The 144,179-nt window shown below is 41.3% G+C and overlaps 1 protein-coding gene across 1 annotated transcript; it reads left to right on the forward strand.

The window, feature by feature from the left end:
- The first annotated feature begins 6,107 nt into the window (after nt 1-6,107).
- Nucleotides 6,108-84,520, forward strand: Ism1 (isthmin 1). The gene is made up of 6 exons (XM_034496256.2): nt 6,108-6,366; nt 59,215-59,445; nt 66,890-67,154; nt 72,823-72,966; nt 76,218-76,307; nt 82,918-84,520. The coding sequence occupies exons 1-6, from the start codon at nt 6,229-6,231 to the stop codon at nt 83,433-83,435; spliced, it is 1,386 nt and encodes a 461-aa protein (XP_034352147.1). The 5' UTR covers nt 6,108-6,228; the 3' UTR covers nt 83,436-84,520.
- The last annotated feature ends 59,659 nt before the right edge of the window (nt 84,521-144,179 follow it).

Below are 144,179 nucleotides of genomic sequence, written 5' to 3' on the forward strand. Positions count from 1 at the left end.
CAAAACTATTCTGACATAGTGTGAGACTGCTTCTAGTATACTTTCTAGTATAATACAAACACCGGAATACCACGGAAGATGATCTGATAACTAAGATGCTACCATGTCACTGATGGCAAGTGAAGCATACTGAGTGTACAGTGGATATGAATATAATCCATCCCAGTTAGGTTGTAGTAGAACACTCAGAGATTTCACCATGCTGCTCAGAATCACCCACAATTTAAAAATCCTTAAATATTTATTTCTGGACTTTACCATTTTTTACTAATACTTTCAGACTACAGTTGATCCTGGATCACTAAAGCTACAGAAAACAAAATTGCAAGCAAGAAGACTACTGTTTAGGTAACATAACTGGCTGTGACTTTTGTTGAAGTTTATTAAGGATATATGAGAATTTGTGTTTTCCCTTTGTTTCTCTGTATATTTATGATATATATATATATATATATTAGTCTTTAATAAAATTTAACATAAAAACATCAAACGTTCTACCATAAAAGACCTTAATGAAACCATGATGTCATCAATCAGAAGAACATCTATAGGCATTGTGGCTTGATTTTACTTTCTTCAAGTATTAGAGTCAGATATGCAGACCTGCCCTGTAAGTGCAATTGATAATAAGTATAAAAATCTATGAGAATACATACAATAAAGACACAGAAGGATTAACAGTATTAATATCCAGACAGCAACTGAAGAGAGTCTATTAAGAGCTGATTTATTAAGTAGAGTCAAAAGAGACATCAAACTTAGAATATCCAATATCCTTAGCCTTCAAGGAAGTGAAAACCAAACTACCCTGAAACTGCATCTCACTCTGCCCAGAATGACTGTCAATAAGAACACAAAGAACAGCATATATTGGCAAGGACATAGGGAAAGAGAAGTTAGCCTGACACTATAGGAATTAGTATGGAGGTGCTATCAAAAAATTAAATTATCATATGATCCAGTTATAACACTCTTGGGCATAAATAACTGAAGTGTATATATACACCTAAGTCAAGATACCATAAAAATAAGTGCATTCCCATGTTTAATGCTGCACTATTAACAACACCCTAGATATAGAATCAGCCTAGCTATCAACAGATAAACAGATTTTTGAAAATGGATATCTATGTATGTATATGCATACAAATATAATATAATATAATAAGTTCTGTTCAACCACAAAGAAACCTATCCTATTAAAGTAAAGGAAGTCCCACTAGGGATGTGAAAGGACATGCTGGTTAGTTTTTTGTCAAAATGACATAAACTAGGATCATCTGGGGGAAGGAACTTCAGTTGAGAAATAGCATTCTTAAGACTGGCCTATACTCAAGTCTTTTTTTTTTTTTTTTTTTTTTTTTGATTAATGATTGCTATGAAATGGAATTGATGTATAGTGTTGAGATGGGCCCCAACCCACTGTTGGTGTCACCACCCCTGTGCAGGTGGGTTGCATAGGAGAGTAGGTTTCCCAAGCCTTGGAGAGTAAGCCAGTAAGCAGCACGCCTCTGTGGCCTCTGTTTCAACTGCTGCATTGAGTTCCCATCCTATCTTCTTTCCATGATAGACTACAAGGTGACATATGTGCTATAAGGTGACATAAACCCTTTCTTCTTAAGATGCTTTTGGCCATGCTGTTTATCTCAGCAGTAGAAAACCTAACTAGGGGAGAGATTGATGCCAGGAGGGAGGTCTTTCTCAAATAATCTGATTAAGAAAACTCATCACAGCCACTTGGATTTCAATTGATTCCAGATACAGTCAAGTTGACAAAAAATATTACCCATCAGAAGTTATAAAATCCCACTCTGTATCAGCTAGTGTCCTTACTTTTAACTGATTGCACCCTCTGAGCTTGGGGCTGAATTTTCATTGTCACTTGGTCAATCTTAGAATGAGGCCTTGGGGTTGACTTTCAACAACTTGGGCTGTATGGCTTCCAGAAAAAAGATCCTTTTCCAGGGCACAGTTAGAAACTTTTAGATTGTTTGTGTGCATCTGAAGCTAGTTGACTTTATCATGAGCTCATTCTTTTCCTTTGTCACTTCATCCCTGGATGCTAGAAGCCATCAGCTTGCATCACTAGGTTCCTGGTGGTTTTCTTTTCCACAAAATATCAAAAGCTTTACATGTGCACAGTGTCACTAGACTTCTTGCTCCTCACAAGAAGTGAATACAAATCAAATGTGTGTCTCTAGATACCATCTTTAAATACAGAGATCTCGTGAATTTTTTTTAAAGCCTATTGTTCAATAATGATGCATTTGTGTGTCAGGTTGACACTAAGTTGTGTGTCAGTTGTTAATTTCTTTCGTCATCTTGACATAAGCCAAGATCATCTGAGAAGGGGGTCATCTTATTCCAATTGAGGAAATGTCTCTATCCCATTAGCCTGTGGGCATCTCTCTGTGGAATTTTCTTAATTGCTACTCAATAAAGGAGGGTCCAGACCACTGTGGGAAGTACCATTCCTGAGCAGATGAGCCTGGGATATACAGGAAAGCAGGCTGAGCAAGCCTGAAAAGGCAAGCCAGAAAGCAACACGCTTCCATGGCCTCTGCCTCAGTTCCTGCCTTGAGTTCCTGCCTTCCCTTTATTATGTACTATGAGCTGTAAGATAAAATAAACCCTTTTTTCCTTGAGTTTCGTTAGTCCTGGGGCTTATCATAGCAATAGAAATCTACCCACAAAAGCAGGAAAGATGGTGAGGAGGGCAAAGGAAAGGGTAACAAAGGTGTGAATATGATCAAAGTACATCGTGTGTGTGTGTGTGTGTGTGTGTGTGTGTGTGTCCTGTACTCAAACCTAGAACTATGATGATCAGTCAGATATCTGTGAAGATTGTACCTGTCTTGGGAGGTAACGATAGTTGTAAATATCAGAAAATCATGTGTACTTGAATAAAAAGGGGTATTTTTTCACTTGAACAAAGTGCACATATTTCTAGTTCAATGGCTCCCTTCTGAACAACACTCTGAATAAGGCCTCCTTCTACCTCCTAGGCCTGCCATAGTGAAAGGGAAGGCTGAGTATGTGCTGATAATCACTCAGGAGTCTTAAAAGTACCAAGGCTGCACACTCCTGCTTAGATCCAAATGTGGCTGGACAATGTCTTCTAGCTGTAAATTTAGATAGAAAGAAATAGTATACTGTGGTTGAGTAGGCTTCTAAAATGCTCTACTACAGAGATGGCCTAATCCAGGTCTTCTGGGATCATAGACACATTCTATGGGAATACAGTAAGTGATAAAGATATGAATACATATCTTGGATGATTTTGAAGAATGTAGGATTCAAACTTTCATCAGCTACTGGGACAATTTCAGAAATGTGCTTGAAACAGAATTTGGTGGCACATTAGACACATGGCTCCCTTTTCATATACTGTGTAAGTCAATGTTCCTAAGCCCTCAGAAGCAGGCTGTTGCTGGTAGTGTTCCTCTGTGCATGCTACTGGTATGTGCTCAGCAGAGTATAAATTCATCTGGAATTTGGGTCGCCCAGATTGAAGGGACTTCAGTAGCATTCATTCATACATTTGTTCAACATTTAATAAAAACATCTGACCCCAAACTCAATTTACAACTTTACAACATTTTACGAAGACTTTGATCTTTAAATCTCCATCTATAATTTTATAAGAATTTACATTCCTTGCAAGAGTTTCTTTCCACATTTTTTTCTTTAGTCATTTTTCCTTAGGAGAAAAAAATTATAACTTTTGGATGAGAGAAATGCATTTGAGGCTCACATGGGGAGACTGTGTAGGGGAAAAAAAAATGACAAAATACCAGTATCTCCTCAGCCCTAATCTAGAACAGCCTGCTTTTGGCAACAGGAGTCATTTGTTGCTGTGTGTCTACATCACCACCTGGAAAGTCCACATATCTATGGTCACAGGATTCTAGTTTGCCATCTTAATTTATGTATTCCACCTGTGTGCTGATTCTGCTGCCTGACACTCTTAAGTGATTCTAATTAGAAAACACGCAGGGGAATCCTTATGGGATTCCAAAGCTGCTAGGATCCCCTTTGATCTCCCATCTGAACCACCAAGGTTTATTGTTTCAAGTTTTTCCCTCGGTGCTCCAGTTGACAATTATTGGTATTTCAGAATCTGAAGATAGCAATGGGATGCCAAGCAGCCTAACAGTTGAAAGCCAGCACTCTGCCGGGGAGGGCAAACCCACCGTTAACGAAAAGGAAAAGATAACCGTCCTGCACTTTATAAATAGCTGCCAAGTTATTAATGAGCTGCGGGATTTGGCTAGAATTTTAAAGATGTTTCCAGCATATTCAAAGAGGCAGTCGGGTAACCGGATACAAACAGATGCAAACAGCACGCTGAGCCACAACTAGTTAAATTCTGTAAAATGCTACGGCAACCCAAGGAATTTTTGGAGTGGCGAAGAAATTTGTCTTAAAGTTTCCAAAGAAAAGATTTGAACTCTAAAGACAGTTTAAGAATCTGTCCGTTTCTAGTGGTCGTAGAAAGAAGTAAAAAAAGAGAGGAGAGTGCCATGCCGGTAATAAAGTTTTATTTGTTTATTTAATTTCGTTCACTTAAGGAGAATCGAAGGATTTGTCCAAGGGTCCTGGGTTGCGGATGAGAAATGGCAATGTGTGACAAGGGTTGTGGGAACGCGTGCTCTCGCTTGACTAGGGATAGGCTCACCGGGAGGGAAGGGTTGGGCTGGCTCCGGGGAGGAAGGAGGCGGAGGGAACACAGTATAAAAGTCTCCAGCCTAACAGAGCGCCCGTCACTCGAGCCACTTGGGGAAGGCGGGAGCCAGAGCCACGCTGGACCCTGTTCATTCTAGCCTCGGAGGCAAGGATCCCGCGCTCTCCAGGTCTATCATACAGCCGTTCCGCTCGCCAGCCGCACCCCTTGCAAGGCATGAGACGCTCGCGGGAGCCGGAGGCTGCATTGCGGTCATGAGGTGGTGGCGCAGTAGCAGCGGCTGCGTTTCGGCAGCCCCCAAATCCCCTCCAGGCGCAGCTCCCCCAGGATGAGCCCCCAGACTCGAGCCTACCAAGCTGAGAGTCACCCAGAGCCCCGCTGACGTCCGAGCGCCTTCGCAGCGCCCACTGTGTCCCTTGCAGCCTCCCACGCGACAACTGCGCACTTAAGTAGACGCTCGCGGACTGAATCCAACTCCCCCACCTTTCCGACGCTCAGGGCGCTGGAGGCGCACGGTCTGCTGCACCCGGTGATCAGCCAGCCCAGAGCCCCACAGCTCGTGTCAAGACCCTTCCGGACCAACAGACACCGTGTCACCCTCCCCAAACTAGCTGCTCAAGGTCAGGGCGCGCAGTGGCGTCGCAGACACCTGGTTTGGCCCCTTGGTTCTCCACTCCTACAACTCCAGCTCTACTTTGCCCATAAACTTTTCTCAGGTGGCCTGGGCGACCCCCACTCGCTCGCAGCCCCAAGCACTAGAGCGAGCAGAGGGCTAGTCCCTTTGCCACAGCGACCTCGGCAGCGAGCACTTAGTACAGCGGAGAAGGCGGACGCAGGCGCCGGCGGGGCGCCCCCAGTTATCCTCAAACGGTGACAACCTCGGTGACCCGGAGCCAGCCCATCCGGGGACTAGGTTAGCGGTGCGACGAGGCTGGAGGTCCCAAGGAGCTTGAAGTGAGGAAGGTGGTGGCCCCTAGGGTGAGTGGCTCGGGACAGCGGGGGCGGGGGAGCCGAGAGTGGAGGTAACTCCGGTCGGCCTCTGAAGCCCTCCTCCTCCTTCTCCTCCTCCGCCTCTTCCCCGCGCTCCTCTGGCGGCGGCTCCCGCTCCAGCTGCGGCACCGCGGCCACATCTGGGGAGCCCATGTGCGCTCGGGGGCTCGGCTGCGCCCGCCCCGCCGCCGCCCCCGAAGCTCTCTGCCAGAAGGGTGGACCCTGGCCGGGCCTGGGTCGCGGACAGCCCCGGGTCCCCGTCGCCGCCGCCGGACAGCGCCTGGGATTGCTCGGCCACCGGCTTGGACGTCCCCGGCCCCGCGGTGGCTCCTCTGTGGTGTGGCGGCGGCGGTGGCGGCTGCTCCTGTTCCCCGGGCCCCGCGCGTTCGGCCGAGCCCAGAGCCAGCCCTGCCGGCCCGGGGATCGGGGCCCCGGTGGGGGCCGAGGCGGGAGCCGCGCAGTCGAGCTTGGGGGCTCCGACTCCTCCTCCCCCGGCGCCGCCGCCGCCGCCGCCGCCCGCCGCGCGGGGTCCTAAAGCCGCGCGACTCAAGAGGATGGTGCGCCTGGCCGCGGAACTGCTCCTGCTGCTGGGGCTGCTGCTGCTCACACTGCACATCACGGTTCTGCGCGGATCCGGATCCTCCGACCGGCAGGACGCGGCCGCCGGCAACGTCAGCGGGTCCCAGCTGCAGGTGAGTGAGCCGCCGGAGGGGGCGTGCGGGGTTGCGCGAAGCAGGGTGGCAGGCAAGGTACTAAGCAAGAGCCTGGTACAAGCCAGGAGGCGGGTCCTGCGTTCCACCAAAGAGCACTTTTGCCTGGGCAACCATGCTTAGGCAAAAGAGACTGGGCTAGGGGATGGGGGCGGAAGGTGGGTAGGTGGGAGGGTTACGTGTTGAGGCCAGGCCTGCTGCAAAGTCTACCTAGAGAACACCTCAGATCTGTCACAGGTTTGGCACTAGGAAGAGGTCTTAAGCTTGGGAGATACAAGCTGGCTGGAGGATGCTTTTGATTCTGGGTGCTGCCAGAGACTTAGTAATTTGTCTAGAGGCAAGAGAGGGCTGAGGTGAAGCGACGACGCAAAGAGTTGTGTTTAGTATTCTGATGGGTGTGCAAGCAATGTCAGAGGTCAAGACATAATTTCTAGAGACTAGCCAGACACCCCACCCTTGCCTGAGTGATTCCTTCACCTTCTATGCTCCTTTGTACCAAGGAAAGGGCCATAGATAGTCAAGGCACCTGTAAGGATTTGATCTAAAGTTACTTGGGACTTTTAAACTTGTAGCACAGACTTCTTCCCAGTGAACGTCTGCTTTGAAGGATTTTTTAGTAACAGGATTCAGTTTCAGCTCCAGGTGAGTCGAGGCCCTGGGTCATCTATTGGGTCTTGAGATGCCAGATGAATTTTGCTGAGTAAAGGCTGCCCACGTGGGCTTTTCTATTATGACTTTACAAAGCCCTTCTCGTGGCTTTAGAGCTATCGCAGGCATAAAACCAGAAGTAGTACAAGTGAGCAGGGACTTTCTTCAGGACACAGCCAGGATTCTCCACTTTCCAAAGAAACCAAGCCAGACCTACTAAAAGTCTTCACTATGCAATGTTGGGATTTTTACATCTTTATGCCATTAAAAAAAAATAATAATAAACTGTTGTTTAAAAGCGCATTTATTTAAACACTTCTACCTCAGGTATTTACCATGCTCCTGTTTTAAGAGTGTTACAGGAGCTAGCTCATTTAATCGCATCATAGTCCTCATTCCAAGATTGTTAATCTCTCTGCCTTACAGATTGTGAAACTGAGGCACAGAGTGATTAAGAAACTTGTTAGATGTCACACCTTCCCACCTGTGGCTTAATTATATCAAGCTTGCTGTCTGCCAGACTAAAGCAAGGTGACCCCTACAAATGCAAACCAGGCCTGCAAAAAGTGCATACCTTAAACTGAAAAGTTCTCAAAGCCTTCTAAAAATACTCTGATTTTGTAGGAGCCTCTCACATTACTCTTTGGGTAACCCTGTACAGCAACAGATATTTCCCCATGCCAAACACTGAAGAAATCGTTCTTAATATCATCAAGACTTCTGGAACTTGTATTTTATGTGTGATGCTTTCTTTCCTCGTGGACTCGTGAAAAGCTGTAAAAGTGATGTTCTGTGGAAAAGTAAATTTGGCAGATTTCTTTATGAGGTGCTTGCTATCATTAGAATGATCTCCGGTTGGCCTTTTCCACCCCAACAGTCCTTTAATGAGAGAAGCAGCTGGTGGACCTGGATGGAATTCTCAGAGGGCTTTTGCTGAAGAACACCCCCCCCCCAAAAAAAAAAAACCAGAAGAAATGGGGGATTTGGAAACAGTTCTGCTCCTAGGAATATCTGGGGTCCTAAGTAGCTGCTAATCCAGTAGCTTCAGTTTATCTCATTACAGTGTTCAGTTATGGTGGGCATCCCAAGCCTTCACTTAACCAAGCCTAGTGATGACTTTAACAGTTTAGTTTGTAATTTTATTCTTTTTGTAATTTCTTCTTATAAAAGTTTTATATTCTTCCTGACCAAAGTTATTTCTTGGGCTCAAGGCAGTATAATTCAAATGGACTGAGCCAGTTAAACCTGCAAAAGACATTTCTCTGCCGTCTGCCAGATACAAAAGAATGCATTTGCTAGCAGCAGGTGTACCTGAAGACAAAACTGTGGCCACTGAATTCTTTCTGTTTTCTGGACATCTTGAGCCCGATCTTAAATCCCATCTAAATTGTTTGATTTTTGTCATGTCTATACTACCAAAGTCCTTCTTAGTTATCAGAACCTCAGAGGATCTTCTTATATTATAAAGCAGGCACTGGTGAGTTTGCCTCAACTGCAATGTATTTAGAAAAAAATTAAAAATAGGCACAGCTGTATTTAAGATTTAGTGACATCCAACAAAAGTACTCAGAATAGCAACAAGAAGAGCTAAAGATTCATTAAGTGCCTTCTGTATGACAAGCAATGCCCCACCACTGCACACATTACTAACTTCTCTAAGTTCAAAAGAAAAAGAACCCCAGGAATTAGATACCGTCATCATCCCACTTTCAAGAGGAGAAACTGATATTAGGTAGCTCCCTCTATAGCTGAAGAGCTAGAAGTTCCGTAATTTGTTTTCCTTATTTTATAGTATAAAATGTGTACCGTGTGTGTGTGTGTGTGTGTGTGTGTGTGTGTGTGTGTGTGTGTTGTATCTCAAATGATATATCCATATTCCAAGTTCTTGGTAAACTCATAATACTGGCTACAAAAGAGGGGCAACTTTTAAATGTTGCATTTTCAGACAGTCTTATTATGCCAACTACCAATGCCTACATGTTTACATAGGCATCTGTGCTTATGGCTATACAAAAACATATTTAGAATCCTTAACAAGATTTTCTTGGTAGTTCCAGGGAGTTCTAGGAAATTTTTGTTTGTTTGTTTTGTTTTCCCTTGTGACTTTCCTTGATGTAGGCTGATGCTGTGAGGTGGCAATAAATGTTTTGAGTACATAATCTTTCTGTTGGTTTGTGGGCCATAAAATATCCAGTAAGAAATTTTTGATTGTCAGCAGTAGCTGTATAAAAATTCATGAAACTTTCGAATCTGTTGACTTTTCAATGACTTTTTTTTCTTTGCTGCATAACTTTATCTTGTGCTGTGAGATACTCTGGTTAGTTTTTTTCATATGTCTTTAATTATAATGAGAAAACATAGTCAATAACAATTATAATCAAAATAATGCTATCTATTTTTAAACAGAATTCTTCATGTATCATCTAATAAATCTCCCTCAAATTTAGAATTGTGATTTTTTAATAGTAAAACCTGACCTCATTAAAGCAGTGAGATTTAAAAAAGTTTAATAAGATGCCAAATTGGTTTTTTTTTACAATAGCATGAAAGGAAACCGAACTCTGAGCTTCAATGAAAAGATTTTGTTGTGATCTGTCATCTTTACAAGCAAGCATGCTGCCTCTTTATTTGCCTGTTGCCTTCAATAAAACAGTGTAGATTCATGGACTCCCTTCATGTACTGAGCCATATATATAGCACTAGAAGAAAAACCACCCTTAAGTGAAGCTCCTCACAGTGACTCTAAAGGACTGACAGTCATCTCCTTATCCTTGGTGGATTCATTCTTCGTGAGAATGGAACCCTAAGTAGCAACAAACCCTGCAAACACTGTTTCTCCTCTACCCACACACCTATGATGAAGCCAGAACAAAAACTTTCAATAAGATAGAACCATTATAATGATATGCTGCAAGATAGTTCATCACTTTAGTTAGTATAGCATGTCATTTAAAGCCTTAAAATTATCTATTTTTTACATTTTTCATTTAGTGTTTTAGACTATGTTTGCTTGCTGGCAACTAAAACCAAAGAAGTTAAACCAGAGATGTGGAAGGACTGATGTCCATTCCACAGATGAGAATATGGAGAAATGAAGAAATTGAAGTAACTTGCTCAAAGCTACACAGCTGGGGTAGAGGAAGGTCAGGTTCAGGACTTGGACCCAGACAAGCTGACTACAGGGTCCAAGTTTCTGTTCCTGCCTGTCAGCAAGATTCCTCCAGCTTTGATTCAAATTAATAGGCATCTGTCTCTTGTTTCCCAACTTGCATGCCCACTTTCCAGTCAGGCAATTGCTCTTATCACTGGAACCCTTTGTAAGTGATGGATAATCGTCTTACTTCCCTACTACAGCATAACAAACCACTCTACAATTTAGTGGCTTGAATACAGCCACAGTTTTATTCGCTCTTGAGCTTGTAGGGCAGCATCTAGCTCTGGGCTCAGCTGGACAGTTCTCCTGTTCACCTCTCCTTAAATTATTCATGTATTTAAGCCCTCTGTTGGTGTAATGTGGATGAGGTAGTGCAATGACCTCATTCATAAGTCTGGTTGTTCCAATTTGTCACCCACCTGTTCTCTCTCCTTCGTCTCACCTTCATCTCCACATGGTGGGCTCAGAGCAGCAAGCAAATGAAAGCAAGAATAAGAGCCCTTGACAAACATACATGTCTTGAGGTCAACTTTGAGTCTTAGGAATAAGAAACAGATTCTGGTACTAGTGGGGAGGAGAGTCGCCAAGTTATGTTACAAAAGCCTCTGTGAATCTGCAGGAATTCTTGGAAAATACAATATTGATCTTTTATTTCATATGCTTTGTGAATGCCTTGGCCGACTTGCTTTGTTTATGCTACTTTTGGCCATGGAGTAGCTGGCTTTCTTAAATCTACTCAATTCCCAAACTTGTCCCTAATGACTTTTTGTTAAAGATTATAAAAATCTTTAAAATACATTTTGTTCACATGGGTTTGTACTTACCCTATTTTAGGAAAGCAATCTACTTTGAAGTTATTTCTGGGCTTTAAATATATAACTGTTTATTTTTACCAAAGGGAATGAATAACCAGTTGTCATGTCAAACTGGCTAAATGGTCCACTTTGTCATGTACTAAACTTCACATGTCTGTCTGCTTCTTCACCTATTTATTCACATACAAATACTACTGTGTTTTGTGTAATATAGTCATATAATACGTTTTAATAGAGTGACGATCCTGTTTTAATGTGTATGTGAGAGAGAGAAAAGAGAAAGAGAGAGAGAGAACACTTAGCAGGTAAAAGCTCTTGCCACCAAGCCTAAGGATCTCTGAGGACATAAGTTTACCTCAGGAATTCACATTTTGGAAGCAGAGAACCGGCTCCCCATCAGTTGTCCTCTAACCTCCTCAAGCACACTGTGGTGTGGAAGTACATGCATACTTCATACACACACACAAACACACAGACACACATTACACATGAACACATAAACACTACACTCACACACACACAAAGAGACACATACATACACACCCTCAGATACTATATACACACATTGCACATCCACACCTAAACACTACACCCCCCCCACACACACACACACATGCACACATACACACACACACGCACAATTGATCAATTAATCGATGTTTAAAACAATCTTTGGAAATCTATACTAAATATATTTCAGTGAACTTCAGAGTTGTTTTGCTCTAAATTACTAAAAATTTTAATGAGAATTTTATTTTAATGTCTTATGACTTTATTTCTCCTAACTAGGACAAAAAGTAGAGGTGTCATTTCATGAGAAAGTTTTTATGTTTTTTGTCAAGTTTGATTTTTAAATTAAAAACTGATTTTTTTCACACAATGTATTCTGATCATGGTCTCCCCTCCCTCATCTCCTCCCAGATCCTCCTAACCTCCCCACCCATCTGACTCCATGACTTCTTTCTCTCTCTTTTTTGAAAACAAACAAGGAAAAAAATTTTCACGTTTTTTTTTTTTTGTTGTTGTTTTATAGATTATTTTCTTGATTTGAGTGCATTGGAGAATAGAATATTAGTTATACCATTACACTTTGGTAATGGTATCCTTTTGCACATTCATGGCAAGGATTCAATTTTCTTTTATATTTTCACTAGCACTTTATTTTTTTATTAGATATTTTACTTACACTTCAGATGCCATCCCCTTTCCCCATTCCCCCCATTAGAAAACCCCTATCCCATGCCCCCTTTTTCTTTTCGCACATATACATTTTTTTTAAATGTTAATCATAGGCTTTATAAGGTTGGTATTGCTCAATCAGAGGTGTAACCTACTACCCAATCTAGATATAACAACTATCTTTGACTGGTGGAGATACATGAACATCTGCCTCCCTGTCTCCCCCCTCTATCTCTCTTTCATCACCTAGCTTCTCCTCTCCTTCTTCTCCTCCTCTTCTTACTCCTTCTCTTCCTCTCAGTACTCCTCCCACCTTAGCTCCTCCTCTTCCTGTTAAAATGAAACTTTTCTCTCAAAATACAATTAGAGCATAATTGTGCCAATTTGTACCCATGAGGTACAAGATAGTCCTCATACCCAGTCCAACATTTTGTTGACTAACCAGAACCTCTGTCGTCTCTTCTAACTAAAACACTTAGTTCTGAACCTGGCTTTTTCCTTGGCTTTAGGATGAATGTCAGCTGACGACCATCCACTCAAATCTTTTCTCTCAAGGTAAATAGCCAGAATTGGCTATGAGGCTATAAGTTTTCAACCCTGTCAGAAGTCCAGAATGACTGAGTTAACTATAATTGTGGGAAGCACAAAGCATAGCTTCTAAAACTTAGCCAATTTATAGAGACCTCTGAACACCTGGACACTCCCTCTACTATGTAACGTTGGAGCATCTGTTTTTCCGCCTTCTGGCCCAGGATCATCTGACAGACCTTAGTGCTGCAGAATTATTAAGGGCTGATTACTCTGTCTAGGCAGATATAATCAGTCGACTACTCTCCGAGTGTGTCCTTTTCTGGACAGTAATTTGTCTGTAGAAGGACAGAGGCACTTCTTGTCTAGTGGCTGTCTCACCACAACTGGAGTAACTCCAAAGATGCTCAATTTCTTCTTAGAATTCAATATATGAAGCTGTCAGGAGCAGACAGGTCTCTAACCAAAATGAACATTAATACAGAAATGTTTGTCATGTCAATTCTTTCACTAGCACTTTAAATAAAAAAATTGAATATTAATTAAAATGAAATACTCCTAAAATCTTCTTCATCATGCTATCTTCTTGATTGAAATCTCCTATTCACATACTAGGTATTCCACTGTCAGTGGCCTATTCAAATTATATGTTATTTCTTTAGCTGATTATAGTGATTTATGTTTCAGAAAAGATAAAACATTCTCAAATGAAATTTAATTTTAATAGTATAAGGTTTATACATAAGTATTTACAACTCTTCCATGTTTTGTAGTATATATTTACAGACATATAATATATAAATGTCTTACATAATAAGACCTATAGGACTAAGGTTATTAATTTAAAATATATGCCCTCCACATCTTTTTTATCTGATGGTTCCAGAAGGAAAATCACTATGGTCTTATCCTGCTATTGTGCCCCTTCCTCTTCTTGTAACCTGAATTCTGTTCATTTTTAAATGTATATTTCTATGACTCATAGTGACAGGACATAAGTATCTTTGGGATGTTGTAGTTTTATTGAAATGAAATTTCTCAATAGTCTCTTTTGTTGTGTGTATATTTAAACTGTCTTGACTTTAATGTTGTTCCTCCGGCTCCATTTGGGGGTTGTGGGCTTTTGGGGAGGTACAATTTTCAACCTTTTGTTTCAAGCATTTTCTGCTTTTATTTATTTATTTATTTATTTATTTATTTATTTGGGAATGTCTAATATTGGTGAGCTATACCTCAATTTTCTTTATCTGTGAAATCAATGGACTAACCACTTATAATTACATTGCTTCCTGATAATTTTGAAGATAAGTTTTTCGTTGTGTTGATTCTTCCCAAATTTCCAATTGTTTCTTCTCCCCCTCCATCAGCTTGGCTGTATGACTCCAGCAAGAGCAAACCCTCCTGACTACAACCCAATGTCATTGTGAGGACTCCCAAAATGCTTTGCTGTAGATTGGAGCTCAACCTGGTGTTTAAGTTTATTTATTTTGTTTACTTTCTCTCCAAGTATGGAAGCTATGTGTGCCATTTCTATTATTTTAAAAATCTTACAAACATATTTTTTGCTTCACATACTTCTATCAATGCTGAAAATCAGTCTCCATCTGTAACCTACATTCTCCTGGGAAACAGGATTCTTACTCTTTTTCTGTCTTGTCTGTAGTTGCCTCTAGATTTGAAAAAACTGTATTTTCTAAATGTTTAGTGTTGGAATTTTCTTTTGTTTTCTTTTGCATTTTTATTGCACCCGGTGGTCAGGTGTTACCCATTTTATTACATTCTTAAGACTTACTTTGCTTTAACTATGAGATGTCTTGAATCTTCCCTCTTCATAGAGCTCACATTTTCATCTCATATGCTGCTGAATACATTCTACAAAAGAGACTTTTTAAAAATAGCTTACCAACTACAAAAGTCTCCAAGAACTTACATTTTCAAACACCTCTATTTGGTTCTTACATGGAATGCCAATTTGGCAGCAGGCTGAGTTCTGTTGTCTGCTCTCAGAATTTTGAAGATATTCACTTTATTATACTACTTCATGCCTCCCAGGAAAATTTAATAGAACTTCTTAGCATTTGGCTTCTGAAACATGCTAGACAAGAGTTCTACCTCTGTAGTGAACCCAGGCCACTGAAAAACAAAGCTGAAGCTTTTAAATTTTTTTCTGTTTACTCATGATACTCAAAAATGTCATCAGGTTTGCTTAGATTTGTGGGTTGGCTTTAAGTACTTTCCAGCACATGGTGTGTGTACTCTTTACATACGGAGTCCCAAGCTTACTCTCTGCTCAGAGCACTTCTTTAGTCGTTTGCTTTTTTTTTTTCTTCACTGTCCATGGACTGTTCTTCTGAGACTCTTATCCAAGTAGGAAGCTAATATTGAGATTTCAAAGTCCATCTTCAGTGTCTCCTTTTCCACCCATACTCTTACATCTGTTCTGAGAACATCCTTTACATCCTGGATGCATCTCCTTCAGTGATTTGTCCAGCAGCTGCTCATACCTGAGCTGCCATAGTCTAGTGCAAGTGGAAATGTCACATCCAGGCACTCTGAACCCCAGGACTGAACAAGGCCATGCCTTCTCTCAGGCTGTTCCCAAACTCTACAACCTTCCTTCTTACATCTCACTTCACTCTCTCCGCTTCCTTTTTCCCTTTTTCCAATTGCTTCTTTGTTTTCTTCTCTTTTCTTTCTCTCTAAATTTAAAAGGTGTTTAAAACAATGTATGATTTGCATGCAATAAGTGAACAAATCCCAGAGTTCGGGTGCACTTTTGATAGTTGCACGTTTATGTGTTGATAGTATTGATAGTGTGTGATGGTTGTATGTGGCCATAAAGCTGCCATCGAAGTTAGGGTATAGAGCATTCGCTGTTACCCTATAAGACTGTACCTCTGTAGGCAATCATGCTTCTTCTGATACTCACCAGTGCAGCTTTGCCTGTCCCAGGGCTCACGTGCATAAAATTGTGCATTCTTCTGTGCATCTGTTGTCTTTTATTTAATGCACTATTTTTGAGATTCTTTGCAATACTGTATATCTGGGTAGATTTCCCTCTTTAGTACTGAGTGATATTCCACTCAATTATTCCATGATTTTATTTATCCACTCCTCATCAATGAAGGGTTGGAGAGTTTCCAAGTCTTTGTATAGTGTAGGTAAAGTCATATCACTACCTTGTGTGGGTCCTTTTGTGAACAAATGTTTTCATTTATTGTGAGTAGATTTCTAGTAATTAAAAGTAACCTGTTCTTGATACTATTAAAGAGTTTTTCTCAGGGTCTTAAATTTTCTACAAACCATTCTGCTATGATCTTAGCCCTGAAATATCTCACTTTTGACTGGTTGTCATTGTATTATACCAGAAGCCTGTGCCCACACCCAGATCACTTTTCTATTTCTTATGACATCTCAGTATAATTTATAAAGCACACAGATGCTTGTTTGTACACATTTAATGAAAACAATACAATTTTACATCTTTTGTTTTTAGAACAAAAAGCTCTACTATTTATGCAAACTCTTATCATTTCCTTCAAGCCATGTTCTAACAAGTATATTGAATTTTGAGATTGAAGGGTGTCCTGAAAATTGTCTGAAGATTATATCTGGGGTATCAAACTTCCAAGTGAACCCCAAAACATCTTCTTTATGTTGTTCAAATATTTTCAATCTCCATTTTTTTTCAGAACACTCTTATTTTGATATGCCTTTAGGTCCCTTGGGCTATAAGTTAATTCCATGTTCAATTTTATCTCTCCGGTGTTCATAGGCAGGTACCTGCTCTTTTTCCAAGACAGTCCTCTCTACACTCCAATTTCAATCATCTGTTTCTTTAGCTTGTTTTATTTGGGTTTGTTTTTACAATGTTTTAGTGGTTGGGGGGGTTCTATTTTCCCTCTCTGCTCCTATGAGCATTCTTCTTTTCAACAGTCTTTGATTCAGCATTTTGTCACTTGGACTGGTGGTGATGAAGCCCTTCTTCAGTAACAGTGAAGAATATTTCTCTCTCTGTATTAGTCAGGATTCTCCAGAGGAACAAAATACATATTTCATTCTATCAGTCTTGTTATATCATTTGAGGTAGGAATTATTATATGATATGATATATAGTTTATGATATATAATATAAAATATATAATTGTATATATTTATTTATAATTGTAAAATAATTATATATATAAAGTATATAAAATAAATTCTATCTCAAATAACCCAAGTAACTAAAAAATCCCTCAGAGGTGTGCTCAGTAGCTTGGGTTTTTAGTTAATTCCATATGTAGTCAAGTTAACAACCCAGAATAATCACCACACTGCTCCTGCCTCTGTCCCCTGAAACAGATTTTTTTTTTTTTTTTTTTTTTTAGCAGCTAAGACAGTAGCATCTGGTTAATCTTGTATTAAATGCATAAGTTCAAATAAATGACAAAGAAGTTTCTTGATTGGGGAAAAAGAGTCTTATTTTGCATCTTTTAAAACCTTATGTGTGAAGTTCAAAAAAAGCTATGAACATGAAATTTATAAAAATTATCTTCTGAGATAGAAACATGGCTCAACACTTAAGATCACTTGCTGCTCTTGCAGAGGACCAAAGTTTGCTCCCTAGCTACCACATGGCAGCTCACAGACATTTGTGACTCCAGTATCAAGGGATCTGACACTCTCTCTGGCCCCCATGGGCACTAGACCACACACATGGTACACATAAAAACAAAAACATTCTGGTGCATAAAAGAAAAAAGGAAAAAAAGAGAAACAATTTACTGTCTTCTATGCATATCAGTCAAGAAGCAGGATTGAGTATGTGGCAATCAAGCCAACACGGTAATGTCCAGCATTCCTCTTACTGCAGACCATCACTGTCCATATTAGCTCCTTTCCTAGTAAGATGTCTTATACCTCTTCCCTTCCCTTCCTGCCCTTCCTTTCCCTTTCTGCCCTCTTCCCTTCTAGGAATTCCTGGAGTCATGTCTGAAATGTATCTCGGGTTTGTTTTTGGAAGAACCAAAACATACTATACACCTAAACATTAGCCACTGGGGTGACTTCCTCTCTAGATATCATCAGAGTAGAGCATCACTGGAAGGACAGAGCAGAGAGCTTCCATGAGACGCCTCTGTTGTCAGTAACAAAAATAAGTTTTTTAAGCCTCTGAAAGGGCTGTGTTATGGGCAATATGAGTATCTGATGTCTCACACCTTCCAACAGCTAGGAAAATTGGTGAGTAACAAAAATCAGAATTAGGTTTTAAAAAAACTACAAATTCCTGATGCTTAGGGATATGGCTGGCCCATTTTCCCTTGAGAAATTACACCTGTGGGCATTTACTGTTTTAAATGAGAGGATGGATGACTATGAGAACTCCCCAGAGTTCTGTGTGGCTGTCGTCTAATGGCTGAGAAGGCAGGGTAAGGTGCCTTGATAAATAGCATCAACACCCCAAGCCTAGACCAGCAGATGTCACTGGAAAGTTATTTCTGTAAACTTAGCAGAAGTGAAAACAGTAGGTCAACAACTCCTTCTTCCTGTAGGCATTGACCTTTGCCCGTCTTAGGAAAGCAAATCATCTTGCATTAAGTGTTGTCTGTGATTAACATTCTACTGGAAGAAAGCAGCCTTGCGATGCTTCCTGGAAGACACACTGAAGCAGGGCCCATGAAACTGAACTTATGACTTGATGTTTGGGTTCCCTTGCTTACAATGTGAAGCTCTCCCATCTCCAGGTATTCAACAGCAATGACATGGGAAAAAAGAATATAAACACAGAGGGCAACAGGCCAGTCTTCCCTGTTGGACACTACATATCTACTTTTAAACATCAAGGTAAATTGTGTGTGAAGACTGCAGGAATCTGGAAATAAGGCCACACTCACCGCAAGCATTAACTTATTTCTACAGTGTCCAAACAACATATCATGTCAATGATAATAATTCATTCATACATACATACATACATACATACACACTCCATACTTTAGCTCAAAACTACCTTTTGGAGATGATAAAAAAAAGAAAAGAAATAGTCATTTTATTGCTTTCTAGAATACAGAATTCTGAGGCATAATTGGTAGGTGATGAAATATATACGTATTATGTATATATATATGCATATATATATTCAATATGACTATTTTGAAACTACAGATACCTACCTGTGATGACATCACCATCATTAAGGTAATAAACTTTCAGACATTTCTTTGTGCCCCTTTGTCATTTCTTGTAATCTCTAGGCAGACATTGACCTGGCTTCTGTCACCATAGAGTCATCTGATATTTCCTGGGGTTTTTGTAAGTACATTTGTACACATTATATGGCTTCTTTACTCACGGAATAAATTTGACAGTTATCCTTGTTTTGTTCATAAGAAATTTGTTCCTTTTATCGTCAATTAGTATTCTATTGTATGGCTCCGTCTACAGTATGCTAATCCATTGGGCCACTGAAAAGCATTTAAGTTGTTTCCTATTTGGAAACTATTAAAATGGAAATGTAGTGAACATTTGTGTAAACATATGCTTTCATTTCTGTTGGGTATATATTTAGGGGAAAAATGGTTGGGTCATATGGATGTTGCATGTTTTACTTATTAAGAAATCATGGCAATATTTTTAATGCACTTACATAATGTTCTTAGGATCCACAGCAACCCTTTGGAACCTTTGAAGAACCTCACAGAGTTTGGAAGTTAAATTTTAGAAAAACATTTTCCCCCCAATTAAAATATGGGTGTTTGACCTTCAGTGGATTGTGAGAATCTGAAGGAGAGAAAGAAAATTCCTGTATCCTTGGAAAGTGTTTTTCTTTCCTTTCAGGACAACGAAAGTAAAGTACAAGATCCCATATGGCTCACTTATCCGGGTGACATAATGACAATGGTGTGGTGGTCATGCTAAAGTAAAAAGGCAGAATGAATGGTGGGTGCTGGACCAGAACACAGGTTAGACATGTGGCCCAGCCTCCAGTGTGCTGCTGCTGTCCAAGTGCCATCCTCATTATCTTCCCTGCTTCCTGTCTGACAGTGAATTTAAAAAAAAAAAAAAAAAAAAAACAGGCGAGGACTTTCTATCTCAACTGAGTTGTGCCTTAAAGTCCAGTATGGGTTGTGAGCTCAGAATGAACGGTCAACTAGATTGGATCCTAAGAAGCTTTGAATTCCAAGAAACAGAAAGTGTAACAACTAAAAGGCAGATAATCCCAGAAGACAGACTGAGGAAATATTAATACAGGCTTACCTGGCCATGATGACTGTTAGAGAAGGTGGAGTGTCAGACTCACTCAGGATTTTCAATGAGGGCACAGAAAATGGCTCTTTTACACAGATGGTGAACCATCTACTGCCCAAGTGTTTACCAAAGCAAGTTGTGTCCCAGAAGCCCACAGAAGAAGCCCAGGATGACTTCGAAGCCCTTGTACCCAGAGTTTCTGTGGGCCAGCAGCACTAGCCCCTCTTTGTGTCCATCCCAGAACTACTGAGTCAGAACCTGCATTTTGACAAGGTCCCCTAGCTTAATCACAAGCGAATCACAATTCAAGAAGCAGTAGTTCAGAGGTGCCCTTCTGAACACCATGAAAACACTTACATAGGTCCTATATTATTCAGCTACTCACCTAAAAATGTTACAGGACTAATTAAAACTGCACATTCAGCTCAGTAGTCTACAACAATTAGCTTGCATTTGCACCTTTATTGGCCAGTGTGTCAGCTAGAGTTCAGACCTGGGCAAGAGCCCTAACAAGTCCTGGCTTAGGTTTGCATTTACTCCAGGGGCACTGTTCCACTTCTCTAGGCCTGCAGGCTTCCTGCTAAACCATTATCTCCTGGTGATAAAAATTTACAGAGAGCCAAAAAGTAGGCATGTGTGTGCTGCACAGTTTAGCCTTTTGCTCGAGTTATGCATGCCTGTTAATATCCCGTCAACTAAATCAAGTCACAGGCTCCCACAGAGTGGCCAAGGCATGGCTGATGCCTGTTCTGTTTCTTATTTAAGGGCATGCCCTAAGCAGAAGCATTTGCTTCTTCATCCCATTCAGTAAAACTGAACAAAAATAGCTACATCGCTGGGAAGTTATGATGTTGTAATGCCTTTTGCATCGCATTGTAAAGTTTTAGCATGTAGGTGTTGTTAGTACTGAGAATTCTGTGACCTTGGGCAAATCACATCATGTCTCTGGACTTCGTTTTCTCATCTAGAAACACACATTCTGGTGGAGAAATGGTGTTCTTTTAATCCATAGAAACCACTTTTGAAACCAGTGGTGGCAATAATGGCGAAACACAGGGTAGCACTGAGCGTTTACACTCTGGCAGGCCTTGCTTTTAGGACTTGAAGGCTATTTGCTCCTCCATTCCTTAATTTCCCAATGAAAATCATCCCCACTCTGTAGTTGAAGAAACTTGAGAATGGCCATGTTATGACTCCGGAATTTAGCACTATGTTCTTGTGAGCATTTCCTGTGGAGGAAACCACTTTGCAGAAGTGAAACGATCCAGGCTGGTCCATGTGGCTGCCTGCTATCCGAAGGCTCACCATAAACATCATGTCAATGCTGATGCTTCTGTTGTTTCCTGTGGGATAAGAAAGGAAGAAACAAGGAAGCTTGCCTTTCTGCCATGTGAAAACAAGGAATATAATTTCCAGTGTTCCCAGCCACCTTCCAGGGCTGTAAAGTAAATCTACCCAGTGTAGCTTTGGGTGAGTGACAGCAAAAAAAAAGGGGGGGGGGGGGTGGGGGATAAGGCGCTAAGAGTCCTTTTCCTGAGAAGTTAGACATGGCATAGTCTGGAGCGGGATTGGAATAGATCTTCCTCTCACAAGTTGTTCTGTCAGAAGAGGATTCAACCTCAGCGAGTGTCATTTCTGAGTCAAGGGATACATGTCCATCTCTTTCCATCTTCCTTCATAATAGTTGTCCTTTCTGTGTTTAAACATGATGTACCACATGATAGGAATGGAATTGTGCCTACAAATATGTCATTCATTGCTCAGCTTCAGCAATTTAAGCCTGAAACCACTTTCCCTGTACCCTTTCATTCCTTCCCTTCCTTTCTCCAACATAACAAGAGAAATGGACATGCCAGGGGACAGGCGTTGCACGAGCTCTGTGAGTTTACATTCTATTTCTTAGTTACTGCTACTGCCCAGAAGGATTCCTTCTTGTGATGAGTCAGGTCCCCTTTTCCCTCTGTATGCCACAAGTTCATCCTATCGTGGTCTTTTCAGGAGCAGGTGATGAGACATTAGGAATGTCTTCTCTACCCAATGGGGTCATATTCTCGTTTATAGTTCCAGCCTTATCTTACCATTTTCTTCTCAGTGGACTGAGTCCTCCCATTTATTGAGCACAACCTTTTGAATTCCATTACACATTCCTGGTTCTTTCTTTGTGTAACTCAACTATGAACTTGGAATCAGTCTTGCTCAAGTTTCCTATGCAATGGACTCATTTGGTGGTTGTTTCAGAATTGATCATTGACTAAAAATATCGTGAAACCATGACTTCTGTTTTGCACTGCTGGAGGTTAAGCCCAAGGCCATGGACATACTAGCAAACTCTCTACCATAGAATGACATTTCCTCCATTCCCCACCCCAAAGAAAAACAACTTCTAAAGGAATGTATGACCACCGAAAACATAAAACCACTACACTATCGCACTGGAATAATAAAATGAAAAAAAATTCTTGTAGGTACTAGTGTTGATAATAATGTTGAGCAACCCAGTGGTCTAGTGCAAGTGTAGACTGATATAAACATTGTAGGAAGTAGTTTTTCCAAAATAACTGAAAATAAAATCTACACATACTGCTGGCCCATCAATTCCACCCTGGTGAGGTATTCACAGTCAGTGCACTTAAAGACTGGGAAAAGAATTGTCATAATGTTACTAAAGACATCCCAAGCTCATGAATAGTATGATGGATAAGAAGACAATCGAGTACATGCTTAGAATCAACAAATAATAGCTACACCCAGGGTGTACATTCATTAGAATAATTCTGTGTGAAAGAAACCAGTCATAAAGCACTATCAGCTATTAGTCCTTCCTATATCAAAATCAGAACCATGACAAATGAGTGTAGGAAGGTGGAAGGGAGGATACAGGTGGAAAGAGGACAAAGGTTACCATTGTCAAGAAAGTACCCAGAAGGGCTGGCTGGCTGCTGAGTGTATTCTCTCTGTTGATATGAGTGCTGCTGGTTACACAGGTGGCCTCTGTCCTTGGGTTTTACTGAATATTACTGAAATTATATGTGTACAGTATCTTGTGAATATCATACTCTACTAAAAATATAGCCAAGAAAACAGCAAGCATGGCAAACAGTGTGAAGACTGGCCCAGTCTCTGAACTCCCTGTTGCATGCTGCCCTGCAAGCTTGATCTCCACATTTTAATGAATATAGTAGACTAGTTTGTGTGTTATGGAGGTGCTCCTCAGCCTTCTAAGTCCGGTGCTATTGTTAGGACATCAAAGACCAACTGCTGACTAAGATACTGTTCCTATGAAAAGAGTGACCAGCAAATTTACTGCTTAACTTCATTCCCTTTAAGTGAAGCTGGCCCCGTGGTCCTCTTTGAAAGCTCAATTGTGGGCATATATCTTCTTTATAGGACATCTTGTACAATAAAGAGAAGCAATAACTTCAGATAATAAAAAAATACCTTTGAGAATGCTATGAGATGGACATTCCATTTAATAAACATCACTGTGGTTACATACTCCCAAACTGCCTGAAGTTTGGACATTGGCTCAAGACCCTTCAATCTGACATGGGTTCTTTTGGACTGATTGACTTATTATTATGTTTATGCCCCCAATTTTTTCCCTCAGCTCTGCAAGACCTTGGGAATAAAACAGGCTTATCTACTGCCAAGGACCACCATACAGAAATTGGGCAAAATGGAAATTTTCTATCCTGTTGTACTTACTAACTTATTAGGAGCTGCCGTTCAGTAGAGCTAATACTTATTAAGGATTAAGGCCAAACTAATCTCCTGTGTCCATTATATGATGTCTCCTGATAGCTATCTAGACATCACTCCTCATAACTCTGGTGTAAAAAACTCTTGGTGTTATTATCATTTTCAGATACTGGGACAGGATTAGAAAAAAATGGACTATTCTATACCTACTAAAAAGATGGTTACTCATTATCTATGAAAGAAATAGAAAACTACTTATAAAGGATGTATTTGGCTTAACATGAAGTGTGAACCACGTGGTGGAGAAAGAGACATCTATAATCAGAATCACTAGTCTGCTTGAAATTAAATAAACCAGAATGATCCTTTCAAAAATAGTTACATACTGCAGAAGTTTCCAGGGAACAGCACAGCACATAAAGCAATCTCTATAGTAACCAAGTCTCTGAGTATGTTGGTGAGTATGAGAAGTGGAAGCAAGAGAAGCAGTAGTTCAAGGACAGTTGTGGCTACATAATGAATCTAAAGACAACTCGGGCTACAAGAGAACGTATCTCAAAAGATAAAGTACCACTTGAGTCATCCAATTCTGAGCCAGTCACTCCTGGTGAGGTTTGGTGCTCCACAGTTGGCTCATTTGGTTGGAAACAGGCTGCTGAATAAATCTTTGCCTTTTTTTCCCCACTCCTCTTTGGTCCATTCAAAAAAAAATGTACAAACTACTTGAAGTGATTGAGAGTCCCCTGCTGAGATTTTGATGGAGATAAAAAAATTTGATTTTTAAAAAAATCTATAAAATAAAAGTATTCAAAAAAAAAAAAAAAAAAAAAAAAAAAACCCTTCACAATCTTTGTTGAGCAGTAGGACCTCTAGGGAAGATTATACTATTATACTCCAAAGAGTGGGTGGGAATAATAAGGCAGGCTCTGCAAAATTTACAAGTGGAGGATGGCTTCTCTGCTCTAGATTCTTCCCCACAACCTCACAGCCCTGAAACTTATCCAGAACTTCTTCTAGAAGCTGAGATAATCCAAAAATGAATATCAATTTTTCAGCTCTAATTTTGCTCATAAATTGTGAGACGGGAATAAAAGAAGAGAAATAATTGGACCAGAGCTAGCTGATTTGATTACAGAATGACATAGCCCCGAGTAAGGCTGGAATTGTGTGGTGTGGAGCCAAGAACAGGATTCCCACCTTCCTGATGTGAGCAGAGGATAAGTAAAGTGGACGAGGTCACAGCTCAAAAGAGCTACCCTCTAATTATGAGGCTGCATCTTTTCTCTGGGCCTCTGAATGGTTACTCCCAGCTTGCTCAAACCATTAACTCAATTCACTTTACTTTAGGGCTCCTGTATGTGTCTGTTGTTCCTTTGGGTTGGCTTTTTCATGCCACTTAGAATGTGGTGTAAATAGAAATGCCATGGCAACCTGCCAGTATGGTGGAGCCTGCCCAGATGGGAAGAGCGTCTGGTGGCTATAGAGGCTCCCTTTAAAAGAACAACTCAATACTCACAAAACCCTAGACATTCAGGCTGGAGAGACATCAGGAAGCCATCTGCAGCCCACCCCACATGAAATCTAAAGCAAACTTCTCCCTGGTTGTTTCATCATAAGGTGGATGCTGGTGGGAGAATTACAACCAGTGTGGCCTAAGTTCTGAGTTCTGGCCCAACTGTTTACGTGAAAATCCTTTAAGGGTATATGAGCACATGACAAGTACTCTTATGCACTTATAGCAGAGGTAGTAACCATTTTGCTCACTGGGTTGAATCATACCTTCATCTGGACCTACTACCATGCATGAGTCACACTGTTTAGAAGATAGATTGCAGATACTCACCTAATCTAGATTTCATTTCTCCAGGCTCTGGACTCTTCATCAAGTGTATGAGTTGGGGTTATTGTCACAGTGCTAGCATGCCTTAAGTGATCAATGTAAAGGGAGAAAAGGTTTGCTTTGGTTGATGGTTCCTGACATGTTATCACTGTGGAAAGGGTATGGTACAGCTGAAGGGGTGTGGTACACATCATATTATAGTGGACATAGGCAGAGAAGAGTCTAGAGAAATAGGCCAAAAGCAAGATATAGCCCCAAGCCCACATTCCCCTTGACCTACTTCTTTGTTGAGACCTTCACTAGTCCCTGTTCGGGTGGCCAAAAAATGTTGCGGCCCTCTCCACTCCGCACTTGGCAGCCACTGTTTCCCGGCCCAAGCTACTGCTCTGGTCTGCGGGTCAGGGTTCAGCAAGAGAGAGAGTGAGGAGGGACTCGAAGAATGGAGACCAGACAGAGTGTGTTTCAATCCCGTTTATTCTTCAGTCTCTCTTCCTAGTCCAAGTCTCAAGTCTTGAGTTCCTAGTTCCTAGTTGTACTCAATCTCTGTTACTCCAAATTGTTCTCTAAGTTGTACTCTCTAAAATGTCTGATTCTCTCTCATCTCTCTTCTGTCTGCCTCTCGCCTTTATATATCTCACTTCTAAGCCATGCCTTTTGGTCTTGTCTCTAAATCTGATCTCTAAGTCACACTCTTAAGTCACACACCTTTAATCTCACAGACCTTTAATCTCACACACCCAAGGTATCTAAACCAAGATTATCCGAGTGTGCTCAGCTGTTGTAGGCTATTGTAATACAAGTCTCATGTCAGGGTATATGGCTCAAGATGGCTGCAAAGCTGATAGCCGCTTTCTGCTAAAAGTCGGCCCCCAACACTTCTTCCAACCAGATCCCACCTTCAACCTTTCAAAAAATCTAGATAGATTTTTTTCATTGCCAAAAAGCCTTGTGTTTCCCTTCATTAGTGAAAAATCTAAAGTCTAAAACAATAAAGGGATTTATCTCCAAAGTTTAAAATTTATAATGGTTAATCTTGACTGTCATCTTGGTTGGATTCAGAAATGCCTAGGTGGTTTGTAAAGAATACCTCTGGGTGAGAGACAATGAGACCGTGAGGACTCTGATCTAATCTTTGGATTTATAATATGTTAGATTATTGAGAGATAGTGAGATAGATGAAGATAGAGATAGTGAGAGATAGATGAAGAGTCCAGAACCTGGAGAAATGAAAGAATTTAGCCAAGACCATACCAATCATTTTACATACAGCCAGCATAGTGTTACAGGTTGACTAAATCATGAGCAGATTGTCTTATATAAGCCACATTTCTGAACAGCTCATTGGCTTACGTGCATGAAGAGAATCACAGTGTGCATACTGCTAAAGGGCCTGAATTCTGTGATATTACACTTGATTTTAGGGCATTACGGGGCCTGAAAAGGAAGGACTGAGCAAGAATTATGTCTCCCTTATTTCAGAGTAACCACTCAGATAAAGAAAAGAATGTGTAACTGAGTATGGATCATTGCCCAACCATCTCACAACTGAGTTAATTGTCTCATCACTGGCTATAGCCAATTGCCATTATGAAGAGGCATCATACTAGATGCTAAAGACTCAAGAGAGAAAATATTTATGTTCTAGAAGGAGGAAACTGAGAACAATTCATATTGAGTTTCCACATTATAAATTGTGATAGGTGTTCAGCAGGCCAGTCACAAGGAATACATATAGGGAATACTAAAAGAGAACAACCAAGAAGGGCTTACTGGGTCGTTGACAGTGAAATCCTGAGTTGAGGGCTAAGAAAGGACCAGTCCTACATAGAACCAGGATGGAAATGTAGTTCAGGCAGATACAATCAGAAACAGCAGAGCCTTGAGAGAAAGGATTTTGCTTGACTAAGACATGGAAAAGAGACTGTAGAAAAGTTTGCAAGAAAAAAAAAATGTAGCAAACGAACACATAGGAAAAGGCGTGGCCTTTGTAGATACAGTTAAACAACCTCAATGTTCTGGCATTGAGAAAGAAGAAGCCACTAAAGAGATATTGAATGATGGCTCTGGCTATAACACAGAGAATAGAAAGGAACAACAGAGACATAGTAGGAAGGCTTGTAAACCCAATTAACAGACAATATGATGTGGATGAGAGTGGGGAGCAGTAGATGGACACAAGACACAGTTCTAAGACAGACACAGAAGGGTGTTCAGATGACTGAACCTCAGAGGATAGAATTATATTGAACTCTTAGACATTCCACTGACATACTCTAAGTAAAGATAATGCATAAGGAAGTGGTCAAGTGGACAAGGAATGGAGACTAAAGTGCTGTGGCCAAATAGTGAGTAGATTCAAAGAGTTGTGAGATCATAGGAACCAGGAAGGGAGAATGAATGTCTTAAGGAAAAAGGTGCCATAACCTATCCAGTGCTGCTATGACAACAAAGGGGAAAATAGGGAAATGTGTGTCAACTAGGTAACTCACTCATTGCTACTGAGGAGAACTCAGGGGACACTAAAAGAGGACTTATACTATGTACCAGGTAAAGAAATTGTGGGGAGAAAGTTGAGACAGAACTATAGGTAAGACTTGGGAACGTTTTGTTTTGAAAAGGAGATGTGAATATGGGGTCCTATGAAGTTTAAAAACTTACTTAAGTTTAGAAATACCAGGCCATTTTAGATGCTGTTGAGAAAGATTCAGCAGAAAAAGAGAGTCTTACACTGTAATATTAATAGAGAAGGGACTGCCTCCTTCATGAAGGCTGAGGCTTCAGTATAAGAAATGGCTTTTGCTTTTACTTTTAGAATTGGCCTTTGTTAGGAGCAGAAAAGCCCAGTCTCTGCAGTTGTTGAAAGATGTACTGTCCAGGTGGGAGTGTGGATCCCTGATGGAAATATGAGAGTTGCCAAGCAGTAGTTCCTATTTCATCTGTGAGATTGGAGGCAAGAGCAAGGAACACAAGAAGGAGATGTGGAGCTGGATGGGGAATGGTTATCTGTGACCCTGCTAGTGGTGAGTTTGTGGGAAAAAAGAGGAATCATTTAGGGGTGGTGATAAGCCCTCATTTACTTAATGTTTAAAGACATGGATCAAGATCAAAGTGTATTTGCCAAATTGGATGATTTTCTTTTGTTTTGTTTTTTCTTCTCTCATCTGTTTGGCTTCCAAGATTATCAAAATGTAGGGTATTTCCCCCTGGTCTCAAAGACCAGAGGGAGAGAGAAGGAAAAGGGGGAGCTGAAAGGAGTTGCCATAAATGTTTATTGTAGGGGGCTTGAATGAACACAGAGGAGAATGGAAGTGATCAAGGGCTGAAAGATAGTGAGATTGCTTCAAAGGGTAAGATCTTGGAAGGGAAGATGGACTTTCTTTTCAGACTTTCAGAGAATACATCTTCTTTATGCTGTTGATGGGTGAACAAGAGAATGCTCACCTTCAGCTTCCATCTCTGTGGGAGTTGCTAACTCATCTGCCAGATAGACAGATAATGCAAACAATGGGCCTTGTTATGGTCTCACATATATCACATATCATATATATCACATATTCATATACCACATTTATCACATATCACTACAAACAAAAGGATAAAAAGCCCATGGTTTTAGGAGCTGTACATGATAGCTGGGAGGCTGGGTCAACTGTCTGTAAGTAGAGCAGCAGCTGCATAAACTCTATTAGTTGAAACAGCGCCTTTCATCTTGGTAAATCAAAAAGCAGAAAGCTAGTAGCAGAACCAGTAGAAGATCTTTCTCAGTGATTACTAGTATAGGCTCTGCCCCATTTCCTGAAGCTTCCACAACATCTCAAAACAGCACCACCTACTGTAGACCACGTGTTCCAACACATCATCCTATGAGGGACATTTCAGTTCAAACATTCGCTCTCCCTTCAGCCAAGCAAGATAAACCCAGGCAAACAAACATTTAGCCTCAATCGTGGATAAGTACAAAGGACTGCATGTTCAGAGGCTAAATTAAAAGTCTACAACAACAGGAAGCTTGATTCAGAACAGCTTGTTTCTCACCAGTTTGCTGTAGGCAGAGGAACTTTTAGTCACTATGGTGAGCATAGTTCTCCATGGATGTCTAGCTACAGTGCAACTTTTCTGTTTGACATCATCATGAAGATGTCTGATGGTTACTTGCTTGACATTGTGTGCCTCAGGGTCCCACAGGTTACAAGGCAATGCAGTTCTGCAACTATACTTCGCTTGGTTCTGTTTCTCATAGTAAGACCATTGAAAAGAACTTAATTTTAAGCAGCACAGCGTACACAAAAACATGTTAACGAGATTTAGCATGGGGACTTATTCTAATTCACAGACTTTGCTGCTCAATTCCATAACTCAGGCATTAATGAGGAGTTAATGTGGCTTTGTTTTTTTTTTTTTTCCAACATCTCTCATCTAGGTTTTTGTTAGCCATCATTCATGCATTTTGGTATTGGAACCTATTTTGTATAAAGAAGGTATTTCCCCTTCCTCAGTCCGGAAGAAACTTGAGTTATTGATACAAAACTCACACTTGAAGAAGATGTATCCAAAGAAGTGAGGTGTGTTTCTCCTTTGTCAGAAGAGCCTCTGCTTTGCCTTGTACACATGGTGATAATTTTCCTGCCATTATCTACTGGACTGTCTCCCTGAGCCATTAAAAAATCAGACATTAAAAATCAAACATTTCTTCAATCAGTTCCAGGAAACAATGGGATAAAGAAGTAGCAGAGAGATCTTATTATTTGAAAAAACTGAAATCAATGATGCCCAGAACAGTGGTTCTTAACCTGTGGGTTGTAACCTCTTTGGAAAACCTCTATCTATATTTACATTATAATTTATGACTGAAGCAAAATTACAGTTATGAAGTAGCAACAAAAATAGTTTATAGTTGGAAGTCACCACAACGTAAGGAAGTGTATTAAAGGGTTGCAGCATTAGGAAGGTTGAAAACCACTGGCTGAGAAGAAAGAGACTGTACAACTTTGGGCCACTGTCTTGAGAGTTGAATCTCAAAGGGAATTTGTTCTCTACTCTCCCTGTCATCTGCCACATTAAATAACTTATACAGTAGGTTACAGACACCTACCGCTGTGTAACAAATTGCCTTAGAATCTAAAAGATTAAGAGGATCTACAGTTATTATCTCAGCATTTCTGGGCATCAGGAAGTCGGTCCTTGCAAGCTACAATTAAGGTATCAGACAGGACTATAATCTTGGAAGAGCTTCAGACCTTTTTCATGGGGACATTGACAGAATTCAGTTTCCTATGTATGTTTGGCTGGAGGAGACCCCTGGTTTCTTTATCATGTGGCCTCTCCACAGTGCAGTTCACAAGAACCAAGAACAGAGCTAGCTTGTTTTGTTTTCTGAGCAAGGAAGTGAAGAGAAACAGAAAGAGAAAGTAGGACAAAACTCCCTGTTTTGTTTTGTTTTGTTTTGTTTTATAATCTTGTGACACCTCTATTACTTTTGTCACATTTTGTTTCTTTAAAACAGATCTCTTGCTTCATCGCACATCCAAAGGGAAAGTGTCATACATGTGTATGCATCCTGGGGATGGGGACACTGAAGGACATTTCAAAAGTTGCCTGTAGTATTTCACAGGCCACCACATCACTGTACATGTGCTCATTTCTGTCCACACACACAGAAACAGTTCCCCTGCACTCTGGTGTGGTGACCTGCATGCTTACTTTTCCAGATTTCTTGATTTTATTTCTGGTTTCCATCCCCTCACCTCCATTCAAACTACAGTCTTCCAGTTTCTTGCTCTAAATAATTGTCCTTTCTTGCACAAGAATGTTTGATGGCTCCCTATTTCTTGGCTCAGTACAAGTGTTAAGAATGTTTATATATGGGATTAACCTCATTCCCTACCCTTCCTTTCAACAGGCTCCATGCAGCCAAGTCAGAGTCTGCATGTTCCTTTCCCCTCTGCTCATGCTGTTACCTTAGCTTATTTTGTTCCCCTTCCCAAATGTGAAGACCCTAAACACATCACAGGAGACTTTTCTGCAATGCTGGGGTGGCAATTGGCTCATTTCTGAACTCTCTTGCATTCTGTGTCCATTAAAACAATTACTATATTCTTATTCCCATATAACCATCCAGGGCATAAACAATCCTGTTGCCTACTCTGCATGCCAGTTAGAAGAGGAGGCTTGTGAGTTGCAGTGTAGTAGCTTCAGTCTCTCTTGTCATCTGAGGTATGCCAGCAGCCCCCTTGCATAACAAGAGAATGATAAAGTCTAGAGTGTCAAGGACTGCTTTCCAAAATGCCGTTCTCACAGTTAGGAACGCTGACTTCATATTATTTTCCTGTTATAATTGATAAAACTGAAATGAAAACAGTTTACCTGCTTATGTGAGAGCAAACCATGGGATTTGGGAGTCCTCATGGTTTATTTTGTTCTTTTAAACATAAAACCGTCTGACTTGACCTGATATGTTTGCTTAGCAGTACCAGAGATTGAACATGCTAAAAGCATGCTAACCCTAAGCTACAGCCTCAGCCTTGATTTTATTCTAATTTTGAGTCAAGATCCTGCTAAGTTGTCCTTGAAATTATGATATTCCTACCTTAGCTTCCTGATTGCTGGGATCACAAGTCTGCACCAGCAAGCCTGGCTTTGATTATTTTTTTAAGATTTATTTATTTTTATTTCATGCATATGTGTGTTTTGCCTACCTGCTCATGTATATTGCCTCTGGGCACATCCATGGAAGCCAGAAAAGGGTATTTGATCTCCTGGGACTGGAATTATAGGCAGTTGTGAGGCACCATGTGGGTGCTGGGAACAGAACCCAGGGCCCCTACAAGAGCAACAAGTGCTTTTAACCACTAAGTCATCTCTCCCAGCCCCCTAGTTTGATTGTTTTTTTCTTTTTGATAAAACAATTCAGAGTTATTCAACAACTCTCACATTGTCATTTTTAAAAAAGGGGGAACCAGGAGATTTTTAAAATAAAAAGAGCTTCATAGGCATAAGGAAGACCCAGGTCTGTTACTTCTTGCTTGTCTGTGAATTAACTTCTTCAAAGTTAACAAACATACCAATGTCAGGAAGCCCCATATTGTTAAACATCAGTGTGTCTCTTGCTGTCCTAGACTCACTTTGGCATGAAGTGATGTTACCATGGGGACATAGCCTGCACATTTAAGAGGGCTCTAGTGGACTGGATGCTGTAGCTAAAACTATAAGCACATCTGTCAGCAAAGTGGTGTGTGTGTGTGTGTGTGTGTGTGTGTGTGTGTGTGTTACGGAGAACTGACATATGAATGAAGGATAATTACTTCTCAAAAGCCATTGTCCAGACCTCTACAGGCAATATTCTGAATTCAAAACGACTTTCAGCCAAGTCCTGTTTGCACCTGGGAACTATGAGCAGTATTGAAAGCTTCAGAAAGGAGATGAAACTTGACCAGGACAGGAAGTGACTTACAGCCGGCGGGCTCAGATGTATTGACACAAGGTAGTGAAGTAGGAAATTATGGTTTTCAAAGAGAAGTCAGATCATAGTTTCTCTTTTATCTCAGTATGATGTGTGTGTCCTTGAATCAAATCCCCTAACCACAGTGCAAACGTGACATTCATTCAACAGGAGTGGCTGGAATCCCTGGCTTTTGTGAGTCTCATACACAGGAAAGTCAGACTTCCTTTATGACTTGTTCATCATGTGTCAGTATTGTGGTTTCCAAATGCTCTTGGAAGCTGAGTTTCCAAGTTCCAGGTGGGCTCTGGGCCATGGCAGCAGCCAGAAGTGCTGAAGGCATTTGCTTGAGCCAGCCAGTTTCTTGGAGTCTAAGGCTGGGGCAACCTGTTTTACATTAGTGTATTTCTTTGTACATGAATTATCAAAATCCTTCATTCCCTAGCATTTCTTCACTTGCCTCTCTATTCATGGCACGTCTTGTTACTTCTGCATGAACTGGGATATCCAATGATAAATGGTTATTCCAAAACACTGAGCAGAGACTGCACTGCTAGCAAAAACTATTTCCAAGGAAATGTGATCGCTGGAAATTTTGATAGAATTTTAACAGGTTGATAGATCATGATCTTCATCTCTTGAGCCAGTCCCCATAACACCAATTTCTACTGTTTTCTCATGTGCCCTTGCTGGTTTTATTGGTTGTACTGATTTTATTTTCCCACTTCCTCCCCACTTCTTCACCCCAGTTTCAGTATTAAGGATAACTATCTGAGTCTTAAAGAATGATGCATAATCAACTGTGCTCTCTTCTTCCTCTCATGTGTGTGTGTGTGTGTGTTTGTGCAAGTGTGTGTGTGTCATGTAAATATACATTAATTAGGCCTGATAATGGGTTTCATTCTGACAGTTTCATACATATATATTCACCTAATCAACCCACCCCCAAATGATGAATTTTGGCCAATTTGCTATTGATCCCAATATCTATTGATCCTAATATTTATTGATCCCAATAGATATTGATCCCAATAGATATTGATCCCAATAGATGATTCTTTGCCTGATCTGCTACTTAGAAGAGACAGAAACACCAAAATAAGTATATGTTATCTGCAAAATTTAGCAGTGACTTTGAAACCTAAAGATGCAAATGGAAAACAATGTAAAATATATGACAAGAGGTGGCTGGTCAACAGGAAAATGGCAGGCAGGGCTGTTTCTAAAGCGTATGTAGGAGAAATGGCTATCTCTATTTGGATGAGATTGGTTCAACTACTTGGACTAAATTCTGGCTCTAAATGCATGTAGTCAGCCCAGGAGCCCTGAAAAGAATCTGGCGTTTTAATCCAAATATTAGTCATTGTTGGGTGGATTTTTTAAGGTTAATTTTTGAGAAGATAAAATAAGGACACAAAACCTAGAAGGAAAGCCAAGTGTCACAGAGAACATGGTGACCCACTCTCTTCGTGAGAGAGATACAAAAGCAGGTGCCCATGAGGGCTGGTGATGAGCCTGCCTTGTTCACAGATGAATCAGAATTCGGAGGCTGTTGGGGTCAATGAAGCCCAGCATCTCCTGATCCAGCCCAATGACTACTGCTGCCGGATATGAAGTAACAGAAGGTCATCTAAATCCCCTCTTTGACCTGAATAGAGAGACACAGTGGGACCACATGGGGTCCATTCTTTTCCCACAAAGTAGTGATGTGTTCCAGGCAAAAACCCAATTGGGGATATTTTGGCCCAAAGGAAACATTTACAACCAAATTATACACCTCGGAAAATAAATGAGCTTTCATTCTGGAAAGAAACCCTGCCGGGTTCTTTATTATTTGTACCACAATCATAAAGTTGGTTTTAATCTCTGCAGTGGAATGCCATTGGGTTGGCCAAGTGGCAAACTCGGTGGTTGGAGTAGGGACCACTTCTCCCTGCAGAAAACACAGCAGGAATTAAAAAGAATTATTTCTCCTGAAACTGTTCTCAGGACCCATTGGCTTGGGAGGTGATATCTTTTTCTGGCACATTCACTGAAACTTCAAAATTGGTTCCTGTTTTTCTTCTTTTCTTTTCTTTTCCTCTTCAAAAATTCCAGGGGCCAACTGGGGGAAAAGTGGCCTTTTTATATGAATGAAAATCTAGGAGTAGACCCATGAACCTCTATAGGAGATTTCTTCCATAGTTCATGGGAGAATGGGATACTGAAGCTATCTGAGACTCCGGGCAAGGCTGAGAAATGTGCTTCCTTATTTCCCTTAACAAAGGTATTTGGAGAAATCTGATGAGCATCTGTTCCCAGGATCGATGCCATGGAAGGACCATGGTGTTGAGAAAGTGGCCAGGGATCCACAGGCTTTGGAAATGGCCTGGGTTTTACATGTTTTAAACCACTACCAGATGAGATGCTGAATATCTTGTACTGGATTAGTGTAGAATTAAAAAAAAAAATTAAAACATCTCTAATACCTTTCAAGGATGTAGCCAAATCCTTTGGATTAAGAATGTCTTTCATAAACCTCAGCACTGACTGACCTTACAGGGAACTTCCTACTAGTTCTGAAGACACTGAGATGGAGTTTTTGTGGATGTACAGGGGTATAGAAAGCAGAGCATGACAGAAGCTGGTTTTGGGAAGAAGAGTTCATCACAAGACTTTGGCTCATGGGTCAAGGAGTTAAGAAAGCCAGGGTTGTTTTTAAATTCTACTTGTCTTGAATGCCCTGCTGTCTGTATCCTAACCAAGACACCATGATTTAAACAGCTTTGGGCTTTACCTAAAACACCATTGTTTAGGCTTCTACAGCCTGTAATATCAATGAGGAAAAGGACCATGTTTGTCTTGCTTCCCATTGAATCCCCAGCCCTTGAGTCATTAGCTAAGAGCAATTAAATGAGCAAGTGAAAAGGAGGCCTGTAACTCATCTGCCCACACACCATCAAAACAAATCCCAGCTAATTAGATGATTTCAGCTCTTAACCATTTGGGGTGGTTGAATGTAGAGTGTGGCTTAAGTTTTGAGTCTTCTTTGTCACACTGCTATCTTCTCTGCTTCTCCTGAATTAAAACTTCCCAAGAATGAATTTTATAACCTCTCCAGGCCATTTGTAATATTAATGCTCTGGCATTTTTTAACTTATGACTGTTGATCACTTTGTATTTTCCATGAATACGGAATTTATGTCAGAGCTCCTCTCCTGGGATTTCCTTATCCCTTCCAGTAATACTTGTTATTCAGAGGTCTCGGTCAGTCTTCACTAGTGAAACCCTGGGAGCGTCTTTCACTTGTCTCCTTGTTCTGACATTGAAGGCTTCCATTTCCCAATGTCTGCCTTCATTCTATCTCACCCCCTTTCCACAGACACCAAATTCTGGCAGTGGATAAGTCAGCTTTTATTATGAAAATGTTTATGGAGACTGTCAGTTCTTAACCTTAAAACTGAACCGTGCTGTTTGTATTTTTCTAAGTGACGGAGAGTGTGAACGACTGATGGAAATGGAGCGTGAAGAGATCAAACATGGGTCTTGGAATCTTTGTTAAAGACCTGGAATAGGAGAAAATCTACTTGGGGGAGGGGGGCTCAAATTCCAAAGAAAAAGATCCTCTATGAGCTGAGCTCAAATCCTGATGTGAGAGAAAGTGGGGTGCAGGAAGTAAGGGGACCAGTATGGGATGTGCAGGGTTAGAGTCATATGATGTTCCTAGAAATAAACTTTTTTTTTTTTCCAAAAAGAGCTAGAAATCTATTTCTTTTGGTCAGAGAGCAAATGAATTCACTTGCAGCAAGCTCTATCTTCTGAACTTCTCAAGCCTGCTTTCCAATGCTGGGAGTTTGAAAGAAGCCATTCATACATGTGTGTGACATTCTGTGTTGCAGAATGTTTTGTTTACCATGGGATTTTTCTGTGGAACACTGAGAGGGTGAACATTTGAAGCTGAGAGCTCAGCTCTTAGTAATTGAATAGGACACTGATCTAAAAAAAAAAAAAAAAAAAAAAAAAAAAAAAAAAAAAAAAAAAAAAAAAAAAAAAAAAAATGGGCCTAGCTCTATCTAAAAGGCTAGCCTTTGTATCTGCAGACTTGGCATGTAAGAAGAGTCTGAGCTGGGATCAGCAAAGGGGATTTTCACAGGATGAGTTATAAATCTGCTGAAGGAGAGTGAGACTACAGTTGATATACAAGTGCTCTAGTTGGGGCCTGTGCAATCAGTTTGGCAAGAGCATTGCCTATGGTTGGTTCTTGGCAGAATTTACCCTTGTCTATGGAGCCTCTTCATGTCTTTCTTCTGTGTTCCACCAGCTTTATTTCCACGTTTATCCTGTCCTAATGGATTGTTAACTCTTCTTAGCCCATCTGAGGCCCCGGGACCCTCTTAGATCTCATGTGACCTGTTACCTCTAAACTAGGAATAGCTTACCAGTAGCCACGTGAAGGCATGCCTGTCCTTTTCCAGGACCATGGGTTTATGTAGAGGAGTTGCATTGGGGTGAGAGGGGGGAGTTGAATTTTTGCTGCTTTCTATGGGGTGATTGCCACCTAAACCAGCCCAGAAAGGCCAGATTATGCTGATACTAGGAAAAAGCAGAAGGAAGTTCACCTCCATCTTTGCAGGTTGTGAGCTTTCCTTATCATTCAAGGTGCTTGAGCAGTAACAGTTCTGAGAATCTCACTCTGGCTGGGCTTAATGGCTTGTGTTTATTCATCAATTGTTTGGTTATATCTTTTCAAGATAAAGCACTTCAACAAGTCAAGAAGCCTTCATATTCTAATAGCCCCGATCCTTTTGCTATATTGCTCCCTGGGATAACGATGCCTTAACTGGTCCCTGGCTACCTAATTCTTCCCTGGCTACCTAATTCTTCTCCCAAAACAAGCAGGATTACCAGTAATAGTATGGGACACTGGCCGTAAACCCCAACCTGGGACTCTTAATTTCACAGGGGCCTGGGAGTAAGCATTCTAACACATTCCTAAATAATGATGCTGCTGCTTTTAAAACATCTGGATTAAAGCGATAACTTGAAGTTACCAGTTTTTCTGGGAGATTAAGAAAACTGTGGGCTAGCACATGGACATGGTAGGGTATGACTGCAAACCCAGGATTCCAGAGGCTGAGGAAAAAGGGCGATAAATTTAAGATGACCCTGGACGATACAGCAAGACACTATATCAAGCAGGGAAAGCTATTTCAGTTACCTTACTTAATTAAAATATTACAATAAAAATTAGTAAAGCACAGGTATTGCTATCTGCATATATAAATACATGTGACCATTCATAGTTAATATGTGTGTGTATGTGCAACCACATGTTTGTATGTCCTAATAGACATAAATTTATAAATAGGTAAAATATACATGTATACCCTTTCAACATCTCAAAACCCTGCCGTCTCCTGCTGTTTTACTAGAGCTGTTCTTCTGGGCACTACCTGAGCATTGAATGTGATGTAGACAGGGCCAATAGCCACCAGTTCCTTCCATAGTGTTTTTCTTCTTCCTCTAGAAGAGAAGGATACTGGTTATGTCATCGCTTGAAGGCAGATGATAATCCATTTATTCATGCAGAGGGCATTTAATGAGAGCCGATTATGTGTCAGACTCCTGGCCTAGTGCCAAGTATACAAAGTTATAAAATAAATCTAATATCTGCCTTAAGGAACAAATATTTGAATTGGGGGAGGGTATCACAAATACGTCATCCCATAAAATATTGGCTTATTGTAAAAATATCTTCAAAGGGAACAAGCAGAAAGAATGGAGGAAATTACTGGAGGAAATCGAAGGGCCACTGATAAATTTAATTTTATAAGAGGTGATGTTGCTAAATTTCTTCCCAGTGGGAAGACTTAAGCGATATCTACCTCTCCCTCTAAGAGCCCAATGATAAACCAATACATAATTTCACCAAAGTTCACTAAGGGAAACCAATGAGTTTATTAGGCTTCTGTCCAGAGCTTAGGTGAAGGATTATATATAGGCGTATGGCTATCCTGCCCCAACAGCCAGTTCCTGGATAGCCTTCACCCAACAGAAATAAGAGCTTCTTTGTTGCTTCATAAATAAATTTCCTCCTCCCTCAGTTTCTGCTGATATATATACTATAGCCCTTCCCCAGGGTCACATGCAATTTAAACAGCTATATACAACAGGTGGTAGAGGGTAGAGAGCAGCTGGACACCCAGGTGAGGGTCTCATGACCCTCTGCGTAAGTGACTGTAAACAACCAACAAGCATAGCAAGGTTAAGCCCTTCACAAGAGAGAACAGCTGAACTCCGCAAGATTGCTTGGCTCAGAGGATAGAAATTCACAACAGGTGACAGGTGACCAGTGACCAGGGAAATCTGTTCACTCCCAAACTGACATAAAAAAAAAAGAAAGGAAGGAAGGAAGGAAGGAAGGAAGGAAGGAAGGAAGGAAGGAAGAAAGAAAGAAAGAGAAAAAGAAAAAGAAAAAGAAAAAGAAAAAGAAAAAGAAAAAGAAAAAGAAAAAGAAAAAGAAAAAGAAAAAGAAAAAGAGAAGAGTGTGGTCTGGACCAGATGGCAACAAAGGAGTTGTGTAAAAGGATCCATAGCCAGTGAATATGATTGGACTTGAAGTTACTGTGGCTGATACAACTCACCCTTTGTACAGCTCACTTTGTCTTTTAATCACAGATTATAACAAAGTGACAAGAAGCTCAAAGAATAGAAATAAATGCTACAAAAGAACCCAAGTGTAAGGTAGAGCAGTAATGCAGAAAGAGGGACTCATCTGGCAGCAAGTCAAGGAAGGTTTCTCAGAGAAAGAAACACTTAAGCAAGGTTGTTCAAAAATACATAGCAATTATGTGTGGCTAACCAAAGGAGCAGAGACAAGCATGGCGTGAAGGCATCTACCAGCATCTAAGTGTCTGAGTTACAACAAAGTGAAGTAGTGCCCCTTCCTTCAGTCAGAACCTCAGCTCGTACTTGTCCCTTCAACAGACTCCTTCCTGCCTTGTACACCTTATACAACGTAAAAGGAAGTCCAGATGAAACCACAGCAGGTCGCACTACCCTGCATCTCAAGCTTTTATTTCCTGTTCATTCCACCAGCTAGACATCTGTTTACTCACTATACAGTGAAATTAGGAATTAAGAAAGTATTACTACATTTAGTACGGAAAAGGATATCAATTCTTGGCATAGAGGTGACAGTTCCTAATTACTAAAAGAATTTTTCTAATTTTAATTAATTTACTATTCATGGACAAATTCGTTCATATGTATAATGAATTATAGTCCATCTTGACCCCTATTACCCAGTCTCATTCCTCTTCCTTCTCCTTCTGAATCCCTCCTTCTTCCCAAGTCCCCATCCTACTTTCACACCACTGAATCTGTGTGTCTCTCTGTGTCTGTGTGTATGTGTATCTGTGTATAGTTGTGTCCCACTGAATTTAAGCAGGGTTTCTGTTCCTGAATGAGTTTGAGCAGAAGGTTATTTACTGGACCATGTACAGTGACTACAACCCCCTGGAGTTCAACTCCCCTTTTTCTTCCCATGATGAAATATTGATAACCCAGTCTTGGGCAGGTCTCCTGCAGGTGATCACAGTTATAGTGAATGCATGAGCCTACCCACCATGTTATGTCCAAAGACACTGTTTCATACCAATCCTTTTCACTTGTGGCTCTTAGAATCACTCTCTTCCTACCATACTTCTATAACGTCCCTGAGTCCTGACAGGCAGTATGATATAGATGTGGCATTTAAGACCAAGCACTCCATAGTCCCTTATTCTCTGCACTTTGACTATTCCTTAGTTGTTGTATTAACCACTGTCCAGTGGGGCAGTGGGGTGGAGCAAGCATCTGATGGGGGATGGGAACTACACTGATCTGTAAATATAAAGATAAGCATTTAGAAGGCAGCTTGATACTATGTCCACTTAGCAAAATAACAGTAGTAGGTTCTTCACCTATTACCCTCTGAACCTCATGTTTTTGGTCAGGTTTACAGTACCGGGCCTGAGCTTTGTCCTATGGAACAGACCTTAAATTCCATCAAAAAGCAGTTGGTTACTCCCATACTTTCACACCATTATTGTACCAATGGATATATCATTCCAGGCTGGTCATTGTTGTAGCTTTCAGGATTCATAGATGGGTAACACTGTTGACAACTTTTCTCCCTCAGAAGTCTGCAGAGAACTTTTCAGAACTATAAAAGCTAGCCCTCAGGGAGGAAGTTCAATTTCTCTACATCCTTTAACAAAAGTATCCAGTGTCTTCAGAAATAGGGTCTTACAGTCAAGCTCTGGTGGGCAACCAAGAGACCAAGAGCAATAGCAGTAGTCTATATAGTTTTATGGATCCATAGGAACACCACTGATCCCTTCAAAGTTCAGATGTTTAAGTGAGATTACATAATAAAGAAAGAAAAAGACGAGGTTGTGATTTACTCACAGAAAACTGTGAAGGACAAAAAGCCAGCAAAGGAGGCAGGAAAAGAGTACCAGGGTATATACCTGGAACTCTACATCTGACCTCTGACTCTCCTATGGTCCTCTTCCTCATCATAGGCTGGTAACCTATGACCCAGCCCTTTCTCTTCATTCTAACAGTTTTTTTGACATCATGGTCACTAAAAGGGTATTTGTTCTTTACCAACACCAACTTCCTTCTCGTATCTTTGCCTGCCCTCCGTTAATGCTTTCAACTGCAAATGGCTGGCCAGGCTTAACACAGTTGAAACTCCTTTTGGCCCTCAACAAAATGAACAAAGTTAATTAGACACTGAACTTCAACTTCTTATATGTGCAATGGAGAGGATGATAACCATGCCCATTTGATGGAAAGCTTTGAGAGGCAGTTGATTAAGAATAATGTATAAAACATGTTAGGACAAAGCTGGTCTAGAAATATTTTTAAGGGAGGAGTTAATTTGGTTGATACTAAAAAAAAGGTAGGTGATCCCTAGGAGAAAAATTACTGACAAGAAGAACCAGTTTAAGAACACCAGGAAGACAAATGAGAGTGAGGAATTAGGAGAAAAAAAGACATCTATTTCTCCTCAAACTGCTACCCATTTTATGGGTGAGCCCCCAAGAAAACAATGTTTCCAATATGAAGCCACTGATCTATTTATTATTTTTACAGTGGTGAAGATCGAACCCGTTGGGCCTTGCTCATGCTAGGCAAGCGTTTCTAGTGGTGACATCCCTAGTACCTGCTCTTCTGTTTTCAAATATTGTATTTATCTGTATTCTTTCTTATTCAGAAAACAAACAAACAAAAATAGAAATTTAGTGTTTTTAGGAATTATATTTGGCCTTGTCATGTGCCATTTCTGGTTCCTTTCTTGGTTTCTTTTGTGGTTTCTGTAGTTATATACATACTGTACATAATTAATTTACACACAGAGAGAGGGGGAGGAGAGAGAGAGAGAGAAGGGGGAGGTGTAGAGAGAGAGCACAAATCATATGTGTTGTGCCCAGTGAATTTTCACAAAGTGAACGCATTCATGGATCTATCTATTTCCTGGATCAAGTAGCAAAGCATGGCTGTGAGCCTCCCAGGGGCTTCCTTCTCTTCACTAGCTCCCCCAGGCTGCCACAATCCTGACTTCTCTAAGACTATTGGTTAGTCTTGCCTGCTTTTGAACTTTATATAAATAGAATCATAAGTCATATGCTCTTTTTGTACTTCACTTCCTTTGTTCTTTACAATGTTTGTGAAATTTGTCTGTTATTAGATGTGGTTATAATTTGTTCATTCTCATTTCTGTATTCATTCTATATTTTAGGTATACATTTTACTAGTACCTTCAACTACTGGTGGCCAATGGGTCCCTGACATTTTTACAATTCAGCCAATGTGTTTAGCAGGTCTTAAGAAAAATGTGATGGTCCCACCTGTTGATACCCAAAGCTATCTATATTTGGGACCCATTGTCTCATTTGCCCCTGGAGTAGCTCTCTTGATGTTTGAATGAAGTTCCATTTGACATTTAGCTTTTGCCTCTTGTGTGTGAGTTGCTCACCATCTGTTTTGCTTCCTTGTCCTTGTATCTTCTGCTTTTGTTGACTGAATCTAATTTTCCCTATGAAGTTGTCAGATTGCACTAATCAGACGATGTTGGCTACATTGGCATCTATATAGGAATTTTTCTAAAAATGGGAGGCCAGGCTTTTCCCAGTACCAGACAAAATTGGGGACGGGGACTAAGTTGAGGATTTAATTTGTAATGTACTACACTAGGATAGCCTTCTTAATGCTGTTACTCTGGGTAAGAAAGAATGGTGAATTCAGAATAGCTATAGACGCTCTTATTCTAGACAATGTCTCCTGGGGGAAAATTAAGAAGTCTTTGGGGACTGTTTTCTAGCACCAGACCTCTCAGCATCTTCATTTATAGAATCTGAGTTCTCATATTTAACTCAAATGAAACATTTTTTAACACACGGTGCCTGGAATGGTTGAGTAATGCTTTATCTCCCCAACTTCCAATACTCTCCAGATTCTCCCATTTTTCTCTCTAGATCCACTTTGTTCCTTTCTCTGCTCAAATTTATGCCCGCATGCATTGAATTAACTAAGCAATGCAATAGCCTCTTACTCTGGCTTCAGGTTGGATTCAGTCAATGTTAAGGCAGGCATAAGGAGAGACTATTTGGTAAACCTTGTATATCCTCCCACACCCACACACATAGCTCTCTATTTTGCTTATAGCATCAGTGACCTCTTCCTTTCTTTACATCTTCAGAGCTGTTGTAGAAGATCTTCATTGACCAAGAGATAACTGGTGGTTTCTGGTCACTTTGCCCAGAAATGTATAAGCTGTTCTTTTATTAAGTTTTCTTCAGGTCTCAAGCATAAGAGTAGCACCAGTTTTCTGTTCATACTCAGACTAATGTATCCTAATATGGTAACACTGATACTCATGTGATAGTTAATCTTAAATTCCAGCTTGATTGGGTTTAAAAAGAAAGCCTGAAAAATTAAAAAATACACACCTCCAAGTGTTCCTGTGAAAATCAGAGACTGCTAGACCATGAAAGCTCTGACATAATGAATAGGTTAGTTAATTTCTTGAGGGATTCATGATATGATAGCAGTATTGAGTGGTCGGAAATGGAGGAGTTGGAGCCTAGTTGGATGAAGTAGGTAACAGGGGGTGTGTCCTTGGCAATCTACCTTCTCCTGATACTCTCCTGTACCCCACTTCTCTATTTCGGCTGCTTTAACATTCCTTTGCCACCATGACAGACTGAGACCTTTGAAACAGTGAGCCAAAAATAAGCACTCCTCTTCTTAAATAGATTCTCTTAACTAGTTGATGACAGTGATGAGCAAAGGGACAAATACAACTGGGAAAAACAGTAAGCAGATAAATACTTTCTCTGCTGTACCACACCACACTCTCCATGTCACCAACAAACATGCAGTTCTCTTTCTTAAACCTCAACTAACAGAAGGGGTTCAGATGGGAGATTTCTCTTATGTGAGAATAAAACCAAGAATTGCTTTGTGTCTCCAGATCAGAGCAGGAATATGAATGGTGACAGGGAGGTTGAAAATAAGTTTTGCACCTGGTGCCAGGTCGTCTATCTTTTGAGAAGACATGACAAGGGAAGTCTATCTCACATACTATAGTTCTCCAATCTTGTTTCAGTTTCTTAATGACTTAGGCAGCATACAGACACATTGGATATGATTAAAGAACATAGTAAATGCTATGAAAGAATCCTTAGCTGGATGTGGCAGTACACACTGTGGTATGTGTTCTAGGGGTCCTCCTGTGGTTCCATGTCCTTCATTTCCTCTCTCTCAGGGTGTCCAGCTGCCACTGCACACCAGGATAGTACGATAAAGTGGAGCCCAGAATATGTGGGCTCTTCTCTGAGGACTTCAGTGAAATAGCTCAATTAGACAATCTTAGCCTGTGTACATACCTTTATTTGGGGTGGGGTTGTATACAGGGGGTGACCAAGGGATGGAGATATATAGAGATAGAGATGGAGATGGAGATGGAGATGGAGATATATATAGAGAGAGATGAACCTTGAAGAGTGGGAAGGGGTTCTTTATGGGGTGAGGTTTCATTGGCTACAGTTTAAAGTACTGGGAATGCCTCATTTGTATAGATAGAGAGGCATTCCAGGAATCCCAGGTATTTGCTGGGCAAGTTCTTATCAGGGAAGAGGAGGTTGAGCTTATAGATTTGCCAAGGGCTATGTAACCTTCCTCAGAAGAAGGTGTGGGGGGTCAGGCTCCCCAGACAAGATCAGAGAAGGGGATGCCCTGCTGATAAAGGAAGTCCCCATTATTCCACCCAGCTTAGAGGAGCTATCCAGACATGTAGACTGTGAGCTTAATTAGCAGGGTTTCCCCACAGCACACTTTTAATCCTAGCATGCTGGAGGCACAGACAAGCAGATCTCTTTGAGTTCTAGGCTGACCTCCTCTACATAGTTAAGTTTCAGGTCAGCCAGGAATAGGATACATAGTGAAAGTTAAACCCTGTCTCAAAAACAGTTAGGGAGGGGTGGCCACTATATGGTAAGTTGTGAAGAGTCTAAGTCTGGATAATGTCCCTTCTTTAAACTAAAAATATTCCATCTTTCAGGATTTCCTACTTTCTACCTTGCATTTTTTTAGTAAATAAACATTTTTTTTTCTGTAACTCATTTCTTTATGTTTATTTACAAATTTTGTTTTGCTTCTTTGATATTTTGTTTATTTACATTTCAGATGTTATCATGTTTCCCCATTTCCCCCAGAAACCCCTAATCCTGGCCCTCTCTTACTCCTTCTATGATGGTGAGAAACCCATCCACACACTACCAAGTCCCTGCCCTCAAATTCCCCCAAAATGTGGCATCCAGCCTTCATAAAACCAAGGACCTCCTCTTCTACCTATGCCTGACAAGGCCATCCTTCACTACATATACAGCTGAAGCCATGGACCCTCCATGCCTGTTCCCAGGCTGTTGGTTTAGATCCAATAAACATTTTTAAATTTCCCCTCTGGAACTTCTTAAGACAAAATAAAATCTGTCTATATACAATTTGCATATAATTAAAGACATGATTCTTCTGCTAATATAGAATAAACATATCTACATTTTAATGATGAAAGTAGGAAAAGATTAATGTCAGCTCATTACATTTAAAAAACAGATTATAAAACAAGTTGGGAAAATAATTCAGTACATTTTAGATATGAACAGAACTGATTGATACATTAGACAGATATGAAATCATAAGCTGAACCAAACCATTTAAATGTCTGTGGAATGACGGTCTCTAAGTAAGCACATAACACTTAATCTATCACCCTAATCAATAACACTTCGAAGATACAGCCTCCCAGAGAATTAAATACGTTATATTATACCTATGTATGAACTGATACATTTGCTCTCCTCTTATGCTTTATTTCCAAGTTTGGATAACTGTCCTTAGCAATCCATGAGTGATCTGAACTGTCACAGTTGAGCACAATGCCTTGTATGTTACAGAAGACAGAAGAAGTGTTTGATGGGAGAATTCATGAATTTAACAAACACCTAAGCTTTTTCACCCGCAGGGACCAGTCTGTGTTTCCCTAGAGAACATAAACTTAGTTAGATCTGTCTGGGTAGGCAGGTGGGATGGGAAGCAAGTTCTGGTGGCCTACAGCTTTCTCCTCACCCCAGATCACATTTGGTCTATGACAGCTTGGTAACTAGTTTATTTTACCTGGCATGGCTATCTAATAGATGAGCCTGAATAGTTTCTGGAAGCCATAGAGCTAAACAGGTGAATTGTGAAAGTGCAAGGAAACATTGGTGAGGCTCACCTCTGACTCTGAAAGGCTGGCTGTGGGGCTGTTAACAATGAAGTAAGTGCCTATGAATGAAGTAAGTAGTCTATGGGCCTTTCAATAGCTTTTACCCACCTTGAGTTAATATAAGAAAGAAGACAGTGAGTGTTCTCCTCACTGAAGGCAGACTCTTCACTTGATGCCCGTACAGCCAATGGGTTTTTATTTTATCATGCTACTCATTGATACTTTGGCATTTTCGATAGGCTTTACAAATAAAACACTTTGTCCTAGGTTTCTACGTTATTCCAGAGATGCCCACAGCCCCATCCAGTTGTCCCTTGTAATACTCTCTCCCTCTGTCCTCCCCCACCCTCTCCCCAACCCAATCCTTTCCTTCTATCCACCCCTCCCCCATGTCTAGTCTATTTCCCCTTCTGAGTGAGATTCATGCATCCACCCTTGGGCCCTCCTTGTTCCTTAGTTTCTTTGGGTCTGTGGATTGTAGCATGGTTATTCTGTACTTTATGAATAATATCCACTTATAAGGGAGTACATACCATGTTTGTCCTTTGGGGTCTGGGCTCCCTCACTCAGGATGATCTTTTCTAGTTCCATTCATTTGCCTACAAATCTCATGATGTCATTGTTTTTAATAGCTGAATAATACTCCATTGTGTAAATGTAGGGCCCTCTGCACATATGAACAGTAGTGCATCTGGGTCCTCATATAGGACACCTAAAGCAGAAGCAGGGTCTGTCTTTGATTACATTGCCTGCCTTTGGATCCCTTTCTCCTAACTAGGCTGCCTTGTCTGGGTAATAGAATATGTGTCTACTCTTACTGCAACTTGTTATACCAAGGCTGGTTGATATCCATGAGAGGCCTCCCCTTTTCTAAGGAGAAGAGGAGAAAGGGAGGAAAGGTGGATTGAAGGGAGTGGGAGGGACTTGGAGGAGAGGAGGAAAAGGAAACTGTGATTGGGATGTAAAGTAAATAAATAACTTAAAATAAAACACATTAAGGCAGTTAAGAGCATGTACTACTGTTGGAAAGGACCTGAGTTGAGTTCCCAGCATCTATATGAAGCAGCCCATAACCACCTATAACTCCATCCCCAGGAGGACACAATGCCTGTGGCATCCACAGGCACCTGTAGGTACACTACACATATCCACATTCACACACACACACAAATACACACTTCAACTCACTCATCCACAAACACATAATTTAAAAATAGCAAATATTTTTAAATGTTTAAAACCATACTGTTATGATACGATTTCTCCAGACAACTATGTCATAAGGATTCCAACCAAAGAACATCAAAACTGATGGACTGAGTGCTCTTCTGGAATTCTCATCCTACCTCACAAGCCCATCATACAAAACAAACAAACAGAACAAAACTGTATCAGCCAGCTCTTGCTGAGTAACAACCTACTATGAATTTGGTAACTTAAAACCATAAGAGCATATCCTTAACCTCAGCTGGGCTGTCTCAACTAGTCTTGGGTGGACCTTGATCGCCAGGTGAGGACTGGCATTTAGCCAAGTGATTAACACGGATTATAATGGCCCTTTCCCTGCATGTCTTCAGTTTCAGGAGGTTAGTCCTGGCTTCTTGGCACACTCATATTAAAGTATAAATTCTTTGAGGACTCTGCTTGCTGTTGTTTCTAAGCACGACCAAACTCACAATCAGTAGCATGGTCAAACTCAAAGATTACATACAGAGTACACCTGCTCACGGCAGGCTTATTTAGAAAGGAAGAACTTGTAAACATCTTTAAAACCATTCTACCATAGATGCAAACCACTGTAGTTTACCCAAACTTACAGGAAGGCAGGATCGGGCCTGGGATACAGGCCTCATTCTGAATTCAGCACAGCTGCAATAGCATGAGCTCCTTTCTAAAATTTCATGGTTAGGGTACCATTCATCTTAAGTACCACTTCTAGGTACTTAGAATAGAGAGATTTCTAGAAGTAAAAAGTATAGGCCTTTAGTGTTGAGAAGACTCTACCATCTTTACTTGGTACACTAACTGGGCAAGGCAAGCCCAGCCTCAGGCTTTAGTCTTTGAACAAACATTCTTATATAATGTGGCTTACTTTCTGTGATTTCCCTTCCAAAAGGTCAAAGCAAGATTTAGATAGCTGGTACCTGCTGTCCTGGTTTACTTTTCTATTTCTGTGATAAACACTGAGACCAAAAGCAATGTGGTACAGAAAGGGTTTCTTACATCTTATACTTCATAGTCCCTCATTTAGGGAAGCCTAGACAGGAGCTCTTTCTTTCTTTTTAAAGATTATTTTTGAGCATTTCATATATGAATACTGTTTTCCCGTGTGTCCCTCTCCTCTCTAATTCTTAAATTACAGTGTCCTCCACAAGCCAATTTCATGGCCTCTTTCTTTTTATCATTGTTGACATGCAGAGAGAGAGGGAGGAGAGAGAGAGAGAGACAGAGAGAGAGAGAGAGAACCTATTGAGTGTATTTAGTATTACTCGTGTGCACATATGTTTGGGATTGATGACTGGATATCCAGTCAGCAAGCTCATCCCTAAAGAAGATTGACTCTCCCTCTCTCTCTCTCTCTCTCTCTCTGCACCCATTGATTGCCTATAGCGCTTTATCTAGGTGTGCACCTTGTGAGATTTCTCCCATCTGTGTAGGCATGCCAGGTGGTGGTGTCATGATGCGTGTCTTGTTTAGGCAGCCATATGTTTGAGCTGTTATGAATACAGATTCCCTGTCACATCCAGACACTGTCTAGCAGCAAGCATTCTGGTCCACTGGGTCCTATCCTTCTTCTGAGATTTTTTTTCTCTGAAGTGGGTATGGCCAAAATGCACAAAACCACTCTGTCTTCTTTCCTAGCGATAGAGAAAGCACCATTTGAAACATCAATAATCTATAGTCCGTAACATTTACTCAGATTGTAACTTTCAGGAGATGCGGAGCTCCAGAGTGACCAAAGAATAGTGACTGAAGCCCCCTGGTGGCCAGCACAGGCCTATCCATTATACTCCTTGGCAAATTAGGTCTGGACTCAAATTTGAGTGACCAGGGACACAGCCTCATGAGAACTAGCTTTATTATTGGTTCTTTCTATGTTTGTCAACCTAAGCCTAAGGAGGACACTAGAAAATACAAAGTTTTTGCCTTATACTTTCATTGATGTTTTATATCATGAGTGGAGAATCTTTTTGTAAAAACTGGCTTTCCAGCCTTGTAATTATGTCCTATATGTTATCTTAGAGTTGAAAGGGTGATTTCAGTTCATTTTTTAACTAACAGAACATAAAAGAAGTGGGTCCTGGAAAAATTACCCCTCTGTTTTCTGTGCCAGCAGTGGAGAAAGCACAACTTGAAACGCCACTAATAATCTACACAGTTTTAAGATCAAAGCAACACAGAAGTATTAGAGATAAATCAGCAGCATGCTGACTTCCATTCTACCAGCTGTCCCAGAAGCATTAGGAAAAATGTACAGAGCTGAACAGCCCCTCCCCCCAGGAGCCAGCTCCTGCCCCATTACAGAGAATTGACCATCCTTCATCTCTTCTAAAGCATTGCCTGAGATCATAAGTGAGGTCACTCCCATGCCCTAAAGTAAACATCCTCCTGATACGTTTCTGCCACCACAACCAGAGATTCCTCAGCTATTAGTCAGACTCTGAACAGAAAGTTCTGCTGGTTCCCAGCCAGGACCGTGACACTCCTGCCTTCTTGAAACATGATGTGACTGTGTCACCAACTCCCATGGTTGTCTTCGGGAGCCCCTAACAAAGACTGAAGCATGTGTCTGGCCATCTCTTCTCTGCCAGGACAGTCCCTAAAGAGTTGTTGCTTTTTTTTTCCATTTGGTTTAAAATAGAGGCATCGATGAGATAATTATTCACTTTATTCCTGCTGTTTGCATCCCATGCAGGTATAAGAACAGGAGGCAGTCAACCTTAGTACCCACACATCCACATTGGATGGTGTCTCCTCAGTTGATCTTAATTGCCTCTTCCCAACACCCACTGCTGCCACTCCTAGATAACCCCTCTCCATTCCATCTTCCTGAGCATCAAAAACAAGTGTGCCCCCGGAGTAAAAGATGCTAAGACTCACAAGTCATTTTATTTGTTCTCCAGCTTTTCTCTCCCCTGGAGTACTTACTCTTCAATCATGTGTGAAAATAATCAGTGTGTCCTTTATTCTTTTATCTCCCCAAATGGAGAACTTTGGCTCTTCCCTTTGAAACCCCACTAGTGGCATTCTTGAATTTATTTTTAGATCTGTGGAAGTTTTCCAGACAAAATCGATGCCCAGCACAGATTAAGAAAGAAAGAAAGAAAGAAAGAAAGAAAGAAAGAAAGAAAGAAAGAAAGAAAGAAAGAAAGAAAGAAAATGATTATTCCGGGTACAAGGAACAGAGTGTTTTAATATGGAAGAAGTGTAGCCATATGTCTGGGTGCAGTATGGCTTCCTTTAATCTGGAAAAGGGAAACAAGCATTGTTGATAATAATATGCAGATGTCCGGCTGCAAATGAGGACATATTGCTAATTAGCTATATTGTTAGTGTGTTTTCAGGAGAGAGACTACAGTGACGTTAATTATAATCTCTGTTGTTTGTTGTTCAAAGCCTATGAGACCAAATGCATTGCTAATAATATCTTCTTTAATATCTTCAATAGAAGATTCTTAGATTCCTTCTTTTTCCCTTTAGAATCCCACATTAAAGCCACATTAGCAGTAATGAGGCCTACAGGCTGAGCCTAATTAAAACAAAATCTAACAAGACATAGCAATCATTATTATTAGCTAGTACTTATTTGGTGGAGTCGGAATTGGGGGCTGGGACTCAGAGATTGTAGATACAGCCTTCTTTGCCCCCAGATATTTGCCATGTAGTCTGACTCTTGAGAAGTATTAATCTGGGAATAGTTGTCACAGCCTTAAAAATAAAAAAGCACTGAAACCTTTCTAGCTGGCCAGTGTGTTACTAGTATGAACCTCTCCTGGAGGCTCAGGGAGGAGCTAGACCAGCCGTGTTCTTCACACAACAGCCATTGGCTGCTGTTTGCAGAATAGAGCGGGTGCTATTTACAGACAGGGACAACAACGCTTAGGTCATTTTTCCCAGAACTGGGTCTACAGCCCATTTCCTCACCCTGATTCTCCCTACTGTAATCATCTTCTCTACTGGGTGATCACGATCTCAATTTGTCTGGGGTTTAGTTGACCAAAGAACCTTATTCTTTCTCCCTTGTACTCATTGCCATTGATGTGGCTGTGGAAATCCACGTTGGCCACAAGGGAGTCACAATGAGCAGCTTGAGCCACACAGTGGCAGAATGCCATGACAGAACATCCTTGGTCTGGGACCAGAGATATACCCAGCATAAGGGACACAGTAAAAACTGCCTCAGAAAAGTCTCATTCATCCCCATATAGATCTCCCAGGGGTATGCAGGACCAGGTTCTGAGAGTGAAGGGAGATAGAAGAGATCTGAGGGCTGAGGTGCCTCCAACTGACCTGCAGAATGCTGCCAGAGAGCAGCACAGGACACACCGGTATTTACACTAGTCAGCTGTGCTACAAACAGGGCTGCAGGGAGCAGGCTTGAGTCTTTCTGGCTCACCTTCTCACTTCCTGTTCCTGTCACCTGTTGTACCTTTACTTCCCTTGGATCTCAGTCACAAGTTACCCCTTCAGAGTTGAATTACAACTACTTCAAAGAACCTTTTTCTTTCTCTCTTGTATTCATTGTTTGTACCAAATGACCAGCTGGGACCCTGAGGTCATTTTCTGGGACTTTTTTCTTATATGCACCACCATGCACTTTCAGATTCAGTGTGTCATGTAGTTCTGACTTTTATTTTTATCTCCAAATTGTATAATCTCACTGGGAGCCCCTCAAGTCAATTCCTGTTGTTGTTGTTGTTGTTGTTGTTGTTGTTGTTGTTGTTGTTGTTTCAAGATAACCCCATTAGGCACAGAAAATGTCCTTGCTGTCTGTCACAGCAAAATATTCCAAACTTATGTGCTCTTACATATGCTCAAGCCCTCAGCTCAGCCATTTGTCCAAGGAGCAGTTTGTTTGAATGAGAGAGAGAAATCCCAAGACATTATTGAGAGCACTCCAGTACAATTTAAAGGAAATAATGCATAGCACACTTGGCAAGATTTGAGGAATGCAATGTTTAAATGCAGAAGCAATGAAGGTTCAGTAAAGTATAGAGGAGTGCAGGTTTGGAATGGGATGTCATGAGAGGTTGCAGAGCATCTATTCCTGCCTGACATGGAGTTCACTGTCATCTTATGCTCCAACAATAATTCTGTCATTTAAGGATTGAGTTCAATCACAAAGACCAGACAGTCAACATAGTTCATTAACTAAATAAGTTTTCACTTTTTTATTGAAAATAATTTTTTCATATAACATATTCTGATCATGGTTTCCCCCTCTGTTTGATCATTTTATTTTGGTAATATAGAACATTTGTGATACTTATAGAGTACAGTATGATAATTGAATATATATATATATATATATATATATATATATATATGATGATAATTAGCCTCAAATACCTATTACTTATATGTCACATCTATGTTTTAGGACTGTTTAGACTCTTCTAGTTATTTTAATATGTATGATAAATTGTTGGAGACTATTGTTCCCCTCCTGTGCTATAAAACAATAGGCCTTGTTGGCCCTGACAACTGTACTTATGTACCCATTATTTAATGTCTCCTGTACTCACTCCCTAACCTTCTGAGTCCCTGGAAACCAGTACACTCACTACTCTATTGAGATTAAGATTTTCTAACTTCCACCAATGAGCAACAAGCAGTATTTGTCTTTCTTTACTTAGCTCATTTCAGTTAACACAGTACCACATTCCATCAACATTTCTACAAATGGTAAATGACAAGATTCTTTTTTTTTTTTTCAAGACAAATGCATGTTCCTGGCATAAAGCTGACACATAAACCATAAAAGCCGAGCATTTAACTTTTAAAGAATTGTCGCAGTTCTAAAAATACAATTGAATTTACAGAAGGGAACAGTGCTACTGCTACTGTAGCATTATTCCTATATCAAAGTGATTCATGCTAGTGTCATCAAAAAGGAGAGATTCTCAACTGAGAAAATACCTTCACAATATCCAGCTATAGGATATTTTCTTAATTGTGTGATTAATTTATTAATTATTGAATTAATTGATTCGTGGGGAAGAGGTTAGCCCATTTTGGTTGGAACCACCCCTGGCCTGGTAGTCCTAGGATCTATAAGAAAGAAGGCTGAGCAAGCCATGATGATCAAACCAGTAAGCAGCACTTCTCCATGGCCTCTGCATCTGCTCCTGCTTCTGTAATCCTGTCCTCCTTGAGTTCCTATCCTGATGTTCTCTGATGATGTACTTTGATATGGAAGTATACACCAAATAAATCCTTTCTTCCCCACGTAGCTGTAGGTAATTGTGGCTGGTGGGAACTCAGAGAGGGTTCCCATCATACGGCAGGCTGTGTGTAGTTGGCTGGGAATGCTCTGGGTTCCTCCAGGGTGAAGTTAGGAACGTTGACTCACTAAGGCCTCTCCACAGCTCCTCATGGCGGCCCCAAACACAAGAGAAAGTCCATGGGTTTTTTTGGGCTTTAAACCTGAGTTAAATAGGGAGGGGAAGAGGGGGGAGGGGCTGGGGAGGAATGCTTAATTGGCTCCACCCTCTGGCCTTCAGGTACCTCATTAGTATGTAAATCTCTCTAGTGCCTGAGGCCTGTTAGTCACACCCTCCACCTGTGCCCTACATGACTGAAGGGTGCAGGTTGAATGGAGATTAGACCTCCTGTCAGGAGCCTGGGTTCTGGGGGCATGGCTGAACACCCACAACCCAAGAACCAGGATACCCTACCATGGCCCGACACGTAGCTTCCGTCATGATGTTTTATTACAGCAATAGTAACCCTAACTAGGACAATTATCAATGATAATGGAAAGACATTTAGGGAGTCAATAATCAAGGACTGATGTGATGAGACTGGCAATGCTCTCAGTTCTCAATATGGGTGAAAATGGGAGAGAGAAGGGCAAAGGGCATACTAAATCTGCTTCCTTGTTAGCAGTTCAAGCCCTCACCTCTCCTTAACCCTAACTGGACAGCCTGTGTCACGCAGTCACCCCTCAGCTGCAACAGAGTTTGGGAAATATAGTTTCAAGCAGCTGTCTTCTCACCTGAAACAAACACCAAATAAAAAGCAGACAGGAAGGATCATTGGGTAGGTGATCACAATATCTAATACAGTATTTCTAGCCAAAGCAAAACACTAACCTACAACAGCATGATGTTATTAGTGCCACCCTGTGTTAAATCCAACTGCTTGTAGAGTAACAAAGGGATTCCTGTGCACAACGATGGAATGTATGAAGTCATAGCTTGTTAATTTGACCTACCTAATATCACCTTCCTCAACTTCAGTTGTCCTGTTTTCATTTTCAGTGGGGGTAACAGCTCTGTCATTAGGACCACTGAAGGAACATGGCTACTGGGGCTGTGCTACACCATTGCTAATGGCAGGTCCCAGATTAAAGACAGGCTATGGAGAAAGGAGCATGTTCCCATACCAAGCAGGCAAGCCCATTAGGTTACTTTAACTGTTATTGATGGAGTGAAATTTCATTTCATGTTAGAGTGACCATTTTTAAATACCTTTCCCCTATCCCAGGGTTTCCAGTTTTTGAATAGTTGTGAACACAGCACAATAAAGCATCAAGGTAGCTACATTTGGAAGAGGTGCAAATGTAACTTAGATATTCAGAAATTGAGACTAGTATTTTGTTATTAATTCTCATCTGACAGATACTTTACAAATGTTGAGCCAGTGTCTGGGGGTCAGAGTGGTTGAGGAACAATGGAGCAATGCCACAATTTTGTGCAAGACCAAAACATACTTAAATCCCAGTCATTAACAGATTCCCAGCAGAAGTACTTGTGGCCTGGATTGCTCAGCCAATGGTCCTAACTTTGCACTTCTCTTTTATTGTGTAGCTACAGTCCAACTCTAGACCATCCTGCTGGAAGAGTATAGAACTGTGATTATCTGCTGTGCTTTGTACAGAGGGGCATTGAGCCATAGAAAGTTGAAGGAGTTTGTTTGAGTTGAAGTTAAGCCAGGAGTCACTCTATGGTAGTGAACTTTCTATCAGAAGAATCCAAGGGTCATAGGGGGGGAAATCAATTAAACTCAGTCCTTTTCTTTTCAGACATCTAAGCAACTAGCCACATATGTACATTTCCAATCTCTTTAAAAACACAAAATTTAGAAGTAAAAAGAATATGTCATTGTTTATATGTGTGTACATACATTGCAGTACTAGGACTTGAACCCATGACCTTTAATGTGCTAGGAAAATGCTCTACCACTGAGCTACATCTCCAGCACAAAGAACTTCCTTTATGATCTAGTTAAGAACATGGCTTGTTTTACAATAAAAGCTGTGTTTGTATTTTTTAAATCTCTAAAGCATTCAGGAAGCAAATACTAAGCCCCTGATGTGACTTACATGCCCAAATCCTCAAGAAATTCTTCAGGAGAATCCAACTCTACTCTCTAACACTATCAGGAAGAATCCAACTGTATTCTCAAAAACACCATCAGAGAAGTATAGGGGTTGGATGTCCAGTGATAAAGACACAGAAACAACTACCTTCAAGTACCTTTTGTGGCAATGGAGACAGAGAGCTCTTAGGATGAAGAAATCTGTTCTCATCACTTCTCTCTTTCTTATCTCCTTCTCTCCTCTCACTTACTCTCCCCCTCCTATCTATCTTTCTTTCTTGCACCCCCCCAACTCAATCAAACAATAGTACATTTAGAATTCATTGCATTGAGCAATGTCTCAGAACCGTAGGCCAACTCCCTCTACAGTCATGCCAGTAAACAGAAACCATGGCAGAGAGGTGGCTGGAAAGGTGAACAAAAGACACTGGCTCAGCCACATCTCTTGAGCAAAAGAGAAGGCAAGTGAAAACATGAAGCCTCTCACTTCCCACTTCAGAGATGACAGATACACTCCCCGAGTTCATCTTTGCCCCATCAAACATCGACAAAGGTGGTCTGTGTGCATTTCAGTCTCAGGCTGCTCTTGACCTCGGATACTCAGAGTCAAGAGTGTTTTGATTGTAAACAGAATTGTTTGGCTGGGTCAACAGCCCTGTGGTGGGGGCAGGGAGTGTGTGTGGAGACAATGTGCTGGAACATAACTCCCAAACCTCAAAACATGCCCAACAATAACAACAGCCTTAACCACTGACCCAAAGGCTGGGGAGAAATTCTATCTCCATGTCTCCTTCCACCAGTAAACATAAAAATACTATCCCTGAAGGGACAGAGGATGCCTTCACTAAGTGGTCCAGAGAGAGTGAAAGGACAGGGACAGCTACATTAGATAAGTTCTTCCAAGAGAAGTCAATTGAGATATTTTTACTGGGTAAGAAAAGCCTTTGATTGGCAGTTTTAAGAATAAGGGCATTAAATCTCAAAATCTCAGCGGTTTTTTTTTTTGTTTTTTTTTTTGTTTTTTTGTTTTTTTGTTTTTTTTGTCATTCTTCTCTCTGTCTATCCTTATACTGTGTGGCTTTTCAATTCTTGTCACTCTACAACCAACCTTTATGCCCCTTAAAGCAGCCATTAGTTCCCCCTCTGTAAGGACTATCTTACTTGCTCTTAGCCATCCTTCTGGATCGCTTCAAGGCTTCTCGTTTTCTTGCTCAGATCTTGTCTCTGGTATTGCCTCCTCAGAGACATTTGCTCTGTTTACCTAGATAACCTTCTCTCCATCATTTTCTCTCTCTTCTCTCTCTCCTCTCTCTCTCTCTCTCTCTCTCTCTCTCTCTCTCTCTCTCTCTTTGCAATGAGTAGTTTCTTGTCTTGCTCATCTATATATGTTTTGTTTGTTACATGTAGATGTACATTCCAAGAGAGTACATATCACACAGCCATCTCATTTATTAATGCATCTCTTGCCTAACATGTGGGTGAAATTCATGTATTAGAGAGATGGATAGAAGGATATAAATGAAGTTGATATAGGAATGGATAGATGGGAAGATGAGTAGACAAGAATAAATGGACAGACAGAAATGAATATAGAGGTGTTGGCATAGATCATTCAGTTCCCAGATAAAAGACATACAACTTTTATACTTATAACCAGCCTTTATAGCACTACAGCTGGGCAGATATTCTATCCTATAAGCTACTAGAATTTACTTCCCCATCAATAGTCCCAAGTTATAACTTGCTATGTTCTGCATGGGCTGCACTTAACTCTTAATTGGCCAGCCCTCATGGCCATGTTTTCGTAACTCACCTACCCCGTGACAACTTCTCTCTTCATCTCTTCTCCTTCCTCCTCATGGGTCCCCTACCTTCACCCCAAGCCCAGAAACCCCCAAATCCCACCTTTGTTCACCAATCACGGATAACTTGGGAACAAGGTTACATAGCATCACTTGGGTTTACGTTCAGATTCTCTTATCCCTGGGAGCAACCAGGCCTTGGGACCAGTACTTAGCATGTAATACATAGCAAAAGACCAAACTTCAACAGGTAGACTAATAGATGAGCCAATGGAGAATCAATAGGTGAATGGAGATATGTAAGCAACAGTTTGACATAAACATCTACCTAATTTAATCAAATCTTTTCCTCCATGGTACACATCAAAGAAACTAAACTGGATATTAAGAGTATAATGAAAGCCATAATGGTTAACCAGTTGAGCCTGTGAGAAACAGTTAGTCCCAGCTTTAAATAAATACCACTTTTCCTTCAAACTAGCTGTCTTATTTTGATGTGCTTTGGTATTTAATAAATAGTTCATAACTCCCAAGAAAATTCTTAAATTGGAAGACATTTCCTGACTTGGCCTTTTAAAGATGGTGAAACTAAACCCTGTGCTAATGAAATGAGCTGGGAATACTATATTGGCTGTGGTGGTTTGAATAAGAAAGGCTCCCATAGACTTATATAATTGAGTACTTAGTCATCAGATGGTAGACCTTTTGGAAAAGATTAGGAGGTGTAGTCTTGTTGGAGTAGGTGTGGCCTTGGAGGAGATACATCACTGGGAGTGAGCTTTGAGGTTTTAAAAGCCCATGCTAGGCCCAGCATCTCTCTCTGCCTGGAGACTGTAACCAGGATGCAAAGATCTCTGATACTGCTGCAACACTATGCTTGTTTCTCTGCTTCTCACCATGATAATAACCCTCTGGAGCACCATGGACTAACCCTCTGGAATTGTAAGCAAGCCCCCAATTAAATGCTTCTGTTATAAGAGTTACTTTGGTCATGGTATCATACCAATAGAACAGTAACTAGGCCACTGGCTTAACTCCAGCCCCTGGAATGAATTTTTATTATCTATTCATTTAATGAACTGTTGAGAGTGGCACTTTTAACCACCTGCCTTCTAAGTATTTGTTCATTACTTATCTGTTTGTCTGTCTGTTTTAGAATAAACTCAACCGGGAGAGTGACTCCACATCAGAAACCAGCTTTCCTCTGTCCAAAGAAGCCCCGGGGGAGCACCAGGTTATCCACCAACCCTTCCCCAGACAGCAATTCCCTCAAGAGACTGGGCATCCTTCACTGCAAAGAGACGGCCCCAGATCCTTCCTCCTTGACCTACCAAACTTTCCAGATCTTTCCAAAGCTGATATCAACGGGCAGAATCCAAATATTCAGGTAATTCTCAACAAGTAGCAACTCAAAGGAAAATAGTTCATTGTTTCCCAACCTGGTTCTAAGAAGCCCAGCAGTTCCTCACATGTCCTTGCTTGTCAACCCCACTGTGATTCTTGCTGAAAGTTGTATTAGTCCCACACAAACAATGCTGCAATACCCTTGATGATTTTTGAGACACTGAGATAAAAAATTACTGAGATGTGGTAGCTATAGAAAAAGGCCGTGTGGTTTGTAACTAGACCAGGTAACCCACAGTCTTGATGTCAAAGGAAGGTGCTTCCCATCAGTGCCTTGCTAGCTTGCCTTGACCACCAGAAATTTCTTCAGGAGAGGACAACCTCCTAAAGAATAAATGGCTAACAAAAGAATTACATAAAAAGGAAAGTGAAAATGGATCTTCCTAGAAGAAAGTTCTAGATATTTTATCAAAATGGGATTTTAATGAAGCTAGGGAAATGGGACACCAGAAAAGGTCATCAGATTAAAAACTAATAGCAGTCATCCACATTTCAAGAGAAATGATGCTTTGGCCTGGCCCTCAAGTGTCCTCATGAAGAAGAAGCCATGGCATTCTCCTGTTCAGGCACTCACTCCGTGGTTCACCAAGGCCACGTGACTAGTAAACCCTAGTTGTGCTGCTCAGCTCCAGGATCTCCAGCTCCCAGGAATACCCACTGGCCAAACTCCTGATTGCGGATGGTACTTGTGCCTTCTCTTTCTTCAGGAAGCTAGTTCAGGAAGCTCAGAGAGGCCCTGGGTCACCTAACCCTCACCTCACTCTTGTCTTTATGTGCTTGCTTCCAAAATATCTGTGCTTTGTTCACGTTTCTCTCATTTGTGTAAAGACAGCTTTTTTTTTTTAATCACATCAAATGCCCGTTAGTTTATGTAGCATCAGAAAGGTGAATGTCCCTGTCAAAGTTTCTTTTCACTTGGTCCTCTCCTGGCGCAGCAAGGGAGCAAGAAATTTATCTCCAAGTGATACTTCTGAAAGGGAAGCTTTGGAGGACATGGTGGGGGGAGGACAGAGCTATTTCTAGGAAGCCTTGGCGTTTTTCTAGAGTCATCTTTTAGACACCAGAGATCACAACTTGTGCCAAGAGTACAGGTACATATTTCTATAGTATCAAATGTCAGAGTTATTCAAAGATGGATTGGAGACAATGTACTTCCAACATAGAGATGTTGAAGCCTGACACCCTCAGCCCACTGCACCATCCAGTTATTCCATTCTGCTTTAGATAACCCCAGGCTGTTGGTCTTCCACATGGACAGTAGAGAGGATAGGATAGCCAGTGTCTTATTGATCTGATGGTTTCTTTACCCTAAAGAGAACTGAGCTCCATATCTGACTTTTTTTTTTCTAGAAAGCCACAAAAAGTTAGTGTGAGTCACTCAGAAAGATATTCAAATAAAAGTAGCTACTTCCTCCCTGTACTCCACCCTTGTCTGTTTCTGTCTCTGTTTCTCTATCTGTTTCTGTCTCTCTGTGTCCTCCTCTTCCTCCCCCTCTTCCTCCTCCTCTTCCTCCTCCTCCTCCTCCTCCTCCTCCTTCTCTCTCTCTCTCTCTCTCTCTCTCTCTCTCTCTCTCTCTCTCTCTCTCTCTCTCTGTATGTGTGTACATGCGAGCATGCTGTACATGCTCATACGCACAGCATTAGCCTGTACAGTCCCATGCACCATTAAACTTGAGTAAACTCAGTTCCCTGGTGGTCCTTTGAAATACAAGGTGCTTCCCAAAGGAGAAATGATAATGATTTCTTGGTTGGCAGCTCTCATCTGGGCCTCAGGGCATTATTCTTTTGTTGAAAGCCACTGGTTCAAACCAGACCAGCCGGGCACGCACAAAGCTATTATCATGGTTCCCTGAGCATTTCTCTGCTGGCTCTTGGCCTGAGAATAGGTGTGTCTGGTGGGTAGGCTTCTGGTGCCAGATCCTCTGGCCTCCCATGCTCTCACCCTAGGCAACCTGCCCCTTACTCCCATCCAGTTATCCCCAGCTGGAACCCAGGAGCCTAGCAGGACTCAATACCCTTGTCTCTGACTCCTCTGCAACTCCAAAGCTCAGGGGTGGATCATGTCCTTCCTTTGAAAATGTTTGTATCTGTGAAAAGTGACATTCCTGAGCGTCTGCAGAGAGCCATGTCCCTTGCACCTTTTGACTTTTAGGGTGGAAAATCCTCATAAAGGCCTAACATCTGACTTTGCAGAGCATCTTTATGCCGTAAGCCAGGCAGCCTCTGTTCCATGTGAATTAAACTTGATGTTAGCACTGGATTCGGGATATTAAGAAGGGGATGAGGACAGAGTATTATCTCTGTATATGCATCTATATATAATACATCAAATAGAAAGAAATAGCCTTGAATTCCAAAGCTGCAGCTCCATGTTAGATTTTAAACAATATAAGGAATTTGGTTCTCCTTTTTAAAAAAGAAAAAAGTCATTCAGGAAAGGAAGCTACTCCCCTGGGACAATTTAGACTTGAACTTTACTAGCCTTGGCTGAGTTTCTGTTCTTTGGTTGATGGTCAGATAACAAAGACAAAAATTCCAAAATAAACTCATTATCAGACTTGCCGCATCGATTCATTGCCACAGTAGCTATTTACAACCAAATATTTCCCGTTTCTGAACCAGTCTGAGGTCAGTATCCAGTTCAACCAGTAGAATTCTTTCTTTGCTTCCATTGAGAGAGACTTAAAGACAGAGCTCCACAGACATTTCTTCTCCACACAGATTGATTTCCATGGTCCTAGGCCTCATGGGTGCTACAAGATATCCTCAGAGGGACTGGTCAAAGTTTTGCTTGCTTCTACTTCTGATTTTCCCTCCTGTATCTATAATACGTTTGAAATGGCCAGTCTGGCTGGGTAAGAGCCAAGAAATGTCTGTGCCCTGGATAAGAACCAATGGACCAATTGGAACTAACCTGGATAGCTGAGATTCTCCTGGGCTTCTGCTATTATCAAGGACTATGGAGTCAAACTGAGCTGAGTTTGGAATCTAGCACCACCTCTCAGATTGCTTGGATTCTGTAGCCCCTGGCCAGCTTCCCAATCTCTCTGTACCTCAGTTTTCTTGTCTATAAAATTGGTGTAATAATTCTACCTACAATTGCCTATGTCATCTACTCTCTGGGGACTGAGATCATCCATATAAAGGGCTTAGCATAGAGTTATGTGTCTGATAAGCTTCCTATAACTGATAGATGGTGACGATGATGAAGGTGACAGAAAAGCACCTATGGGGATTATTAGGTCAGCAAGCAAATGCCCTTACTTCAGAAACCTGGCTACTTTGTTCAATACTCCAAACTCACATAAATGTGGAAGGAGAAAACGAACTCAATAAAGTTGTCCACTGATCTCCACATACCAACAAGTGTACACACACACACACACACACACACACACACATACACACACACACACAAATAACTTTTTAAAAGATTAACTGAAAAGCAATAGATTTATCTGAAAACTGTCTCTATGCCTTCTTTGCCATTTACCTTCAGAAGATGATTTCCCTAAGCCAAGTCTGTGCCTGAAAAACGAGTCTAAATTTTGTAGAACAGACAATAATGTCTGGGCAAGGACACTGCTACAAATCTCAGTGCATGAACCACAATTATGTAGGGAATACCACAATTTCTTTGGAGCATCATTAGGTCTGAGACAAGAGGATTGAATATCTTCCTGGTCTATTTTGTGTTCTTTCTGCTGAAGTTGTCAAGGAAGAAGGGCAGCAAAAGCCTTTGTTGCAGACATATTTCTGGGTGTTCTGTACTCTTGAGGGAATCCTTTTTCTGTCTGGAAAAGTATAACCTACATCCATTTACTCAGTCCATTCAGTTCACAAAGCTCCGAGGAACAGCAAGAGCTAAAGCCCCCACTCTGTTCACTGTATTCACAGCTTCTATATTCATGGTGGCCATGGCTTAGCCATTAGACTGGGGATTGTCTCAGTCTTGCTACAGAAAGTGCTTTGCGGAGCAAGAGTAAAGTGTTTAGTTCTAGTATAAGTTTTAACTATTGATCAAAAATAAAATAAAACAAAAACCAAACAAACAAACAAAAAAACCGAAAAAGCTGATCAGTGAGGATTATGTTTATTTCCCAATTTTGGACAGAATTGAAACCTATTTTTGCAGAACCTTTGGAGCAGAGAGAGTCTGTCTTACATTTGGCCTGGAGCTTTTGAAAGAGTTCTCTTTCTTTCACTAGGTATTCTAAGGGACTTCAAGGACATATAATCAAGCTAGAAAGGAGGGAGAGAGCTAGGGTCTTGACCAGCTTCGAGTTAACTGTGCTTACTCCGTATCTGCAGCACATTCACGTTGATTGCTCAAGAGATCTTTGCAAAGGTTTCCCTGACGCTAAAACACCCGAATAGAATAAGGGAAACAGGAAACGAAAACTAATCCCAGCCATTTGAGAAGGCATTTGCCATGCTTGTTTCGTCTTTTTAATTGGATGCCTATAAAATTTCAGGTTCGAGATTAGATTTTCCCTTTTGATATCAGTGTGAGGTTTCCACATTGCTGACTGTGGGGAAGGGTGGGTCCTAAGATTTGTTTGTGTTTTGTTTTGTAACTCATTTGGGGCAGTGGCTAGAAATTAAAGAGAAGAAAGAAACCTCGAAGCTGTTGAGATTTAGTCATTGATATAGCTTTTGGAGTAAATTCCTATTTTGCTACCCATGGCTTCGCCAGGCAAGGACTCTATTTTGTTTGGATCTGAGCAACAATTTTGGAGGAAAAAAAAAATCGTATTGACGGTAATAGCTTGAAACATGAAATTGTTTTTATTCCCAGCTTGGAGAAATTGCAGGGCACATTTTGTTTAAGCAATCCCTTTGATTCCAGTCTGAATACAAACGGAGTACCCAAACGGTTAGGCACGTCCTCCCTTATCTCCTAGTCAAAGACTGATTTCATTACCATAATTGCCTGCTTGCCTGGCTCCCCTAGCTCTTGGCAGCCTTTCTCCTCCAAGACTCTTAATATCCTTGCTGACAATTGTTGCAGCTCAGTAGTTCTATCTGTAGGAAGAGGGGGATGGGTCTTCAAAGGAGAAAGCCTATGTGTTCAAAGGCTCTGCCTTGCCCATCCTCCCATGGGAGTTTTATATATGCCACCCAGCAGTGTGCTCTTTACTGATTTGTCCTTCCAAGGTTCCATGGGGGTCCTTGTTGTCATTATTCCCTAGCAGCTGTCCATTCTGCCAAACAACAAGGATAGAACATGTGTGTTGTATTTCTTTTCTTTTCTTAATTTTAAAATTGTAGCTGAATTACATAAAACCTTTATAATTATAAGAATGTAAGAGATGCTCACAAATTAAGGCAATGGTAGCAGCCTGAGCTAAATAAAGTTCATGGTGCCCTTCTAAGCGTCCCACAACAGAGGAGATAGATGCACTTGGCCTGACACATTCTCAGTATCCTATGGGATCTACAGTCATCCTCTGGACTGTGTCTAGATCTCAAGCCTAGGACCACTATTGACTTGGCAGCTTCTTTAAGTGTCAAACTTAATACAATTCAAACAATCCTCAAGCTGTTTATCTAAAGGATGGGCACACCCTAGTGCAATTTGGCAGAGTATCTTAGCAACTCCTCAGATGTTGGGTCAGGGCAAAACTGGGATTGCATCTGCCCAGTACATCTTGCGCTGATTACTTGGAGTGCGTGTTTCTGATTCATGTGCATGTAACTCTTCCAGGAGGTGTTGCAAGAACTATGTGATGGCCAGAGAAACCCAATGAGTCTTTTATTAATTTTTAAACAAGTTTTTTTTTTTAACATTTTTCTATGCTGATTGTCTCCTAGAGCCATGAAGCTATGTTCTTCCAGACCTGTGACAGATTTCAAAAGTAGGCTTCATTAATTCAAAGAACGAGTTCTAACCACAGCCCAGGGACTATGTGCTTTGACCCTGCTGTTGGGGCTGAACAATGGGAGGAGTGAAGTATAGCTGGAAAAGCCTTGTCCTGAGGGCCTTGCGCTCACATCTCTGTAAGTTCTATAGCATCTACCCTGCCCCTAGTACCTGAGGCTCTCTGCTCCCTCAGTCCTATGAGAAGGTCCTTACATCTATCAGTTACTTTGGAAAGGCAGCATGGCAAAGTTAGTAAGAACAAGGGCTCTGGGCCCATATCCTCTTCATTTACTACACCTTAACCCTATGACTTTTGGCCAGCCATCAACATCTATGCACTGGTTACCCTAATCTATAAAAAGCCGTCTCATGTAGCAATCACTACAACACCCAATAGCTTGGAGCAGTGACCATTGGATTGCTCATGGTCCTCTAGGACCCGAATTGTGACAGAATTCAACCAACAGAGCTTGAACAGCTTCCATGTGGTATCAGTGGGCGTAGCCCAACTGGGACTGAAAGATCCATACTGCTTTCAGTCATGAGTACTTAGCCTCAGTTTTCTCTTACACAGTTTTCTCTTTATCTGGTCTGTCTTTATGCATTGATCAAGGCTGGGCTTCCTTACATATCTGTGAGAACATTCCAAAGAAAAGACTAGGGATGCTGCAGGACACTTTTATGGCAGCTTCAGTACATTTTTTGACATATGCATATGCATGTGGTGTGCATGCCAGTGTATACACATGTTCACATATGTGTGCAGGTACACATATGTGCAGAGGCTAGAGATCATTGTTGGTGTATTCCTCAAACACTCTCTACCTTTGGTTGTATTGAGGCAGGGTTTTCACTAGAACAGAGTCCTCCAATTCAATTGATCAGGCTAGCCTGTTTACTTTGGGGAGTAACCCTGTCTCTGCCCCTCAAGAGCTGTGACTCCAAGCAGGCCACCATGCCCACCTGGCATTTATGTAGGTGCTTAGGATTTGAAGTTCATACCTCACACTTACTCAATGGGCAAGGGACCACTGAGCCATCTTTCTAGCCCTCCCTAAATCATCTCCCCTAGTCCAATGTGAATGTCACTTATTTCCATTCACCAGGATCAAGGGAGTCATGAGGCTATTCCCAGAGGACATTAAGTAAAAATGGACTCCACTTGTTGATGGGAAGTGTGGTACATGTGCAAGGATGTGGAATGTGAGACAGAGCACTTAGAAAAACATGTCTGATGCTGCACCTGCTCAACAAGTGATGCTTTGCTGTGGCTGTTCTTCCAGCATCTTAGGAACATAGTGTTCTTTCATTGAAAGGCTACTCAACAATTAGTCACCAGTAAACTAAGAACCTAGTCATGTCTAGCCTCTGCCTATCTGAGGCCATACTCCTTCTGGTCATGAAGTTCTTGTGGACATTCCTGGATGTCTTATGTTCTCTAGCACCATGTAATTGCAGCTTTCTTTCACAGGGGGTGCACTCACCTTTTCCTTGGTCTCTCTCAGACCTTTCTAGCTTGAGGCCTCCAATTCCTCATTGACCTGGCCTGTTCTGAATTCCTCAGGTCACCATAGAAGTAGTCGATGGTCCTGACTCTGAAGCAGAAAAAGATCAGCATCCAGAGAATAAACCCAGCTGGTCACTCCCAGCTCCTGACTGGCGGGCCTGGTGGCAGAGGTCCTTGTCCTTGGCCAGGACAAACAGTGGGGACCAGGACGACAAGTATGACAGTACCTCAGATGACAGCAACTTCCTCAGTGTTCCTAGAGGATGGGACCGTCCAGCCCCAGGCCACCGGACTTTTGAAACCAAAGAGCAACCAGAGTATGGTGAGTTTACTAGCCAGTAATATAAAATTGGTGGGGAGAGTAAACAGGGATGATAAGGCCTCACAGACATGAGGCCAAGCAAAACCCAGTTTACAGTACGTGGTTTTCAGTCTCCTCTGAGGCATACCTCATAAAGGCTGTCTTCACAGAAGCCCCATGAAGCCCACAGACACATTTTTTTTTTTTGAAACAGTATAATTTTTAAGTTATACTTAAGAAGTAATTTTTAGGGTCTTTGGGGTTCTTTCCTGTCTTGTCTTTTCCAAATTTTAATTTTATTTCTAAAGATGGATAAATCATTAAATCACCTTCACTGTATTTTTTAACTTTAAAAAAATGTGCTAAAAAACCAGTTTAATAAAAGAGATGTGTGCAGTTGCTTCCTGTGACTAGGCAGCTATGTCATGTCTTATATTAGCAGTAGAATGGCCCTTCAGAATCCACATGTACAAGTTGTGTCAAGGTTATCAAAGCAAGCTTCCCCCTCTACAGTAAAGGTTACAACCCCAAGGTGAGACAACTGGGTTTGTGTTTGGGGAACAACAGAGAGGTAAGGTAATAGGAAACTTTAATTCAGTGAGTTCATTAAAAAAAAAAAAAAAAAAAAAGTTATTTTCTTACTTTAGTTGAGATGAGAGACAAGGAGACCAGATCTCAGATTCACTCACTCACATAACTGTCCACTTTCCTTCTTCCTTCAAATGAATGTCTGCTGTGTTACAAATGCCCTGCTGTTAAGTCCTTATGGTTTCCCTATCAGCAGACCAAGGAACGAGCAAGACATATTGAGGAGTATAAAGGCTTGGATGAGAAGCCGCCCTGTTAGTCTCAGGTACTTAAAAACTTGGTCTCTAGTCGGTAACTGTTTGGGGGGTGGAGGGGATTAGGGGGTGTGACCTGGTTGAAGGAACTTTGTCACTGGGGATGGCCTTGAGGTTACAAAAGCCACCACCCTCCAGTGGTTCCTTCAGTCTCCTGTTTGTGAGCTCTCAGCTGCTGCTCCAGTCAGTCACTTGCCACCTCTACTTACGGATTCTCCATCATGGCCTCTAACCTTCTGAAATTGTAAGCCCCAAATAACTTCTTTGTTCTTTATGTTGCCTTGGTCATGGTGTCTTATCACATCAATAGAAGAGTTCAGATACAAGGATGATACAGAACATTTCAGAGATCCAAGCAAGTATTTTTCTATCCACAGTATTTTCCCGTGTCCTAAACTGACCGTAGTGAAGTTGGATAGGTACAGATTATTGGTACCTTTATTAGATTTCAATTCTTTGAGATTGTCTAACTTATAATAATCTAATTTTAGCAGAATATTTTGCAGTGATTTTTTATGGAGTTTTCTTTATAATGTTATGTTAGTCGTACCTTTAAAAAGGAAGGCTAATTTTGGCCTGAAGCAATGTTGCTGGAATAACAGAATAGCTAACAGGATATACTGAGAGTAGATAGACTTCAGATACCATTCCAGATGTGCTGAGTTTGAATTGTGTGAACATCTAAAAGTATCTTAACTTTTAGGATAAACCTCAGTTTCCCTGCCCATAAAAGGAGTTTAATTTTCCTGCCATAGACTTATGCTGGGAGCTAAATGACCATCCAGGACTTGTGGCTCTTGTTTCCCAGTGACCGGTTTCAGACAAGCTCCGGTCAATTCAGTGCCCTCTATACTAGAACTGGTCCACAAAGCTCCACTGTTCCAACACTATAAAAGGAAGATTTTTACCATCCCAAATAGCACCTTTGAGCAGCAGCTCTCACCTCATTGCAATGCAGAGTATTGTCTTCCCTTCTTGAGCTCTTTGATGTCACTGGGGCTGTCAAAATGCCACAGAAATGTTCTCAGGGACAGTCTGTTCTTGCTGTCTTCGTAATCACTGCAGCTGAGACTCATTTTCTTCTCTGAACCACACTCCCTCCCAGTCATGCTGACTTACAGTGTCCTCACTTGTCTTTCCAGCATCATAAATTAAATTTACCTCTTGTCACATATATGACAACTTCTTCCATCTGGCATTAAAACAGAGAGGATTTCTCCCCAGAAAGATGTGTTCCAGCCAGAAATCCTAATTCTGCCCTTTGACTTCATGTAATAAAAAGCCTCTGAAAGGTCTTTGCTGGATGCTGATCTGGACCAGCGTGTGACAGAAGCTCAGGACAATAAAGATTTTCCTAGGAGTTTACTCCCTGATAAAAATGATTTATCATGTGGCTAATCTGTGAGCAGTTAAGAATATGAAGGAAGCCACCTACTGGTAGAATAGATGAAGTCCTTGATGGTTGCTTGGAGATAACATTTCGGGATAGATTTCTGTGATGTATTTCTAACAGATTTTCGAAGAAAGAACTTTGTGAAATCCTAACATTCTGGAAGCTGAGGCAGGTGATCATGAGTTTGAGGCCAGTACAGACTACATAGTTAGCTAATGTCTCAAAAAACAAACACACAAACAAACAACAAAGAAACTACTAATACCCCCAATTTAGCAGCTTCAAACAACAAAAGAAGGGTTCTGCCTCAGTAGTCTACAGGTTGACTGAAATGTTCATCTGGGCTGAGATGGGCTGAATTGGTTGGAGCCGATCTGTCTCCAGTAACCTCAGTAGCAATGACGGGGCTCAGCTGGACAATTAGAAGCTGATGTCATCAATTCTGAGATGGCCAGAGCCTCGCACCTCCTGGTCCTTAGTTCTCTTGGGCTCTTTACATGGTAGTAGAATAGTTCCCTCCAGTTAAAAAAAAAAAGCACAAGTTTACATGCTTAGACATTCTGCAGGCCTTCGCTTGCATCTTATTTGCCATCATCCCATTGATTGAAGAAAATCATGTGTTCTAGAACCAACATTTAAAATGTGTAACCAAGGAAATGGACATGGAGAAAGAATTTATGGGTATCATTTCTCATACACTCTGATGCAGCATTAGCATTTAGTCATTGTATGCTGTATTTTTTGCCAAATTGATCCAAGCTAGAGTTGACTTAAAAAAAAAGAAACTCAACTGAGGAATTGCCTCCATCAGACCTCCCTGTGGGCATGTGTATAAGGGAATTTCCTGATTTATGATTGACGTGGGAGAGTTCATTGGCACAGGTGGTCCTGGATTGATTAAGAAAGCAGGCTGGGTGAGGCATGTAGAATGAGCCAAGAAGCAGTGCTCCTTCTGCTCTCAACTTCAGTTCCTGCCTCCAAGTTCCTGCCTGGAGCTCCTGTCCTGGCTTCCCCTGGTGATAGATTACAGCCTATGAGTCATAAAATGAAATAAATCACTTTCTCCCCTAAGTTGATTTTGGTCAATGTTTTACCATAGCATTAAAAGGAAACCAATATACTCATATAGATCCAGAAAAACAAAGGGAGAAGTCTAGCTTATGCAAAGATTCAAATTTGGATCTCACAGTGAGCTAAGACCTCGGGTTGATTGATGAGTTGTTGCCCCTACTGAAGTGCAAAGGTAAGGCTATAGGAGATTTCTGGATAGCAGAGGCCCTTTTTTGCTTTTATAAAGTTAAGCAGTGCAATGCTTGGACTCACTGGATTTTATCTTATTCTGGCATTCTCTCCACACGTGGCATGGCTTCTACTTGTATGACTTCATGTTTGTTGTTCAGGCTTACCCTCTCTCTTTTTAAGTTGTGAAAATGTGAGACTCTACTTGTGCCTCTTCTTGTTCCCTTTAACAAAACCTAGCCCCGTCTCTGTGTACAGGATAAAATGCAGTATCTGTGCATGTAATATAATTCATTACACATAAATGGCCTCACTGACAAGCATGCAAGCATGCAATTGTTCCAGGCATGGCTGAAAAGGTCTGGGAGGGAGCAGTGGCTATTCTGTCTCAGACTTTTCTCCCTCTAGAAGCAACTTGACTATCCAGCCATGCTGAGTAGATGCCTCAGAGGAGACAATAGAGAGGTTCACACTGGAAAAATGATGCCCAGTTCCCTAATGTAAAACATAAGCTTCAGACATCTGTTTGGCTGTGTGGTTGGAAAACTGTGTCTTAGAAGAAATCAAAGTTTGGAAAAAATCAGTTTGATGGAAGGAGATAGAGATGGACGATGCTTCTGAGGGTAGGTACGGCATGAGAAAGTTTTCCATTCAGTCAGGGAAGATGCCATTACAATGTCATACACACACACACACACACACACACACACACACACACACTCATACACACCCATCAATTCTGAATAGTAGGCAATGAAGACTCAAAGCCCTGTGATAGCCCAAGATGCCTTCAGAGTGAGCACTGTGTCAACAACAGCCTTGGCAACTGGCACAGGACCCAAGATTCAGGTGAAAACGTGTGGAGAACATTCTTGCTGGGTCTATGTAATAACAACTACCGCAACCTATTATAATTGAAGGGTATCCCATCCCTTCAAGGTACATGACTGTAGCCCCATGCTTGGCCCATACAGAGGCCCTAAAGCTATTGGAAGCTGCGTATAAGCCAGGAGAAATTATTATGGAGTGGTGTTAGTGGAAGAGTCATGTTTTAGAGAGCAAAGGCATGATACTATAACCCAAGCTTTCCTTTCTATTAACCTGATAACCCTGAACAAGCCCCCCACACTCTAGGACTCTTGTTACTCTCATTTTCTTCTGATAAGAGAAATTTAATCTTAACAATATGCCTACCTCCCAGCTCCCCTAGTGTGGTCTACTTTCCTTTCCCCATGTTATTCATAACCTCTAATATACTATATAATTTACTATTTTATATTCATTGTTCATTCTGCCATAGCAAGGAGCCTTGAAAACCATTCTTAACAATATATCTCACATACCTAGAATTATGATTGATATATACTGAGAGTTTAACTAATATTCATTGGCCATATGTTGAATAATGACTTCAAAGGCTATTTCTACGTTTACTATTAATATATTGTTATTTACTACTCTATAACAAATCATCTTATTCTTGGCACCTGAAAAAATAGCAGTCATTACTTTTTATGGTTTAGTTGCTTAGAAAGTACAGACCGCTGGGCAATTTGACTTTTTATAGCATCAGTTATATTCAGTCTCTATAGGAAAGGATTGGGAATCTTCCTTATACTGTCAAATGTGTTGTAGTCTTTCATATGGCTCTATTCTTAGTAATATCTCATCATTCTTAAATTTGCTCACCCTGAACTTCTTTCAAGATGGTTGGATTTACCAGATCAAAGTAGACTATAAGCCAATGGGGACCATAAGGTCAAAGTAAGACCATACTGTGTAGAACGTTCCCCTCTCCTCCCTTCCCCTTCCCTCCCCTCTTCTCCTCTTGTCTTCTTCCTCTCTCACCCTATTTCCCTCCGTCTCTCTCCTCTCCTTCTCTTCCTTTCCTCATCCTTCTTCTTCTCCCTCCCTTTCTCCCTTCCTCTTCTCCCCTTTCCCCTAACCCCTCACCCCACAAGGAGAGAAGGAATGTCTTAAGGGTTAGGTTCCAGTCACATACAGATTGACACAGTGCTGTAACCCTCTCAGTCTTCACAAAGCTGAGCCCTAAAGTGAACCTGCAGCTATGAACCTTTAAGCTCAGGCTGTACCCAGTCCTCTCAAGAACAAGAATACTGGAAGTGGAAGAATGCACAGCCAGCAGGCAACGTGAGCAGGAGACACGGGAACTCTTTAGGCGGGGGTGATGATCATCTCCCTGGCTCCCTTCCAGATTCTACAGACGGTGAGGGTGATTGGAGTCTCTGGTCTGTCTGCAGCGTCACCTGTGGAAATGGCAACCAGAAACGGACCCGTTCTTGTGGCTATGCATGCATTGCCACGGAATCCAGGACCTGTGACCGTCCAAACTGCCCAGGTAATTGAGGGGCTGTGGCTCCAAGTTCAAGGAAAGGGTTTTTTTTGTTTTTGTTTTCTTTTTTTTTTAATTTATATTTTAAAACTTGGAGAAATTACTTAAAAGATAACTGTTTTCTCACTAGAGTGGGACAACTAGGGACAGCTGATAGATTTGGTGGAGGAGAAGATGGATTTGCTGAGTCTTAGTACAAGTGCAGTGCCTGTGACTAATGCTATGCCATCTTGTACTCATTTAACTTGGAGGAGGGACTCTAATCAGTTTGGACCTTTGATGTGGGATTGTCATGACTTGAAAAACTTATTGGAAAATAGATACTTATGTCTGATAAGGAAACCAGCATGCGTGGATTCTCATTCTCAGGAAAACCATGACGTTAGTCCTGTCAATAAGACCTGAGAGTTGACCAAGGCTTCCCAGACAACAAACTGGGGCAATTTAGCATTTAATTGTGACCTTATACTATAGTATCAGTTCCTTGGAAATTAAAGTAAATTGATAACTTGGTGAGGAATCATGTTGGGACTAAATAATTATGACTGTGGTTGTCAAAGTTAAAGTGATTTGTCAAAATGTAGTGTATGGTGTATTGGTATTGATACCTCCATTGTTAAAGGTATCAAACAGGAGAAGGCAGAAGAAGAGAAGATGCAGCCGGGACCATGAGTGGCCCACAGAGCCTAAACTGTGTACTTCCTGATCCTTTACACAAAGCTTATCTTCCCCTGGCCTATAGTTTTACTGTGGTCCTAATTGCCAGGAAGAATCCCAGCCTACAATAATACCTTGGGCCCTTTCAAGAAACCACACATTCCAAGTGGCTTCGTCTAAAAGAAATTTCGGAGACAAAAAATCTGATCCCCACACAACAGACCTCCTTTTTCTACCCCAGACATTCTATTTTCAATCCAGAGACATTTGGACCAAAACAAGAGTGGAAGCACAAAGGGATTTCTAAAGAGGGGCTGGGGGCGGAGCAACTGGAATGAGGTCTGTACTGGCAAAGGGCATGTGAAGAAAGTGGAGTTGAAATGTAAGAAGTGGTGGCTCTGGCTCCAGGTCAGCCCTGCAGATGTCTTGCCTCCCAATTCTTGCTGTGCTCCTTACAATGAACTGAGGTGGAAGTCGGACAAGGTGGGTTTTGGCTCAGTAGGAACAAAGCTGCAAAAGATAAAAGAAGTAGGAGTATGAGACCCCCGGGGAAGGAAGTGAAGAGGAGGAGAATATGAAGAAAAGGATCAAAAGGATTTTGAGATGTAGAGAAGGAAGGTTGTCTGGGGATGTGGGTGAGGCGTGAAGTGCTGCCTACCCTTGTGTGAGGCCCTGGGTTAGAGAGCTAGTGCCAAGCAAAAGAAAGAAGAAGGAAGGAGAGAAAAGAAAGCAAAGAATAGGAGAAAGAAGGGGAAAGGGGGAAGAGGAGAAAAGGGGAGGAAAGGGGAGAGAGAAGAGACAGGTGAGAGGAAGGTAAGATTAAGGAGTTTAAAAAAAAACAGGAAAAAAAGATGCTCATAACGGAAATGGGAGTGCTCTGGGTAATTAAGTACCAATCAAACTTCCATAGATTTTAGGTATGTAATTTCATTTAATTCTCAAAACTGTCCCATGCAGTTGAAATTTATTACTGTGTTTGTTTAGCATTTGTGGAAATTGAGAGCCAAAACCAGCAACAAATGATATTTGTGCAGTTTGAATCCATGATGCCTGAGTCCAGAAGCTATGGCCTTAACTGGTACACGCTTTCTCCTTTGCCATGAAGAAAGGTCTCCAGCTCAACCACACACAGACACAGGCAGAATTTTACTTTGAGTTATAAGGGCAGGTCTGCATTTTGGTCAGAGCTAGTATTCAGAGCCAAGGCAGGAGATGTGGATTTCTTGTCAGGGTAAGACTCTTCTTTGCTGCCATTTTGCTTGTTCCCTTCTTGGGCACCAGGACCACTAAGAACATTGCAGCCAGCATCCCTCGTGCGTGCATTTCTTCGAATCTGTGCTTGCCCACTTCAGTTTTTCAGCCATTCTGGCTTAGGAGGTTCCAGTTTCAAGGGTCCCTTTGGATAGGAATGATTACTATTAGCACGGTCTCCTTTATTTGGTTTATTAAATCTGATTTTCTGGGAGTAACTATGGAATAGACAAGGTCTTGTAGACTTGGTAACGGTCATACTGTAAAAGCATATTCCCCTGAGGGCTGAAGACATGGCTTGGTGGCTAAAAGCACCTGCTGCCCCTTCAGTTCCAAGTACCTATGTCAGGCAGTTCACAACCACCTGAAACTCCAGCTCCAGAGGATCTGATGCCCTCTTCTGCCCATCTCAGGCACCAGAATGCACAGCACGTGCACATGTGCACACACACACACACACACATACTCAAACACACAAAATTACATCTTATAACCATGTCCCTAGATCATTTAAGGACCTAATCAGTGATCTAAAGGACATCCAGTCATGCCCAGCAATGAAGTTAGAGTTCCCCAACAACAGTGCTACCAGCCTCTGCTCTTTCCCTTTCCTCATGATTTAGCTTGCACAGAACTCCTGTTTGTAAGGAAGCTGAGTTAGGTGTGGTAATTCTAACAGGTTTAAGACATCTGAAAGGTTTACAGCAAACTAGGTTCAGTTTCTGAGGGTAAGTAATGGGGGGTGAGGGGGAGGTCCTCTGTGCATCCTTTCTGAAGCATTAGTAGAAATAGAACTAAAGAATTAATGAAGTAGGAAATACACACTTCTACTTCCCCTTTCTGGGAAATGCTCGCTCCACACGTCACTCATGTAACTCAGTTGACTCTGCTAGGGAGAGGTGTCAGATCTGAATTTAACGAAATGAATACTGAGGCACACAGAGATGAAATGTCCTGCCCAGGTCCACACAGCTAGACCCAGACAGTTGGCCATTTACAAGAAGGTATTGAGCGTTCTGCTGTCTCAGGCTTAGTTTGTCACTCACCAGACAGCTACAAGCACCCCACCAATCCTTACCCCCATCACCAAAACAAATGTCTGAGCCCATGGAACTCTTGCAGGCACATTTGGATCTGATTTCGAGCTGTGAATAGTATCTGGGGTTTTAATATGTTTTATGCACCGCTACCTGATTTTTACTGTTTCCTCTGTTGGCAAGTTTCTACCCGTGAGGAGTAATGAATACAAGAAGGCTTTGTTCAGGTGTTTTGTTTTGTATTTAGGTGGGGGGGGGATGGTGAATTTTTCCATATAACTGGGGGAGAATGAGCTCTTGTTCTCTGTTTAGGAATTGAAGACACTTTCAGGACAGCAGCCACTGAAGTGAGTCTGCTTGCGGGAAGCGAGGAGTTTAATGCCACCAAGTTGTTTGAAGTTGGTAAGAGTTTTTTTTTTTCTTTTTTTTTAAATCCAAATATTGGTTCAGTGCTTTGGAGATTCATTTTTCTTTTGCAGCGCCATCCTTGGACCCATGAAAATGTTTCATTTTTCCCTTTGAGGTCCATACTCCCAACATATTTCTTGCTCACTGAATAGACTCCAAGCAAGAAAGGAAGCAGCCTCATCCCTCCAACACTAGACTAAACTGAGACATAGGACACCTCTGTGTGCAACTTGCAAAGCCTCCTAAGTGAGAGATGGGCTGGAGCCCACCCTCCCCCTTAGCTAGAAGAAAACCCACTACCCATCTGTCCTCTCCAAGCATCTAGTAAAATGAAGTCTCCAGCAGGGGAAAGGAAGGGGGAAGGAAGTGTTCTCAATATTTTATACTTCCTTCTATTGCAAGAATTTTCCATTGAAAGAGAAATTCAATACATTTGGGGTGAGTGTGTATGTGTGTGTGTGTGTGTGTGTGTGTGTGTGTGTGTGTGTGTGTGTCATTTCTCTACTAGAAAGTGCTGGCTCAGAAGCAACAGCCATGAATGAACACTGCAGAAAGAATCCCCTCAGGTGCAAGCTTGCTTTTCAGCACAGCCACAATTACTTCTGGATACCAGTCTGTGTTGTAAAAAGAGTGAGATTCCTCTGTCCCACTTCTTTTATCCTTGAAAATTCTTTTGTTATCTCCAAGTCTGCTGTGCCTCCTCAGATGGAGCAGTCCTAAGTCTCTTTTAGTTTCCTATCCCAACTATTTTGAGATGTCATTTTCTCTTTCTCAAAGAACTACAGGAGTCAGTCAGGGGTCTAAGTAGAATAGTCTAGAAAACAAAGAATGAAAAAAAAAAAAAATGGTGACAGCACTCAAAAACGGTAAACAGCATCAGCATGGACAGTAGTGGGCAGGGCAGTCCTGCTGCCTCCTCCCTCCAGCCCCAGCTGAGGAGGTATAGAAAGCTGCTGAGACAAAAGACAGTCTGTTTTCTCTAAGAGGGTAGCCTCTGGTAAGTTGAGCATGCTCTAGTTGAAGACCGCATAGCCAAGAACATTTGTATGACACAAACTGGTTTTGATGGGAGAAGTGGGGGAGTTGAATGGTTAGGAAGGAGGGTAGCTCTGGGAAAAGTGGGGTGGTGAATGTGATCAAAACATATTGTACAAAATACTCAAAAAACTAATAACATTTTTTTCTGAAAGATGGGGGCAGCTACGCCTTAACCTCCATGAGGGGAACGCCAACTAGTTGGGCTGATTTTCTGAAATAGATCCCAGATCTTGTTTTAGCTAGAATATACTTTGATTTTTACAATACTTGTTAATAATTTATTTTTAAAACAAAATCTATTCAAACATGTCTGTAAGGCAAACTCAGGACAGTTTAGAAATTCTGTATTATTAGGACCTCCACCCCACCCCCACCTCACATACACAATGAGATTGCATTTATTTAACAAGAGCATTCTGCAAGCACAGTTCCCTGGATTTATTTTTTAAGCTGATGCTAACGGTCTGAGGTCTCTGGGGGACAGAGAACTTCTCCTGTCTCCTATCACATTTCATAGGCAAGCATCTTTTACTTTTTTCTATAAGGCAAAGCATAAGGCCACATCCAGTACATGGCTAAGGATACCAGAACTGAGTAGAACTATTGCAACCAGAGTCCAGGCAAAAAATGAATTGAGTACATAGGCAATTGGTGATGATTTCAGAAGGGACCATTTCTGAAACTATGATTTAATCTGAAAAGGAAAACCCAGAATTTGCAACACTGGAGAACTCTTACTATTCTTGATCTGATGGAACCTGGATAGGGGCAGCAAGCACAGCTTAGAGGAAGAGCCACTTGACCACAGTCACAGCCTCCCAAAGAATGCAGGCAATGTGCAGGGAGAGAGAAACCAGTGAAATGTTCTAGCCTCACCATCTTCCCTCGGTATGGTCCACTGATGGGTCCTCCCATTGGGCAATCCAATCAGAAAGCAGGAGTAAAAAGCCTATTGATATGGTCCATGTGTATCAGGAAAAGAGCATCATGGGATGAAGACACAGAAGGACAAACAGAAAATAAGAAAAGTGGACTGGAAACACTGGATTGCCACATGGTCAAATACTTAAGCTAGCACTGCCTTGAGTTTTCTCATCTGTAAAATGGCATGAGGCAGGAGTGTATCTTACAGAATGTCTGCAGAATCTAGTGAGTTGTCTGCCAAATTCAAGTCTGCCCATCACACTGAATACCCTGTATAAGTACATTATTTTAATGAAAATAGGTCAACAAATGTTTTATAGGCACATGGATTACAGTAGTCTCCAACCTTGGAAAATATAATGCCATTTCCCCAGGCTTCCTAAAGTTTGTTTCTGAAGATCCTCACCTTTCAAGATGAGCCTGTGACTTTCCTGGTACTACCAGAAAGGAACTATCTCACTCTGAGTGACAGACAAGAAGACATAGCTAAGAAATCCTAGAACTCAGAGAGAGAGAGAGAGAGAGAGAGAGAGAGAGAGAGAGAGAGAGAGAGAAAGGCAGTGTGCATCCCCTGACACTGACATTCCATCCCAAGTTCATTGGAGAAGTCCTACTTTCATGCTTGACATTTGGTCAGCAGAAGCCCAGCAAGTTGAAATGCCTTGTCATAAAGCTGCTAAGAAGCTGGGCTTTTATCCCAGCCAGGTTAAGGTGAGAATTTATTCTTATACCAGAGCTCTGTGTAGACTCCTGAGAAATATACCATCTCCCCACTGCCCCATCTAACTGATGGAACACATGCCCCATCCCAGATGACCCTATATCTTGACCATGTGATCCCATATATAACCATAACATCTTCCCAGGCATTTGACTCCAAAATGACTGGAGTCCTTTCTCCTGCCTTACTCTCATTATCTACAGACTTCACAGCCACTGGAGTCCAGCAATTCTGACTCCTCTTGATCCAACTTGCTGGTACTACCAAGCATATTTTTTCCTGAGCTCTTACCATTGATATACCATACTGAATTTAGCACAGGATCTATTTTCTTGCTGCACAGGTCAATTGGTACATATTTCACTGAGTGCCATGGCTCTCTAGGGACCTCTGACCAAGCCTAAACTGAAAAGATCTCCATCACATAATACCCAACAACCTTGTTCTCTTGTACATTCTACTCCAGAGGAAAACAAAAGTATCCTCAGCCCCAACCCAATCATCCTCACTCTTGAATTCCCCTGCCCCGTGTGTGTGTGATGTGTGTGTGTGTGTGTGTGTGTGTGTGTGTGTGTGTGTGTATACTAGGCTTGAGATCCCTCATGTTCTCCATGTCTCCACTATCCATGCAGTGCTGGGGTTACAAACATGCTCACTGCATCCAACTTTTTCATCAGTCCTGGGGAGCAGAACTCATATTTAGCAGCAAGCACTTTATACACTAAGCCATTTCTTCAGTCCCCCATCAGATATTTTTTTTACTGCTGAAGTTTGGTTTTTACAATTAATGCTTAGCTGTAGGCCTTCCCCTGTGTCCACCCACTATCGCTACTGAAGCTTGTATCAGTTTGGGCTCTGCACATACCAGATTGGAATGGACATGCAAGATGACCATATGACACCCGAGAAAGGAGAAAAGGAGAACTGGGAAGGAAGAAAATCGAATAAGTCTGAGCCTTGTCCAACAGGGACTGCTCAGCTGAGAGGACCCAGCAGGAGATCCAGACAGCAATGCCTCCTCCATGGCCGGTCAGTGGCTTGCAGGGCAAGTCTGACCCGGATGCTGGGAGGTGGTCAGCAGAGTAGACAGAAAGACTCTTTTCTAGGAGCTCTGAAGACGGAGTCAGGCCAGCACCAGCCCTACTATGACTCATGACCAGCATGATGTGACTTGTACCCAAAACTATTCTTGACTTACCTACCAGAAATAACATGTTGTTTCAGTTTTGAAGTGTTTTGTTTTCCGTTTGTTTTGTTTATTTTTTTCTTTTAAGACAAGAGAGCCAAGTACTATGTGGTACATGCCTGTAATCCCCACTTTTAGAGGCTGAAGTGACTTCCAGCCTAGGCTGGGACACGCTGTGAGACTGTCTCAAAAACAACAGGAGAATGTCTAGGTTTAGGCAAACAGGGTTTTCTTTTATGGAGAAGTAAATAAAGCCAGAAAGAGCCCAGTGGTGCATGCATTGGTAAGCTTTCTGTCACTGTGGGGAAAAAATACTTGAAAGAGAAAACAACTTAAAAGGAAGAAAGATTTATTTTGGCCTCTAGTTTCAGAGCATGGTATGTGGCCTGTTGCCTTTGGGTCTGCGGCAAAGCAGAGCATCACAGTGAGCAGGTGATGAGGGTCTTGTTCACCTCATGACAACAAGGAAGAAAAAGAGAATGAATGGGACCATAGTCCCAAGATACCTATCAACTGCACACACTGTTATCTTCTATAAGTCCCATTACATCCTAGTAGTGCCACGTATGGGGACCAAGCCATCAATATATGGGGTATTGATGGGCATTTAAGATCCAAACTGTAACAGTGGCAAATGATATCAGAACATGTATTCTGTTCTGATCAGTCAGTGTGGGCAAGCAGTTCAGTTGATCATGAGCAAAACAAGAAAGGTCTGTGTCTGAGCTTATCATTCAAAAATGGAGACAGAACATCCATGAATCTCATCTAAATCCAATGTGAAAGGGGGTCTCAGGAAAATAAAGATGGGAAGGGGCCAAACATTTTTAATATTGCTGTTTTCCAGGACAAAGTTCTTTGAAGCTCAGGCATTGGTCCTACTCATATGCTCAACTCTCTTTTACTTTTTGCTTTAATAGAAGGTCTCACTAAGTTGCCCAGACTGGCCTTGGACTCCTTTTATATATCAGGCTAGCCTTGAACTTATTCTCTATATAAGGTTTGCCTTAAACTCATTCTGTAGACCAAGCAGACTTTGAACTCCTGATCCTCCTGCCTGGGCCTCTAGAGAAGCTGAGATTGCAGGCTTAGATGCTCAAGCTTTTAAGAACTTTTTGAAGTATGCCATTGTCACTGAGTGAGAATCATAAGAAGGGTTTTCTGGGTTCCTAAGTTACAGCAAGTCTCTATTCGTTCCTCATATCTGCTTGATCCTGACCTTGTATCAAGTTCCCTCCCTTTTAGCTATCGCTTCCCCAGTGTCCATTTCTACCAGCATCTTGTCCTCAGTGTCCAGATAGAGACCAAACTAAAGCATACACTCATCTTGACCCAAACAACTGAAGGACCGTGAGAAAGACTGAGTGGTCAGGCAGGGGCTAGGCTAACCTGGGAACCTCCTGTCCTGTCCAAGTAGAGTGTCACTGTCTACATACCTCCTGGCTAGTTGTTCCCAAGAGGCAATTCAAGAATAGCATTGTTCAAATTTCAGCTCTTAAAGAAAGGCACAAACTGAAGTCCATAGCGAGGTGCTGTGGCACACGCCTTTAATCTCAGCACTCGGGAGGCAGAGGCAGACAGATATCTGAATTTAAGGATAGCCTTGTCTACAAGGTGAGTTACAGGGATACACAGAAAAACCATGTCTCAAAATACATACATACATACATACATACATACATACATACATATCCATAAATTATTTTTATTATTTTAAACAAATTTTAAATTTAATTATATTTTGATCATAGTCTTCCCTTCCTCCAAGTGTCTTCCAGATCATCTCTACCTTCCTACTCATCCAACTTTAAGTTCTGTCTCAAAAAACAAAAAACCAATACAACACCAAAACCTTCTAAACCAAGAAAACTAATTAAAACCACACCCAAAAGGGGAAAAAATAAAACCACCAAGCTATAACCAAATAAAAGAAGTATTTGAAGAAAATTAAAAAAAAAAAAAAAAAAAGAAGTATTTGACCAACATACAATTTGAATCCACAAATTCTTAAGGGTTTGCAACTAATCAAGTTTTTCTTAATGCTTTAAAAGCCGAACATGTCACCTCTGGGTTCCAGGTCACACTCTCAGCCCCTTTGAGGCTTCTTAGCCTATGAATTTGTATATAGCAATAATTAAGGTCCAGCTCAGTGAATGGCAGAAACAAAATAAACTCAACTCTGCAGATGGTCCTTTGAGGCGTATTACCACTTACTTGGGAAATTCAACACAGCTCTCTGATGTTGTTAGGATGTATAATTAGGGCCTGGTTATCTATTATGATATTCTTTATTGTTTTGTGTTTGACGGTTTTATTGTGAGGGGTTGCTGAGATCTGGTTTAGTTGAGACTTTTTTTTTTTTTTGAAGATGCTTTAAATTTAGAGATAATGACATGTTTCTACATTAAAATTTTAAAAGGTGTATCAAATGCACAGACAGTTAAATACAGATGGTGGGGTGCTGGTGGTCATTCAATCAGTGAATCTGCTGTTCTGTGTTTGAAACTGTCTCATACTACCAAGTAAGTGTTGGAGAAATGTCTTATAAGCAACACTGCCAAGTTCAGGGGAGGTGAGAATGGCTATCATGCCTGGTGGTTAGGGGTACCTGTAGAGTCTCTCATGCTAATGGAGGACACTGTTGATGTCAACGTCATCCTCCCAGAAAGTTTAGCATTGCTAAGAGGTTTTTGTTGTTGTTTTGTTTGTTTGTTTGTTGGTTTTGTCTTTTTCAGATATGGACAGCTGTGAGCGATGGATGAGCTGCAAAAGTGAGTTCTTAAAGAAATACATGCACAAGGTGATCAATGACCTGCCCAGCTGCCCCTGCTCCTACCCCACTGAAGTGGCCTACAGCACTGCTGACATCTTCGACCGCATCAAGCGCAAGGACTTCCGATGGAAGGATGCTAGTGGACCCAAAGAGAAACTAGAAATCTACAAACCTACTGCTCGGTACTGCATCCGATCTATGCTGTCCCTGGAGAGTACCACACTGGCTGCCCAGCACTGTTGCTATGGTGACAACATGCAGCTCATCACCAGGGGCAAAGGGGCAGGCACACCCAATCTCATCAGCACCGAGTTCTCTGCTGAGCTCCACTACAAAGTGGATGTTCTGCCTTGGATTATCTGCAAGGGCGACTGGAGCAGATATAATGAGGCCCGGCCTCCCAATAATGGACAGAAGTGCACGGAGAGCCCTTCTGATGAAGACTACATTAAACAGTTCCAAGAAGCCAGGGAGTACTAAAGCACCACTGGTTTGGAGACACAAATGCACTGCACTGATATGCCAACTGTCACCCGGTTCTTTTTATCCACAATTTTTGTATATCTGTATATTCCACATGAATATTTTTCTAAGTATACTAGGGGTATGCACCAGGTCTTGGGGACTGCTATGTCCAGTACCTACAAACTGTATTGGAAGTCCTCCTAATGGCTGTGTGGGCAGGAAGAGGCACCTTGGAGCCATAGTGGGCATGATTCGGTTCCCACCTCTATCCAGTGCACAGGAGCACAGAGACTGAGGTTGTAAACATTATAAGCAGGTTTTTATATATATATATATAACTTATTTAATACAAATGTGACTTAAGCTTAACCTTTTCTCTGGAGTTGTCCTTATAAAAAAATTATTTAATTGCTTCTGAGGGAGTTCAAAAGGAAAAGGACATAGGGGAATTACGAGAAAAGGAATTTTGCATTGGAAATGCATCAGAGCAATACAACACCCACCTTGCACCAGGTGTTCTTTAGTCATGGGGTGCTTGCTGGTGTCACAGATTCCAACACTCCCTTGTCTTAGATTAGGCAAGGGATGGGTAGTAAGTGAATGTGTAGAGTCAAATCTAAGACACGGTTTTAAATGGCTTTAAAGTGAATGGCCAGCGTAATTGTGGTGAAGAGCCCCGGCAGGAGCATTTCTTCTCTGTCTTAACAGGCTCTGAAGACTGAAGGAAGTTCAGGCGTAAAGCCAGAAGCGGCACTTTCCAAAGAAAAAAACAAAACAAATTGAAAAATAATAGGGGCCTCGTTTAGTCTATTTTATCTTAATAGAGCAACTTTTCTCCACCAATATATTCCCAGTAAATAAATATAAAGGGGTCGATGGGAGCCAAAGTCTGGGAAATCCTAATATTTTTATGTTTTAAGAAAAAACTGCATTATTTTTGTAAAGTATTTATTGAGTCATTGGATATTGTGCATTGTGCAGTTATGAGATGATCCACTTCTGTGGAGTAGAACTTGAGGATGAAGAGTTGGTTCTTATGCAACTTTTTACTTGCAAAACTCCAGGGAAAGAGATATATAATAAAATCATAATAAAATGTGTTACCTGCATCCTTGATTTATGATCTGAATATTGTAACTACTCCAAGTGAAGCATGGCTTTCATGAGGAGACGCCTTCAACATAGGTGGGAGTAAAAGACTCACCAATGGACTTCTGGGTAAGTCGTAGCATCCGTAGCATTAAAAACATCTCTCCAGTCCCCAGCTAGCTCAAGCTAATTGGCGCACATATGATTTGATTTCTCACCCAGAACTAAGAACATCAAGCTAAAGCCAAGATTTAATATGTGCAAGGCTACTTCTAGACAAAACAAATGGATACAAATAATAAGCAGAACTACTTGCAATGCAAGTTATTATTTTTTCCAGGTGAGAGAAACCAAAGGTCAGAAAGTATAAACCATGTAAGACATGCCATTTGTGAAGTACCGGTTTGGTGTCTTTGTATCCCTGTTGACTTTGATATTCTTGACATACACTGGAGTTCTCCTGGTAAAAGTATGTTCTTACAGAGAAGCTTTTGTCAGATCTTTATAATGTAGAATGGTTTTCTGCAATATTACCTATGAAATTATTTATATTTAGGTTCTGCATCTAAATAGTATATATATAGCAAGAATAGTAAGAATAGTAAGCCTTGTTCGGTGCTAGAGAAATGGTTCAGTAGTAGTTATGAGCACTTACCACTCTTGTAAAGTCCTGGGTTCATTTCCTAGCACCCACATGTTGGCTCACACTTATTTGTAACATTTCTAGGGAACCTGGCATCCTCTTCTGGTCTCTGTGGACACTGGGTATGCATAGTTCACACACATCCATGAAGACACTCACACATATACATAAAAATAAATAACTCTTTTTTAAAGGTCTTTTTCACATTGAAGAAATGCTAAAGGAACCAGTAGAGAGAATAAATGACCCATGTATCAGAGGAGAGGATTTGGTTTGTAATACTAGCAACAAAAAAATCTTCAAAAAGAGAATTGGCTGGAAATAGAATGTATTACCTTGTGAGGATGCACACATAAGAAGGAGGAGATAAGGTACAAGGAAGTTCAGCCGAGTAGTAAGGAGAGATAAGATTGTTGTGCAGCCAGGCCTGCTGGGTGTACTAGAGTAAGTTCAATGTTATAGGGAAAACCTTCAAGAGATCAGGAATGCACCTGAAGTTTCCAGTAGAGGAATGGAATTTTTTTCAGGTAATTTTAATTGATTTTTTTTTAAATTGTTCTCTTTATTTTGTTGAGATTATATGATTCCATCATTTCACCCTTCCCTTTCCTCCCTCCATATCCCTCTTTGTTCACTTGGTCATTGATTATTGATTAGCTCTGAGAGAGATGGTGGGAGGGAAGAGAGAGAGAGATCCTAACTATGTAAGTACAGCTTGCTCACTGCAGGGCTGACCATTTGATATTGAGTAATCAGTTTGTGTGCTCTTTCCTGGGGAACATGATTTCTCCAACTTTCAGCATTCCTTAGTTGTCTGTAGTTTTTTGTATAAGGTGAAGGCCACTTGGACTTTTCCTGACCACTTTGGCATGGCTGTTGTTCAGCTCCTGATTGGGCAGTTATATTAAGGAGACTTTATCAGTGTAGCTTCTGACATTGTTAGGAGACACAGTCTCAGCAAACTCCCTAATCTTCAGGTTCTTACAATCTTTCCTCTCCTTGTTCCACAGTGCTCAAAGATGCAGGAATGCTTTGTAGAGTATATCTATTGGGTCTAGACTCCATAACACTGCATTTTCATTGGTTGTGGTTTTCAGTAACAGTTTCCATATGTTGCAAAAAGAAAATTTCTTGATGGGGGTGAGGTCTACACTTACCTGTTGGTATAAGGACAAATATTTAGAATGTAGTTGTGGATTCTGCTGGTTTAGTAAAGTGGCAGTTGAAGGTTCTCTTCCATGACTTCAATAGCCTTCATCGGGTAGTTGATTAATTTTCCAATAACCAGGCACGATTTCCTGCTTGTTGTGTGAGTCTTGACTTCAATTATGCCAAAGTATGCATTCCCTATTGTATCTTTAGGGTTACCCTGCCATGCTGCTCATTGCTGTGGCTTACAGGCATCAGAGCTGGATAGGACTCATTTTCTCCTTTGCAAGCTTGCAGAGTGCCTTCTGGTACATCAGGAAGGAGGCTTTCAAGTAGTTCCTGGTCAGAAGCCTCTGGCCCATATGTCAGAAGTGCATGGTATCTTCAGCAATGGTGACTTACCTTCTGCTTTTGGTTGTAAACAGGAATAATAGTAACAGAATGTAATGCTTTAGTCTCTTGGACAACCCTGACCAACAACTCAAAGGAGAGCTTCTCATGCGTTATATATTGATGTTCTTGTTAGATGGTATTTGGCTCTTGAATAGGGCATTAAGTGTATTATAGGTATTTTTGAGACAGCCAGTTCATAGTATGGTTCCTCATGACTCTTTTAGACATCTTTACTGTTATTTTGCCCTCCTTATTCCTTCCATATTTATCTCCCCCCCTTTATTTAGTCCCTAATCTTCTCGTTTCCCCTATCAGATTACTTGTACCCTGATATCCCCGCTCTCTATTGATCCTCATCCACAACCCTAGCAATGGTCCCTTTTTACTTTCTCACAGTTTCCAGTTATTCCAGGGTATAAACTCACATCTGGAGATTTGGAGCCTCAGGTGAGAGAGAATATATGACTTTCTAGGTCTGCATTACCCCACTCAATATGATATTTTCTACTTCTATCAGTTTACCTACAAAGCTCATGATTTTCTTTATAGATTCATAGTATTCATAGTGTATATGTCACCATGTTTTTATTACCTAGTCATCAGTTGATGGACTTTTAGGTTGTTTCCATTTCCTGGCTATTATGAATAGAGTAGCAAATGAACGTGGCTGAGCAAGTATCCGTATAGTAGGGTGTTCAGTCCTCTGAGCATGTGCCAAGGAATAATATGACTGGGTCATATGAGTTAGATTTGAAAAGCTTTATGAAAATTCCTCATACTGATTTCCATAGCAGCTGAACTAGTTTGCTATCCCACCAATAGTGAATGAGGGTTCCCCATGCCCCACATGCCCTACAGAAATTGTTTTGGGTTGTTTTGTTGCTTCTTGCCATTTTGGCTAGGGTAAGATAAACTTTCAAAATTGTTTTGATTTAAATTTTTAAATTTTTTTTTACTTATTCATTTTCCATCCCACTCACTGCCCCCTCTTGGTCACTCCCTCCCACAATCTTTCTCCTATCCCCCCTCTGCTTCTTCTCTGAGTGGGTGGAGGTCACTTCAAATCTCTGTGAAACCAGGCACTTCCTCTCCCACTGAGGCCAGACAAGGCAACTCAGTTAGTAGAACACATCCCATGTACAGGCAACAGCTTTTGGGATATCCCCTGTTCCAGTTGTTCAGGACCCACATGAAAGCCAAGCTGCACATCTGCTACATATGAGCAGGGAGGCCTAGGTCCACTCGATGTATGTTCTTTGGTTGGTAGATCAGACTTGGAGAGCCCCCAGGGTCCAGGTTAGTTGACTCTGTTAGTCTTCCTGAGCAATTCTCAACTTTATATGGAAAAGCAAAATACCCAGAATAGCCAAAACAATCCTGAACAATAAAGAACTTCAGGAGGAATCACCATCCCTGACCTTAAGCTGTACTACAGAGCAATAGTGATAAAGACTTCATGGTATTGGTAAGAAACAGATACACTGACCAAAGGAATCTAATCAGAGACCGAGAAATAAACCCTCACACCTATGGACACTTGATTTTTGACAAAGAAGCCAAAACCATACAATGGAAAAATGAAAGCATCTTCAGCAAATGGTGCTGGACTAACTGGATGTCTCCATGTAGAAGAATGAAAATAGATCCATACTTATCACCCTACACAAAACTCAGGTCAAGTGGATCAAAAGCCTCAATGTAAAACCAGATACACTAAATCTAATAGAAGAGAAAGTGGGAAATACCCTTGAACACATTGTACAGGAGACAAGTTCCTGAACAGAACACCAATGGCTCAGACTCTAAGATCAACAATTGATAAATGGGGCCTCATGAAACAGAATTTTCTTAACTACTAGGGTTGAAGAATATGTTTGAGGTATTTCTTAGACATGTTTTTCTTCTTTGGAGAACTCTCTGATCAAGTCCCAGGCCCATTTGTTGAATGGGTCATGGAGTCCTATTCAGAAAGTCCTTCCTTACACCTATATCATACATAGTATGACTAGGTTTTCTTCCAACTGTTTCAACTTTCACATTTAGATCTTTGATCTACTTCAAGTTAGTTTTTGTGTATGATGAATATGGGCTTGATTTTGTAATTTTAGCATGTGGACATCCAGTTTTCCCAGAACTTTTTATTGAGGATGCTTTCTTTTCTCCAGTGTATGGTTTTGGCATCTTTGTCAACTATTAAATGACCAAATTGCTAGTAAACACAGAAACTCCTGGAGAATAAATGACTTATTACTGAATGGTGAATAAGTCAAAGATGGAGTCAGGAAAGGAATAAAAATATTCCTGGAACTAAATGAACATACAATAAAACCTCTGAGACACAATTAAAGCTGCCCCATAAGGAAAATGTATACCTCTAACTGCCTGTCTTTAAAAAAAAAAATCATAGAGGACAAATAAATGACCTAATGATGCAACTTGAAAATTTGGAAAACCAAGAATAAACCAAATCCAGTCCACAGCAAAATAATAACAGCAATAATAATAAAAGTTATAGCAGAAATCAATGAAATATAAACAAATAAAACAATACAAATAATCAACTAATCTAAGAGCTGGTTCTTTGAGAAGATAAACAAAATTGACAGAACTTTGGCCCAAATAACCAAAAGAAAGAAAAAGAACCCAACTTAACAGAATCAGAAATGAACATGGAAACATTACAACACACAACAAAGGAATTTGAAATGTTATAATGGAATATTTTTTAAAAAAAACCTGTACTTCTTTAGGTTGGAAAACCTCAAAGAAATGGATGAATTTCTAAATTCTGCCAAACCACCAAAATTAAACCAAAAAGAAGCCAACAACCTAAACAGACCTGTAACAAATGAGATTGAAACAGTAATAAAAACCTTTCCAACTAAAAAATATCCAGGGCCAAATAGAGTCTCAGCAAAATTCTACTTAACTTCCAAAGAATATCTACAGCCAATTCTTCTTAAACTACTCAAAACAGTAGAAATAGAAGAAAGACTCCCACACCATTTCAATGAAGCCAGTATCATTCTAATACCAAAACCAGGTAAAGACACACACACACACACACACACACACAAACAACAACAAAATAAATCAATAGGACAATATCCTTGATGAGCACAGATTTGAGCATGATCAATATAATACTTGCAAACAAAATTCACACATACTTTACAAAAATTATCCATCATAACCAAGCTGGCTTTATCCATGAAATATAGGTATGGTCCAACATCCAAAAATCTATAAATGTAATAAACCACATAAATGGATTTAAAGACAAAAATCACATGATTATCTCAGTAGACAGAACATAAGCTTTTCACAAAATCCAGCATGCCTTCATGATAAAAATTCTAGAAAATGTAGGGCAGAGGAAACATGCCTCAATACAAGAAAGTTATACATGGAAAACCCACAGCCAACATCCTCCATAGGAGAAAAATTTGCAGCAATCCCACTAAAGTCAGGAACAAGACAAGGATGCTCACTACCCCAACCCCCTTTTAATATTGTACTAGAAGCAGTAGCTGGAGGAATAAAGCAAGAGAAAGAAGGTAAAGGACTGTGATTTTTACTAACAACCAAAAAAAAAAAAAAGAAAAAAGAACTAGGGGAGGGACAAGTAATGTGTTGGCAGTAAGAAAATGAGCTGGGAAAGAAAATAGTGTTTTCTAAAATTTCAGGCATGTAATGATCAGAGAGAGAGACAGAGAGAAAGAGAGGGAGAGACAGAAAGAGAGGGAGAGAGGGAGAGGGGAAGGGGAAGAGAGAGAGGGAGAGAAAGAGGGGGAGGGGAGAGGGTAAAGAGAGAGGGGGAGGGGGAGGGGGAGGAGGAGGGAGGAGGGAGGAGGGAGGAGGGAGGAGGGAGGAGGGAGGAGGGAGGAGGGAGGAGGGAGGAGGGAGGAGGGAGATGATGTGTCCTGGAGTCATAGCAAATTGGTTTTATTAAGGATTTACCATGGAATTGAAAAGAAATTTCTTTCACAGTTCAGTGAAAATAACTGAAGCACTTTTCCCCCCATGAGCTATTTTCCTTTTGATATAATATCTTCCTGACCTTATGAATTATGGATAGGAGAGGTTGTGTAGGCTTATAGCATATTGAGACTATTATCCTCAATATATCACTGGGGTTATCCTACACCTCTGGAAATTTGACGAACTATTTATTAAACAATTATCTGTTGTTCAGTGTCAAACTATGCTAATCTTTGGGCCCAAAACCTAGAGAACCAATGAGCAAACCTCCAGCTCATTTGATAGACACAATGAGCCTCATCTAGTTCAGCTCAAGACCCTAGGCAGTCCAGGTATAACCACAGGCAATTATTTTCCTGGGCAACAGAGGAGGATGGCATGGTCTCATCTGCAATCTGTAAACCTTGCCTATGGGCAGCATCTCTCTGAATGTTTAGTGCCTCTGCCTCTCCTTGGAAAGAGACTTCTTCGTGGTCAACCACCAGGCCTCTTGACAGCCACACCTAGATGGTGCCAACATATGCAGATATTCCCAGTGCTTTCTTCTGGCTGCATCTGGAACAGGTGTAGTAGAGGAACAAGTTCACTGCTTTCTCTTCTGCTCCAGGTTCTAGCATCTGCCACTATTACATTCTCAAAAGTGTCTCTGGCTTTATATTTCTGTAGCTAAGAAGATGGAGGTTCCCAGTAATGAGACCAGTGATCAAAGACTAGAGACTACACTAATTTGTTAGTAGCTTGGGCTACTAGCTAGAGCTTGGGCAGTATTACCTAGAGTTTTCAGAGAAGCAAATAAGTTCCATGAGGTTAGCAGCTGTGCTAAAATCTCTCTGCTTGGAAAACAGCAGTTAGGTGAAGGCAGTTCTGTATTCACTGAGCCCATAGTGAATTAACTATTTAACTATTCCTTTCCTGCTCGGCTCACTAAGTCTCACTAAGATCTTCCCTGTGCTTTATTCTGTCTTTGTTCAAGTAGATCACCAAGGATCTGGCCTCATTCATGTTTTTTGTTCAGTTCTCACAGGTCCCTGGGAAACTTTTTCTAATTCTGAACCTGAGCCTTTGTTCATGTTAATCAGCAGAGCTCAACACTTCAAGACAGAAGAGAGCCTGCTTCCAGGCTAAGAACAGCAATGGCCCCATTTCTCGGTACCAATTCAGTCTTAGTTTCCCTGTTACTGGAATAAAATGCTCTGACAGAAGCAGCATAAGGAAAGATTTGTTTTGGCTCACAGTCTGAGGGTTCAGCCCGTAATGGCGGGAAGCTGTGGCAGTGGTGGTTGAAGTAGTCGGTCGCATCACTTTCTCAATTGGAGAGCTGAGCGGGAGCAGGACACACTCCTGCTTAGCTCCTCTTCTGCACTTACACACTCTGGATCCCACACTGGGCGTGATGCCACCAAGAATCAGTGGATCTTCCTGCCTATACTAAAACAAGCAAGACAATCCCCCAGACAACAATCCCCCAGACAATTCTCAGAGGCCCATCTCCCAGCTGATTCCATATCCTGTCAGAGCAACAACATTAATTATCGCAAAGCATGAAGAGCAGAGAGAATGTATGTATGGCCTTTTGCAGGCTGGGCTTCAAAACACTGGACATTATATCTACACTCCACAACTTTGTTCATACACCACCACTGTCCAATATTATTTAGGAAACGAGTCAGTTTCCTAAACTGGGCCTAGGAGAAAGAAGTAGTCTATGGCATCTATCACAACTTTCCTAATGCTGTAACATTTAGCTCTTCAAGCAGTGCAACTGTGGAGCATGTTTTACACCATTTCTGGAGCCCCGTGGGACTGACTCTTAGTTACTTGTGATATTAACCTGCTTGGTAACACATAGCCTGTAGGCTTCCTATTCTTCCTTGCTTCTCTTCTTCATTTTCCTACCGGTACTTGCTGGATAGTCTCTGAAAGTTGCTACTTCTCAGATACCCCTCCCTCACTGGAGTTTTGTGGGATCCTAAGGCAAGTCCTCCTTTTATGCTTTAACATTTATTGAGGCTACTTAATGTAAATTTATTATTATTCTTACAGAGCATTGCAAAACATGGGTTTTTTTTTCTTTTGGTGACAGATCTACCAAAAAGTCAAATTAATCTCACCTTGCCCAGCTGCAGAGTTTGTTATTAGATTAAACAGCTAGAAAATTATTTTGCCAAATATCTCTACAGATCTTTAAACCTTGTTCCTTACTTTCCAAAATAATTTGCTTACTGACTATGAATAGACCAGAACAAACCCAAGGACCACACTTGGGCAGAGCTGAAAGAAAGAAAGAAAGACAGAAAGAGAGAGAGAGAGAGAGAGAGAGAGAGAGAGAGAGAGAGAGAGAAATAAATAAAAAGAAAGTTAAAAAGAAAAGAAGATCAAAGATCAAAACACCCATGAACATCAATTCTGTACTGACTTACAGAACTTCTCAGGAAGAAGGCTGTGGAGGGGTCAGTAGAACTCCCTCTTTGTCAGCCATTTACAATTTCCAATGGAAAAATGTGTGGGTTGTCACCATGATGCCTGCACAATTTCAGATAAATTAAAGGCTTGCCTCAGTAATTATTGGGTGGGTATATACACAAACATATACCCATGCATACAGGCCTTGCATACAGTAGTATAAATTAAGACAGAAAGTTTAAAGTCAGATGGTTCTCTGAGATGTAGAATTGGTTTACTGTATTGGATTAGAAAAGGGGGAAGGCACATTTTCTGGGATCAGAAGGTAAGATTTTTCTGGAACAAATTCATAGGACTTGAAACTTTTTTATTAAACCCCACCAGAAAAACAAAGCTTAGACACAGATAATTTTGTTAGATCTCCATGTAGAAATCTGGAAAGCTAAACTACAAAGACCCATGCCCTTGCATGTAATGGCAAAAATAACATCATCCTTAACCATTTTAGTGGCAGGGAATGTGAGGGTGGTGAGGGAATGGGTTGAGACACAGCTGCAATAGCAAAACTGGGTATGAATTTTATGACTTTGTTAATTTTCTATCTGTTCTGGGAGTAATAAATGTACCCTCATAGATATTCATGATTTCCCTCAAAAAATAAAATATTTTTTAAAAAATTAAAAAACCTTTTCAATGGCACAGAAAAGCCTTTCATTCTTGAGGCATGTAATTCATGGATGATTTTCAAAATGTCATGTTTGAATTGGGAAAGTAACATTTCTTGAATTAATCAGCCAATTGTTTCAAGAATATGACTCAAAGGATATAAAAATTTCAAGCCTAACTTTTTAAAGGCATTTTTTCCTATGCAGTGAGTTTATTTTTCACAAAGGTCATGGATAAATCCTGAGTTTATTTGCCATGGACGAGAACCGTCTAGATGAAGTGTGCCTTTCATTCCGTAGCAAGAGGGACTCAGCAATTCCTAGCAGGCACTGCTTCAGTTTTTATACTTCCAGACAGGCACCTTCATACTGTGCAGGCCTGTTCTCTAGAGCCTTCTATGCCTTGCTTTTCTAATATTTAGGATTTTTGTTCGTTTTATTTTTAAATTTCTTTTTTAATCTTTAATTTTTATTTATTTATTTGCAACACTTTAATTCTTTGAGAACCTCGTACGATTTATTTTCATTCTTTTAAACCCCCATTCCTCAAAGATCCTCCCCTACTTCCCTACCTCTCACTAATTTTGTATCCTCTTTTTTAAAAAAATCAAAAAACAGTCAACTCCAATTTATGCTGTCTATAAACAGTTAGCTGTATAATGTGGATCCTTCTACTGGAGCATGAGCCTCACTCTCAAAGAAAATTGACTTCCTCCAACCAGAAGATAACAGTTGTCCATAGCTCCTGAATTGTAAATCGGAGATTGTGAGTCCCTTTTCTCTCCCATACTAGAATGTGGAATGGTTTGATTTTGTTCAAGTCTCATACAATCCACCACAACTGCTGTGCGTTTGTGATTGCAGCACTCCTGTAATCTGCAGAGGACACTTTTCTCTGGTCCTCCATGACTTCTAGATCTTACAGTCTGTTTCCACATGTAGATTACTTCCACAATGGTTCCTGAACTTTGGAGAATGAGTTGGGTATAGATGTTCCCTTTGTGGCTTAACACTATGAACATTTATTCTTTATTCTTTCTCCAGTTGTGAGTCACCATTAATCACTGTCCATAGCACAATGAAACTAGTTTAAACTTGAAACTTTAAGGAACTGGCCTTAAATCCAATCAGGAAGCAATTAGTTTAGTTACCCCATCATATTCCTGTAACTATGGTACCCATGTACACGTCTTTCCCCAGTGATCATTATAGAATCTCATAGGTTCACAGATGAGTAAAACTGCTGATAGCTCCACCATCCCCCAGAAGCCTGTATAGCACTTTGCAGTACTATTGACATGTAGTATTATTACATGTTAACATGGAAATATTTATTTGATCAGGTATTTAGTCACAATGATGAGAAAATTAACAGCACTTTTTCAAATAGTGTTACTGTTTAAACACTCCAGTGTCTGTCTTTGGGTTCTCCTTTATCCAAGCTTCTATTCTGAGTTAGGTTAAGATGTCACTGGCTGTGGTGGTTTGAATGAGAATGACTCCCACAGGCTCATATTTAGAATACTTGATCTTCAACTGGTAAAACTGTTTGGGAAGAATTAGGAGGTGTGGCCTTGTTGGAGGTGAGTCACTAAGGATGGATTTGCATCATTCCCAGTGTGTCTCTCTCAGCCTCTTATTTGTGGTTTCAGATGTGAGCTCTCTGTGGTCTTTCCAACATACCTTTACTCCATCATTATAGACTTCTCTTTAAAACCATAAGCCCAGTTAAATGCTGTCTTTCATAAGTTGTGTTGGTCACTAAGACAGTCACTTTTCTATTGCTGTGATAAAACACCATAACTAAGGCAACTTATACAAGAAAGTGTTTATTTTAGGCTCGTGGTTCCAAATGGATAAGTGTCTACCACCATCATGGCAGGGAGAATGGAAGCAAAAATGCAGGCAAGGCACTGGAGCAGCAACCGAGAGTTCACATCTCTATCCACAAACAGGAAGTGGAGAGAGATAACTTGAAATGACACAAGTGTTTTGAAATCTCAAATCTGGCCCCAGTGACATTGCTTTTCCAGTAAAGCCATACTTCTTAATCTTCCTCAAACAGCCATCAACTAGAGATCTAGTATCCAAATACCCCAGACTTATGGAAGACATCTTATTCAAACTACCGCATGGATGAAACAGATGAATTATTTTAGACAAGATGACACAGCTCACAATGAGGAAATAGAGCTGAACGTGTTTATATCTCAAATGAAACAATAGTTAATAACTACTCAGAGCAGAACACAAGTCTCAAGTAGGATCACTGATCAATTTCCAAGCACTCAAAGAAATCATCGTATTGCTCTTTTTTTAGATATTTTATTTACACTTCAGATGCCATCCCCTTTCCCCATTCCCCCCCCTTAGAAAACCCCTATCCCATGCCCCCTTTTCCTTTTTGCATTTATACTTTTTTTTTAAAAAATGTTAATCATAGGCTTTATAAGTTTGGTATTGTTCAATCAGAGGTGTAACCCACTACCCAACCTAGATATAACAACTATTTTTGGCTGGTGGAGATACATGAACATCTGCCTCCCTGTCTCCCCCTTCTTTCTCTCTTTCATCACCTGGCTTCTCCTCTCCTTCTTCTTCTCTTCTTACTCCTTTTCTTCCTCTCAGTACTCCTTCTACCTTAGCTCCTCCTACACATCACCCTTCCTGTTAAAATGAAACTTTTCTCTCAAAATACAATTAGAGCGTAATTATGCCAATTTGTACCCGTGAGGTACAAGATAGTCCTAATACCCAGTCCATCATTTTGTTGACTAACCAGCACCTCTGTCATCTATCCTAACTAAAACATTTAGTTCTGAACCTGGCTTTAGGATGAATGTCAGCTGACGACCATCCACTCAAATCTTTTCTCTCAAGGTAAATAGCTATAAGTTTTCAACCCCGTCAGAAATCCAGAATGACTGAGTTAACTATAATTGTGGGAAGCACAAAGCATAGCTTCTAAAACTTAGCCAATTTATAGAGACCTCTGAACACCTGGACACTCGCTCTACTTCAAAACGTTGGAGCATCTGTTCTTCTGCCTTCTGGCCCAGGATCATCTGACAGACCTTAGTGCTGCAGAATTATTAAGGGCTGATTACTCTGTCTAGGCAGATATAATCAGTTGACTATTCTGCGTGTGTGTCCTTTTCTGGACAGTAATTTGTCTGTAGAAGGAAAGTGGCAATTCTTGCCTAGTGGCTGTCTCACCACAACTGGAGTAACTCCAAGGATGCTTGATTTCTTCTTAGAATTCATCATCGTATCTCTTTACAAAATCTTTCAGAATCCAGAAGAAAAAAAATTTTTGCTAATTTCCAAGTTAGTATTAGAGATGAGCAGAGTAAGGAGCCTGTGTCCTTAATTCAGTCTTACAAGTAAGAAACCATACTTCTCCTGTGGATTTCATTTTCCTGATTATCCAAAGAGACAACCCTTCCTGCTACAGAAAACCAAGGCTCATCTTTGCTTACATGCTTCTTTATTAATCCGTTCTTCTCATTTCCCTTACTTATATCCATGGGGAAGAGGATGGTTAAAGTCCTACTTTCTGGGAAGGCCAAGAAGTCAGCCTTTATAGTTTCCTTATCTACTCTAATTTCCAAGTGCCTCTAAATTTTGAGTCCTCTGATGACCTGTACAGTGGGTGACTGAAACTTGGATCAGGGGTTGGGAAGTTTCTGTAAGGTGTAGAATAAGAGAAGCATGTTTAATGATTAAGCCTTTGGTTGTCAGGTGTCTCCTCTCTTTGTGGATTACTACATGTGAATAGAGAATATGGAAGAGTTATTTAGAGTCTGTGCATATAGAATCTCCTGTCCTTCTCCATAGTTATAGCTACAGGCTCTACCTTTAGGGCAAAGGTGTCTTGGGTAAGAGTAAGCTTTCTATAGTTTGATTTGTAGTTGCCATAGCATAGCTTGATTTTCTTATTTCATTGAGGATAAAGTAACTGCCAACTATAAACCACATAAGTTTGTGATTTGGGAGAGAAGAGTCCTTTAAGTCTAGGCCAAGTGCCCAAGACCATTCTAAAGCATCTGATAAAAGGTGTATGACAGGCTTGGGAATTTCAATCTCTTGCTTCTGCCACACCATCAATCCTTACTGGACTCCTGTCTTTTATCCTGTTGTTACCCTGTCTCATAAAGATCCTGCAGCTTTGTATCTGAAGGACCAGCCCTTTCACACTTGAGGTAGATTTGGGGATGGGCCAACTCAAAGCCCTGGATCTGTCCCTGGGTGGTAGCTGAGTTGGTCAGATCAACAGCTTTCCTGCACCCTCACCATCTGGGCAAGCTCTCCAAAACCACCCTGGCTAGCTCACCCAATACCGCAGCTGACAAGGTACAGGGTCAGCTCTCCTGTTCTCATGTCCTTCAGTTCCAGCTTACCCTCACCCAAGCCACCAAAGCCAGCTCTACTGTGCTGTCCAGTTGGGGTGCAGGACTGCTCTCCTAAGTACTGCAGATGGTGAATGGTGGAGCCAGCTCTCCAGAGTGCCACAGCTAGTGAGGGGCCAGCTCTGCACAGCCCTTGGACATCAAGTGGCAGCCCAGATCTGGAACATCTTTATGGTCTTTAGTGGTAATATGAGCTATGAACATTGACATAGACCCCTGCTGTTGCATGGCCATGGACCCAGTCATGGCCCTTGGTGACAGAATAGGCTGGCATTTCACCACAGTGTCATGTGGCAAGGCAGGTTACTCACGTGAGGATGTTCCTCTTCACCCTCATGTCTCTAGTTCTGCCTCTCTTCATAATGCTCAATCTGTTCTACTCTTTCTCTCCAATCTCTCCACCACATACTTGTACATCATAGTGTCACCACGGAGCTCATAGGCCTCTGGGTGTCCTCTACCAGCCCAGCCAAATGGTGCTGGGCTGGCCTCTTGGGTGTCTTCTACTTACCCATGTCACGTGGCATGGCAGTAGGCAGGCTTTTTTAAATTACATTTTTAAAGGTTGGGTTTTTTTTTTTTCTTTTCAATCCCTTCACTCTCTTACCTAGACTCTACTTATGCATTTCTTTCATTGAGCACTTTTTTCTACTTTCTTCCACTCAACTTCTTATGCCCTGTGTTTTCCCTCTATTTTATTTTCTGCTGTAACTTTAGTAGTTTGGTGTTCTTTTTGTGGTTTAAAAAAAAAAAAATCTCTGGCATATTTATTTTTTATTATCCTTTTAATATTTACCCAATTTTAGTTTTGAGCTTTCCTATTATTGGGACGCTTGCTTTCAGTTTACTTCTTTTTTTCCTAATATGTAAATTTTCTCTCCCCTTTATAACATTTTATCTTTCATTTCATTTATGTAAACTTGTTTACCTTTTATGTCATTTCCTTGCTGCCATTCACTATTTTCATATTTTACTCTTCAAGAAAATTCTATAATCCTCTCCACGAAAGGAACTCAGTCTCTCACTACCTGATGACCACATCCCCCGTTCACCAGCTCATCCCTCTTTTTTTCACTAGGGAACCCAAACTCCCACTGAGAGTCCACTCAGCCCCACTGCCTAGAACAAATCCTGTGTACCTCCTCCACACGTCTGAGAATCTTTTAATTCTAAAAACAGTCTGTTCTTGGCTAAGAAGCTTCACCTTGACTTTGTTAAGTTGAGACCACATCTGATACTCCATTTGAACATTCATACCAAGTTGCACCAAAATTGAATCCCAAGCCCCATTCAACTGGTTGACAGCCTGAAAAGTTGAGCAAACAGCATAACAACAATCCAAGCACCCACTCAACAAAGAGTTAAACAGATTTCCATACCAAGAAACACTAACAATGGCCTAACTCCAGATGCCTAGATCCTATCAGCAAAACAAACAATATGAATAATCAAGACAATATGTCTCCTCCAAACATTAGTGTTCCCATAGCAATGTTCTCTGATAAAGGCAACTGAGATGATATATAAAACAATGATTTCAAAAATATCAGTAATAAATGTGTTCAAAGAACTCAAAGGAGATATGAATAAATGCTGGGATGAAGACCATGAAAACATATATAGTTGAATAAAAACAAAATAATGCAAAAAATAAAAATAGAATTTAATATAAAAAAGAATCTCTGAAGAATAAACAATCTGAATGAAAACCTCAGTAACGCAAACAAAAAATTTCATAGGAAAGCCTCACCAATAGATTGGAACAAACAAAAGAAAGAACCTCAGAACTTGAAGAGGAGGTAGAGAAATACAAGATTACTCAGTCAAAAAAAAACATTAAATCTAAAAACAAATATCAAAAAGTTTTATAATGCACAAATGGAACATGCAAGAAGTCTGATACAGTATCAAAAGACTGAACCTATGAATCACTGGTATAGAAAAAGGAGAAGAAATTCAGGCCAACGGCACAGAAAATATTTTCAACAAAATTATATTAAAGAACTCCAAAATCTTAGGAAAAAGCTTCCTGTCAAGGTATAAAAAGAATACAGAACACCAAATAGGACCAGAAAGAAACTCCTTGTATCATATAATAGTCAAAACACTAAATATATAGAACAAAGAAAGAATACTAAAAACTGCACATGGGAAATACCAAAGTGGATATAAAGGCAGAAGTAACAACTCATTTGTCAGTAGAGATTTTGAAAGTAAGAAAGGCTTGGACTGATTTTCTACATGAAAGGCCACAAATTGCCAGCCCTGGTTACTGTACCCAGGAAACTATCAGTCACAATCAAAAGATAAAGAAAAACTTTCTGTGATAGGAATGGATTTGGGGAATTTATGACAACTAAGCCAACTATCTAGAGGATAATGGAAGGAAATCTTAGAGCTGATGTTTAAATATATACAAAAAGGAATGAGAAATAAAATAATAGTAATAACAACAATAATAAATCAAAATAGTTAATCAAAAGGAGTCTAAGAAAACACCACAAAAATAACAAAAAGACAGAAATTAACATACATTGTTCAATGATAACTCTTATGGTCTCAATGCCTTGATTAAGAGAAACAGGCTAACAGGTTGAATTAGAAACAAGGTCCGTCTTTTTGCTGTTTCAAAGAAGCGCACCTCATTATCAATGACAGATACCACCTAATGGTAAGTAGATGGAAAAAGTTATCCAAGTAAATGGAACTAAGAAACAAGCAAGTATAGTTATTCTAGTATCTGATCAAAGAGCCTTCAAATCAAAACTAGTCAGAAGAAATATTTAAGTACACTTTATACCCATTAAAGCAAAACATACATAAAGACAATGTTGTAATCCTAAAGATATATGTCCCAAATGGAGAAGAACCCAATTTCAAAAAGGAAATACTATAAGGTGATACTCAGTGACTTCAATATCCACTCTCATCAATAGAAAATTCATCCAGACAAAAACTTAACAGAGAAACCTGAGCATTTAATAGCTTCATAAATCATATGGACACTACAAAAATGTACAGAACATCCACTTACACACTAAAGAATATACATTCTTCTCAACAACCTATAGATTTTTTTTTTCTAAAATCAACCACATACTAGCACAGGAGTCACATCTCGCTCAATAAAGGAAAACTGAAATAAAACTGCCTTCTGTCTGTCCACAGTTGTCTAAGGCTAGACATGAACAGCAGTAGAAACTACAGAAACACACAACCTCATTGAAATTAAACCACACGCTACTGAATACAAATGAAATACAACACACAAAAACCTAGGGGACACAATGAAGGCTGAAGAGAAAAGGTTATAGCACTAAACACTTACAAGAAAAAAAAAATCAAGATATCCTAAACTAATAACTTACTGATGAACATGAAGGCCTAAGAAAAACAGTTATCAATTCCCCAAAACAACAGATGGGAGAGACAGTCAAATCAGGGCTGAAATTGCACAGGAACAAATCAATACACTGATCGTCTATACCAACTTCCTAAAGGTTCAGGGAACATCACAGATGAGGAAGAAAAGATAGAAGAGCCCAAATATGTGGAGGACTTCTGTGAGATGCTGCCTACTTGATATGGCATGGCCATTGCACTCATAAACTCAGAGGAGCTGTGGTTATGGGCACAAGACCTACGCAAGATCAAGCTAATCGATTATTCTGGCGTCAATGAGGGAGTGGCTGAAGAGGGTCCTCCCCAGCTGAGGAGCTACTGGCAACTGGTGTCGGTTTAGTAAAACATTGGTAGTCACAAGAGGAGAGCAGAAAGCATACAAGACTGGAATTTACGGAGAAGTGCTGTGAAATACCATCCTCTGTCAAGACGTGACCATTGGCAACATCATCTCAGAGCAGCTGGGGTTGCTTGCACTGGGCCTGAATAAGACTGGGCCTGTCATCAGCTAACTACAGGTCTGAGAGGGGACCATAAGCATATGTGTTCAACTATTGGCAACTGATTTTGGAGGAAGGACATTCATTGTCTTCAGTTGTGTGGTAAATTGTGAGCCAACTAGGAGCATCTGGTCAAACACAGGTGGCCCCGATTAAACTCAGTGGAGCACAAAAGAAAACAAAAACACAGGAATTCAGACTAGGAACCAGCGGAGAGGAGGAAAGAGGACAGAGATGGAAGGGAGATAACAGGGGAGGGAGGAGGTAAGAATAAACAGAATGCGCTCCATAGATGCACGAATTGCCAATGAACCAATGTAATAAATAAATGAGCTAACAAACTGAGCGGACGCATATGGTTCTCAAAAGGAGAAATACAAATGGCCAATAAATACTTGAAAAAGTATTCAGCAACTTTAGCCATCGTGAAAATAGAAATTAAAACTTCTTTGAGATTCCATCATACCTGAATGGTTAAGGGGGGAAGGGGGGAGACACTGCTCTTCCAGTGGTCCTGAGTTCAATTCCCAGCACCCACATGGTGGCTCACAACCATCTATAAAGGGATCTGATTCCCTCTTCTGGTGTGTCTGAAGATAGCTACAGTGTACTCATATACATAAATTAAATAAAAAGTAAAAAGACAAAAACAAAACCCTCCCAAAAATAATAAATAAAAACAAATGACAGTAAAAATGAAGTGGGGGGTGGGAAGAAATTGTTATTCACTGCTGGTGGCAATTTCACTTTAAGTTTCCTCAAAAACAGTAAAACTAGCCCTACCACAGGACCCACTTTGACCTTGCCTAGGTAAATACCTGAGCCAGTCTATGTCAGCATTCCCTCAAAGTCCTGATATATCTGTGCTAATGACTGCACTATTCCCAATAGTGCAATAGAACCTAAAAGTCCAGCCACAGATGAACAAGTCAAGAAAGGTGATACATATACACAATGGAATTTTATACAGACTCAAGAAAAAAAAATGAAGTCATGACATTTGCATGAAAATTAGCATCAGTGGACATCATTTGCTCAACTTAAGTCACCTAAGCTGTATCCCCAGAAAGGCAAATATCAATTCTGTTCGTTTTCATCTACAAAATCTAAATTGAAAAGCAGGGGGTGGGGGGAAGGGTGTGGATGTGGGTGTGGGTGTGGGGGTGTGTGTGGGTATGAATGTGTGTCGGTAGGTCATAAAGCTTGAAAAGGGATCACCTAGCTACATCTTTCTACAGGATCGCCACCTACAGAAATGTAGTCACATGGGCCAAACTATTTTTAAGACATGGGTAATGAGAGACAGGGAGGCAGAGGACGAATTATTTTGGTTGGCAACGGCCATGTTCCCATAGTTAGAAAAAAAAATAAGAATTCTTTGACAAACAGAAATGAGATGATGCTGGAGCAAAAACTTAGCAGTCTAACATCAAGGACCAACCCCACCCCTGCTCCGCCTTGTGAAAGTTAAATGTAGTCAAACTTGTACGCCATGGGTATCCAAACTAGAGCCTAGGCTGCTTCCCTCCAGCAGGGCCTCCCCTCCAGGAAGCACTAGTTATTGCTTGGATCCAAAGAGAGAAAAGCTGTAGGGAGTTCCAGGGCCCTGGCCTTGCAGTTCAGTGCAAGAATAGTCCTTGCCTCCCAGCCCGAGCATAGGCAATGGGTGTGTTTTCTCCACCACTTGATGCTCAGCTCCCACCCAGGCTTGGCATGGACTGCCAGCTCTCAAAGAAACCTTTGTGAAACCGATGAATAAGCCACTACATTCCACATAGCTACGTGACTATTTTCATGTGTTCATAAATGTTTTCTGAAAATACTGAATTCCTACCTTAACGTGCTGCGTGTTTTCTTGCTGAATGTCTAAGTGTGTGCAGAGGGTGTTCAGGCAGCAGATGAAAGACATTCTTGGGCTAGCCTGTTTGAATGGGCTCTGTATTGAGCCACATGTGTCTGCTGTGTGACACATCTGATGTGTGACTCTGGGCACGGTGTTCCTTTAGCCTTCGTCCCCTGGTATGAGGGAGGGCTGGTAAGGGGTGTTGTTGCTTATCTGGTTGTCTTACATCATATAAACTTCGAATGTGCTACACTTCAAATAGTGATGGGTACATAACATAGAATTAAATATCAGAGGTCAATATCTTTTTACAATGTCTTTATCAACCCAAAGCTCTGTTCTTCCTGAACTGATCAGAAAGCTACAATCTAGTCTGCCCAGTTCTTAACTGGGAAACTCTTTGTACTGAAACAATTAAATTGCCCTGAGCAAGCCAGCTCATTGCCATTGAAGACATCTTGTGACACATCTATCTCTTGGGTATCTGGATGTAGCTTAAAGAGTACAGGTTAGCCTATGAGTAAAGATATCCCCCCCCCCTTCTTGATTGATGACCCAGTGCAGGTGCTGTTCTCTGCTAATGATCCACCTGCCAGCTTGTCTGCCTCACAACATCCCTACAGCTGACCATGTTGCAAACAGAAATCAATTCCCTTTGATGCCCAGAGCCAGACAAGGTCCAGATGAGTCTCAGAGCAGTTTTGTTCTTTCTCTAAACAACCGGGGATGAATTCAAAGAGGGAAGAAGTGATGTCCCATTTTCTCAGACTCTCCTTTCTGTCAGAAACAGAAAGAAAAACCCAGGATCTCCAAAAGGCACCCAATGAGACTGTGTCGATCTTTAAGAAGACAGAAACACAGGACAGAGAAGACAGCAAAGCTTAGATTCCTTTCTAAATGGAGGGAGGGGAGGGGATATGTGATCTTTATCTAATCAGACAGTCTGCCCAGGAAGTCCCTGAGATCAAAGCAAGAAGCTTTTTATTTAGCATGGTGTCAACTTAAAAACAGCCCTGGCCAAGCCACAGATCTGGACAGACTCGCACCTCTCCCTACTCCTACCCCCACCTCCTTGACCTGTTCCTCTGCATCTGAAACTTCTTAACATTTCATTTGGAATAAAAACCTGGGATGAAAGAGCCCTGAGATTCCAGTAGGAAGCTGCAACACTGAACAGGACAAGGCAGAAAATGTCACACTCCTCCCTGGCTCCCAGACCCCAGAGCAATTCAGTGGGCACTCTGGAGGAAGCAGCATCCTCCGCATGTCTCTAGGCAAATTCACTGGAGAGCAAAGAGAAGGGGTGTGTGTGTGTGTGTGTGTGTGTGTGTGTGTGTGTGTGTGTGTTTGTGTGTGTGTGTTTTCCTCAGCCACGTGTCACAAGCATTTCCCCCAGTTTTCCAGGCACTGTATCAGGACAACTGGCAGGAAAAAGCAGACCCCCCAAGGGAGGCACTCAGTGAGATGTAATCCCTGAAAATCCAGGATACTACAGTGAGTGAGGTCAGCACAGGATATTCATGACAAGTAGGAGATACACACTGAAGAAACATGTCAGAGAATAGATAGGGCCTGAGGACCTGTCCAAATGCACGTGGTCACTTCTAAGAACTGACAGTGGCTATGGATACAGGCAGGGAAGTGCTCTGTTACTAGTGATGGGGTAGGAAAAGCAGCGCCCAAAAGGCCCGGAGCATGGGACGTTAACATAGTTCCTATCTCTCATAAGCACTGTTACAGAGACAACAGCTGCCCTGCTCTGGCATAGCCAGAGGCCATCTTCAGAGCGGAGCAGATGCCAGTGCCATGTTCTTGAACTTTGAGAATGGAAAACCTAGTAAACCATTATTATTATTATTATTATTATTATTATTATTTTAACATTACCTAGCTTCAGCCACCTGGGCTATAGCAACAGAAGGTGAACTAACGCTCCAAGGTTGGTGCGGGTGGCAGAAATGGCATCGTCATCACCACCCATGGCAGCGTCAGAAACGCTGATTAAATACATTATTAGACATTTAAAAAGTTTAAAGCCAGAAACATACCTTACAGCAACCTCGTTTAAGGCTTTCATCTTTCGAAGCACGATGAGGCCTTCACGGAGGCTTGCGATACAGCTGAATAAAAATATTACGAGGATTCCTAGCTCAGATGATCATATTTTCACACCACTCCATCAGAAACTGCTGTTTATCTCCAGCCCCTTCTCTTGGTCCTCAGCTATTTCTTTGTAGATGCTCCAAAGAAATGTACCAGAACATTTCTGTTTATTTTATGCACAATTCTCCAGCAGACCACAGAGCTCCTGGACACAAGGAATAGAGAGCCACTCAACGTAAATGACCACCAGGGGGTGCTCAGAGGACAAGCTGAAACATGGGGGTGGCCCTGGCGAGTGGCCCCTCTCATGGGAAACACATGTGATAGCAACAATGGAGACTATAATGGTTGGTTCTTAATTGAGGGGTTAGAGGTCCACTAGTTCACTAAATGACATTAAAATTGTGAATTATTTTACTATAAACATTTACATACAGACTTAGGTGCACATAGGCTTTTATTTCTCTATCTAGGAATAGGATAGCTGGGGTTTTGATAAGCTAGGCAAGTGCTCTACCACTGAACCACATTTCCATCTTTGTTTGGCATTGTTTATAAATGACTGAATGGTTTTTTAGGATGCTCCTGTATTACTTTGACTTCCCACCAGCTGCAAGTGAACATTCCTGTCACATCCATACCAATACTTCACTTTCTAATGGTTATGTGGTGGCATCTCATCGTACTATTAGTTCAGATTTCTTTGATGGTTAGTCCTACTGGGAGTTTGTATGTTTGAGTGTGTTCCATAGATCCTCTCTGACAGGGTGCTCAAGGAGCAGAGTTTTTCATCTGGCTGTTTGTTGTCACACTAATGAATTTCAAGAGCTCTTCATCCACTCTGGATAAGAATTTTTCCTTCTCGTTTACAAGTTGTATAGTTTTGTCTTTTATATTGAAGTCAAGAATTCAGCTTGGATTGACTTTTGAATAATCAGAGGTTTAGGTCCATGTTCCCCTTTGTGTAGAATGCCTCTAAAATTAGGTCACCAACATCACTGACATGAGAACCTATTCTTGGGTTGTCTTTGCACTTTTGTCAGATTTGTGGGCCTATCTCTCGATGCTTAATCCTGTCCTGTAACCTACAGGTCTATCTGCCCCAGTAATACATCTTGATCATTGCACCTTTAACGTTCATCTTTAGCCATTATAAAGACAATATAGTGTATTGGCCTTATTGTTTAAAAATGTTTAGGTTATGGCTTTGAACAGGCTAGGCAAACACTCCACCTCAGACCTCCACCACAGCCCTTTCATTCCTAGATAAGTTCTGTAGCATTCATATGCTTTGGTGTCTTTAATTTTGGCATCCAGATATTCATAAAATAAACTTGAATGTGTTGACTCTTCTCGTATTAACAGAACTAGACAGCATAGACCCAGCACACCGTCTCTTTTCAATAATTAGAGGAGTATATTTGTGAAATGGTCTAACTATAGAATTCATTCTGTAGATTTGAAACCATGGATTCAATTTCCTTCACAAGACTATTCGAGTATGAGTTTAATCTTGAGTCTGTCTTCATAGTTGGTTTTCTTGTTTCATATGCATTCAACTGTTCATCTATAATTTCTTTAGTTTGTATATTTTATTCTTAAAGTTGGTACATTTTGTCTTGTCTCTTTCAAGAAATTTCATTTAATTAGTATGGTACTATGTGTGTGAGTACGCAGGTGGAGGTAAGAGGATAAGTCCGTGGAGTTGGTTCTCTCTTTATGAGCAAGCACTATACCCACTGTGCCATCTCTCCAGCTCTTTAAACAATTTTTTTGGCTTTTTCTGTGCGTGTATATGTGGTATGCATGTACATGTTTATGGGAAAACACTTGCATGTAGATTCACACTTGCATATGTGCACATATGTGTAGAGGCCAGAGGTTGAGGTTCAAAATCTTCCTCCTATCCTATTTACTGAGGTAGGATTGCTCAATCAAATTTACAGCTCTCAGATCTGGCTAGTCTGGTTAGACAGTTTGCTCCAGAGATCTGCTGCCTACATCTTCAGAGGACAGAATTGCAGTCACAAAATAACTTCACCCTTGGACATTTTATGTGAGTTTTAGTCATCTGAACTCAGTTCCTCTTGCTGGTGTGGCAAGAGCTTTAACTGATGACCCACCTTCCAAGAACTCCACCCCCTCATCAGTTCTGCTAGATTTATCATTTTGATCGCTCATTCTGAAGAACGAACTCTGACTGTCTGAGTTTGCCCCCCCGTTTGCCTCTTTCCAAGTCTATTCATTTCTGCCCACATTTGAACTCATGACTTTCATAGTTTTGTGGTTTTTTAAATTATGTGTAGGATGTGTGTGTGTGTGTGTGTGTGTTGGGGTATGTGCACATGAAGACACGTGCCTGTAGAGGCTAGGAGAGGGCAGTGATCCTAAAGGGTTGGAGTTGCAGGTAGTGTGAGCCACCCTCTTAAGTGCTAAAAACTGAGTCCTGGTCCTCTATGACAGCGGTACACTCTCTTAACTGCTGAGCCATCTCTCCAGCTTTTATTCTGTTAGAGTTTATATCACTGTCCTTTTTCTTTCTACTTAACTTTAGGCTGACCCTTAAATGAAGTGGAGACCTCTCTTAGTACAGGCAATGTGTTGGTTAACTCCTTCAGTGTAATGGAACTGGAAAAGGTTTCAATGTTTGGGTGCTGTTATGATCACATGTGGTCTGATACTTAAATAATCATCAACATGACTTCTTTCCCTGGTCCATGGCCATACTAGGGTATGTACTATCCCTGTCCTTAGAGACAACAGCACATTTATCCTCTCACAGACAAGTCTGACACCAATGTGCAGCATTATAGGAAAGACTACTTACTTTAAGCTGAACTAACAGGCAATGTTTTTCTTGTGGGTGAAATGCTATTGAAATAACTAAAAGGGAAAGCCTCTCTCCTCTCCTCTCCTCTCCTCTCCTCTCCTCTCCTCTCCTCTCCTCTCCTCTCCTCTCCTCTCCTCTCTTCTCTCTCTCTCTCTCTCTCTCTCTCTCTCTCTCTCTCTCTGTGTCTTCCACGTTCTTCTTCAACATACATCAGGATGAATTTTTAATTTGATATTAATGTTACTTTAAGTTTAGAAAAACTACAAGTTTAACTTTTATTAGCTTGGATTTTATATTGATTTTAATATTGCATAATTCTAGTTTTAAATGAAACCTTACGGGCATTTAACTTGTGACACTATTACCATAATTACACAGTGTTTTATTCATCTGGATGTATTGTTTCATTCTTGCTAAGACTATGAAAATACCACACAAACTGGACTATTTCACTCCTCCATACATTCACATTCTAGCAACACTCTATATTTTATCTTATTGATGAATAATGAAGTCTGAAAGGGAAAAGACCTCTGGATTACGTTGTCTTGCCCTCTGTGTCATGTTCAGCCTGTGTGCTGGTTGGCTTGTATGGGACATGACAAGCTTTAATTGTTCAATATCAATTCTTCTTACATTCACAGAAGGATCTGGTTTGGATATAGAAGGGAATGTTTGAAAGATGTTAGTGTTCTAGCTTGCTTTGTATGCTGTAGACATAATGTGAGTTGAGTCTTGGTGAGCGCCCATGCATTGGAAATCCATCAGAACTCTGGGTATATGGGCCAGAGTGAACACTGCAAATGTGCCTCACAGAAAAGCAAATACGTACACTGTATGCATATCTTCTGTTTGTGTTCCTGGTCCATTGACCCATCAGGCTCTACTTACACAACACAAATTAAAAGATAAAATGATTAAGAATGCCAAAAGAGTGGAGAAGAGCATTCAAGCAAGCACAGTGGCCTCCTGAGCCTGACCCTGTGCTACTGCTTGCCCATGGCTCACAAGCCCATGAAGCCAGAGTGGTGCTCATGCCCAGAGCATAGTGTGTGTGCACAGAAACCAAGCAGGTGATTCTCTGTTCCCCATTTATTTGTCATTCAATCCACGTTGGACTCCGTGGGAAATCTGAAGAATGCCCTGTGACATTTTGAGATCATTAACTACTTGACAGGGGAGTAGAGAGAGATTTAAAGCAAATGTGTCAGAAGTCACACGTGATTAAAGAGCAATCTGGAGCAAAGATAAAAGCACTGAGAAAATTGCAACATGAGTCCATCGCTAGATAGGATTTGAGCCCAGATATCTGGGGAGTGGGTCATTTATGAACACTATTAAGAACACGACTCCCAGACACACATCAGTAGAGACATTTTCCACCTCCCACAACCTGTCACCACCCTTTCTTTTTAAGAGATGGTGCTGATAGCAAGTGCTTAAGCTGTGATGCTCAGACTTAAAACAACTTGGTGGCATACCGATGTTGTAGTCTATGAGAAAAACACCTCATCGTCCTGTCAACATGTATGTTTAAGGTAAATTGCATACGATAAAATTCTCTTTCACTTTAAAAAATACATCACTCACTTAACCTCTTACCAAATGTACAGCTTCCCACATTATTTTTCCTAGGGACTAAGGCCCATCATGTTGCCTATCAGTTACACTTTCAGTCAGATCTCATGATCAGTATTTATGCAGGAGCACTTACAAGCAAGGCGTTATTCCGTGTATAATGGATATGTAATGACACTTACTCCTTGATTTGCAAGATCTGACTGCCCATCTGTAAGTTCAAAATTCCTACTGAAATGTAAGTAAGGTTTACTCTAAATTTCTGTAGAAACACAAAGGAAGAAGAAAATGAGCAAGGTAGGAATTCAAATGGGCCTTCAAGCATTAAAAAGTGTTTGGGATGATAAATTCACAGATCTGAAGGAGAAACCCATGGGTATGAAATAGCAGGGGATGCTCCATTGGAACCAAGAATCCCATCTGCTAACAAAGGAATGGGGAGAGAACATGGAACTTCAGTGTTCAAATTGAAAAAGCCTGGGGAGATGCACCAGGCTTGGCCAGAGGGTGTGAAGGGTTTGTTGCACTTCCATGGAGCAATGTTTTTAGAACTCATAAGAGTATTCCCCCTAAAAACTCCAGTGCTGTTACGTGTTTTGCAGCAGCTTTGTTTGGTCCACCACTTATCTCTTGACAGTCTCTGGAGTCAAGCCACATCTAACCATCTACCAAAATTCTGTTCTTTGTCTATTTAAACCACAGGAATTAAGTAACCAGGATTTTTAGACCTGAATTTGGCATTCTGTATTTAGACCAGAATTTGGCATTGAGAAACAGAGTAAAAGATGGCATTTCTCTAGAACTTTCCTGTTTTACTGAAGCAAGGCTTCACCTAACAGTAAAGAGAACAGGTCTGCATTCCACCAGAGATTAGCATCTCTACAGGTCTTCGAGTTGCAAATATAATGTCCATGCCTATCATTTCGTCTACTCCAAACCCATTTAAGGTGACAGTAAGTCTTTTAAAACAAACTAAGAAACACTGTCCAAGAGAATGAGCGATCATTTGCCATAAATACATTCAACACATTTTTGGAAAGTGAGAAATGAGAGAAAGAATGCTAATTATCTTGGCAGAATTCAGAAAAGGAGAAGCCAAGTGCTTTCAGACAAGTAGAAACATAGACGCTTCTCCCGGAGGAAGCACTGAGTTGCTCAGTTGTGTAAAAGTGATGAAAATTTCAGAAGAAAAGCAGATAAGGCCCACTGTGGAAAGTTTTGTTCAAAGTTCACCCTTAGTGGTTAAAGCCATAAAGTCTCTTCTTTCATGGTGAGCATCATGGAGTTAGTTTATGTTTATGGAAAAAAAGGAGATAAAACAAAGTAGAATTAAAGGCTACCATAGTAGAAAGCCATATCCTTCCCAAGGCCCGACTCCAACTTCCTCCCAGAACTTACATGTATACATGCATGGGCACACACATATACTTTCTGGCATGAGATTGCACTTCCTTCCAAAACAGTCCAGAAAAGACTTACAGATAATGAGATATGAGAAGTCTTTGATGCATCATTGATTGCCATATTGTTCTCTGAGTGGTGACGCTTATAAAAGTTCTGATCCATGATCTTAAAGCACTCAAACCTAGCAAGTAACAGATACTGCAAAGAATTCCAGTGTCAATGAGTGAAATCAAAAGGAAAATACCAGTGTTAAGACATAAGTTAATAAAAAAAAATATCCAGGTATTAAAAGCAGATTACATTAAGACAGAGCAGGAATCCAAAAGTAACCAAGACAATTCCCAATAGCTATTGAGCTATATATGGCCACAATGATGAGAGAAAATTATTTTTCATGATGTTGTTTATTTTTTATTTTACACACACACACACACACACACACACACACACATATAATTTCCTGGATGTGAGTTGCTATGTGTGTACTGGGAATCTGGGAATTAAACCTGAATTCTCTGATTCTCTGCAAGAGCAGCAAGCACTGTAAATTGCTGAGCCATATTTTAAGCCCAGAAAGGATTCATTTTAACTCTTATGATCAGAAGACTTCACACTCAGTTTAACATTATGGTCATCGGCATTTTGAAATTCTTGACCATAGGTCTTTGACTCTGTGTTTTGTTAAGTCAATAGAGCAGTGGCACATGTACCAGGCAGTCTTACCACATTCACAGTCCTATTCCTGCTACCTCTTGTTCCTTTGTATGAGTTCTAAACTGTCCAGATGGAGCCAGTACCGCCCTGTTCCACAGCCCACTGACCCTGTGAGATGACTTGGTTGAGAAAGTATCATGTTCACTTTTAAGTGCCTATGAAGGGCTACACTTACCCTTAAGTGAGGTATCTCAGGAGTAGGGCACTTGACTAACATGTATGACACCTCGAGTTTGATCCCAGAAGCACAAACAAGCAACAAAATGCTGTAAAATGTTGAGATATAACAAAAGGGAGTTTTGTTATATCTTTGTCTTTTTTTTTTTTTTTTTTTTTTTTTTTTTTTTTTTTTTCCAAGACAGGGTTTCTCTGTGCAGCCCTGGCTGTCCTGGAACTCACTTTGTAGACCAGGCTGGCCTCAAACTCAGAAATCCGCCTGCCTCTGCCTCCCAAGTGCTGGGATTAAAGGCGTGCACCACCACTGCCTGGCTTATCTTTGCCTTTATCTACCTGCTTTTTGAAAAACATTAAAAGATGCCATATTTTCACTTGTATAGATTATGTAGCAAGCCTTAATTTCCATTTAATTACTGCTTGAGAAGTGAGAATTATTTCCTGGTTCACAAATACTCAGCTGTGACTAGCAAAAGTTTTTAAAAAAAAAAAAAATGCAGGAACTCCCCATAAGCTCCCATGGGCCTTCCATTTACCATTCCATCAGGACGGTTCAGACTTGAGCCTGGGAATCCCACAACTACAAATCCAGGTTCCAGCCAGTGCCTCATTTCTAAGCCACATCTTGTCTCTTGGTTGAGAGAGCACTGGATTCACATCTACCCAAATTAGATAATTTCTGACCACAGGAAATGACATTTTCATGTAGACCTAGACCCTCTCCAAAGCAGCCACGGTGTATTTTGAGGCTTAGTGGAGTTTGGGCCAGATGAATAGAGGCCCCTGTATCTAAGTTCAGGGTAGAGCTACACAGTCTCTAGAAGACGTAAGACCCCACGAGTGGATTCTGGGAACAGGCATGCTTTTCTTCTGTGGGGATGTATACAGGAAACAGCTTCTCTGAAAGGGACAGAGCAGACAGAAGCTAAAGGATAGGGGCAGGGAGTACTCAGAGGAAGCCCTTTCTGATGCAGCAGTCTGAACTTTATTTTCTAAGACACCAAGGTCACTGCCAGCTGTGAAGGTAGCCAAGTCTGGACCTTGATTTTTGAAGTGCTTCTATTTGTTCCATGCAACCCCACATCCCCTGAGAGATTTATTTATTTATTTATTTATTTATTTATTTATTTATTTATTTCTTCCTCCATTTTCCCCAGGCTGCCATTTGCAGAACCAAGGACCTCACTGGATTTGGTGACCTGACAGCTGCCCTTACATGGGGATTTGTATCATAAATTCCCACTAAGAGGCCCTGCTCCACATCTTCCTCACCAATTTATACTGTCCTGTCTTTCAGACAGAAACTGGTGTGTTCACATGTGGCATGAAGGGCTGGCGGCTCTTCAGACAGGTTCTATGAACTTGGTCGCCAGGTGGTAACCATATTATTTCATGCTTCTTGGTAACTTCTGTGCAACACAATTACCTTTGACAGTTCTTGAGTGGGACAGCAATTTTCAGCAAATGTTTTCAGTAACCAAAGGCCAGGAGGGAAGGAAACGTGAGCGTTTCAGTTAAGCTTTGAGTGTGGCTCTGACAGGTCTTCAGCACCTCCATCGTGTTATAAATAGGAATTCCATGGAAATTCAGTACACATGGAATTTGCAGAAAGGAGTGTGGCAAGGCCGATGGTTTCCATTGTATTTGGAAAAGAATGTGTCCCGACACAGGACAAGGCCTACCGTGACGAAGTTCTTTCCAGCCCGCTAAATACCATAGACTGCAAGGATTTTCTTTCAGTGAGTTTTCATACTAAAGACAATTTCTTCCCTCCTTTCACACCAATTCTTCATTGCAAAGAGTGTGACATTTCACTTCTGTGGTTTTCTTGGATTCACATTGCCCTCAGCATTCCTCAGAGTTATCCAAAGAGCATTAATCTCATTATCCAAGTGTTGGTTTCCATTCTCAGGAAAAAAAAAAAAAGATGCATAATTATTACAGGTAGTCTGTTCAAAATCTAGTTGTACAAAATGAGAGTCTGAAAGCCAATGGCTGTCCGCACTCTGGCACCATGAGGGCATACACTACACATGCATGTGGACACACATGAATATATATACATTCACAAGACAAATACATAAAGCTTTTTATTTTTTTTTATTTTTTTTTTTAAAGAAAGCCTAAAACAAGGTATTAAGGTCTCCAGTCAGACACCTTGGGGAATAAACTGAGACGTTCAGCCACCAAGTCACAGGTATAAAGAAGAATGATCATACACAGTTGATACACTGGTAGTTTGCAGGGCTGGTGGGGTAGAACATGGTCATAGCTACACCCACAGAACATACTATGACTCACTTGCCCTTGGCTCGCTACCCGGCAACATTTCCCTTTGACACACCCAAGAGGAGCTGGGTCTCCATTCTCATCTCATTAGCTGTGTTTTACAGGCCAGCTTGCGTTTGATCTCGGGTGACTAGACACACGATCTCATCAGCTCTAAATCAAGCCACATTTTTACTCTTTCCTCCAAACTGGTCTCCTTGGTGAGGACAAGAGCAGCTAATCCCTAACATGTTGCAGATTGTGACATCTCCTAGTACATCATTTTTATCTTCTTTATTTACTTAGCAGCCACGTTGTCAATAACAGCTGTTGGCCTTTCTTTTACGCTCAGAGGATAAAAGATAAAAATTTGATTGTAAACTCTGCCTCAATGTTTAACATTAGATCATTATCAATTTGTTCTTACTTATCTGTGGAGAGAGAGAGAGAGAGAGAGAGAGAGAGAGAGAGAGAGAGAGAGAGAGAGAACAGTTTCCAGAACCCACATAATGGCCTATAGCGCCCATTCCATGGGATCCAGTACCTTCTTCTGGCCTCTGCAGGCATCTGCACACACATGGCACACATACCAACAAGTAGACACTCACACATAGGCATTGAACAAAAACTTCCAGAAACAGAGACCAACAATCCAAGAGCTGATCTACACAAGGTATTATGGTAGTTTATCTCGATTGGTAACTGGATGTGGAATCGTGAGGAGACACACTTCTGGACATGTTTAGGGTGATTCAACAGAGATTTAACCAAGAAGGAAGACGTACTCTGAATGTGGATGACGCCATCACCCATGGGGGTCCTAATCCAGATCAAAAAGAGAAAGTGGGCTGAGACTTTATGTCTCTCTCTCTTCCTAACTGCCTCACACGACTGACGTCACACTTCCTATTACCACAACACCCTCCCTACGACAGGCTTCAAACCATGAACCAAATTAAACTTTTCTCATCTTCAGTTGCTTTTGTCAAATGTCATGTCACTGCAATGAGAAAAATAATCACACACACACACACAAATCCATGGAAATATGGTCCTTGTTTCATGTATGCTGACTATCAGACATCCACTTGGTTTTGGAAGTGTAAAGAAAGGCTATAGGCAGACATCACACTTAGTCAAATAGTTCCCAGATCCTACTCCATAGAAAAGCAGGCTGAAATCTTTTATTTGAATTCTTTAAAAGTTATAGTTTTTGGTGTTTACTTTCTTATAAAGAAGTAAAATATGTTCATGACAAAAAAAAAAAGTTTAGAAACTATAAACAAACCAAAAGAAAAGAATCCTTAAGGATTTAAAGCTCTCCTGTAAGAGCTCCGTCGGTTAGGCCGACACATTCCCTAATAGTCTTTCATTTAGTTCTTTATGTTGAGGAGTCTGAAAAATGTCAATACTATTATCAGTTAGACAGTCAAGATACATTTCTAGCCAATTAAATAAAGGAAAACAATCTGAAAAGATTCAAGGTTTTACCACTTCCCTTTCTTGACAGGAACCCACAGCAGCTGTCTTTAGACGGAGAAGCACTGTCCATGAGGACAGAAGCCACTATGACAAAAGCATAAGGTGGGACAAAGAGGAGTACCGTGCAGCTAGATCCATGCCAACATGATCTTACTTCCAAGTGAAGGAAGCAATACCAGTTTATGTTGAACAGAGCTGGGTTTTTTTTTTTTCCCCTGTCGGGTTAAGCATTGGTAGTTGATAGTTCCCATTGCCAAGAAAAGTCTCGGTGATATCAGTGGACCTTGTTCTAGGGGCTTTGGCTCTTGGCCCAAGTCAAATACATGTCTTTGTTTACACAAAGCCTCCTCAACTTCAATAATAGTTTTGCCCTTTTAATAATAAAGATAGTTGATATTCCTATGGTAATTCAATTTCCATTACCTCACTATTCTCCATTTTGAAAGTAGAGAAAAAGAAGTGCTAAGAGGTCAGGAATGGCCCAGGAAGATGTTAGGGTTACAATTCAAATGTGCTTATAAATACTTCCCGAATTCAGCCACTGAGATACTGGGACTTCTCCCATAAGGGATGAACATCTATGTAAACCTATAGGTTGGAGAATGCAGAAACAGCTCTCCATTCTCAAAGCCAGCTGTGCTATTAACCAAAGGCATTTCTTCAGCAGCTCACCAGCCTGGACCTGGTAGACCTATAGCTCCTAACTGTGGTGTATAAATAATTACTTTCCACATTATCTCAGTAGCAGGGACCCAAGCCACTAGCTTTTGTTGGCCTTCTACAAGCAAAATGTGTTCATCTCCTTTCTGCATTATCATTCATCCATCTCAGTGAACAGGCCTATAGCAGACTATAGTCTTTAAATATATGGACCAAAGCTTTAAATGTGGCCTTGAGCTTTTCACAGGGCTGGATTTAACCCAGCTACACCATTGTTAGTATGAGCCCTGGCAAGTTAACTCTTGGATTTCAGCCCTGGTTTCAGACAGGGGTGGCGTTATCAAACTATTGAAAATAAGTCTTTAGGACTTCATGAGATAATGGGGTTCCTATCCCATGGTTTCACAAATGCTTTTATCGATCTCTGTAGCCTCTTCCCATTCCATAACTCCATGGAAGGATTCAGATAACACTCTCTTCAGATTTACAGTGATACATCATCATTTTGGATGATCCTCGGGGTAACCCTAAGGAGCTGGGATAGGATCCCTAAATTTAGTGGATTTAAACAACCACTGTTCATCCCTCTTTAATGTCCCATGGCTGGGTAAGTCGGGTCTTCTCATCTAATCTGCTCAGCTAACTTAGCATGTCTGTGATCAAATGAGGGGTCACCTGGTAACCAGCTGTTCAGGGATGACCACCTGCCTAGAGGTTGGATGACTGTCAGCCTCTGCAACTGGATGATTAGCCACATGTCTGCCACCTCCCAGCTGGCTCTTGTGAGCTTGTTCATTTAGTGGTAACAAGAGATTAAAAGAAAGTGTGTGATGCTCCTTCAGGCCCTGGCTCAAAAACTGAAAAGTGTTTAACTCCAGCAGCTAAAGCAAGTCACAAGATAGTCCAGATCCAGTACATGAGGAGTCACGCTTCAGACTAAGAATGGGCAGCCATTTTAGCAATAGATGGCAGTATCCAGACAGTTTTCCAGAACCACACATATGGGCTGGCCTTCCCAAATACTCTTTGCCCCAAACCCAGACTGTGCTTTTATTTCTAGCAAGATACATACTGCAGGTCTGCATGGGTTGTTTGTTTTGCTGTTTGTTTTGACTATTAGTTATTTCCAGTGTATGCCTTTCAGAGAGAGAGAGAGAAGTGTCCTTTGTGTCTGCCATATCAATTAAGACAAGTTAGGGAGCACTGCTTGTCAGAGACCTTGGAACCTGCTGGGGACAGTCAGCAGAGACTGTGATGTTCATTTGAGGCACTGGTGGCCACTCTTCCTTCTTAAGTGGGAACCCATCACTGCCAAGGTTGTACAAGTTATGATGGTCACTGCTGTCTAGCTGGTTGGGGTTGACAAAGTAGTTTCAGTTCACCATCTCACAGGAGAGAATCCCAGACTGAGGAAAGTGTGGCGCTCCTGGCTCACAGATGACAATATTCGGCTCACACTTGCATGTTTGAAAGTTTGACACGAATTATGAGAGGTTGTCAAGGGGCTTGGAATGTCTGGTGTTTAGAACCATGTTGCCCCCTCTGGACGGGAATGAGGAGGGGCCATATGTCCCAACCGGGTGCTTCCTTAGGATGTGTGTGTTGAAGGCAGGGTAAAGGAATGGGCTAGTGCTCTATTCTAGTCACTTCTGCCCTTTACAAGAAGTCATGTGGGGTCAGGACAATGAGAAACTACAGGATGCACTTGCCAGAGATGCAAGAATGTCTCAAAGGGAACAAAAACTGGCCCTCATGTGCTTTGCTGGCAGATCCTCTGGGAACAGAGCCTTCTCTTGAGGAGATGTTGTAACATGGCTCAGCTGCCAAAGGGTCAGGGAAGGGTCCTGGCCAGCTGTGGCACGTGTTCCTTCACTGGCCCTTGCCTCAGACATAGTAGTAGAGTCCCCAAAGCATTCTTGTGTGAGTGGGCAAATAAGCAAGTCCGTATCCAACAGCCCCCACCCACACACAGGTATTAAATAAAGTCCGGCAAGAGGCCAGTATCTGAAATGCCTGGAGGCCCCCATGGGGATGCCAGAGCATCCACCAAAACAAGCCACAGCCAGCTCGATCACCATCCTCCAGGAGAGCAGACTCAGCAGAGCCTCGGGGAAACATGGTCTGGCTCATAGATAAAGGTCCTCCTGGGCCTTGTTCCCTGGGTTTTTGTTTTTGGCTCTAGAGACAATGCTGAGTTCAGTTCCTTATAAAGTTTCCAGATTTAAAAGCCAAGGAGACTCCCCAAACCATACCTGGCCCAGAGAATAAGCAAAAGAAATGCAAGTACTTTCCGACTCTGCATTTCATCCTGCAGGCTCAGTTCTTTGGTCTGGAGCAGCAGGGTGGGACCAAGCATTGAGGTTCCCACTTTCCCTGAAGGAAGGTTCTCCTCATTTAAAGGTGGTACACACAGGTCCGGAGGTGGGACGTTCAGCATCAGGCCTCTGAGAATTTCCTTCCACCTCCTTATAGCTCCATATCTTTTTTTCTTTCCACTGGCAAAGGATCTGTTCTGGCCATCTTAGCAGATGACTGTATCCAACCCTTTACAAACCCAACCAATTGAGTTTGGTCCCGCAGAATCCAGGATCGGGGCAGATTCCCAAGCCTAAACCAGCAGCCCCTTTCCAAGCCCTGTGTGCTAATTACCTTCTTGCTTCTATGAGAAACCAGTTAACAAAATCAACAAAAGGGAAATTTATTTTGGCTCATGGTTTGAGAAGATACAGTCCATCATGATGAGAAAACATGGCAGCAGGATTGTGATGGGCGTGTTCATTGTGTCCATGGTCAAGAAACTGAAAGAGATGAATGCTGGCACCCAGATCTTTCTCTCTTCATTGAATTGATCTTAGGACCCAGCCATGGGATGATGCCATCTGTATTCAGGGTGAGTCTTCTTTCCTTTGTTAAACCCACTAGACATCTATACACATACACTCCAAGAAGTATGTTCCCTACGTAATCCTAAAATACTGTCCTGTTAGCAGTAATTATTAACTAGTGTGCCCCCACTAGTCCTTCCTCCTACCTTACTCTGTGACGTCCATGTAGAGACCCGGCTAAGGAATATTGTCACAGGTGGTGCCGTCATTTTAGATATCAACAATTCTTTGTTTTTCTTGACAGCTTCATCCTAGATGAATTCCATATTTGTTTGCTTTTTATTGTTGTTAGTTTTTGTTTGTTTGCTGTTTTTAAGAATATTCTCATCTCTGGTATTCAACTGACTCTTTGGTTGCACCACATCAGCACGAGTGTCACTGCAGGCTGAAGAGAAGTGTGACTAACAGAAGGCCATTGAGTGCCCTTGATCTTGACGTCCAGGCTTTGGGAGTCAGATATTGGGATGGTTTTAAGCATATGGAATGTCAGCACTCCTCCATGGTCTCTGCATCAGCCCCTATCGTCAGGATAATGGACTATTGTAGAAGCATAAACCAAATAAACTCTTTCCTCCCCAAATCACTTGGGTTGTGGTACTTTATTATAGCAATAGCACCCCTAACCAAGACCAGATGCATGCTGATTTTTTAAAGTAGCAGTAATCAGAATATATTTTTTGGAGTTCACCAATGGCCAGGAAAGGCCCCTCAGGCTGAATTAGGAGGCAACATCACAGCACTGATACTGCAGTTACTTCATCTTCTCCTTCCCAGTTTAAGCATCCCTAACCTCCAGAGGAATGTGAGTTGGCTCTCTGAGTGCTCTTCCATGCATTTAATATCCTGGTTGTATGGCTCTGGCTTTGCATCCTTGCAAAAAGAGAGATTGGTCTGGCACACCCATTTCTGAAGATGACTGATACAGTCATCTTCAGATTTCACAGTATCACCAGTGTCTCTGGATGGTGGACTCTGGGTTTAGAGAAGCTAGGACACCATGGGCTTGAGAGCTGAGCTCATCCCAACTATCCCAACATTTTCTCTAGTCTCGTGTGTTTTGCCTAACTCAGACTGAGACTGAAGGAACAGCTAAAGAGGTGGAGAAGAACCTGGGGAGACTGACTCCCACACACACCACTATAATAGCTTCTTTACATGTTGGTCATGTCTAATAGAAACATTTAGTTCTATCCTAAGCCATGAAAACCAAGTTAGCAACAGGAGTGTTTGGCCAGCACTCTGGCTCAAAGATCCTGGAGGGAGCTAAGGGCTACTGCCCCTCTGACAGAAGCCTTGCTCCAAATACAAATATTAGCCTTGGCGACCTGCTTGTCTCCTACTTCGTGACTTAGGAAGTGCTTTGGGGGGGATCATGATTAAGTTAAAATTGGGGAAGAAATATGGGAGAGAGAGAGAGAGAGAGAGAGAGAGAGAGAGAGAGAGAGAGAGAGAAGGAAGAAGAAGAAGAAGAAGAAGAAGAAGAAGAAGAAGAAGAAGAAGAAGAAGAAGAAGAAGAAGAAGAAGAAGAAGAAGAAGAAGAAGAAGAAGGACATTCCTTGGGGCAAATTAAGGTTTGATTTTTTTTTTTATTGATACTAGTCCTTAAAACCCTTAAAGCCCATTTTCTATTTAAATTCCAGCCTCTCCAGGATCCTCATCCAGAAAATGTCAGTGTCTGGATTTGGGACAAAGATGGCAAAAACCACTGTGTGAACCTCTAACCCCACAGTTTAAGATTGGAAGCTCTGAGGAGTAAGACCCAGAGCTGGAAGAACTGTTTGCATTTGCCTTCTCCCAAGTGGATCACAGCCAAGGAGCATAGAGGGCCTGTCCCCTCTGCCATGCCAGAAACAAGGTATGAGTGTCATGCCAGGGGTTACAGGCTCTGAGGATGAAAGAACAAAGCCTTCTCAGGGACCTCAGAGTTTTCATCTGCCTGGGACCACAAGCATATGAAAGCAATGGAGCTTTTGAAACCAGTGCTCTGGCCCGGCTCCTGGTTCCTTCCGGTCTGGGCCCAGGCACAGAGCAGATCCCAGGCAGCAGCTCTGCCCCCAATCTCACAGAACCCAGAGGAAGCAGACCTCCCAGGAACTCTAACCCAGGCAGTATCTTAGGTAAGGAGACAGCAACACCCGCCCCAAACAGGGAGTAATTGGGACCTACTAGGACCCAGGAAGTCACTCCTGGCCTGGAGCACTGATTCCTTCCAGTCTGGGCACAAACACTGAGCAGATCCTGGGCAAACAGATCCCTGGCAGCAGCTCTACTCCCAAGCTCACAAAACCTAGAAGAAGCTGGCCTCCCAGAAGCTCTAACCTGAGCAATATCTTAGATAAGAAGACAGCAACGCCCACCCCAAACAGGGAGTAAGTGGGACCCACTAGGACCCAGGAATTAACTCCTGGACTGGAACACTGGTTCCTCCCTCTCTATGCCTGAGCACTGAGCAGATCTTGGGCCCCAGCTCTAACCCCAGTAGTGACACCCACCCCACACAGTTCTGATACAAACAAGATAATAGGAAAGACAGGCTCCAGTCAGAGACAGGGCAGGTAGCACATAGGAGATACAGATGGTGAAAGGTAAGTGCAAGAACATAAGCATCAGCAACCCAGGGTATTTGGCATCATTAGAACCTAGTTCTCCCACACAAGAAAGTCCTGAATTCCCCATATCACTAGAAAAGCAAGATTCAGATTTAAAATCACTTCTAATGATGATGATAGAGGACTCTAAGAAGGACATAAATAATACTCTTAAAGAACTTGAGGAGAACACAGGTAAACAGCTAGAAGCCCTTAAAGAGGAAACACAAAAATCCCATAAAGAATTACAAAAGAACACAACCAAACAGGTGAAGGAATTGAACAAAGCCTTCAAAAAGTTGGACATAAAATGGAAGTAGAAACAATAAAGAAATCACAAAGGGAGACTACGTTGGAGATAGAAAACCTAGGAAAGAAATCAGGAGTCATAGACACAAGCATCACCAACAGAATACAAGAGATAGAAGAGAGAATCTCTGGTGCATAAGATACCATAAAAAATATTGACACAACTGTCAAAGAAAACACAAAATTCAAAAAGTTCTTAGCACAAAACATCCAGGAAATCTAGGACACAATGAGAAGACCAAACCTAAGGATAATAGGTATAGATGAGAGTGAAGATTCCCAACTTAAAGAGCCAATAAATATCTTCAACAAAATTATAGAAGAAAACTTGCCTAACCTAAAGAATAAGATGCCCATAAACATACAAGAAGCTTATAGAACACCAAATAGACTAGACCAGAAAAGAAATACCTCCTGTCACATAATAATCAAAACACCAAGTGCACAAAACAAAGAAAGAATATTAAATGCAGTAAGGGAAAAAGGCCAAGTAACATATAAAGGCAGACCTATCAGAATTACACCAGACTTCTTATCAGATACTATAAAAGCTACAAGATGATGGACAGATGTCATACAGACCCCAAGAGAACACAAATGCCAGCCCAGGCTACTATACCCAGCAAAACTCTCAATTACCATAGATGGAGAAACCAAGATATTCCACAACAAAACCAAATTTACACAATATCTTTCCACAAACCCAGCACTACAAAGGATAATAGCAGGAAAGCTCCAATACAAAGAGGGAAATTATACCCTAGAAAGAGCAAGAAAGTAATCCTCTTCCAACAAATCCAAAAGAAGATAGCCACACAAAGATAATTCCACCTCTAATAACAAAAATAACAGGAAGCAACAATCACTGTTCCTTAATATCTCTTAACATCAATGGACTCAATTCCCCAATTAAAAGACATAGGCTAACAGACTGGATACATAAACAGGACCCAGCATTTTGCTCCATACAGGAAACCCACCTCAGTGACAAAGACAGACTCTACCTTAGAGTAAAAGGCTGGGAAACAATTTTTCTAGCAAATGATTCTAAGAAACAAGCTGGAATAGCCATTCTAAAATCTCCAGCCCAAGCACACAAAGGAAAAGACTCATGGCTCCACCTATATAGGCAGTTGAGGGTGACCTTGCCAGGCATCAGTGGAAGTGGACAGCCTTGGTGCCTGAAAGTTTGGATTCCCTAGTGTTGGGGAATTCGAGAGCAGGGAGGCAGGAATGGGAGGCTGGTGGGGGCACACCCTCCTAGAAACTCCCAGAATTATATGGATTAGACATGACAGAGGCAGGCCGCCAGAAGACTAGATTCTAGAATTCAAACAAAAAATTATCTTGATACTAAAATTTGTTTTGAGACTTGTATATTGCAGAATACACAGCCTTGGTGTATCTACTCATCAAAAAAGCTGAGCAGACATGCTCAAACCTCTGATATTCTGGAATTCCAGCTAGATGCAGTGAAGACACATCAGAGGCTTATCAATTTACTCTTCCTTCTGCCCCTCTTCTAATATCTCAACGCCCATAATCAGCTTGAAGAAGTTAATGAAGAATCTGCGCCCCTATTCCCTGGGCTTGGGGACTGAGGTGGTTAATATTAAGCTGTCTTCCTAGGGAAAAGTAGTGGTTTTGTTGGAACAGGGAGGAATAACTAGGACTTATTGCATAGCTATAACCTGTTGGTAGAAATTTGTATAATTGTTATTAAGATAAAGTTATAATTTCTTAAATGGTATGAAATTTCCTTTGATTTCAAATTTAAGGTTTTCATTGGTACGAGTTTCTTATTTATATAAAAGTAAGATTAATATTGTTACTCTCCTAGGCATTGTACCTATATAACACATTTAAGAATAAAAGGCTTCTTAGACCCAGTCCTTCTTTAACTTTTAACTGATTTGAGATGGTTAGCCTGTGATTTAGGGGCAAATTCATGGCTCTGGGTTTATTGCTAGGGTGTTTTCTATATTTTATTTAGAAATAGCTGAGAGGAGTTAACAGACAATGAAAGACCCCCGCAAGGGGACCCTCACCCAAGTCCGGACCTGCACACCCCAAGGACACATGAGAGACCTTCTTGATGCAATTGCAGAGGAGGTTTAATGACGAGGGCCCTAAGGTCCGAACATATCTCACGCAGGAGATAGAGGTTCCGACCCAGAACCCAGGAAACTTGGGATATTTATGGGTAGGGGTTGGGGAGAGTGGGAAAATTTGGCGCAGTTACATATGATTGGATATTTCAAACATCAGCAACTTGCAGAAGCGGCTACGTGTGAGCTGGCAGGATGACTAGTTACTTTTGACCATGAAACTTTGGACTTCTCAGAAAGGGGGAGAGAAAAGTAAACACCAGATAGCCCACTACTCACTTGGGCTTGTTTGGACTTGTCTGGGCACATCCTTGCATGCCTTTTCATTTTTGGTTACCCTGCCCCTGGAGGGACTTAATATTTTATTATGACTATATTTAACAAATTGTTGGTGGTCTTTGCTGACCATGAATTTTTGTTATTGTTACAATGCTGCTTTCAAATTTTGTTCTCAGAACAACAGTCCAGATTGCCTTACATGGATAGTTGGTTTTCAAAACATCAGAAGTCCACAGAATTGATGTTATAAACATTTCTGTATTAATGTTCATTTTGATTAGAGACCTGTCTGCTCCTGACAGCTTCCTGTCTTGGATTCTAAGAAGAAATTGAGCATCCTTGGAGTTACTTCAGTTGTGCAGTGACAGCCACTAGGCAAGAATTGCCTCTTTTCATCTACAGACAAATTACTGTCCAGAAAACAACACGCAGAATAGTGGACTGATTATATCTGCCAAGACAGAGTAATCACCCTTTCCTGGTCCCTCATGCCTACTCTAATATAGTAGCCCTTCTTCCTGATAACCCAGGTCCAACTACACCTGTCATTTACAGTTTAAGCTTCTCAGATGGTCTTGGATGAATAAAACCAGCCCAGCTTACCCTGAGCTCTAGTTGCCTCCACCTGGGGGATTGATGAAGCAGGTAACTTTAATTCCATTTTATTCAGTATCTTATAAGTGTTATCTAGTACTCTGGAGGGAAAAAGAAATAAGTGGGAACACCAGTCAATAAACCCTTTCTAAGCTCAATATGACAACAGTAGTGTCCTGATAGCTTGCCCCCATTCAGGAGAAGACTGACAATGTCTAGGGTTATTTTAGTTGTCCTGGCTGGAGCGGTGAGCAGGCAGGGGATTGTGACTGATGTTTAATGGGTAGGGACCAGAGATGCTGGTGGGAGCACAGTCAACCATGCACAGGCACCCCCATCAGAAAAGACTCACTCAGCCTAAAATGTCAGGGCACTGACAACATTGAGGGCCTCTGGTCTTAATCATGCACACTGATGTGCTTTCTTTTTTTCCATGTTTCTACATTTTATACAACATTGGTGTGTTAACTGTCTCCTAAGAAATAAAATAAAAGCTACTTTATTTAAGCTGAAATGACTAGCATAGCAAAACTCCTGCTGTGCCTAAATGTTCATATTTATTGATAAATAAAATAATAAACAAGGTCCCTATCAACAGCTTTTGACAGTCTTTGGAAGCATCCCTAAACTGGAAGTGGAGGAGAGAGGTGGGGAATTTGGGAGAATCCATTTACAGATATGCATTGCTAGGAGGGGGTACAAAAGAGGAGAGAAGAGAGGAGGAGAGGAGAGGGAACAAGAAAGGAAGGGGGGAAGGGGAGAAGAGAAAAAAGGAAGGAGAGAAGGGGAGAGAGACAGAGAGTAAGAGAGATGGTGAGACAAAGACACTGAGACAGAGACAGCCCCCAGAGATGAAGGTTTTGTCTTGGCTTCCACTCACATTCACTTTGATGTGAATTTTTAGCTCCTGAGACCTGGTGGGGGAGGAGTACATGCCAAGAGCTTCTAGGTCAGCTCTGAAGGTGCATTCTAGCTGTTCAGTCCTAATTAAAAGGCTCCCTTTGTGTCCTCAGAATCTCCTGACATAGCACAGGGCTTTATTTCTGGCTTGAGCACCTATGTTGTTTCCTGTTTTCTAGCCAGTTTAATGGCTCCTAACCTGTGAGTTAGGATGGCCCCGAAGAACTGCGTCCCTTGCCTGCTTTCTCATTCTCTAGGAGGACTCTGGAGCCACAGCAGATGTGTATCATATGAGTGTATTATAAGAGAGCCAGCAACCCTGATGGGCAAAACACCTGATCCCACCACCTCCTGCAGGTTGGTATTTTTGACAGTCCTCAATTAGAGAAACAGCGTTAACTTCAGCCTGTCATTTGTGTGGGCTAAGCTGTTTGAAAACTCCGCGAAGTAGCAGCTAGCAGTGGGAGGGTGGTTTCCCATAAACAGATGATGGAACTTCAATGTCTGGAAGACACTGAAGCTGTGGTTTGGTCCCTGAAGCCTTTTGAGGGGCACAAAAATCAACCCCCTTCTTCCTCGGCTCTATAGCTGTCTCAGGACCCTGACCACTGCTATCAGATGCTCTGCGGGGTGTCTGGTTCCAGGCTCATCTCATCATTGCAAATGCTAAAGTTGCAACATTTACCCCCAAGTACAAGGGCTTGCTGGCTATGACATTATAAATAATTTTTTAGGAGATATGACATGTTGCTTTTTATTTTAGGACAGTTAATATTTCACAAGGGTCACAAAGATCATCCTGTGATGTGACATTTCATCAAGACATGATTGATGGATGGTGGCATGGGACAGAAAGCACAGAATAGACAGAAATGAAGAAAAGATAGAGAGTAGCCTCTGTTACCTTTGTCTCACATGACTTGAACCTCTAATATTTCATTAGACTGTCACCAATATTCTGATATCAGAAGGAAGCCCTTGCACATACAACATGATCATCAGTATAGAAATATGCAAGATGTCTTCATAATACCTCTTAGAAATAATAAATGTTTATCACTCTGGGTGCACACCACACGATTCTACTAAACCAGCATTTCTGAAGCACCCAAAGGAATGGTTGGATTGGATTTGAGGGCTGAAGGGAATTGATGGAGCTGTTTGGTACTATGATTGTCATGGTATCTATTTTCATCTATATTTTTAATTGTTTATACTCAAAAAAGTCAATTTGGTGTCTTGAAATGTTGAGGGTTTTTTTTTTTTTTTAATTCAACATTGGCTTTATGACTTGTTTGTTACCAGTAGAACTTTTGGTGATGCTATGTCCCATATTTTGGTCTCTAGCACTGTAGCTAGTAGCTGCATATGACTCAGAAACACTTGACATATGGCTGCAAAACTGAGTATCTTGTTCACTTTTAATGAATTTTATTTTAAATAGTCCCTATACCTAGTAGCTACTAAACTGGGCAGTGCAACCACAGGACACCAGGCTGTCTATACTGAGTTCCAGAACTCATCTAAAATATGCCAATGCATGGGCTAGAATATAATGAGGGGGAAATCAAAATCCATTGTGTGTGTGCTCACCATGAAGGCAGTAATTTAAAAGCCAGAGCAGATGTAGAGGCTTGATAAGGATTGTTTCTAGATTTTCAAGGCTGGGGAGATGGTAACATTGATAAAAGTCCTATTATACAAATATGAGGACCTGAGTTCAGCTCTCCAACACCCAAGTAAAAATTAAGCATGCAACATGTTTCAGTAACCCCAGCAGTGGGGAGGAGGCTGGTAGGAGCAGGTTAAACCATGGAGTGCACAGGTCAGCCAGCCTAGCTCCTCAGGGAGCTCCCAGTCTACTACATGTTTACCTCTATCGTACACACATACACCCTGATACACATGTGCACATACATACAACACAAGCATTGTCATATATTTTGAGATTTTGATGCAAATTAGTGTACATCCTTTCAGTATAGCACATCCCAAGAGATGGTGGATGTGTGTATTGGGATGGGGTTGGGTAAGCACTAGTTGCTTGTTGTGTAGTAGTAGGAATGAGACTATTTTCAAGGTAACTTAAATAATGCAAAGGCAAATTATGATAAGATGATTTTAGTTTTGTGTCAACCAAAGGAAAAAAAACCATGTTGCTTCTCAGTGACTTTGAGACACTGCACAAACACTGAAGGATTGTTTTAAACAATACTAAAACACAAAACCTCAAGGAGACAGATTCTCTGTAATTGTGACAGTTTGAATGAAAATCGACCACAAGGACCCACTGAGAGTGGTGCTATAAGAGGTGTGGCCTTGTTAGAGTAGGTGTGGCCTTGTTGGAGGAAGAGTGTCATAGAGGGTGAACTTTGAAGTCTCAGATGCTCAAGCCACACCCAGTATCTCACTCTTTTCCTGATGTCAACTGATCAAAATGTAGAACTCTCAGCTACCTCTCCAGGACAATGTCTACCTGCATGTCATCAAGTTTCCTGCCATGATGACAATGGACTAAGCCTCAGAACTAACTGTAAGCCAGCCCCAATTAAATATTTTTCCTTTATAAGAATTGCCTTGGTCATGGCATCTTGTCACAGCAATAGAAACCCTAAGAAAACAATCCAGCCCCTGGCCACACTTCTCATCATTTTCCATTATTCAGAGGGACTTAAAACATTCCCACCATAATAGCTTTAGCTATTAGCTGCACACAGAACATTATCCCAATATATATATATATATATATATATATATATATATATATATATATATATATAAAAGAGGCATTTTCTTTTTATTACAGGGTTTCCTTGGGATCAATTAAGTACCTCCTCTGTAACAGTTTGTTTTGTCTACATGTCTTCTCTCTTTAGCCTGAGTTACTTAGCTTTCTGGTTGTAGTATCAAAAATATCTGACAAAACAATTTGAAGGATGAAGAATTGGTTTTGCCTCATAATTTCACTGAGCTGTGTTGTACCTCAGTCTGTGCATAGTGAGGCAGAACACCACATGAAGAACACATGGTGAGTAAAAATGGCCCACCTACCTCATTGTGATCAGGAGATAGGGTCGGGGAGCTTTAAAAGGGGGTTGGAAGTAGGATGTGTCTCCATTCAGGGCACAGAACCAATGACCTACTCAAATCCTCCCCAAATAGTACCACTTGCTGGAGACCAAACCTTCAGCACATGAGCCTGTGAGGGACCCTTCACATTCAAACCACCACACCGTAATGTGTTTTTACTTGACTCTCCTCATTTGAATAGTTTGTATTCAGCCAAACTATGACACTATAGATTTATTGTGTTAGTTATATTTTGCTAACACTAAAATATATGAAAATTCTCAAAAACTACAATAAAGAAAGAAAAAGTTGATAATGAAATGCTATGAAAATATTAGATTCGGTGTAAGAAATTACATTCGTTAAAATTGTTCTTTAGACTAAGAGCATGCACCATATGCATGCAGTGCCCTCAGCGGTCATACAATGGTGTTAGATCACCTGGACTTGGAGTTATGGATGGCTGTAGCTACTATGTGGATGCCTGGAACAGAATCCAGTTCCTCTGAAAGAACAAGTGCCCAATTGCTGAGCCCTCTCTTCAGCCTCTACACATTTTTATTTTACTTTATGTGAATGAATTCTTTGCCACTACATGCATGTCTGGCATTTACAGAGGCACGTGCCCCACCATGTTCATAGCAGCCCTATTTGTAATAGCCAGAAGCTGGAAACAACCCAGAAGGAAGCACTGGATTCCCTGGAACCGGAATTATGGATGTTTGTAAAGTACTATGTGGGTGCTGGGAACCGAACCCAGTTTCTCTGCAAGAGCATCAAGTACTCTTAACCACTGAGTGATCTCTACAGTCTCCCTCTACAGATTTTAAAGAATGAGCCACTTTAAAGCATTAGTAGAGGTTTTGGAAAATAAAATAGATGAAATCGCATAGAATTTTAAAGGAACCAAACTGATTTTTAAAACTCAAGTGACAGCAGATGCTGCTGAAGATGTGAAGAAACAGGAACATTCTTCCATGGTTGTGGGATTACAAACTTGTATAACCACTCTGGAAATGAATCTATGACACTATAAATTGGAAATATGACAATAAAATTGGAAATAGTTTTCCCTGAAGACCCAGCTATACAACTCTTGGGCATATACCCAAAAGATGCCTGCCATTCCACAAGGACAAATGCTCCAATATGTTCATAGCAGCCTTATTTGTAATAGCCAGAAGCTGGAAACAACCCAGATGTCCATCAATCAAAGAATGGATATAGAAATTGTGGTTCATTTACACAATGGGATACTAGTCAACTATTAAATATGAGGACATCATTAATTTTGCAGGCAAATGGATGGAACTAGAAAATATCCTGAGTGAGGTAACCCAGACCCAAAAGGACATGGTATGTACTCACTGATAAGTGGATATTAGCCAAAAATTACAAAAAAAAAAAAAAAAAAAAAAAAAAAAAAAAAAACCCTTAGGATATAACCCACATGTCGTAAAAAGTGTAACAAACAAATGAGGATGCTTCAATCTCACTTAGAAGTGGGAAGAAAATAATCACAGGAGGCAGAGGGAGGGAGGGACCTAAATGGGTGAGGGGAGTGGGAGGGGAAATGGAGAACAGGATCAGGTATGGGGCCAGAGGGGGAGGGGGACAGGGCCAGGGGAACAAATGGAAATATGCAGCCTTGGGGGAAAAAAGAGGGGGGGACCCTCTAGAAAGTACCAGAGACCCAGGAGGTGAGAGACTCTCAGGAATCAATGGAGGTGACCTTAGCCAAAATGCCCAACAGTGGGGAGAGAAAACTCGAGTCCACCTCCAGTAGACAGACATGGCCTCAAGTGGAGGGACAGAGTTACTAACCCAGAGTCAAAATTTCTGACCCAGAATTGTTCCTGTCTAAAAGAACTACAGGACAAAAGTGGAGAAGAGACTGGAGGAAATGCGGTCAAATGGCCTGCCCAACTTGGGATCCACCTTATGAGAGGTAGGGCATCAAGCCCTGACACTATTACCGATTTTATGATATGCTGATCTGAGGCCTCTGGCACACATATAGCAGAGGACTGCCTGGTCTGGCTTCAGTGGAAGAAGATGCACTTAATCCTTGTCTTAGGGTTTTACTGCTGTGAACAGACACTATGACCAAGGCAAGTCTTATAAAGGACAGCATTTAACTGGGGCTGGCTTACAGGGTCAGAGGTTCAGTTCATTAGCATCAAGGTGGGAGTATGGCAGCATCAAGGCAGGCATGGTGCAGGCAGAGCTGAAAGTTATACATCTTCATTTGAAGGTAGAATACTGACTTCCAGGCAGCTAGGATGAGGGTATTAAGCTCATACATACAGTGGCACACCTACTCCAACAGGACTACACCTCATAACAGTGCCACTTCTTGGGCCAAGCATATACAAACCATCACAATCCTTGAGAGACTTGAGACTCCAGAGAAAGGGGAATCGTAGTGGGAGTGGGAAACATCCTCTTGGAGGCAAGGGGAAAGAGGAATAGGTGAAGAACTGTGAGAGGGAGGACCTGGAAGGGAGGAAGGGCTGGAATGTAAATAAATAAAATTTTAAAAATTCTCAACAGAAACATAAGCATCTTAGAGAAAGAACAGAGGTGGTTCAAGATCCAAATGATAGTTATTCCAGACAGTTACAGAAGAGAGTGTCTACTAAATAACTAGCATTCTGATGCTTAGTGTGATAGAGAAGGGATTCTAAAGTCACTCAAAAGGAGAGAGAGAGAAAGGTGACGTGTTTGGGAGAGAGATTGTGATTGGCCGTAGTTACAGCACAAGATGAGCTACTAAATTTCAGTCAGGAATCTGCACATGGCCAAAGTATAAACAGGGAGATATGCTTATCCCTTAAGTTGTTCTCCATGCACTCTTTCTCCTGAAAACAGAGTACACATTCCTACAGCAGGAGAGGATAGAGAAGAAAATGTAGAGATAACATTCCAGGAGAGGGGAGGTCACAGGAGATGACATAAAATCACTTCAAGGAAAACATCACAACATTCTCCAGAACTTTACATAAATAGAAAGGCAGAGGGCCCTGGCAGGGAGGCCTACAAAGGGAAGAATGGAAAAATTAAATTCCCTGATATATGAGCTGTTACGGTAGATCTGGTGGAGAAAGGACTAAGGTAGACACACAAAACTGCAACTGAAAGCAAAACAAGGCAATGCAAAAGGCAGATATCAGGGTCCTTACAGGGTTCTTGTGTGTCCCAGTTTAGATAAGAACTGTGACAAACAGTGGTACATATCAGAACAGGGAGAAAGGAAAACAGAAAGAAGCTTACAAAAGAGTCACCTCTTTACATGATGCTGTACGGGTTGACACCCAGAATTTAAAATGGATACATCCAAATGTAAGCCAATGAACATAAATGCCAGAGTAAAAGGTTTGAAGCGACCTAAGTGGGCTATGAGCAGTAAGGATGGAGGAGAGAAAGAGGGAAGATTCCTGTGTTTGGGAGATTTATTTAATTTAAATATTATGGTAAAATATTTTATGAACAGAAAAGGAAATGTTTAAATAGGGAAGGTGAAACCATGCTTGCTGGGCTGTACATCAGAAAGCAAAAGATTTAGTTGGCGAGGGAAGCCATAAATTGTGGCACAACCATCTTTCTAAAGGCTCCCTTCTGCACACACTACCCCCAGATGATATGATGATATTATGCAAGGGAAGAGAGGAAAATCCATGCCGAGCTCCACCATCCCTTTTGGGACACTCTTGGCTCTGTTCACAATACCGAGTCTTTATTCCATGGTGTTTGCCAGAGTGTAGCCCTTTGGAGGTGAGATGTTTATTTTCCATGGTTAGAAAGTTTCCTACATCCCTACTCACCAAACAAGTGCTGTCAGGAATTGCACAAGCCCCAGCATGCTTCCTCCGACCCTGGTGTGGCAAGTCTTGCCTGCCAATCATGTGTAGCATGCAGGCAATGGAGGCTTTGGAATGCTCCCTGAACTGGCTCTGTGCTCTATTTCGGTCAGGTAAATGTGACTGGGCATCCAGTAGGTGGGGAAACAAGTTTACTTCTTTGCATTTAACTGCATCTGGGCAAATATTCCTGTTCTCCTTTCTCCCAAGTCCCCAGACCTATTTAATTTAAATTGAGATGTCCCCCAAGCCCAGGGAGTCCTGTGAAGATCTCACCTGTCCTCAACTGGCAGCAAAGTAGCTATCCTGATCCTCTGTGCCACCTTCATTGTGGTTCAACCACTGCTGAAACAGTGAGAACTCATTAGAGACCTCTGCTAGCGGGGCAGTGGTGGCACACACCTTTAATCCCAGCACTTGGGAGACAGGGGCAGTGGATTTCTGAGTTCCAGCCTGGTCTACAGAGTGAGTTCCAGGACACCCAAAGCTACACAGAGAAACCCTGTCTCGAAAAACCCAAAAAATAAAATAAAATGGAGACCTCTGCTGTCCTGCAGGCACACTCACTGTATTTCCTTCCATTTCTGTTTCGACTGGATTTCTAGGTGGAGAGGTAAAGTTTTGTCTAGTAGAGGCTTCTTAAGAAACTGAAGTCAAAGACGTAGAAACGCACAACTGGTCATCTTGCCAGATGTTTGGTCATGTGCCTGTACTTTCCAAGCACTTTGATGTGGGGGCAGGAGAGTAAATCTGAGAAGACCTTAGGTTACATAGTGAGATTTTAAAAAACAAAACAAAACAAAACAAAACAAAATTGCTGGGCATGGTAATGCAAACCTTTAATCTCAGCACTTGAGAGGCACAGGCAGGTGGATCTCTGTGAGTCTAAGGCTGGACTGGATTCTATAGTGAGTCTCAGGCCAACCAGGGGTAGAGTAAGAGCCCAACTCAGAAAAAAAAAGAAAGAAAGAAAGAAGAAGAAAGAAAGAAAGAAGAAAGAAAGAAAGAAAGAAAGAAAGAAAGAAAGAAAGAAAGAAGAAAGAAAAAAGAAAAATCTGACAAACTGTATCTTGATTCTTGGATGCGACAATGAGATGTTACTATTTTCTTCTATGAGCAGATAGGATATAGCAGTTGATAGTATCATCCTGTCTGTAGGCTTCCCAGATTTAGCAGTGAATATCAGCAATTCTGTAGCTTTAGGGGATCTCGGTTTGGAGATCAATAAATTTTCTTTAGCCTGACAATGATAGAATAAAGTTTTTATCAATATAACTTTACAGTTTGTTCCAGGAAATAAATTCGTTTTGTTTTGTTTTGTTTTGTTTTGTTTTGTTTTGTTTTGTTTTGTTTTGTTTTTCAAGACAGGTTTTTCTGTATAGGCTGTACAGGCTGTCCTGGAACTCACTCTGTAGACCAGGCTGGCCTCAAACTCAGAAATCCACCTGCCTCTGCCTCCCAAGTGCTGGGATTAAAGTTGTGTCCCACCACTGCCTGGTGGAAATTCTTATTCAGTAAAAAAATAAAAAATAAAAAAATAAAAAAATAAAATACTTGTCTGTTTTCTTCAGGCACTCTTTGGACATCTAACAGGGTGTTCTTTTCCACAAATAATGCACTAGCTCCCTTTCTCAGGTCAGCGGATGGTTATATAAGACAGACTCTTTCCCTTATTGAAGTAGGGCTTGGTCTAGAGCCCACCTTTTCAGTGTTTATCTCTCATCTAAGCCACTAAATCAGTTTTTTTTCACTAGTTCTCTCCATACTGGAATGTCCACTTTTAGCCAGAAGTTGGAAAGAACCCAGATGTCCTTCAACAGAGGAATGGATATAGAAAATGTGGTATATTTACACAATGGAGTACTACTCAGCTATTAAAAACAATGAGTTCATGAAATTCTTAGGCAAATGGATGGAACTTAAGAACATTATCCTGAGTGAGGTAACCCAATCACAAAAGAACATACATGGCATGTACTCACTGATAAGTGGATATTAGCCCAAAAGCTCACAATACCTAAGACATAATGCATAGACCACATGAAACTCAAGAGGAGGAGGAAAGACCAAAGTGTGGGTGCTTTGGTTTTCTTTTTTTTAGAAGGAGTAGCAAAATACTCAACCAGAGCTCCCAGGGTCTAAACCTCCAGCCTGAGAACAGAAAGGGAGGGACTCGTGGCAGTGGAAGTGGAGGGACATGGTCCCTGAAAGTTTGGATCCCTAGTGTTGGGGAATGTGAGAGCAGGGAGGTGGGATTGGGAGAATGGTGGGAGCATACCCTCATAAAAATTGGAAGAGGGGGTATGGGATAAGGGGTTTTGGGGGAGAAAGGAAGAGGAGATAACAGTGAAAGGTAAATATGTAAAATATCCAATAAAAAAAAAAAAACAGATAATGGGTCTGGCAAAAAAAAAAAAAAGATAGATTACTTATTTCAAACGATTTTCAAAAGTTTCCAGGAAATGCTTATTGGCTAAGATCTTATTTTAAGCTCTTCACAAAAGAATTTATGTCTCTGTTTAATATTCTCAAGAGAGATGCAAATCCTAATTTCCCTCAACAATTAATTGACAAAAGAGGAGTAATTTTACAAAAAGTAGAAGAAGCTCTCATTAATTGATATATTATATAGATTGATTAATTGTTGGCTGAAATGTCTGCTTTAAGCCACTCAAAACCAGATCTGAATGTCTACTACTCATATCCACCCTTGACCTCTTTCTTGCCCAAAAATCTTCCACAGTGGAAGATTTCTTTAAAATAAGTCAATGATCTCAGCTTTGTTTGATTGAGTCTGCCTGCCCTGGTCCTTTGGAGGAGCTGGTAAATGACAAACATATGCAGGCTTTTACTTCATTCCTAGACCCTCGACTGTTGGCTTGGCGGTCCTGCTCTGCAGTTAATTCATTTGCGTATTCATGAAAATGCTTTTGAGTTCTACTGTGAGGCAAAGGGATAAAAGAGTCTTGGTTCCTCATCATGTGTAGTAAAGGAGATACTTGTCCACTAATCAGGAAAATATAAATGGCTATAAACTTTTCAGTGCCAAAAGAGGAAAGATGGGTGAGGGCACAGGGATAATTATTGGCCCTTCTCTGAGACGTCTACAAAGGCTGAGCTAAGAGGAATCCAAATCTCTGAGTAAAGGAATAAACAGGAGGACTTCTTCAGTGGAAAAACTCACCCATTAGCCTAGAAAGCCATTAACATAGTCTTCCATTAGTCTTCTTCCGTTCCTCTCTTCAGGATCAGATAGCTATTTTGTTTCTCCAAGCTATTTGTCTCTCGCAGAAAGGAAAAGAGAGCTAAATGTGTTTCACATAAGAAGAGCACCAAAGAGAAAAGCAAGTTTATGTCTCCCATTGCTAAACTCATTCTTTTTCCCTGAAATGGAAGAGGAAAAAGCACCGGGAGACAGCTGCTCAAGTTCTAAAACTGTAAAATAGCGGGCCCAGAATGTTCTGTCCTAGGTATTTATTCGAGAGAAAGAATATCCTCGTGAAGACAGGATACACATGAGTATCTACAGCAGTGCTAGCCCTCTTAGCTCAAGCAGAAAACATCACAGAGTTTATCAACAGGAGAGTGGATAAATTCACGTGGTAAATTCAACCAACCTGAGATTCTGCAGTTTAAGAAAATTAACAATTTATTGCAGTGATTCTCAACCTTCTTAATGCTGCACCCCTTTAATGCAGTTCCTCGTGTTTCGGTGACCCCTACCATAAAGTTATTTTTGTTGCTACCCCATAACAGTAATTTTGCTACTGTTCTAAATTATAATGTAAATATCTGTGTTTTACCAATGGTCTTAGGTGAGCCCTGTGAAAGGATTGTTCAATCCCCAAATGGGTTGCAACCCACATATTGAGAACTGCTGATCTATTGATATATATAATCAATATTCACAGATCTTACAAATAATAAAATTATCCAAACACTAATAGATATATATGATTCCATTTGTCTAGGATTCTAGAAGAAGACAAAACTAATTTATCATGAAACCAAAATGATCACTGATTGCCTAGAATTTACAGTACAAAAGGCCTGACTACAAAGGATGAAAATAATAAGGTATATGTTAGTCTGTGCCCTGGTTCCTGTCCCAGTGTTTCTAAAGCCCTTGCAATTTTCTGAAAACACAGGTGGACCATCTCTCCTATAGTTGTCCTTCAACCTTGACTTCTTAAAACTACTAAAACGTTTCTAATGTCCTGACCAGTGGGAACATCTTACATGGAATGCTCAACTCCCTTAGAATTTTGTTTTGCAGGAACAAGTGGGTTTTTGTTTTGTTTTGCTTTGTTGTTGTTTTGTTTTTCCCTAATGAGATTAACTGTAGACATGGCTGTGGATGAAGCAGCTCACCAGAAATAAGCCACAATCAAAAGCCTGGAGTTTTCATCCCCCACCACCCCAACCACACGCTTCCCAGAGAAAGGAGAAAGACTGTAACTTGGGTTAGTAATCAGTCATGCTATATGATGAAGTCTCCATGAAAAAAAATATCCCTGGTCTATTGGTTCTGAATTGGGAAACCTATCCCCTGCCAGAAGAGTGGCTGGCACATGCCAACTCTGTTGGGACAAAAACTCCTGTGCTCAGAAATCCTTAGACACTGCCCTGTGGATCTCTTTAAATTGCTGCTCATCTGCATCTCATTGTGTGTCTTGTTAACAAGCCACTCTAGCAAATTAATCCACCAGGAAGAGGAGGTCATGGAGACCCTGAATCACAGCCAGCCAGCCAGCCAGCCAGCCAGATGCATTAGTAACAACATACTATTTGAAACCAGATCTGAATGAAGAAAAGGCATTGAACCGTCAACCCAAGGGATCTGGTACTGTCTCTAGGCAGACTTGTCACAATTCAGTTAAATTAGAAAACACCCAGTTGGTGTATGATAGAGGACTCTTTGGTGTGTGTGAAGGGAGCATCCATATGCATCTGGTTTTAGATTTGTGATGGATGGCATGTAGGAGCTGGGGGAAGGAGTTTGGTTTTGTTCTCACAGTGTCGTATCTTCATATTCTATTGTGGTCATAAAACACCATGACCAAGGTGTTTCTTATAAAAGAAAGCATTTAATTTGGATTTCAGAGGGTTAGAATTTATTACCATCATGATGGCGAGATCCATGGCTGGCAGGCATGACACTGGAGTAGTAGTTGAGAGTTCATATGTTGAAACTAACTGGGAAGGAATAGTATGAGCTTTTGAAACCTGATAGCCCACCTTTAGTGACACTCCTCCTCCAACAAGGACACACCTCTAATCCTTCCCAAATAGTTCCACCAACTGGGACTCAACTATTCTAATACACTAGTCTATCAGGGTCATTCTAATTCAAACAAAAACATTCATAAAGAGACAATGGGTTGTTTTCTGAGGTGATAGAAATGCTTTATATCTGATTGTGGTGGCAGTTACACACACACACACACACACACACACACACACACACACACATTTTTCAAAGTCCAACAAGCTATACATTTAACGTGGATTTATTTATTCACTTAGGATTTACTTTTAAAGCTGCAGTAAAATCTGCTTTGAAGTAGTACTACCATCTTACTAGACAAATGTTACTACCACCATTTTATAGAAGAAATGAACATCCAATTCAGGATTTAAAAGATGTTCTTATTCACTCTGAACACTGCAGACCTGAAAGAGATCACATAGCTAATTGTTTGGGCATAGGGTGGGGCAGATGGACAATGGGGATTTCAATTCAATAGGCTCAAATTATGAGGAACAAACTGATGGAAGAAAGCCAGGGAATGGGGAGTAACAGAGCCATTAGAAGGAGTGCAGGCCTAAAGAGAAGAGAAGAGGAGAGGCGGGGAGGGGAGGGGAGGGGATGGGAGGAGAGGAGAGGAGAGGGAGGGGAGGGAGGGGAGGGAGGGGAGGGGAGGGAGGGGAGGGAGGGGAGGGGAGGGAGGGGAGGGAGGGGAGGGAGGGGAGGGGAGGGAGGGGAGGGAGGGGAGGGAGGGGAGGGAGGGGAGGGAGGGGAGGGAGGGGAGGGAGGGGAGGGAGGGGAGGGGAGGGGAGGGGAGGGGAGGGGAGAGGAGAGGAGAGGAGAGGAGAGGAGAGGAGAGGAGAGGAGAGGAGAGGAGAGGAGAGGAGAGGAGAGGAGAGGAGAGGAGAGGAGAGGAGAGGAGAGGAGAGGAGAGGAGAGGAAAAGAATCTCCAAGACACATAGTCCCACGCTTTTACATTTTATGAGGCTGGAGAGATGCCTCAGCAATTTAGAGCAGTGGCTGTTCTTTGGGAGGACCAGGGTTTGATTCCTAACAGCCACATGGTGGCTTATAATCCAAGGAATCTAGTGCCTCCTGGCCACAAGCACTAGGTATCCACACAGACATGCAGACATGCTGGTAAAACACTAACTGACATACATAAAAATAAAAGTAAGTTCAAGAGGAGACCTTTAGCCTGTAGTCCATTGCAGACAAGGTTTTCCTTGCAATAACAACAACATCAGTGAGAAGTCAGATGTGGTGGGAAACATATGCAATCCTGGTTACTGAGATGTGAACAGGAGGACTGCAAGATTGAGGCCAGCCTGAGCTACACAAAAAAGACTGTCTTAAAACCTAACAAAGATAAAGTTCAGATGCTGACTTGATATGGCTGAGTGTGAAATGTCCTCCAAGGGTTCATAAGCACTTGGCTCCAGGCTAAATTAGGTCAGCCTTAAGGTCGACTAGCTGGAAGAAGCTAGCCACTGGGAACAGGTCTTGAGATTTGATAGCAGAGCCCCAGGAAGAATGGGGAAGAGTTGAGAACTGTGCACTAGAAGTCTTGGAGTGTTGTAAGCTGAGTTTAGTAGGACAGTCTTATCGTAGTGTGGAAGGCCAAAATGCCAAGAAATGTGAACAGTAGAAGCACACCCCCTGGGAATTCACAAGGGAATAAAGACTGTATCAGAAACAAGGCTGGAAGCCATTCATGGTATATCCTGGCAGAGTGGCTAGCTGCATTCTGCCCAAACCCTGTGGTCCTGAAGCTGGATTCAAAAGTAATGGATGCTTGTTGAGCAATGAACTATAAACACAGGGCAGCATGCAGCCTGTGTCATAGTTACTGCTTACTGCTCTTCTCCACGTCTACAGTGAATATGGGCCACAAGTGTTAGGTGAAAGGAGGGAGTTGAAAACTGCAGAGAAGTTGGCTGAGAAGGGAGCTGCAATGGGTAATGAGATTGCCATCATGAATGGAGCTGAAAAATGGTTCATTCAGTAAAAAGCCAGACACACGGGCATGAGGTACTGAGTTTACGTTCCCAGTATCCACAAAAAAAGGTCAAGTATGGTGGCAGGCATCTATAAACACAACACTGATTGGTAGAGACAAGTGAGTTTCTGGGGTCCCCTAGCCAGGCAGTCTAGCTGAATCAGTAAAAGACCTTTCCTCAAAAGATGCGGGGAACAGTGACGTAGCTCATCGGATAAAGATGTTTACAGCATAAAGCCTGCCAGTTCTGAGTTCAATACTCAGAATCTACGTAAAGGCTGAAGGAGAGAACTCATTTCACAAAGTCATCCTCTGACACCCACATGAGTTCTGTGGTGTATACGCAGATACACACACACATGCACACACACGTGGACATGCATACATGCACATACACCATGTAAATACAAACAATAATGTATTTTTTATTACAAATAAGATCAACAGTGACTATATAACTTCTACCTGTGTCCTCCGCAAACACATACATATGAAAAGACAGAGCACCAATAAAGAGAAACAATGTGTACTTGGGTAACAGGAAAGGTATTCTGACAGCAAGAACCACCCATCAAGGAATCCATATTATGAAAACACAAATTTATTTGAAAGGAGAGAAGCCAAGAGAGAATGTCACAGGAGGAATTCCCTGTTTGAAAACAACTATCTAGGCAGTCCAAGGGATCTAGGCCACATACCACTCTGGCAGCAGAAATTGACAGCATTATCCACAAGTTATGGTGTCTCTACAGGTGTCATGCAGGAATATGAACCATGGAGATAAGAATGAAAGCCAGGTTCAGATTGACTTTGTCAACCTGGATCAAACCTGGGTAACTAAGGAGGAAATCCACTCATGCAGCTTTCTGGAAAGCACGCTTTGTGTTAATGTTCAGAATTCATTGGGTTGACCACCTAGTCCTTCTGTTTCATAGAGAAAATGGCTGGGATAATGCATTAACTGGAAGGTTCAGCATGAACTCGTCCACATGAATAACAGTTGGTGCTGCTGATCAGCCAGTAGCCTGACCAAGGCTGCCTTCACATAGCTGCTCATGCATCTGTTCATCAGACAAGAAGATCTAGAGAGAGAACATTCCAAAAGGAAAGCAAAAAACCATCCAACGCTCTTAAGGCCTCTGTTGGTCAAAGCAGTAAGAAGGCAGATTTGGTTTAAAACCAGGGGAAATAGTAGCGTTGACAGTCACAGTGGTGTGGATTGATCCATCCATCTATAGAGAGTACCGACTACATAGGTTCTCAGTGGGCATTTTGTAGAATGAAGAGATGGGTGATATACCTGGGTGTAGGCACATAGGCTGTGCTACCAGACAGGTGTAAGGACTGCTGAGGTGGATTGTGCTCAAACCCTGGGAATGTCAGAGATCTGAGATGGTAGGAGTGGAGCTGTCCCCTCCCTATCTCTAGTGCCTGCTCAGGAAATCATAACCACAATCACTAACTGAGAGGAACACCATCAATCAGTCATGTAATGCAGTGCTTGGAGTCCTTCCCCATGCAAATAAAGCGTCACCAATATCCAAAACTCAGCCAATAGACAACATTTACCTGACCTCACCATCCCATCCCACTCCCCAAATTTTATATAGTTCTTGTCCACATGCTGGCTAGCCAGGCTCTGGGTGCCTGCAGAGGCTCACATCAGAGCTGCAGCAGCTCACACCTGAGCAGCTGCCACCTCAGTGCCAAGCGACCCAGGACCCTGGCTACTTGCCCCATCAAGCCGTCCAAACCTCCATATTCCTCTTTTAAGAGCTGTAATACTCCCAGCATTCCCAGCCCTACCAGGGTCCACTTCACCTTCCTCATTCTAGTATACAGAGACATATGACGTCCAGAGGGAAGTGGGAGGACCATGGACCACACCTGGGGTTCACAGCCACCAAGAAAGAGAATGCATACAGAACAAGAATGAAGAAGATCTGTTGGCCTTCAACTGGGTTGGTGAGAAGAAAAGCCAGTAGACAGTTCTGAACCCTGTGCTCAACTAGCTGGGTTCAAATTGAGGTCCTGCCATCAACTATTTGAGTTTTAAAAAGCCCATGGAATCTTTAGGCACTTGCTCTTGTATTTGAAAAACAAAGAGAAAGATAGAGTCTATTTCTCAGGGTTGCAGTGAGATTAAACTAGTTAACTCAGTTAACCCATGGCAAGTGCTTTGTGACATACTAAGAAGTATGTATCAAGAATGACCATTCTTCCAACTTGGTAACCCTGCTACTAACAATGCAGTGACAGATCATTAATACCCATCAGAGCTCAGGCACCATGGCGTTTAGCAGAGAGAGGGACAGAGGCTAATGGGGTCTCATCAGATTTCTGTACAGGTTCTGTGCCTGCAATAGCCCAAAACAGATAGCATAGGCCCAACATCTGAACTAATGCAAATGTCTTCTGCCAATTAATCCAGGTTAGCCTAGAATACAAAGACAGACTCTGGATTTTGAAGTCTATAACAGATCTAGAAGGGACCAATGAGGAATCTCAACAGAAACACAGTGTCCATCCGAGGGCAGCTTGAACTGTTCTGTACACAGCAGTTCCCAAGACCAAATTATAACTACACTTTGCTTTTTCTTTTTTTTCCCCTGTAGAGGCCTCTGGTTTCTGGTACAATATCAATACTAAAACCTCACTGGGTCTTCTCTAGGATATCCTGTTGTTACCTTGTATTATGGAGATCATGTAGTCAGGGAGGAGAGTCCAGGGTCATGAGAATGAGAGAAGTGGCCCTGTCCTTCCCTGGCGGCAACACTCAAGAGAGCGGGCCTGCACCTGTCTGCAGGGTTAGATCTGGCCCTGGTGGAGGGGTGGGGGACATTGCAGATGAGAAGGCCCCAAGGACATGAGAGTGGGAGAGCTGGCTCTGCCTTTTGCTGGCTACAGCATTGGATGGGCAAGCTGGAGCAGGGCAGGAGAGCTCACGCCTACCCTGGTGATATGGGTGCTGGAGAGCTGATGGGCTGACCAGCTCAGATACCTCTCAAGCCCAGACCCGGAGCTTTGAATTGGCCCAGTCCAACATCTACCCCATGCTGGAGTACGTGAAGGGGCCAGTCCTTCTCCTGTTTTCATGTATGTATATGAGAGAAAGAGGAGAGATGGGGGACAACTGGGTTTAGTTAGAGCTATTTCTATCAGCAAGAATTATTTACTGCAGCACGCACAACACGACAGTGGCTACGCAACTGAAGAATGTTACATTCCT

The sequence above is a fragment of the Arvicanthis niloticus genome, chromosome 2 (genome assembly GCF_011762505.2).
Source record: "Arvicanthis niloticus isolate mArvNil1 chromosome 2, mArvNil1.pat.X, whole genome shotgun sequence".
Classification (NCBI taxonomy): Eukaryota; Metazoa; Chordata; class Mammalia; order Rodentia; family Muridae; genus Arvicanthis; species Arvicanthis niloticus.

Bases quoted from the DNA above. Each gene is read 5' to 3' on its own strand.
- Ism1 (XM_034496256.2), top strand. From the start codon at position 6,229: ATGGTGCGCCTGGCCGCGGAACTGCTCCTGCTGCTGGGGCTGCTGCTG. The intron at 6,367-59,214 runs GTGAGTGAGCCG...TGTCTGTTTTAG, and splicing joins TCAGCGGGTCCCAGCTGCAG to AATAAACTCAACCGGGAGAG. The intron at 72,967-76,217 runs GTAATTGAGGGG...TTCTCTGTTTAG, and splicing joins TGACCGTCCAAACTGCCCAG to GAATTGAAGACACTTTCAGG.